Below are 144,179 nucleotides of genomic sequence, written 5' to 3'. Positions count from 1 at the left end.
TCATTTTGAGGGTGGTCTATTAATGGTATTCCACAGTATAACATTTAAAAAAAATTGTTTATTTTTATTTATTTGTGAGTGACAGAAGAGAAAGAGGCAGATACAGAGAGAGAAAATGGGTGCACCAGGGCTTCCAGCCACTGCAAACAAACTCCAGACATGTGCGCCCCCTTGTACATCTGGCTAACATGGGTCCTGGGGGACTGAGCCTCGAACTGGGGTCCTTAGGCTTCACAGGCAAGCGCTTAACCGCTAAGCCATCTTTCCAGCACCAGTATAACATTTTTGAGATAAACTTTTTTTTTTTCAGCAAGATCAATGCTCTTCAGGCCCTTTAGGTTGTGGCATTGTCAATAGATTGTCCTATTATTATTATTATTATTGATAAGTAGTACTCTACTGTGTGACTATCCAGAGTTTGTCCAACCATTCAAAGAAGATTCTGGGAGTTCTATTAGTGTCTTGCTATTATAAATAAAGTGTCTCTGAAGATTTTGATATATGTTTTTGTGTGCATGTAAGTCTTTCTTTCTCTGTGGTAAGTGACCAAGAATGGAACTACTAGATTCTTTTTTAACTGCAATTTTGACCTTTATAGGAAACTGTCAGATTGTTTTCCAGAATGACTAGTATATTTTACAGCTAGGATAGAGACCCAGTTCTTTCTATTTTTTCTAAGTTTTCATTGTCACTGCCTTTTTATTTTAGCTGCTCTAAACAACGTGCAGTGAAATCTCTCTGTGATCTTAAATGGCTGGTGGCTAATGATGTTGAGCATCTTTTCACGTGCTTTTTTCTGTCGAGATCTCCTTTTTGATGAAGTGTCTGCTTATTTCTTCTGCAGACTTCGTGTGTTCTTTCTTAATATTGATTTTTGGGAGTTTTTTCTACATGGTCTAGATACAATGCCTTGTCTATATGGCTTACAAATATTTTCTCCTAGTATATTGATTGTCTTTTAATCTGAGCAAGGTCAATCTCAGGGCAACACCTTTTAGCTCTGATGAGATTCAATTTATCAAGTTTTTCTTTAAGTACTGAGATTTCTGTCTGCTGATATACTTAGTAAATTTTTACCTACCCCAAATGTATTTCCCATGTTTTCTTCTAAAAGTTTTATAGCCTCACATTTGCCCTTAAATCTATAGTATATTTTTGAATTATTTTTTGTATCTGATGTTATCTTTGTGGAAAGGTTTATTATCTGTGCTTATAGGTGTACAATTACTCCATTACCAACTAGTGAAAAAGCCATCCTTCTTTCATTGAGTTGCTTTTGTACCATGTTAACCATGATCACATTTACATGGACCACCTTGGGCATTCTCTGTTCCATCCTACCAATCTCATTGCTTACCTCACCACTTGCAATCATGGACATTTTGTGTCTCTGCTGACTTAGATCTTCTTGGATACTTTGCATCATCAGGTTTGTGTTTTTAAGCACCTTAGTCCTATGTATGTTTCACTAAACATGCATCTAGGTTATTCATTTGGGGAGAGCAATAGTATCCTTTTTTTATTTTGTTTTTCACATATTTTTGCTAGTATATGGAAGGCAATTGACTTTGTGTGCTGCTATTGTATCCTGCTTATTTGCTGAACATACTAGTCAGATATGTAAACTGTTCTGATGGGATTAATTATATTAATTATATTAATAATCTCATCTGAAAACTCAATTTATTTTGTCCTTCCTATCATTTTCTTTCCTTTTTCTTCCAATGAACACTTCTGCTACTCTGTGAAATAAGAGTTGTGAGAGTGGACATTCTTAAAAAGCTCCTGATCTTAGGAGGGGAGCAGTCACTGTCTTCTAGGAGTGTATTAGGCATCTACTAGGTTGGTTTTAGTTATAACTTCTTATAGAGAAAATTCTTATAGAGAAAATTCCAACCTATTCATAAATTTGTGAGCAGTGGGTCTTTTTTGGCTATAAATGAATGTTGAATTTTGTCAAATTTCTTTTCTGTATCAACTGACTAATTTCAGTGTTGACTCATAGGGCTTGGGAGATGGCTCAGCAGTTAAAGGCACTTGCTTGCAAAGCCTGAATAGGGTTAATTTCCCAATACTTATGTAAGATCAAATACACAAAGTGGCACATGCATCTTGTGTCTGTTTCCAGCTATAAAAGACCCATTTTACCCCCTCTCTTCATAAATAAATGGACAAAAATATTTTTTAAACTAAAAAAGTGTTGAATCAGTCTTGCTAGTTTATTTTGCTCCCCACCTGGATGTGGTATATAATTATTTTATGTCTCACTGGACTCCATAAATTAGCATTTCCCCTTTTAGTAGGCTTGCTTTTAAACTTATGACACATTCCGCCCATGGCTTTCATTCTTGCTATGTTTGTCTGGTTTGCATCAAGGTGTTCTGGCTTCATATACTATGTTAGGGAGTGCTTTCTCCTCCTCTACATTCTGCCTCATCTGCTGCTCTTCCCCTTCTGGTCTGTTTGTCCTTAATGACTGGCAACTTTTATTTTCATTTTGGAGAAAACAAAAGAAGGACTACAGATAGACTCATTTATTTCACCATGCATAAATGAAAGACTTTTCCTTTTCTAAAGACCCCCAAAGTGATATTTATAAACTGTCTATCTTCAAGGTCAGACAATTTCACCAATGGAAAATTCTATCTTACCTCACTGTTTCTGTTGTATGCATGGCCCAATATTTCTCAATTATTGCTGGTAATAGATTCATCTATATAGTTCTCAAACATGCTGCTATCCAGGTCTTACTCAGAATCTCTGAGGTGGTCATGCACAACACACAAGAGGGTTTCTGACATGTAGCCAGGATTGTAAATCATTACTGTAGTGGGTGGTAGGGTGCCTTTGTGTGCTGCTAAATCACAATGTCTGAGACAGGGTAATTTGTAAAAAGAATAGGTACCTATTTTTCATATCTCTGAGGTTGGGAAGTGCAAGTTCAAGGTGCTGTCAGGTTATGCTTGTCTAGTGAGAGCTGATCTCTGATACGTAGCACCTTGATGCTGCATATTCCAGAGAAGAGGGATTCTGTGTCTTCACAGGGCAAAGGTGGATGGGTAAGCAAGCCAGATGCTGTACAAAGCCTCTTTTATTATTAGGGCTTTAATCCCATTTAAGGATGAGCCTTTTGGCTTAGTTGTCTCTTAAAGGCCCTACCTCTTAATATCACATTGGCAACTCCTGAATTTTGGAGACAATACATTCAAACCATGGTAGGGGCATTGTGGTATTGTGGTGGCAGTGTTTGACTTCAGAGTTTGATGCCTTGCAACATACTCAACACACACAACACATACATACATGCACGTGTGCACACACACACACACACACATGAATACTTTCTCATTGGCTTCACATGTAAAACTGTCCATGCCTAGGTTCAGAGAATAGGTTTAGGGGCTGTTGCTAATTGCCCTGAGTAATACTTTCTTGGTGTATTTTGATGAGAATCATCATAGACCTTATCACGCTAGAGGGAACACATCTCCAGAATGCTAACTTCAGTTACCTATGAAACAAGAAATCTCAGTTCTATCTTTTCTCCACATATGTTAGTCTGTGCTAAAAGGAGATCAGAGGGAGTAGACATGAGTGGTAGAGGGCATGCTGTGGAGGGAAATGAAACATTTTATTTGCATAATGTTTAGGCATTCTAGACATTAGAAAGTTCATATTCAATCTTTGTGTAGATTTTCAAGTTAAGTAGTATATCTAAAGATCATTTGAAAAGGTTTTGTGCTATAAGGTGTTTTCAACAATTGAACATATGTAGCTTATAAAGACTTATGAATCTACAAATTAACATCTATCATGTGTAGTCTTTATAAACTCAGTCTAAGAAATAAAGTAATAAGATAGAAATTTAGCTCTCCCCTAGGACTTGCTGATTGGATTTACACAATTATGAAATAATTGATTTTTAAACTTGTGACATTCTTTGGCTAGTCAAAGTATCGTGTTGATTTTTTTCCATAGCTCTCTTAAACTAAATGCATTATTGTGGTCTGGACTTGACATTTTGATATATGGCACAACCAAGAATATTAAACACAACTTCTAAGAAATTAGTCATTTTAGGTCGAACAGTCCACATGCAAAGCACAAGTCTTGCTCATATAAGAGATGGCTTGCTTTGCTCTCAGCAGCTTCTTAACATGGTATGAGGGTGCTTACTCAGCAAGCACTTGTTTGTTCATTGAAAATAGTGCAGTTAGGGTTGGAGAGATGGCTAAGCAGTTAAGGCATTTGCCTGCAAAGCCAAGGGATCCAGGTTCGATTCTCCAGTACCCACATAAGCTAGATGCACAAGGTAGTGCATGCGACTGGAGTTTGTTTGCAATGGCTGGAGGCCCTGGCGTACCTATTCTCTCTCCCTCCCCCTTCCAATAAATAAATAAATGAAATAGAAAAAAAAAATAGTACAGTTAACTCTGACTGATCTTGACAACCTAACAGGACAGTGCCCACTTAGAGGGCTGACCCCAGAGGGTTCTTGAAAAGTTGAAGTCTAAATGTTGCCATTTCCTTCAAAAAGTTTCCATAGGCTGAGGCTAGGAGATTGAGTTGGAGGACAACTTAGCCTGCATAATGAGTCCCAAAATAGCCTTAGCTGCCAATTGAGACCCTATCTCCAACAAAAGTATACTTGGTAGCTGTAATTTAATGAGTTGAGTGAACATTTTCTCTGTTTAAAACCATACAACTTGGTGCCTGAGGGGCCCAGTCAAAAGTACTTGTGCTCTTTTGTTCAGATAGTCTTCTATTTGGAGTTTTCTTGCTTCATTACCCACGTGTGTAAGCCCCTTCTTCAGAGGCTTCTTCCCCAGAGATCTTCCTATGTGAGGTGCTTTTCTTCATCTCCCTCTCCCTTCCCAAGCTGAGAGGGGGAATTTCCTTTAGATTGGGCTTCCCTGCTAGCCTTTCCCCTAGATCCTAACTTTTCCTAAAATAAATCACATAACTTTATTAAAAAAGATAGTCTTGAATCCCCATGTCTAACATCCTGGCATCAAATATTAACCACATCTCTCCTTAAAGATGTGCAGTGAGTACCAGAGCGACCTGAAAAGGCTGTGTTCCAGTGTGTTACAATGCCATTCTGGGAACAGTCTGTGGAGGGTGGAATAAGTATTTCTCCAGCCTCTTGAAGGTATCTGAAGGACAACTAGGTTTTGATTTTGGCTATCACTTAGTAGGAAAATTGACAAAGGGCATTAGTTCTGGGTGCGTGTTATGTAGTTTTTTCCTTTGAATGAAAACATTCCCTCCTAGAGGGAATATGGAAGTTCATAAGACCAAGTGAGCCCATGAAAGTTACAAGGTTCATAAGGCCCCTACTGCAGGTTATAAAAGCAGTAATTGCTGGGTGCCAGGGAGGAGAGTTCCTTATGGAGCTGCTTGCAAGTTGGGCAGGGAGCTGCAGGGGTGCAGCTTTTGTGAGTGGCTAGTGACCCACGCTGGGTTGGGGTTTTCAGTGATGATTATGTCTTAGCATTGCCCATACGCCTGTAAGAAACCCCTAGCCCATGCTCTTGTAAGTCCTCCAATAAAATCACTGGTTTAAACAAGCTAAACGTGAGTGGGGTCATTTCTTCCGTCTGTTGGTTGTGCTCACAAATCCCCAGGGAAAGTCAGGCAGTAGTGGGTGGCAGGGAGCTTGTGTTCTGATCTCACCCTTTACCCAACACTCAGGTATCTGGAGGTGCCTTCTTGAGGCAGAATATGCTGCTTCCTGGTGTCTTCTCTTTCCTTTATACATGAGCGTCTTTTTGCCCATGATGAAACATCTGTGCAAATAAGCATTAGGTGTTTCACAGGCCACAAATGGATTTTATTGGTTTTCCCTTTCCTGAGGAGCAGCTGAGGAATGAGTTACATGGATCCAATTTTCTTGACCCTCCACTAACACACAGAAACCATTAATCAGTCCACATCACTATTGACAAATCTTAGTTGAATGCTTTTACACTTCTCTCTCATTCTGCTTGCTGCTTCTCTGAAGAGATTTCCTCAGTACTGAAACTGCACCTAAACCTGGCACCGTCCTCCAAAAGTGGGATTTCATGTATGAGGTGGTTCCTTGGGCCAACACCATTGCACAGGACCCTCACAGATAACTGAAAGAGAGCACTTCAAGGTAACTAATGCATTCAACAGCACTAGATTTGTGTTAGAGTGATTTCCAGAGATGAGACTAGCACACTGTTTATGTATTGCACTAACTTGCCCACAACCCCACTACATATTTTCTCTTAATTTGATTCCACTAAACTCTTGGAATATGGATGCTATTGCTATTTTACGGATGAAGACTGAAACTTAACAAAGTTTAATTTCTCTCGGATTACTAGCAATTGCTTGAGGTCGATCTTGAAATCTATGCCTGTTATTGTTTTGAGTGTGTGTGAAATATGTGCAATGTGGTATGCTATGTGTGACAAACACGTGTGCATGTGCACATGCCACATGTGTGTGTACACTCGTGTGCATGTGCTCAGAGACTAGAGGAGAACTTCAGGTGCTCTTCTCTGTCTCTCCATCGCATACTTCCTTGAGAGGGGATCACTCTGGGGAAATAGCCTCCTCTCTTAATAAAGAGACCAAAGCACTGAGCAGTGAAAGTGAGGCAGTTTAGTTTTGATCTTTCAAGATCTGGCACAGCCCAGAAAAAAGCGGTGGTGTACTGTCTTAATACAGAAATTAACTTTTATAAAGCTGGAAAGATGGCTTAGTGGTTGAGACATTTGCCTGCAAAGCAAAAGGATCCAGGTTCAATTCCCCAATAAGCTAGCTGCACAAGGTAGCGCATGCATCTGGAGTTCGTTTGCAGTGGCTGGAGGCCCTGGTGTGCCCATTCTTTCTCTTTCTTTCTATGTGCCTCTTTCTCTCTCAAACAAATAAATATAAATAAAAATATTTTTTTTGTTTGTTTTGTTTTTCAAGGTAGGGTCTCAGTGGTCCAGGCTGACCTGGAATTCACTATGTAGTCTCAGGCTGGCCTTGAACTCTGCAACCCTCCTACCTCTGCCTCCCGAGTGCTGGGATTAAAGGCGTGTGCCACCACGCCTGGCTAAAATTAAATTTTTAAAAAAGAAAGTAACATTTTTGAGGTAGGGTCTTGCTGTAGCCCAAGCTGATCTGGAATTTACTATGTAGTCTTAAGGTGACCTTGAACTCATGGCGATCCACCTACCTCTACCTTCTGAGTGTTGGGATTAAGGGTGTGTGCCACCATACATGTCTTGAAGGTAACATTTATAGTTCCTCAGTATGTGTCCCTTCTCCATCTTTCTCATTGGTCAGGTACTTGCAGAAGTGTTTGGATGGAAAACCTGACCTGAGCTTCTCTAACTTATTTGGTTAGCTGGCCTAGGTTCTGTTTCTGTATTTTGAAGACATGAGGTTTTAATCTATACTTTGGTGCTTCAATATCTACAGGCCCAACAGTAAATCATGCACATACTCAGTTGGATAGATGCCTGTGGGTAATTTTCTACTCTGGACAAAGAAATCTAAAAGGCACGGGCTCAGTGTCCCTTGTTTGTTAAGTCTGTAACTCAAGTATTATGAGGTATTTGTGTGGATTGAAAATGGACCATCATTATATTATTACTTCTTAACCTTAAGCTGTGGTCAATGAGCCCCTGCAATTCTCCTGTCTCCATCTCACTGCTCTGGGGCCTGGGGTACCATTATATGTTAGAAGTATGTAATTTGTGCTTTGATTTTACAGGACTCACAGTTCAGAGAGTGCCTTGAGTCTCATATGAGACTTTGGACTTTTGAGCAATATTTGACTGTCAAAAGTTGGGCTGGATGCGTTTTGCATCATGAGGTGGCCATGACTCTACGGAGGCCTGTGGCAGAATGTGGTGGTTTAATTGTAAAGTGCCCGTTCTCTCTCTTTCTTTCCATCTGCCTCTTCCTTTCTCAAACAAATAAATAAAAATAAATTTCAAAATAGTAACATTTTTGAGGTAGGGTCTTGCTGGAGGAAATGTGTCATTGTATTTAGAGTGTTTTAATAGCTTAGCCCTATTTGCTGCACTCAGCTTATGCTCTCTACCTCCTCTTCTTATCATTTGATTGCTAGCACAGTGTGGTTCACCCCACAGTTCAGAAGCCATGCTATGTCATTCAAACACAGTTCTGACAGAAAGCTCAGGAGAAACCAGCAGAGAAACATGTAGTCCTGAGTCTAATGGACCCATCTGTCCCAGGCCTCAATGATCCGCACAGAACAGAAAGTGTCCGTAGCATGGTGCTGATTTGGGTGGCACTATACCTCCCAAGTCTATATATTGAAACTCTTCTACATAGTGAAACCTCGCTCCCAATGTGATGGTATTGGGCAATGGGGCTTTTGGGATGTGATGAGGTCCTTGGGCTGACAAGCTTACAGTGGGATCAGTGGCTTTATAAGAAGAGATACCTAGGATGCTGCATTCTTGTCTTTTACACAGCTACACACTCACAGTCATGTGAGCACACACCAAGAAGGGGGTGGTCTGAAACCCCAAGGGAAAGCACTCAGTAGAAACTTGCTATGCTGGTACCTTGATCTTAGACTTTTGGACTCCAGAACATTTAGAGAATAAAGTTCTGGTTTTAAAGCCACACCATCTATGATGCTCTTAAGGAAACTTCAACCTATTATTATTTTACATTGGACTAATAAAAATGATTTGATCATTGCTTTATCCCTAAAACTTTCCCAGTGTCTATCTACCGCTACCAGCGATGACAAATGACATGTGCTGTTTAGTCGCAAAGCTGTCAAGTTGTAAAGCCTTACTGAGCAGCAGAGGACCAGGATAAAAGGCTGTCATCAATAATATATGACCTTAGATGAATAAAAGCTAGACTAAGTAAAGATGTACACAGAATCAAGTCTTAGGAGAGGTATATGGAGAGAAAGGTTTCTGAGAATGCTCAGAGCTTAATGTGAGTGATTACCACGCCATTCTGTCTAGAAACAGAAGCCTGAACATTTGTACACACCTACTCAGTGAGCCTCTGGTCTCTCTTTGGTCTTTAGAACAGATTCTGTACTTGCTGTGAAGATATAGAGAGGATTTTAGGCTGGCTTTCCTGTACTATTAAAGTCTTTAAATTTAGCCTTTGCCCATATTTTTGGCAGAAATTAATTTCTGTTTCCTGTGTGGGGAGGGAGAAAGGGACATTGAAAGGCCAGCTGCTTTGTGTTCTCTGCTTACCCGTAGAAACTTTCCCCACTTAGAGGAACACAGGGAGGGAGGAAATATCTGGTTTTGCTGGCGCATATTGATTTCCTGGTCATGCCTCATACCTGCGTGTGGACAGACTTAATGGCTGCAAATACCTGGGGCTCAGCTAAAGGAAAGGAAGCTCAAAAAATTTCCTGAAAATGCATAGTTTGTTTGAGACCAAGACCAAAAAAAAAAAAAAAACCAAAACAAACAAACAAACAAACAAAAAAACCAACTGGTTTTTAGGACTGTAATTTATAGCCAACCTAAGCATCGAAGAGAACTTAAAGCTTTGGTCAGTAGACTCCTGGTTACTGGATAGAAGGCTTAGGCTGGTGTGTGGTGAGGGACAGAAACAGGATGCTGCTACTGCTAACATGGAGGTTGAAGGGACACTCCAAAAAGCTGCTTTGTCACCTTTTGGTAAGCGAAATTTGTCCCCTTAAGGGTCTTCCTTTGATGCCAGGCACTGAGCTTGATGCAGATGATAAACAGGGACTTTGTGAATCATATCACAATTTTTATTCTCTTTTCTTCCTAATGCTAGGACCTAGTACCAGGCCTTTATTGCATAGTGCCTTGCATTTCTTTTTCTTTTTCTATATTTGGGTGTCAATTAAGTTGTAATCCCTTAGCATCCAGATGCCGACTCTCCTGCTCTCTGTATCCCCTGCACCCTCCCCACAGGGTCAAGTTCAGCACTACATATGGTCTCCTTCAGAGCAGAAAATGAAAGACAAGGACAAGACTGTGGGATTAGAGTCCTCCTGGGACTGGGGAAGTTGCAAAGGGGACAGATTTGCCGCAGTCGTGAGATGGCGTACGGTTAACGGGACAGCACCAGCACGTGTTATGGACAGCTGCTCACTAAAGTATATTCATCAGGCAAGTCCAGCTAGAGTAGCAGGTAGGAGTTCCCTGGACAGACAGACAAGGAAGCTAGCAGTAAGTCCTACTCAGGACTCAAGCAGACAAAAAGTAGAATTGTGCCTGTCCTCATTATCAACAGGTGCCTAACACTACTTTGGGTCCTTGAATACTAGTGGCTGGTTTGATAAGCCAGGCTTGCGATTGCAAAGGCCTTGCTGGAGCAAGTGTTTGCTGGATCTGGGAGTTCCAGAGTCAAATTCCCTAGAGATTTCTCTCGTTATTACCTGTGCTACCCCTGTTTACTGAACTTCTAGATGTTTCAGTTTCGTCATTTGCTCTATAAGGTTGGTGATGACATTTCTCGTAGGGACATGGAAATTCAATGAATTCAATTCATGTGTCAGTGTAGCTAGTGCATAGATGCATTAAAAATGTTGGGTGTTAGTTTAGCTTTTCATGACAGTGTTTATGTTATAAGGCTGAACTATATGATATTTGAGTGTTTTTTTATTTTGCATGCATAGGGGTGTGTGTGTGTGTGGTGCATGCATGTGCATGTGCAGATGCACTCATAGGAGAACATCCTCTGTCCTTCCTCTATCACTCATCCTCATGTTTGCGTAAGATAGGGTCTCTCTCTGAACATAGAGCTGTAGTTTCACAAGCCCCAGCCATTCTTTGGTCATTGCTCTTTTCAGAACTGGGGTTATAGGCACACGTGGACACACCCAGCTATTTACACGGGTCCTGGGGAATCAAACTCACGTGCTCTGTGGCAAGTGCTCTTTACCACTAAGCCATCTTCCTAGTCCGATCTTTGAGACTCAGAATTTTTTTACTTGGATAACTTCTTGTGGCAATGCTGACCATCCTACCACACAGTGGTCCACAATTCGCCAGAATCATCCTTCCAGCAGTTAAGGCACATGTGATCAGACCCATTTCACAGAGGAGAAGAATGAGGCTCTCCAGGGAATTAACCTGATCTGGATCCTGTCCAGCTGGGAGCCTCTCTCTCTAGAATACTACATTGTCAAATCTACTAAAGTATATATTTAATGATGAACAGAAAATGAGGAATTGCTGTATTCTAGATATTTATACATGTATGAATTTATAACTCATAATAACTTTGTGAAGCATCATTCTAGTCTTCTCATTTTACAGATAACGAAACTGAAGAATAAAGAGGTCATGTTAATGATCGTGAAGAGTAGTCAGAATTTGAACCCTAGATCAGAGTGATTCCTCCATTGCTCAGGCTCATCAGTAGGGATGATCTTTCCAGAAATGAGTAAGTAGTGATGGAGAGGTAAGAGGACTGGGCCAGAAATCCTAGGAGATCTGGTTGTTGTGCTGCTGGCTCTAATTTATAGTGACATCATCATGCTTCAAGGTAGACTTCCCAGCTTCTGCCTCCAGGAATCTTTCTTCTCTAAACTAGGCCTACAAGTTCTTATTCTTGTGGTGGAAAGTAGAGCCGAGTGTTTGGGTGTCGTAGGCCATAGTGAACGGAGAGGGCAAAGTTAGAGAACCTGGCGGAGGTAGATCCCAGGCCTGCGGAGGTGTGGCTGAGTCTGAACGCACTTGCTGTACGGGCTGGCCCTGGGTGGTCGGGCTTCGCCTGAGCACCAACAGGAGCAGAGGCCTCGCAAAAGCAACTATTTGGGAATTTTGGACCAGTCAGGTCATCTTTCTAGGTCCAGTTCCTTTTTTCTTGAAACCCAAGTATTGTGATTGCTGCTGCTATTGTTTTGTGTCTTCCAAGTCTTCTGTATATCGTTCTGTGTTTCTGTGGATTCCATCGTGCAGGTTGCTCACACTCCAGGGTCCAACCTCTCACAGAATGTTGGGTGCGCTCCTCACCACTGCTCTCCTTCTTGCCCTCCCATTCCTGCATGAAAGCTGACGAGGAATAATTAAGCTAATTCTGAGTCCTGTGGTGGGCTAGAACATTCAATCCTCACTACAGCCTAATATACACAAATAATTAGTTAGTTAATTAATTAACCTTACTGGGGATGGAACTCAGGCTTTGCAAATATTAAGCAGGTACTCTAACACTGCGCATATCCCTAGTCCTAGTTTTAATGTTTTTCTTTTTCCAGATAGGGTATGTACGCAGTGCAGGCTGGTCTTGATTTCATGATCCCCCTGTGTGCTGACATTAAGGAATGTGGTTCCTTTTTTTGTGAACTTATGAATAAGTAAACTGAGTCTCAATAAATGAAGACTCAGTTTGAAGTATGAAGAACACTGTTGACTCAGTCTAGCCCAGGTTGACCTGGAATTCACTCTGTAATTTCAGGGTGGTGCTCCTCCTACCTCTGCCTCCCAGTGCTGGGATTAAAGGTGTGTGCTGCCATGCCTGGCTTTTTTTTTTTTTTTCAAAGGGAAATAAAAGCTACATATTTATTTTAGGAACTTTAGGAATTACTAACAATTTAATTAAAAATAATACTGGGGGACTAGAGAGATGCCTTATTGGTTAAGGTGCTTGTCTGCAAAGCCAAAGGACCCAGGGTCAATTCCCCAGGACCCATGTAAGCCAGACGCACAAGGTGGCACATGCATCTGGAGTTCATTTGCAGCAGCTAGAGCCCTGGTATGTCCATATTCTTCCTCTCTGTCTCTCTCTTTCTCTCTGACTGTGTCTCCCTCTCTCTGTGTCTTTCCCTCTCTTTTTCTCCCTCTCAAATAAATGAATAAAAGTAAAATATTTTTAATTTAAATAAATAGTAATAATATTTGGTTGGAGAGATGTCTTAGCAGTTCAGTCACTTGCCTTGGAAGCCTAAGAATCCAGATTTGATTGTCCAGTACCAATGTAAGCCAGATGCACAAGGTGGCACATGTGTCTGGAATTCATTTGCAGTGGCTAGAGGCCCTGGCGTGCCCCTCTTCTCTCTCTCTCTGCCATTCTTTCTCTCTCTATCTCTCTCAAATAAGTACATATTTTAAAAAATAACTAAGGGGTGGGGAAAGTGAAAAAAAAAGAATGATGTTATAAATTGCCTATGAAATATTTCCGCAAACTCATGGGCTGAAGGCTTGTTCAATGTTCAAAATTGGAGCTGTGAAGGAATGAAAAGGTCATACAGGCTCTGACCTAGTCAGTGGATTAATCCATCAATGAATTCATAATTTGACAACACTATTGGGAGGTAGTGGACATTAGGTCGTGAATCCTCCTTGGAGCAAGCAGGTCACTAAAAGCACGATTTCAAAGCTTATATCTGGTCCTCCAGACTTTCAGATGCTCCCTCAGCTTCTCTGTATCCACAAGGGTCCCCAGCTGGTGGCAATTTGGGAAATTTGTGGAGCCTTTGAAAAGTAGAGCCTTGCTGGAAGAGGCATGCCACCAGGCGCAGACCATGAGGTTTATTAGTTGAGCCTACTGGCTGTTCACAGCTAGCTCACTTGGACTGCTTTCTTCCAGCTGATGTGATGATATGCCATGCCACCTGTGTGCTTGGCCATGGTATTCCTGCCATGACAAAGCTTTCCCTTGAAACTGTAGCCCTAAATAAACCCTTTCCTCCCTTAAGCTGCTCCTGGTTGGACGTTTTGTCCCAGCAATAAGAAGGTAACTGTTATAGTCAGGAAAGTACAAGGATGAGCACAAATACAAACTAGAAAAACACATTTTAAATTTGAATTTAAGCTTGACTGTAAAATTCATGTTGGTTATTAACATGTTATACTATTTTCTTATGTGAGTTTCCACTGACCACTGGGAGAATACTGATTTCCTCTGAGGATAGTGATGGTGTCTGGAGGGAAGGGACTGGGCTTGGGCCTGTATGCATGGAAACTATGACCCCACCCTTCTTCAACTATTGCCCCAAATGTGGCTTTTCTGTTAGAGATTTACAAAGAATCTAAATAGGTAGTACTTGTTGTTGTATTTAATACCTAAGATCTGCATGCCAAACTGGTGCTAGAACACACACACACACACACACACACACACACACACACACACACACACACACACACACACACGGACCACTACAGCTCTGCTCTCCCTAGTAGCTTCTTCTGCTTGATGGCCTCCCTGCCCATGTCCCCAAGAGCCTGTTCAGGAAGCTGAAATGGGGGTGGCTGCAGTTACTGCCTCTACTGGGCTCACATTGGTTAGAGCAGGTGGGGGTGTTCAAGCTGGGAAGAAAGTACTGTTGTAATTATTTGAGATTGTGGTAGGGAGAATGGGAGAAAAAATACCTCTAAGAGCTTTCCTTTTACAGCTACCTCCTGAAAATATATCAATTGCTCATGCATTTATTCATTCAAAATATTTAGCCTGTTCCTGTTCTGTCAGGCACTGTTCTAGGCTCTGGAGATCTGGTGATGGAGACATCACTGTTCCTGCTTTCAGATAATGAATATTTTAGCAAGCAATGGAAGTATAAAATCACTAATCTGACAACATATAACCCAATGTTAGGTAGAAATGAATGTCATGAGGAACATAATTATGGGACAGGCTAGAAAGTGACACAGACGCTACTTTAAGTGGTGTGTCAGAAGCAATCTCCCTGAGGACATGATAGTTATACATACGCTTGGATGTAGTCGATGAATAACCTGGGAAAATGTTGGGAGAAATACCCAGGAGAGAAATGAGAATGTGCAAGGGACCAAGATAAGAGCATAAATGGCAAACTAGATGAGCCTTGAGCACAAGGAGCAAGCAGAGAAGGAATGGGGAAAGACCTGTGAGAAGGGCTTTTCATTCTAGTTTAAATATAGTGGACAGTTTGGGAAAGGAGATGACCAATGACAGCAATGACTTCTAGTACTTTATATGGTAAGAGATGCTACCAAGTATGTCTATAGGTTATGAGGGGACCTGAAATGCCATCAAGCATCCTTGTGTGAGGGAGGCAAAGGGAGATGGCTCACAAAGGATGAGGGCATGTGGCAGCACAGGCAGGAGGTACAGCAATACTACCACTACTCAAAGTGCCATGCTGGCTGCCACGGAGCTGGAAGGGGCAAGGGGCAGATTCTCCCTCCAGCCCTCAGAGGGAGCGCAGATGTCCCAGCTCTGGGACTTATGCTCAGTGAGACTGCTCTTGGAATTCAGGTATTCGAACTGAAAAAATACAGTTCAGATTGTGGAAAATTATTACAGCTGCTGTGACCACTGATACAAATGCCAGCAGAGACAGGACAAGGAGTGTAGTGTTCAGCATGTTAGCTGGCTGATAGACGGAATGGAAAGTTATGAAGTGGACAAGGATTGCATGGGTTTCAGGAGTTTAGAAACCAGCTTTGCCGGGGGAGAGGGAAAGGCAGACTAACCACATGAGTGAACAGTGGGAGGGCTGGGGGAGGCGGGTGTCTCCAGACTTTGGTGCCTTGGCCAGATAAGCATCTTATCCCAGTGCTGAGACAGGCTTACCAGTTCGATCCAAATTAGATTTTTTTAATGCCTTAAATGGACTTTGCTGAAAGCATGCTTTTCTTTCTTCATGTCTATATTCAAGTCTTGAAACGATCCTTGGTTTAAATTAGGTGGTGTTCCAATGCTGCTTTCTTTCTATTCAAACAAAGTTGACTTTGATTGGTTTGCTATTTCCAATTTGTTTGCATTTGTGCCAATTCAACATGGCAAGTACACCCATCTCTCTATCTGCCTCACCCCATCCTTTGTGGCAGTCTCAGTACCCTGGAATTGGAGACCTCTTTATTTACTTGAGGCTAATAGAGGATGTTTATTTATTCCTGATCTTCAGTTCTCTTCAGATTCTCATCCTATTCAAACAGCAGTGCTCTCTGATCCTAAAATAACTATCTTATCGAGCTTCCTGTAATTTCATTATTGTCTCTGTATCTTTGAAAACAAAACACTAAAAAGAACCCAGCTGGGAGTAACTGCACATGCCTGCAATCCTAGCACTTAGGACAGCTGACAGAAGTAAGCAGATCATGAGTTTGAGGTCAGCCTGGGATACATAGAGTGCTGTATCTCAAAACAAACAGAAAAAAAAAAAAAACTAGGTATATTTAATGGATTTTTAAAAAAATCTTTATTTATTTGCAAGAAGAGAGAGAAAAATAAAAGAGAGACAGAGAGAATGGGTGCACCAGGGCCTTCAGTCACTGTGAACAAACTTCAGATGCATCACTTTGTACATCTGACTTTACGTGAGTACTGGGGAATCATGCCACCTCTGAGCCACCTCTCTAGCCCTATTTAATGGATAAAAAAAAAATGACACCTTTGCAAGACAAGTGTTTTGAATATCCAGATAAGGAAACTTAACCCTCTAAGGTCAAGGGACTCTGAAGTTCAACATGGGGTGAGTCTGGGTGCCGTAAGGGTGCTGTCTCTTTTGCCAGGGGTCCTGTGCTAGCTTGTTCCAGCCACAGTCCTAATATTTCAAAGCTTTGGTCCCTTTGAATTGACTTTCCTGGAGTTCTGCCCCTCTTCTCCTAGTCTTTCTAAGGCATCATTTCATACCCTCTGTATGAGACTCCCCACCTCTGGCTGGCCAATGTCACTCTGATCAGTCTGACTTTCTTGACTTTTCATTGTTCTTTAGGGAGGCAAGCCAGGGCTATGTATGGAGCCCTGGGACAGCAGTAAGAGCTCTTTGTCATTATAGCCTGCAGTCAGTTACTGGCTTTCCCACTTTCTGCTAAGTGGCTCTGGGTCAGTCATTTAACCTCCCAGCCTTAGATCTGTCCTTTGCTGCCATTGGTGTTGCCACTCTTGAGCTCTGCTTCTTACTCACAGAAAACAGACTGAACTCGATTAAGTGAGCGCCATCCTTGTTTCCAAATACCAGTCCTATAGTTTTGCAGGAAGAAAGCAAATGGGTGGCATTTGGGAGTCATTGGTACAGTCTGTCATCCTCTTTAGATTCTTTCCAAATTTATTTCTTCAGAAGCTGTAACTTGTGACTCCCACTGGGGAAATAACCAAATAAAGCTTGACAGCTTAGGATGTGGAATCAGAACTCTTCTGGAACACATTATATGTGTCAGGCAAAGCAACTTAGTTCTCAGTGCCTCAGTTCCTTGAACTGTGAACTGAGTTTACCAAGTTTTCACCCTTTACAGAGTGATCTTGATGAGTGAGATGGCATATATACATTTCAACAAACGCCTTGTATATCAAAACATTCAGTGATGTTGGACATTAGTTTTTATTTATTTGTTTAAAGAACAATTTGACATGGTAAAATGCATACATCTTATATAACTCAAATAAACTTTTACATGTGTGTAGAAGTCCATAGAAAATTTCTAGCAACAGAAGGTTCACTTTTACTCTGTTTCAGTCAATATATACTCCTCACCGATCAATTCTCAGTTCATTACTATAGTTTTTCCTGTTCTCGAACTTTACATATTCACATTGTACATGCTCTTTAAAGTTTGGTTTCTTTCAGTCAACATGATGTTGTTGCTAATATCTGTGTTCTTCATTGCAATATAATGTTCCACATACTACAACTATTATACAACTTATTCATATACTGTCTTATTTATTGATGGATATTTGAGTTATTACAGGTTTTTGCTATTATAAGCAATTTTTCATGAACCTACTTTTGCACGTTTTGGGTACAAAGAAACATTTATTCCTGCTGATGTGCCAGAAGTGGAGTTGCTGGGTCACAAGATCCTTGTAAGTTTAACTTTAGCTAATGCTACTGAACAGTTCTTCTAATGATTGTGTCAGTTTTCATTCCTACAAGAGTGGGTGTGAGTCCAGTTGCTCCGCAGACTCATTGTCATGGGGTTTTCTGAGTCCTTTTCATCTTAGTTATTCTGATGGGAATTTAGTAGTATCTTGTTGTCGTCATGGGAAACTGTTTCCCTGGGAAGATGCAAACTCATGTCTGTTCATCCCAGATAGGGCTCAGACAACAGATCCAAAGATGACAGACCAAAGTACAATTGTGCCAAAACCAGTTTGGGTATATTCAGTGAGTTTATTGGAGTTACTTACAGAGCAGGGTGAGTTACTTACAGTAGCACAGATGACTCCAAGGCCATTGCATCACAGAAAAGCTCACCCCACCACTGGTGACAGCTCATGGACGCTGCGTCTTTCGAGCACACTGTGCACCCTGAAGGCAGCTTGGCTGGTCGGAGAGTCAACACTCTATATGGCTTATGGGCAGCTTGGTTGGTCAGAGAATCTCTTCTCAAGCAATTGTTTACCCTTTATGTATCTTCAGGGTAGGTGCTTTCAACTTTTTTCCCAGACATGTTCTCCTGTGTCTCCTGAGCTTCCCTCCGCCCCCCAGGAGGGACTATTTCAGTTGCTATACAGCACTGGTTAGCCTGCCCCCCACAGCTACTTACCACTCCTATAACCTTAGATAATGGTCATGTGATCATTTAAGTTTCAGCTCTCCTAGACTTGACCCCCAAAGTCTCCTGAGCCTCCATCCTCCCCTCAAGAGGGAATGTGTCAATTGCTGCACAGCACCCGTTAGTCAGCTTGTTCACCACTCCTACAATATAACCTTGGGGAGTGCCATGTGATGGTTGTGTAACATGCGAAGGTTCGATTTTCACAGACTTGACTTCTGGAAACTCCTGAGCCTCCCTGGTCTCTTCAAGGGGGGTATATTTCAATTTGGAGGAACTTGCTATACAACACTCATTAAGTGTTTAATTTGCATTTTTCTTATGACTAATAATGCTGTTCACTGTTTCATATGATTTATGTCCATTTGCATATTTCACATATGGAATGTCTGTTCAGGTTTTTAATCCCCCCAAAGATACTATTATTTTGTGTCATCATTGTGCTTCAAAATTGTCTATGTAACTATCCATCCTGCATAGATCATAAGCTATTTCATACCCAAAGATCTAGGTGCTAGTCACATTGATCTTGGTTGAATAGCTTAAGCTTCTCCTTGTACACTTGTTGAATAATTTAGCAGATGTCCAGGACTCCATGGATCATGACAAAATGTCGCCATCTGGTGTCTAGAGCAGATGAAGCGTGAGGAAGCAAAGCCAGCTGGCTTATTCTTTAAGCTTCCCTTTCCTTAAACTCTCTCCCTCGCTCCTTCCCCCTCTTCTTCCTTCCTCCTTTCCACTCCCTCCCTCCCTTCTCTCTCTCTTTCTCTCCTTCCTTTCTTCTTCTTCTCTCTCTCTCCTTCCCTCTCTTTCCCCTTCTTCATTTATTTTTGAATACGGGGCTGTAGCCCAGGCTTCCCTAAAATTCACCATGAAGCCCTTAAACTTGCAGCAATGTTCCTTTTGGTCTCTTGTGCTAGAATTATAGCCATGAATGCCATTTTCAGCAGTGAGCTTTTTCTTATATATTTTAAAGTTACTTTTCCATTATTATCACATATTTGATTTTTTTCTTTAAATTTTTATATTAATTTTTCAATTTTCAAATCCATTTAAAGTTTAATCTCATGGGACTTGAACCTTGTCATCAATTACTTGCATTTTCTAAAGTCAAACATTGCATTCATAGGTAAAATCAGTGCTTGCTCTATGCTAGCCTTGTGTCAGGTGCTGGATATGCTCCACGGTAGACACAAAACTTCAAAGTCAGCCTGGAGAGATGGCTTAGCAGTTAAGGCACTTGCCTATAAAACCAAAGGACCCAGGTTTGATTCCCCAGCACCCATTTAAGCCAGATGCATAAGGTGGCCCATGCATCTGGAGTTCCTTTGCAGCAGCTGGCCCTGGCAAGCCCATTCTCTCTCTGCCTCATTTTTTCTCTATTAAATAAGTAAATAAAAATGAAATATCTTTCAAGAAAGAGTTTTAAAAATCGTTAAGGTATGCATCATCCAATAAGGCAGAAGAAAACAGCGTGAAGTATTATTTGTTTATCATTCATCCATTCATTAGTCCAGCATTTAACAGGTGTCACCACGTACTACTTCATGCCAGACACTGATACTGAAAACCCACAGGTAGGTAAGATAGATCTCATCTTCCCCAAAGTCTAGACCTAGATGTATATTTTAGTTTAAGCACAGACTCCCTGTAGTGTGGGTCATGTGAGACCCTAGGCTCCATCGGTGTTGCTTATATAACAAGGTAGTCCTAGATGAAAACTCTTCTTCACTGAGGTTGAGGGAAAGTCATAAAGTACAGTAGTTGTTGTCCATTCTTCCCCCTCTTTATCCTTAATATACCATGAAGATAGAAGGCATCTGTAGCCTGATCAGTCTTAGAGACATTATAGTGTGTCTTTGCTGGTGGGTGGAGTTTCTGCCCAGGTTATAGTCTAGTGGTCACACAGGTGGCCTCTCCATCAACACTTTTACATTAGGGAAGGTGTGTACGTGTGAGGGGTAGTGTTACTGTTTGTCAGCATGCTGGAGCCCCTCTGTGCTCTGGATGGGCATAGTATAGGGTTAGGGTGCCAGACACTCCATAGTCTAATTTCCCCAAGCCAGTGATTCTCGAGCTCTTGTCTTACTACTTGCAAAGAATTGGCAAGTGTAGACACATAGAAGGGTACATTAATCAAGATTTATTTCAAAAAAGCAAAGCTGAAAATTTCCAATGTTGGAGGGATCCAAAGTGTATAGTACAGATGTGACTTGGATCATGTTTTCTTATAACCTTGGGGATATGAATTAGGAATCTGGTTGGGATGAACTTCGTTGGTTAAATCTAAATACATATGGATGATCTTCCTTGATTGGTGGATCAGGGAGGAGGGCACAAACTCGGAAAGACCCAGTGGACAGGATAAAAGCTTGTAAAAACTGAAGGAAGCTGTTCCTGGTCACCTTCTTGGGTCAGGCTGGAGTTGCCTTCTGGTCTCTCAGAATCTCAGCATCCAAGTTGTTTAGGGCCCATGTCCCTAAGTACCTACCTACAAAAATGGATGAGCTTGCTCCTAATCTCTATCCTCAGACCCCTTCTGAGGAAGGCTGGTGGAAGTTATCTTGGGTCTGCTGTCATCTCAGTGCTGTGATATATAATTTATCACACTTCCTCTTCTTGTTCTTGGGAACAGATGTATTCTGGAAATTTTTGAGTTTTTACATAGGAGTGATCAGATTTTGTACTCATTCTTAGATTTGGGATGAAAATGGAATTTAGGCAGACTTACTAACTTTTGTGATAGGTGTTTAGGCCAATGCCGCCAACTGTTTTACTTTCTTCTCTGCACATATCTCCACAGATATGTGTATGATGACTGGTCAGGGGAGCTATTTCCTGCTCCTCCTCCAAAAATAACATCTTCATTAAATTGGCAAGCGAGAGATTATGTTTTTTTAATCCTCCATTACCAAATTTACAAATAGTGATTTGTAGTACAATTTACAAATAGCTTATATGAAACATTATGTATACTTTTAGATTGTTTTCAGATATTAAATTACTATTTAGCAAACATGGATTTTCTAATATGAAGCAAAACTGTGCTTAGCATGGGCAAAAGCTGACAGTGTTTGTTCTCTATGAGGAAAGATGGCATGATTACAATGCACAAAGGGCGATGAAAAGTGTATGGAGGGAAGAGGAGAGTGCAGTTCTTGGGTGAAGCATGACTGAGGGTGGAGAGGAAATGGCAGGTAAGTGTGGGTAGGAAGAAGGGATGTATAAAACCTGATAAGATGTTTGCCCGTCTTAATCAGTGGTATTCGCCTCTTCACTTGCACAGACCAAAGTCCTGGAGTTATTTGAATTTTTCTTTTCTTTTCCTTTTGGTTGTTTGAGGTAGGGTCTCACTCTACCTCAGGCTGACCTAGAATTGACTATGTTATCTCAGGGTGGCCTTGAACTCATGGTGATCCTCCTACCTCTGCTTCCCAGAATGCTGAGATCGGAGGCGTGCAACACCACACTTGGCCCTAGACCTTTTTTCCCTTTCAAATTTCACTCTTGCCTCTAAATCCTGTTGAATTTATTTGAACTACACAGTTTGAACATACCACTCCACATCGTTTCCATTTCTGCCATGATCCTGCAAACTGGTTTTTCGCTGGACTATCCTGTTACCTGCCAGGGGCCTTCCTTCCTGCATCCCCTCCTTTTAAAGTCTAGCCTGCAGGGTTATCAGCATGATTATAACTGTGAGATCATTTACTAGTTCTTTCAGTGATACTGTCCTGTGGCTCCCGATGTTCTTCAGAATAAAAGCCCCAGTCATCCTCATTGCCTCTAAGGGTCAGTGTGCTCTGGCTCGTCATTAATTCTCGAAGTACACTTCACACTGCCTTCCCTTCCATCAGTCCCTGGGTTCTAGGCTCACTGGCCTCCTTACTGCCTTTCAGTTGTGCCAGGCCCTTGACTGTTCATGCTGCAGAATGCTCTGCCCTGCTTACTTGCATGATTTATTCTCTCAAGTTTTTCCTGTCTTTGCTGAAATCTCAAGTCTCAGTAAAGCCTGTCTCGATTCCCACTCATCCATTCTGGAAACTCCCTATCCTCTTTCCTTGTGTAGTTTTCTTCTGAACATTTATCTCTTTTTTTTCTTTTTTAAAGATTTATTTTTATTTATTTATTTATTAGAAACAGAGGGAGAGAAGGGGGAAAGAGAGAGAGAGAGAATGGGTGCACCAGGACCTGTAGCCACTGCAAATGAACTCCAGATGCATGCACCACCATGTGCAACTGGCTTACATGGGACCTGGAGAATTGAACCTGAGTCCTTATGATTTGCAGGCATGTGCCTTAACTACTAAACCATATCTCCAGGCCTCCTTTTAATCTAGGCTGATTATTTTTCCTCACAATACTATAAGCTCCATGAAAAGCTTCTTCATGAGAATCACCTACTTGTAGTGTTTTCATTTAGATATAATGAAAAAAAAAGCTTAGCTATAATACTGAAAGTTTTATTCTAATCCAAAGAATAATTACTTTTCTATTATACCCAGTCAAAAAAATAAAAAAAAAGCCTAGTTTAAAAGTTGAAACTATCAATCTACTCTCCAAACAAAAAGAATAAACACAACACAGCCAAGCACACCCAGTAGATAGCCACACATATCTAAGAGGATATGAAGGTGCTTCTCAGCAACTTAAGGGTTAATTTCAGATTTGATCAAATTTAACTTACATTAGGGTTGTGATATCCAGTGAGATCTTGTGTAGGAATTCAAGTTGAGAGATGGCATGTCTCGTCATTCTTGAGCTTTCTTCTCAGCCAAAGCTGACAGTCGAAGATGCATTTTCATCTTACCCCAAGAACACTTCACTGGAACCTTCAAATCCTCTCAGAAGTTCTAGTTGTTAACCACCCACTCTTATTTCCTAAATCAACTCTTTTACTTCTCTTCCTGAGCCTACTATTTTTTACATTCTTCTCCCTGCATTTCCAAATGAGCAACAAGGCACTGACTGCAGGAGGAAATAGAAGCAGCAGTCATGGGTTCCCTTAATTTTCCTTTCCTCTGTCCACAAGCTGATCACATTTTTTATTCACCTGAAGATTTTTTCCATTTGTCTCATAATGAAATAATTCCCAATGTTAACTCTTCCACCTGTAATCTTTTTTTTTTTTTTTTCAACGTAGGCTCTCACTCTAGCCCAGGCTGGTCTCTAAATCATAGCAATCCTCCTACCTCTGCCTCCTGAGCACTGGGACTAAAGGAGTGCACCACCATGCCTGGCCCTCAAATTGTTTTTTTTTTTTTTTTTTAATATTCTTATCCTAACTCTATTTTGGAATTCTTTGTCTGGAGTTTTCCCTAAATTATTTTTTCCCCTGTTTTTTCTTTTCTGTTTTTTTTCAAGGTAGGGTCTCACTCTAGCTCAGGCTAACCTGGAATCCCCTCTGTAGTCTCAGGATGGCCTTGAACTCACTGTGATCCTTCTACCTCTGCTTCCTGAGTGCTGGGATTAAAGGCGTGGACCACCACACCTGACTTCTAAATTGGATTTATGGGAAGCTTGTACTATGGCAGCAGGCATTCTTGGTGGGGATATGTTGCCTGGTTTTCTTGTGCTATGTGTATTGCATTTGGGTTTGCCCATCATGAGATAGTCCTTTGTCTTGCTGAGAATGCATAAACAGTTGCCCTTGTGGGGCCTGTGTTGAATGGCCTGGGCAACCTTGATCCAAGTAAGCATGGGCTTGCAGGGTATTGGAAAGTCTGGAATGGGCACACTGGATGTTGAGCAGATTCCTCGTGTGTGCAGTCTTCATGCAGGTCTGGGCGGGGTTGTGACAAGATCAGGCATCCATACTAAGGCTGAATGGGTTGGGAAGGGTAGGCCATGGAATGAGGTCAGTATCAAATGGGCTTGATTCCCAATTTTAGTGTATATAGGCCAGGGTTGTGTCTGAGAACTTCAATGTGCATGAAGGGGTCACGTGCTCATCTGGACCTTGGGTGACCTACTCACTACCAGTCTGTGGAGTGTGACCAGCTTGGTATCTTTACTCAGTACATTGCAAGAAGCAGGTCTAAGAATGAGGTCAATGCCAAAGGGACCTGATCTCAATCACTGTGTCCATGGGTCAGGGTTGTAAGCACCCAAACTTTTACAGAAACATTTCGTAGTCCCAGTTTATTTCTGTAGGCCAAACTTCCCATCTAATTTTCACTCCACAATTCATAACTGATATAAATATTAAATGGAAATTTCTTTTAGGTTTGGCTTTGTGTTCATATAATCATAGAGTTGACTTTTTTCATGGAAAGTTTTTTTTTTAACCATCTATTATGAGGGATACTTTTTTCTGGGTAGAGTAGCTTGGGTTGGAAGCCATGGTTTTACAGACTTTGAAGTATTTCATTCCAAGCCCTTCTAGCTTTCAGGGTTTCCATTGATAAACCTAATATAATTCTGATGGGATTGGCTTTGCATGTAGTGAATTGTTTCTCTCTTGCTGCTTTTAACACTCTCTTTGCTGTCATTGTTAAGAGTTTTAACTATGATGCATCTTGGAGAATTTCTTCTTTGGTCCTTTCTGTTTACTGTTCTGTGGGATTCTTATATCTGGATGGGCCTCTCTTTTGAGAGCTTCAGAAAATTTACTTCAGTAATTTTGTTGAATATGTTCTCTATGCCTCTGGCCTAGATTTCCTCTCCTTCTGGTATACCTATGATTTGGATGTTTGGTCATTGTAGACTGTCCCACAGTTCCCTCATAATTCTGTTCACTTGATTTTTTGAACTTAGCAAAGTTTTTGGCATCCTGATCAATTTCTTTTGTCTTGTCTTCCAGGTCAGAGGTGCTTTTTCCACATGAGTAACTCTGTTGATGAGGGGTTCTAGAGAGCGTTTTATAATTTCTATTTGATTTTTATTGTTTTATGTTGTATCATGTCCACCTCTTCTTTGAGGTACAATTTTGAGTTCTGATTTTCTTGATGCTTCCTGGAATTCATTCTTGCATTTGTTCAGGTCTTTATTAAGCTTCATCAACCAATTGTTGAGATCTTTCATTTCTTGACTTACCTTCAATTCATTCATGTCTCTTTGGAGGGTTCTAATGTTTTTTTTCAATCACATTAAGCTAACTGTTAAAAGCTGAACGCTCTATGAGATGATTCTGTTCAATTTCATTGATATGATTGTTGGCTCTTTGATGGTTTGATTCCAGTTCAGCGATTATTTTGATTAGGATATCATTGGTTGTTGTGTTTTCATTTTGGGAATGAATTTCTGATGATTTCTCTATGGTTTCATTGAAGGCTTCCATTATAGGACTAGGCATCATTGGTGGAGATCTCTCAGTGTTTCTGAGTTTGTCGGCTTTTTTGAATTGTTGTATACCCATTTTAGGGAGACTCTTTATTTTATTGAGGAGGAAGCAAGGTTTTGTCCTTTGGCCCATGCACCCCCTGATACAGGTGAACAGGGATGTTGGTATCCAGTGGCCAGTCAGGAACCTGAGCAAAAGGCCTGATTCCACAGCTGCCACAAGGACCAGGCCTCCCCAAGCAAGGCACAGAGGATCCTGCCAGGACCAGGGGACTGGAAGGAGCAAGGGAGCAGGGCTCTGGCCTATTAACTCTGTGCTGTGCCCCCAGTACAGACTCAGCTCAGGGAAGTTGGACCAGGGAACTGCAAAGAGCCAGGAAGGAGGGGTCTGGCCTACTCATCCCACAGAGCGGGGCCACCCACACACTGTCTGTACAGGGAGCCTAGACCAGGTGGAAGGTGGGAGGAGCAGGGAAACCAGGGTCAGGCCTACTCACTCCAGACCACTGTGCCCACCTGCTTGCCTGCACACTATCTGGGCAAGGAACTCACACTTCCTCCTTTTAATTTATTACTTTTTGGATTTTTTTCTACACTTTTGCCTCAAATTACCTCTTTATCACATTATCCCTTGTTTTCTTTGGTGGATAACACCTTACCTCCATCAATTATTCTTTAGGTGTTGGTTAAGCTTGTCCTTATGTACAAACCTTTGCATGAGAAGCTTTTTCCCATACCTATGCTCCATATTCAAACATGCAATGCATGTTGCTTCCAAACATGTATCTCCTTTCTAGGAACTTTTTCCAGAAAAGATTTACATTTCCAACAAAGGAGGAACATATAAAATCAACAAACAAAAATTAGTTGCTCATTAAGAAAAATAATCTCAGTTACAGTCACTTCAAGAATAACAACAACTATTAAGAATAAGCCTACTGGGCTGGAGAGATGGCTTAGTGGTTAAGCACTTGCCTGTGAAGCCTAAGGACCCCAGTTCAAGGCTCGGTTCCCCAGGACCCACGTTAGCCAGATGCACTAGGGGGGCGCAGGCATCTGGAGTTCGTTTGCAGTGGCTGGAAGCCCTGGTGCACCCATTCTCTCTCTGTGTATCTGTCACTCTCAAATAAGTAAATAAGAATGAACAGAAAAATTTAAAGAAAAGAATAAACCTACTGAAGGAGAAGTACTATCTTAAATAAAATTGGAGAAAGTGGACACCCTTGTCTTGTTCCTGATTTTAGTGGAAATGATTCAAGTTTTCCCTGTTTAGTACAATAATGGGTATAGGTTTGTCATATATAGCCTTTATTGTATTGAGATATGTTCTTTCTACTCACTTTTTTTCATGAAGGGATACTGGATTTTTCCAAATGCCTTATCTACATCTATTGATATGATCATGTGGTTTTGGCCCTTGAGTCAATTGTAAACAGGAGTTTGATAATCTTCTATTTCTCTTTTATAAAAGAGTTTGAGAAGCATTGGTATCAGTTTTTCTGTGAAGGTCTGATAAAATTTACCAGTGAATATATCTGGACCTAGATTGTTTTAAGTTGGGAGTTTTTGTGTTTATTTATTTATTTTTAATAGCTGCTTTAATCTCATTGCCTGATATAGTTCTGTTTAAATGGTTTATTTCATTTTGTTTTAATTTGGGTAGGTCATATATATCTAGAAATTAATCCATTTCTTTTTAATTTCCAGTTAAGTGGAAAATCTGTTTTTGAGGTATGTCATGGATTTTCTGAATTTCATTTGTATTTGTTGTAATGGTTCCCATTACACCTCTAATTTTATTAGTTTGAGCTTCTTCTCAATTTCTTTGGTTACTTTTTCTAAGGGCTTATCAATCTTTCTTATCCTTTCAAAGAACCAACTCTTTCATTGATTATTTTTGTATAATTATTGTTATTATCTGGTTTCTACTTCATTAATTTCTGCCCTCATCTTAATTATTTCTTTCCACTTACTGATTTTTAATTTTCTTTGTCCTTCTTTTCCTGAGGCCTTAAGGGATAACATTATTTATTTGTGCCTAATTTGAGAATATTTTATTTATTTTCAAGGAAACACACACACACACACACACACACACACACACACACACACACACACAGAGATATGGAAGAGAGCATGGGCACACCAAGGGCCTCTTGCCACTAAGAAGGAAGTCTAAACACATGTACCATTTCAGGTATCTGACTTTACCTGGGCACTACGGAATTAAATCTGAGATGGCAGAGTTTGGTTGCAAGCACCTTTAACAGCTGAGTTGCCCTCTAGTTTCTTAATATTGGCACTTAGAGCTATGTTTCCCTTTTAGGTCTGCCTTCATTATATCCCAAAGTTTTTGGTATGTTGTGATTTCACAATCATTTGATTCAAGGAATTTTATTTTTATTTTATTTTATTTGTTTTTTTTTTCGAGGTAGGGTCTTACTCTAGCTCAGGCTGACCTGGAAGTCACTATGTAGTCTTAGGGTGGCCTTGAACTCATGATGATCCTACCTCTGCCTCCCGAGTGCTGGGATTAAAGGCGTGCACCACCACGCCAGGCTACGAAGTTTATTTTTTATTTTGATTTTGATTTTTTTTTTTTTTTTTTTTTTTTTTTTTTTTGCTTTTTGAGGTAGGGTCTCACTCTGGTCCAGGCTGACCTGGAATTAACTCTGTAGTCTCAGGGTGGCCTTGAACTCATGACGATCCTACCTCTGCCTCCCGAGTGCTGGGATTAAAGGCATGCACCACCACACCCGGCTGAAGTTTATTTTTTAAGGTAGGGTCTTACTCTAGCCCAGGATGACCTGAATTCACTATGGAGTCTCAGGGTGGCTTTGAACTCATGGCAACCCTCCTATCTTGGCCTCTTGAAGGCTTGTGCCACAACACCTGGCTTCTAGGAATTTTTTATTTCTTTCTTATTTCTTCTATGATCCATTCATCATGCTGTAGTGTACTGTTTCATTTCAACAGGTTGATGTGTGTTCTGTAGTCTTTTTTGTTGTTGATTTCAAGTTTTAATCCCCTTGTGATAGAGTACAAAGAATTATTTCAGTTTTCCTGCATTTGTTAAGATTCACTTCATACAGAAGATGCTGCAAGCTCCAACAACAGTAGTTTGCAGGCCTGAGAGTCACGGAACCTGGTAGCTGCTCAGTCCACAAGGCTGGATCCTCAGCAGTCCCAATTCAGCCCTGAAGGCCTAGAGGAGTCTGGGAGAGTGCTGCTCTTCAGTCCATGCTGGTCTTCAGTCAACACTGGAAAGCAGCAAGCAGGGAGCAGCCAGAGGAGAGGATACCTTCCTTCCCAGAGCTTCCTTAGATAACAGCTCCCCTCCAAGAGGGGCAGCCCACTCTGGGGGAAGGGCTCACCCTGGGGGAAGGACTCCTCCTTTAGTTAATCCTCCCTGGAAGCAACCTCAGAGCCCCACTCATGGGTAATGTCCATGGATTCCTAAACAGATCAAGTTGACACAATACTTAACCATCACAGTTACCATGCCCAGCTTTCAGCAAGCATCCTTCAAATGAGCTTTGATCTTACAACGAACTGGAAGGTAGGCAAACTGAATTCTGGCTTCAGGAGAGCAGGAATCTGGTCTGCTACAGTTTGGATTGGCATGTTCCTCAAAGATCTGTCTGTCAAAAAAGAGCTATTTACCATTTCTATAGTTCAATACTCACTGTATTGCTGTATTTATATATTGTAATCAGAGGCTTTCATGGTCCTTTCAAAGAACCAGATATTTTTCTTCGTTCATATATTGTGTTTGTTTTTTATTACTTCCTCTGATATTTAATCTCTGATGATGAACTTGATAAGATTTAGAATCACCATGGAAAAAAAAAATCTCTTGACATTTCCTTATATAAAAACATTTATTTTTATTCGAGACAGAGGGAGGGACATATACATACATACATATATGAATATATATGTATATGTATACATGTGTGTGAATATGTATACATGTGTATGTATATGTATACATGTGTATGTATATGTATGTGTATATATATACATATATATATATATATATATATATATATATACATACATACACATACATACACACACATATATGTAGAGAGAGAGAGAATGGGCACGCCAGGGCCTCTAGTCACTGCAAACGAACTCCAGGCATTTGTGCCACCTTGTGCATCTGGCTTATGTGGGACCTGAAGAATTGAACCCGGGTCCTTAGGGCTTCACAGGATAGTGACTAAACTGCTAAGCCATCTCTCCAGCCCTATAAAGACATTTTTACTGACAATTTCCATACACATGTCTAATGCATTTTGATCATGATCTCACTTTGTCCTCCCCTCACACTCTCCTGCACTGGACCCCTTCTACTTTCCCACTAGTCACTCTTCTCTTTAGATGTATTTATTTATTACTCATTTACTTATTTTTGCCCTCTTCCATCATACATGACAGGATGTTGACTGGCCCAATATTGTGCAGATCATTTGTAGGTAAGTACAATCATCATATGGTCATGAATCCAACAGTCAGGGCACTTCCTGTTTGGAAGACATCATTCAAAATCTCTCCTCATCCTCTGGCTCTTACATTCTTTCCATCCCCTCTTCCACAATGTTTCCTAAGCCTTGGAGAGAGTGGTATAAATGTCTCATTTAGAACTGATCACCCAATAATCACTTATTCTCAGCACTTTGATGAGTTTTGAATCTCCCTGATAGTCACTGCCATCTGTAAAAAGATGCTTCTGTGACCAAAGGCGAGAGTAGCACTAATGAATGGGCATAAGCATAGATACTTAAAGGGCATATGTATCTATTTAGCAAAACATTATTAGCTTTCCCCTTAGAGCCTCCCTAGCCAAAGGTTTCTGGCTAGGTTATCAGTCCCAGGCATGAACTCCCTCCAATGGAGTGAGCCCCAGATCCAGTCAGGGAATACTTAGTTACACCATAACAGTTATGCCACTATTGCACCAGTGAGCACACTATGCCTGGCTAATTGGTTGTGCAGCTCACAGGATCCAGTGCTGGCTAAGAATGTTGAAGCACTGAAGATCTTTCTCCTCCAGCAATCTACATAGATAGTACTTTCCAGCACTATGATAACTTGTCAGCAGGCAGGAGTCTTCCAGCTCAGTTCCAACTTGATTTTTCAGTATCCTGCAACTGAAGCACGTGGTTTTTAGTAACAGGATCTTACCAGGTCATAGATGGACAACCAAGGACATTGGCAATAGCTTATGTTGTTTTAATGGCCTCAGAAGCCTCCTTAACCAACAATCCAGTGGGATATGTCCCATCTCCTGCACCGGGAATTTTCTGTAACAACTGCGGCTTCTGGGCAAGCATTATCTCCCACATGGTACTTCTACCTAAACTCTTTTCTAACTTGTCTAACCAAAAGTAGATCTCCACATGGCTTTTCCATAACATCTTTTATTTGTGGTTCACTCACAACTGATCCCCTTTTCTCTTGTCATTTCTGTTACAATTTTTCTACATTAAGTTAATTGAGGTGGGGAGAATCACCCTAAGTGCAAGTACCATAGTATGGGCTGAGGGTTCCAAACTGTATAAAAGGTGAGAGATAACTAACCACCATTCATCTCTCTCTGCTTCCTGATGGTGAGCACAAGGTAAGCCCAGATAAACCCTTCCTCCCCTAAACTGATTTTATTCAAGTATTTTGTCCCAGCAATGAGAAAGGTAACTATATTCTTTTATAGTTTTTCTATATTCTTTTATAGTTTACTATTTTAAAAATTTCAAGCAAATAATATAGCTCATTAGATTTTAAGCTCCTCCTCTTTTCTAGTCCTCTAAGTAGCATCTTCACTGAATCCTGTTTTGACATATGGCACTTATACTTCATTGTAGTTGTGCTAGTAAACTTCTGTTATGCTCTCTTCTTCAATGCAAGATTTATGAAGGAACTCTGAAGTCTTCAAAGATCACAATTAAAATTGTTACATAAATCCTTAGAAAATATACTCATGCTCTGATATGGCAAGACTTGAATGCATAATATATTAGCATTATTTTCTTTGAACACAGGGTGGCACTTCTGTAACCCAAGCTGGCCTGGAACTTGTAACAATCCTCTTGCCTCAGTGCTCTGAGTGCTACACTTGCAGGTTTGAGCCACTGTAACTGGCTTATCTTTAGTGCTTCATGGCTGCATGAGAATATACTTCTGTGGTCCATCAGTTATTAAATATTATTTAAATATGCATTCTTATTTTTTTCACCCACATCTATGAGTAACTGGGAGAGGTGCATTTAAATTGCTATGTGAGCAGGATACTGTTAAGTTCCTATATCATTTTCTGTGATTACTGATTATAGGTATAGACATGGCATGTAAGAATTTATACCAGCTATATAGTCCCAGTTGATTACACATTTAATCATGTAATAACCTTACTTTTCATTTTTTGTATACTTTTAAAAAAGGTTTTACTTATTTGCATGTGTATGTTGGGGAGGAGGCACACCAGGGACAAACACTAGATGCTTAGTCCACTTAATGCATCTGGCCTACGTGGGTGGGTGGCTTCAGAATTAAACCCAGGGTGGCATGCTTTGTAAGCAAGTGCTTTTACCTGCTGAACCATCTTTCACACACACACACAAACACACACACAATCTTAAAAGGCATAATGTATCTCTTTAGCAAAACAACATTAATAGCATTCCCCTCCAGTGGAGTGAGCCTCAGATCCACTGGTACATTATATTGGGGAAAAAAAGTAACATACGCACACACACACCATTGGTTATTCAATATAAACAACTCCTTTAGCTTTCTTCTGATCAGTAGTTTCTTGTATATATATATTTTTTTGCATGTGTGTTTAAGGGTATCCATGTGTACTTGTGCGCATGTGCAATGTAGGGGACAACCCTAGGTGCTATTCCTCATGGTTTCTGAGAAGGAATCTCTCATTGTCCTGGAAGTCACCAAGTAGGCTAGACTGGCTGACAAGTGAGCTCCAAGGATCCTCTTATCTCTGCCTTCCAAGTGCTGGCTTTAAAGGCATGTGCCACCATGCCCAACTTGGTTTTTGGTAATTCTCCAATAAGCTGGTCAAATAGTTATAACCTCAATGTCACACCCTTACATCTCACCCCAGATCTAATATCCTGAACATATTCCTGAGAAGTTTGTTGAGTAAGATATTCAAGGATGTTAGGATTCTATGTATTCTAAAAAGGTTCACCATAAAGGAACACTTTGTGTTTGGCTTCATAGTCAGCAATACTGCTTCTTCACCCCAGGTTCCATCCCTGACTTCACTGCTCCATTATGGATGTGTTCAGGTGTGAGGCAGTACATTCCCTGAACCTCAGAAACCACAGTTACCAAACGGGATTAAAACTGCAGGGCAATAAGCAGTAGAAGTACTAATGTTTTAACAACAGGCCTAATTTCAAAATGTCCCTTGTGAGAATTCTCTTAATAGATTCCTACCTATTGTAACGATGCTTATAAACCAGATGATAAAAAGTCAATTCCTTCTGCCATTTCTAATATTTTACCAGCTTCCCCAGACAGTATAAACTAGAAGAAATGACCTTTTGGGGGTATGACATTTCTCCTAGGGAAAATTGTGATTATAGCTTAGCTATATACCTGAGAAATACCAGCAAATTTATCTCTTATACAAATTCTAGGTTTGCATCTCTCAGTGTACAAGTTACACCCAGTTTTGCCAACCACTTTCAAGCCTTCAGTATCCTCATGAAAAAACTGTCTCCCCAGATCTATCTATTTTTTAAGAAAGAATGTCCTTCAGAGGCACCAGCAACCTGAAGCCCTGGCAAATAATTAGGCAAAATGGAAGGGGCCAGAAACCAGGGTACTTGGCTGCCAATTTTACTTTATTTCATATGTGTTTCCAGAAGAACAATGATTGGCTGGCATTAAAACCCAACCAATCCACAAAATTACCAGTATTGGCTAAAGAGAATTTCCTTATTGGGCTGTTAAGGCTGGGAAGATGTCTTGTCAACTTACTATATTCCTCTGAAACATACTCGCACAAGATGGGTTGTAAAATAAGCAGAAAGAATCAGGCACAGAAGTCTGTCCCCCTTCACATGCTCTAATCCAGACCCTGTGCTCCATTTATGGAGCATCTCTCCCCAGTCCTTTCCATTCCCTCCCATCATTAGAGCAGGTTTAGTTCATAATTATTCAGCCTCATATCCATGGAGTCTCAGACAGGCAAGAGACCCTTTGGTCACCAGAGGATAATATACTTTAGTTCTTAGTTTACATGAAAATGAACTCACGTAAGAGCAAATAACACAGATTTAAAAAAAAAATCATTTACTTCTGGCAAATTCCTCAGAGTCCCAGGTGCTAGGGTTTGAAAATTTCCAACTCCAGAGAACTGAGGCAGGGATACTTGAGGACTAAGTGTCACAACAGTCCTCATGGTTCTGGCCAGCAGCAACAACAGCCTTTTCATATTCATCTGAAGTTTGATATTACACCATATCATTTCCTTCATGTAAATAAAGTGACCCAGTCAATTATGACTATAATGATCATGGTGCCTTTATAAGCAGACACTACCCATGCGAAGGGGAGGTGGGCCTGAACATATGCAGGAACGTGAGTGATATCACTCAGCACTTCCAGACTACAGTTCACTTGCAGTACAAGTGCAAGGTACACAACTGACACTGGCTGAATGGCAGGAAGGTTCAAGACAAAGGTATTTAGACAGGAGAAAGATAAACCCACAAAAGGCTACTGACCATGCCTTCCTTCATACAGCGTGGCACCAGGTGTCATACTGACAATGGGGAAGGGAACAGCCTGCAAAATTTCTTGTGAAGTGGCCTTGAGGATTTTGTCCTTAAGGCTTTCCCTTTCTCCTCAGCATCAAAGGAAAGTGTAGTGAAGAGGTGAGTCAGTGAGGATCTGGAGTTATCCTGTGTGTGGCAAAGCTATTAGGACACAGATCTCCTGTCTTGAATTTAGGGCTGTGTGCTTTAAGAAGCCCAGTAAGGACAGACCCCATCAGGCTGGTCCCTTTCCAGGCCCAAGTGGTCATCTTTGAGGCTGGTAAGTAGTCTTGAGGATACATAACCACATTTGTTTTCAAAATGTAATAACCACAATCTCTTCAATTTTCTAATCCTCCTACTCACACCCATGAGGTAGAGGCAGGAGCATACCAGTGAAAGAAAAGCCTCAGTTGCAAAACATTAAAAGTCAGGTTTTGGCTGGGGCCTTTTTGGGTGGTAGGAAGAGGTGACATAAGATATGGGCAGGTCAGAGAGATGCCTTAGAAAAGGTCTTCTCAGGTTGCCCAAGAATCCCTCCCCTCCCATTCTAGGTGAGGCCTGAATGAAGTTCGCAAGTGGCGTTTAGCTACGACGTCTTTGCTGAGTGGATCCTCTGATGCCTCATTAAATGATACCCCCTGCTGAAGCTCTTCCCACAGGTAGGGCAGGTAAACGGCTTTTCTCCAGTGTGTGTTCGCTGATGCCGGACAAGGTGGTCCCTCCGGCTGAAGCTTTTCCCACATTCATTGCACCGGCAAGACCTCACTGAGGCATGTCCTCTCAGGTGTTTGGCAAATGCAGCACTATGGTTGAAAGAGCGCCCGCACTCGCTGCACAGGTAGAGCTCCTCAGCTGTGTGAGTCTTCCGGTGTGCCAGGTAACGCCTGTGCTCACTGAAGTCCTCTCCACACTCCCCACACAAGTAGGGCCTGCCGCCAAGATGAATTCTTTGGTGTGTTGTTAGCACAGATTTCTGACTGAAGCTTTTGCCACAAACAGTACAGAAGAAAGGTTTTTCTCCTGTATGTGTCCTCTGATGTCTGACCAGGTCTGAAGTCCAGCGGAAGTGTTTTCCACAATTATCACAGCTATAGGGTTTCTCCACACGTGCAGTTTTCTCAGCCTGGATCACAGGAGAGTCCAAATTCTTCCGGTTTAGAGGATGTTTATAGGGAGTGTTGGTCTTGTGGACCTTTTGGTGCCTGGCAAGATGTGAGCTCCGTGTGTAACTTTTTCCACATTCCATACATTTATAGGGTTTTTCTCCTGTATGAGTTCTGAGGTGCCTAATTAGGTGGGAATTACATGTGAAGCTTTTTGCACACACAGGGCAGTTATGGTGCTTCCCTAGCAGGGGGTGGATAGGTGCTGTCTCCTGAATATTCATAAAATTATTAACTTGAGAAATAGTTGTATTACATCTTCTTTCATTAAGTCTACTCTGGTTATCCTCAAAGACTATTTCCCAATCTGGAGTCTGAGGAATTTCTGGATCCCCCAAAATAGACCTCTGTGTGTCCTCTAAAGTTACATCTTGCTCAATACATTCTTCCTCATCTTCACTCATATCTCCTACAAAAGGGGTGAGAGCAGAAAAGGTGAAATTATAACAACCATACATTTTATGCACTGAGAGGCTTTTTTTTTTTTTACTTTTTTTATTTGAGAGCATGAGAGAGAAAGAATTGGTACGCCAGGGCCTCGGTCACTGAAATTGAACTCCAGATGCATGCACCACCTAGTGGACATGTATTAACATGCACTTGACTCACCTTTATGCCTCAGTAATGTGGGATCTGGAGAGTAGAACATGGTTCCTTAGGCTTTGCAAGCATGTGCCTTAACTACTAAGCCACCTCTCCAGCCCTTTAATTTTTTTGTTTATTTTTTATTTTAGTGACAGCAAGAAAGAGAGATAAGAGAGATAGAGAAGATATTTTAATGCATGTTGGGGGGGGGTTCTTGTGAGTGTGAGTACACTTTCTTTTTCTTTTTTTTTTTTGATACGGGGATTCACTGGGCTGGAGTTTGCCTAATTAGCTAGTGTCTGATTTGCCAACAAGCCCCAGGGATGTGCCCATTTCCAGCACTGGGATTACATGTGAGCACAACCATGTTTGGCATTGCTACCTGGGTTCTAGGGACTTCCTCAAGTCCTCATGCTTCCAAGGCAAGCACTTTACTGACTGAACCATCTCCTCTGTAACAATGAAAAAAATTTTAAAAAGGTTTTGGAGGTCAAGAATATATATCAAAAGAAGTCTTTTATAAATGTTGAGATGAGGAAAGAAAGAAATAATCCAGTGAATGTTCATTATAGGCTGGCACCTTTTTTGTATGTTATGACACCACCAAGTATTGCATAGACAAATACTCCTATTTTACAAATACTGAAATTAAGGATTAAGTTTAAGTGACCCGTCTAGTAATGGCATAGCTGTTCAGAGACCTGCATGATTAATTCCTACCCCTCACCCATCATTTTGCATTGTCTAGCCATGTAAGAAAAGATGGGAGGCATAAAGAAAAGGAAAATGGCAGAAGAACTTTCAAAGAGAGATGTCAATAATGGCTAACATGATAGAATAACCACCTCTGGCACATTTCTGTAATCTTAGCACTTATGTGGCTGAGACAGGAGGACTGTTGAGTTTGAGGCCTGGACTATGTAATTAGACTGTAACTAACAACAACAACAACAAAACAAAGAAAGGAGAAAAAAAAAAGAGATAGCGAGCCAATAAACTAGTGAGAAGGAGAACTGCCCAATCGAGGGCCACACCCCTGTCATTCCTCACCTGTGTAGATAAAACTCAGGATTTCTGGTTCTTCAGGCTCATGAGACTCATGTTCATCTGGGACCTGAAGCTCTTGTTCTGTAACCTGGGAGGCATCATCTAATCTGGGAATTGGAAATGCTGCCCAGGAGAAAGACACAGGACATCACAGTTGGTTCAACACTTCTCTGGATCGGGATTGGCAGGTTATGAAAAACACACAGGTTATCTGGGCAAATCTCTGTTCTCATTAGCTTGAGCACCTTTACTGACTCTCTCATCTTTCTTAGACCTTTTGCAAATAGTTCAGTAATTACACCACAGTAAACCTTACAAATCTCTTTCCTCATATTTAGGAGAGTAGATAATCTGTCTTGATTACTTCAAAACTCATATGATTTGTATTTCTACACTAAATTAAAATTAAAATACTACAGCTTTATTTTCTTATTGGAGGTTCTTATCCACCATTCTAAGCAGTTTTTCTTTCATCCTTTCACTTGGAAAGATATCATCTTTTTCAGCTAACTAATCCTTACTGGTACACAGAAGGTAAGTTTAATGCCTACAGCATAAGGTCTAAGATTCCCTACATTTCCAATAGCAAAAAGGGTGTTTGTGCTTAGAATGTTGTACAAACGCATGCAATTCCTTACACAGAGAAACTACAATTCCACAGTCTTCTTCCAAGACATATTCTCCATAGAATTCTTTCTGTGTTGGATCCAGATCATTCCACTGTTCCTGAGAGAAGCATACAGCCACATCCTTGAATGTTACCAATCCCTGAAATAATACAAAGATCCATTCAGAATGTGGCATTTCAGGGAGAGTCCTCTTTAGTTACAGTGAACACCATACATACAGGCAGAATCCATCTAAGAGACACAGGAGTACTAAGAGGCAACAGAGCTTCCTCTAGGCAGCCATGCCTCCCATGGCTTGTCAACTTTCTGCTTTGAGGAAAGTATTGGCCTTGCTTCTGTTACTTCAACTTACTCTATTTCTTTATCATCAGACTATGTTCTTCATGACATTATTTTTAAAGGACATCATTCAACTTCCTGTTCCATAGCTTAATGGTAGGTTTCTGCAAAAACCCATCTGTTCTAGGAAGTTTTCTCCAACTGACCCTATCTGTCATCACTTATAGTCACAGCAGGTAATTACAATCCTAAACCACAATGAATTCATTTCATCTTCCTTGAGTTACATAATTTCAGGGCTCTGATCAAGAGGAATACTTTATAAACATCAGAGCAGTACAGCTAAGCATTCTTACAAATGACTAACAAATTTATTTCTAAAAACAAAATTTCAAACCCCCTTATTTAAAAACTTCAAAGTTAGAGTGTTACAAATTAATTCTACTTTGTTTATTCCTCTGGTCAAAGGCAAATAAACAGGCTATGGAGCTAGCAGAGCTGAAGAAAATTATTTTATGTTCTCTCATTGTTTCTTCTCCCTTTCCATATACTCACAGAACTGAAAACTTACACTGTGAAAGAAAGTCCATTATTTGCATCCTGTCTGATTGATACAGCATATGGCTAACATCTAATTCAAACTTTCTTTTCTTTTTTCAAGGTAGGGTTTCACTCTAGCTCAGGCTGACCTGGAATTCACTATACAGTCTCAGGGTGGCCTCAAACTCACAGTGATCCTCCTATCTCTGCCTCCTGAGTGCTGGGATTAAAGGTGTGCCACCATGCCCGGCTCTAATTCAAATTTTCTGAATTAGGTTGTACCTGTGACAGAGCAGCAAGAAGAGTAACCATGTCTGGGTCTCCCGAGCCCCTTTCTGCTGGAAGGTCTGGGTCTTGGGACACAGGAACCTCTAAGAACAGAAGAACACAATCAGCATCTTGCAGTATGAAGAAGCTGAGCATCCCCTCACCCGTGGGTACAAGCTAGCCCCAAATTCCATGTCCCAATGCCACCTCTGTAACACCATCAGAATGTCCAGAGTAATCAATGCCGCTGTGTAAACTTGGCCCCATTTTGGGGGATTCTAGATGGAAATGTCCATTCTCAACATCTAGATTCTGTGATTTCTTCTCATTACAATCTGTGTGCAGACCCCTACCAACCACGTCTCCACTTTCTCACAGAGGCTTCCTACCGCTTTCCTGCTGGGGATGGAGCTCCTCTTCATGGTGCGTGCTCTGTTGTTTTGATGCCTCCAGATCTGGGCTCAGGAGAGTTTCTGTGTGGGACTGATGAGGGGTCAAGGTCTGTGCTGGGTTCTGCAGCTCACTTGGGGACTCAGGCTCCACCCCTAGGTGTGCTGTCTCCTCTGACAGGACTTCCTGGCCATGAACATGGACGGTCACCTGGGAAGAATTCCAACTTCCAGTCACCATGTAGTCAAGAGGAAGTTCCTGGTTGTCCTCAGGACTTATTTTAGGAGAAGTTGTCTAAAGAAAAACTTCCAGAGGGACCCAAATGAGGGGAACTCCAGTTCTATGGGAGCATGTGAAGAGCTGAAGGTGACCTTTACTATGACAGTACAGGGGACACAGCGGTACTGTCCTGCTTGCTCCAGTCACGTGGAGCTCTGACATCACCATCTCCCCACCCCCAGCTCTTCTTGCTCTCTGCTTCCCCAGCTTACCATCCTGGAAGTGGGGTATGGGATGGAGAATGTAGGAGGACTTTTGAGGAAGTCATAAAATTTTCCTTGTCAGAAACCCAAGGTTTAATATCCAAAGAAAGAAACTTAATGTCTGACTTTTGTGTGGCTAAGGTCCCTCACACAGTCCCTATGCAGTTGTTTCAAATCCCAAAAATCACACTCATACACACACATCCCTGCCTCATAGGGCCCATGGACCTTGGAGCAACCCAAAGACAGAGCCAGTTAAATTTAAAGGATAAGTTATGGGGCCCTCATATATACTGCCCAATCCAGTCTTTTAGGAAACAGGCCCCCTCCACATCACACAGATGAGGACTCCCCCTCCTCACCCACCGCCTTGGTCTCCTGGGTTGTTTCTGCAAACCCTCCACTAGTGTCACTGCCTCTTCACCACTTTCTGGCCGTTGGCCGCGCACCCAACTCTGCAGTTCTCCAGGCAGGACAGTGAGGAACTGTTCTAGCACAAGCAGTTCTAGGATCTGCTCCTTTGTCCGCCTCTCTGGCCTGAGCCACTGATGACAAAGTTCTCTGAGTCTGATAAGTGCCTCCCGAGGGCTTGCTGCTTCCTGGTAGCGGAAGCGGCGGAAGTTCTGGTGAGAAGTCTCCAGCACAGGGTCGTCCTTCTGCAAGATGGACTCAGGTGTGGCAGTGAAATCATCTTCCAGTTTCACCATCAGAATTCCCTCTTCTTCCCAAAGATCTTGGTCCTCTGGTTCCAAGGCTGTCGCCATTTTCTGGCTCTTAGGTGGTCTTACACCATCTGGAGCTCACACTGACATTGCCCGTCTTAGCCTGGCCACCTCAAAGGGTTCTTCTCAAGGGACCTAGGGTAGACAAGTAAAGATGAACAAGAATATAAGCCTGCAATTATGCACAGGGACAACAGTTCTGACTTATAATTTGCTCTTCACACACATTTCTTCAAATGATTAAAGCCATTTATTTCCAATTTCCATATAACCATTTATGGTAATGAGATCCACTTGGGAAAGGGTAGTCCAGGACTTAAGTATGGTCTTCTACCTGCCTTCCCAGGCAAGACTCATATGCCAGGGGAAAGCACCAAACTTCTATACGATTAGTACTACCAATTCTACCTGTCCTTTCATCCACTTCCTTCCTGCTGGTTGCTTTAGTTTGGCCTCCATCATCTCTTGCTCTATAGCCATCACATACTAACTGTCACCCTGCAGTACTCACACAGCTGGAGAAAGATGCCCATAATGCCTACTAACCAACGTGGTGCTGACCATGGCCTGCTTTTATGCAGACTCTGACATGAGTCTACATGTACATTCTGAGAACAGATGCGTCAACAGAGTGCACACAGATATGGAGGGCAGCATGGAGGTATGTTCTGAACTCAGACACAGTATTCACTGCTGTAAAATAGGAACTTTTGGTGATTCAAGGAAAGTGCTGCGTAAAACTTTATGAGGAAAAACATTAAGAATGGACGGCACTGCAAAAGGTGACCTTTGTTTTGTAAATCCATCTTTAATTGGATAAACCACCCACTGACCCTCTGATTCAGATGTTCAAAAGGAAATTCATTATTCTACAATTTAAAAAATATTTATTAAGTTGAGAGAGAGAGAAAGAAGCACTGAGAGGCAAGTAGAGAGAGAATGGGCATGCCAGGGACTCCAGACACATGCACCACCTTGTGCACCTGGCTCACATGCGTCCTGGGGTATTGAACCTAGGTTCTTTGGCTTTGCAGGTAAGTGCCTTACCTACTAAGCCACCTCTCCAGCTCAAAATTCATTATTTTTTCCCCTAGTTTTTTAAAATTTTGTATTTATTTATTTGCAGAGAAAGAGAAGAGAGAAAGACAGAGAGAGAATGGGCATGCCAGGCCCTCCAGCCACTGCAAACAAACTCCATATGCCTATGGCCCTTGTGTATCTGGCTTATGTGGGTCCTGGGGTATTGAACCTGGGTCTTTTGGCTTCTCAGGCAAAGGCCTTAACGGATAAGCCATTTCTCCAGCCTAAAATTCATTATTCTTGCTCCCAACTTATCTTCCTGTCTTGATAAAGAATACTTAAGTAAACACTGAACTTTGTAATCCTTAGCTCCCACTGATTTTTTTTCCTCACTGCTTAAGCTCATTCACCAATCCTACTGCTTAAGTCTCTAAATCTGTTTCTCCTTCTTCCTTTCTGCTGCTTGAATTTGTACCTTGCTGCCTTGCCTGGGCTCCCTGCATACTCAATCATGAGCAAAATGCAAACCATTACCTCTGGAGTTTTGCCATGCATTCTTCTCCTGTATATTGTTATACAACCGTATCTTTAGACATGCTACCTGACAGATATTCTAATGAGAACTACTATCTTTCTAAAGACGCTCTAATGACATTACTCAATATTTTAAAGCAGTAATTTTTTTGAGTGTCAGTAAGCTCAGTCTCAAATCCTGGGCATGGCATGCTGCTTTATATAGATGGTCTCAAAGTTTTCTGTTTTCTTTTGCATGTGTGTATGTGTGTTTGTTATGTACAGGGATGCATGTGTCCATGCAAGTCTATATGGAGGCTTAGGAAACTTTGGGAGTTATCCTCAGACAATTTCTACATCTTTGACAGGGAATGTCATTGCCCTGGACCTCCTCAGTTTGGATAGACTGGTAGGCAAACAAGCTCCAGTTTTCCTACCTCACCTTCCCCAGCACTGGGATTACAGACTCAGGCTGTCACACCCAGAATTTCACGTGGGTACTGGGGTTTGAGCTCAGGTACCCACTGAGCTGTATCTCCTAGCAATCCCTCACCCCAAGTCTATATTTTAAGCTTAATTTCCTGCCCTTCCTCTGTACAGTCTAGTTATGATTGCACAGTGGTTCTTCTTACAACAGTATGCCTTTTGAGGTCTCTCTGCCCTCTGCAGGCTGTGGCTTCTTCATGGCTCACTCTCCATTCTCTCCTCTCTTCACTGTGTGGCCATTTCTTCTGAACAGGTTCTACCGTTTTCATCTCCATTATCTGGTTTAGGTTCTTTCTCATTCTCACCTGGGTAACTACACTGTCTCTGAATGTAAGCTTCAGGCCACTGGAGATGCTACCTTCAAGCCACCCCCTTCACATCACCGGTGTTTGCTGCTATCTTTGCAAATCTGGCCATGTTTCTTCTCCATTAAAGATCCTCCAATCAGCCCTCCCAGGCTCCTAAGTGAACTGTCTTTGTTTGCTTTTGATATTGTAGATTAGATGACCTTCCTCTTACTCTTCCTTCTGCTCTCTTCAGCCCCTACCCCCCAGCATGCATGCAAAGTACACGTGTCCCATGCACATTACCTTTTTTTTTTTTTTTTTTTTGAGGTAGAATATCACTCTAGCCCATGCTGACCTGGACTATATAGTCTCAGGGTGCCCTTGAACTCATGGGAATCCTCCTACTCTGCCTCCTAAGTGTTGGCCCAAAAGACTGCCTTTTTTTAAAAATGCGTGCACACGAGAGAGGGGGGGTGGGAGGGAGAGAGAGAGGGGGGGAGAGGGAGGGGGGAGGGAGGGAGGGAGGGAGGGGGAAGAGGGAAGGGGAGGGAGGGAGGGAGGAATTGGTGGGTCAGGGCCTCCAGCCACTGCAACTGAACTCCAGAATCATGTGCCCCTTGTGAGCATATGCAACCTGTGAGCTTGCACCATTCTGCATCTGACTTACATGGGACTTGAAGAGTAGAATGAGTCCTTGGGCTTTGCAGACAAGCGCTTAAACCACTAAACCATCTCCCCCCATCCCCCCACATTAGCTTTTGAACATAGTGTCTTTTAGCCCTCAACTTTTAAATGTTTTTTTTTTTTAAATTTTTATTTGAGGGAGAGGGAAAGAGGGAGAGAGGGAGGGAGGGAGGGAGGGAGGGAGGGAGGGAGGGAGGAAGGGAGGGAGGGAGAGCGGGGAGGGAGGGAGAGCGGGGAGGGGGAAAGGGAAAGGGAGAGGGGGGGGGGAGAGAGAAAGAGAGGGAGAAAATGGGCATGCTATGATCTCTAGCTGCTGTAAATGAACTCCAGATGCATGGGCCACTTTGTGCATCTGGCTTATGTGGGTCCCGGGAAATCAAACCTGGGTCCTTTGGCTTTTCAGGAAAGCACCTTAACTGCTAAGCAATCTCTCCAACCCTTTAAATGTTTTTATTTATGCATGCTATTTACTTATGAGAGAATGGGTATGCCAGGGCCTGTAGCCACTGCAGATGAACTTGAGACGCATGTGCTACAGTGTGCGTCTGGCTTATTTGGGTCCGGAGGAATAGAACCTGGGTTCTTAGGCTCCACAGGCAAGCATCTAACCACTAAGCCTTCTCTCCAGCCTGTCCCTGACCTCTAGTTAGATTAAATTTTCTCTCTCAAGACATGGCTTAGGCTTCAAATCTTCTGAGATGTTTCTTCTGATACCATTCCCTCTAACCTTTAACATGGTTAAAAATCACTCCAGTGTTTCCAGAACAACCAGGGCACATTTCTATAACAGAATGTCATATTACACAGCCATTGCTTATTTCTCCTGAGACTTCTTTGGTGGTCAGGGACTGTTTTCCATCCATCTCCAATGTTTCTAACAAAGTACACAACACATACATTTAAAATGAATAAATCTCTGATGCCATTTTCCTTCTTTAGCAGTCAATGCCAATCTTTTCCTCCACTATACTTCCATTCTGATTATTCACTGACTCTTGTTAGGTGGTTAAGTCTACCATCTAATAAAATGTCTTTCAAACTCACCCATGTTTTCATGTTTACTGTCATTCCTCTGGTTGAGCCACTACAACCCACCATATTCTAAGGACATGAAAAGCACTGGCCTTACACTGGGCACTATGTGCTGAGTAAACAACTTTCAAGTTTTAGTTTTTATGGGGGGGGGTACAGTTAGGGTAACTGGACCCCTGGAAGAAAAAGGCAGGAAAGCCTGCACTTGCTAGAAATCAAAGATGATCTTGCCTAGTTCCCTTGATTTGTTTTCCCACAACCAACCAGCAACCTTTGTGCGAGGGAGGCCTTTCATAGGATTTAACCATTGTGGTTGGTCAAGATCACCCCCTGGAACTTGGTGCCAAAGCTAGCCTCTTCTTGAGACAGCCTCTACATCTAACCAACCAGCTGTCCCTCTGGTTCACAGAAGCCAGAAGACAGCCAAAGGTCACAAATACCTTTGAAGGGGGGCAGGCAGGATCTCTGACTGCTTGGGAACTTCCAGCTATGGGTGACTTTTCCCCTCGGCTGGGCCAAGCCCAGCCGGGTTGAGCTGAGTGGAGGTTTCCCTAGCCCTTATTCTCCAAATGGATTCTTTATCCCCTTCCAGCTCCCCATGTCAGGAGCTCCTTGAGCTTTCTTTTCTTTCCATGGTTTTTCTAGGCCCTCTATGTGGAATCTCTAGCCATGTGGGAGCCTTTCCTTGGCTCAGTGCTTCCCTTAATAAATATCTTTCTCAATCTTTTTCATTCAATTTTTTGATTAACATTAGAAATGAACCTAAGGTTCCGGGGTTCAAGGACTTCCCTAGGCCCCTAATACCACTTTCCATTAAGAGTGAGCTTCAAGCTTCAAGGGCCATCTTCCTTCATACCAGAGTTCACATGCAGCCTGAGCAATTCTTCTTTCTCTGTGCTGCACTACAACTGCCTGTCAACAACTTCAAGGTTAGCCATTCTTTCACAAGCTGTGTTTCACCTTGCATTCTACCTCAAATGATGGATGGCTAGTGACCATATTAATCATTTTTATTATTTCTGATCCAGGCTATCTCATTTTATAATTCTCAATCACTGGCAACATAGTTTCAGTCTGTTCTGAAATGAATTTGAGCATGATAGAGTCATCCTCTCTATATACTGTAGCTTTATTTCTCTTTCCTTGTGTAATCTATATACCATTTAGTTTTTGAAATAAAGACAGGGAGAGGTGGCATGGCTGTTAGAAGACATGCAAGAGTGGGCAGGAGGGCCCTAAACATTATTATCTCTAGCTGCAATGTGGCCAGAGGACAGGGTGGTAAACGTTCTCACCTACAAGATCTGCCAAGGGCTTCCCACTGCCATTTCCACTGAGATATGCACAGATGAAATTACCATTCTGTGTGTCCTGTGCCCTTTGCCACACCTTCACTGGGCTTTTCTGAGGCTGCTCACTCTGAAATACCTTTTGTCCTTCTCACTTGTTAACCCTGTTCTTCCTTCCAACTTGTTTCTGAGCATACCTTGCTAACCCTTATTGATGAGGCACAGAACATGTACCTCCCCACATCACAGCATTCACTGTGGCGTGAAAAGTGTTCCTGTGGCTGTTGGACTCACTGGACTGTAAGTCTGTAAAGGTAGGGACATGCTGTGCTCTGCTCAAAGTCCAGCAAACAGCATGCACTTGCTTCAAAGGTGGCAAAGACAGGAAATACTGAGTTCTATCTCTGGAAGAACAGATACCATGTCATAATAAACCTTATTCATTTGTCCAGCAAAATGTGGACTGTGTAAAATAACAGAAAAAGCTTATTGTTTGCATTGTAAGCAAAACAGAATTGTTTCAGTGGTTCTTAAAGGGATGGAACCATGAAGAATCTTCAGGGCACTCTAGGGATAATACCAATGCAATTGGAACAAAACTGGGTACTTAAAATGACTTCCTTTGGAGGATTTCATTCACCCTGAGTAAGCACAAGCCAGACATTAAATAAATTTAATGAAACTAAAATACTTATCATTTATATTTATCCCCACTACTCTCAACATTCATGCCCCTGCAAGACAGGAAGAAGAAATTGTTGGAGTCACATGGCTCTAAAAGTCCAATAACCAACACCTCGTGAAGTAGACTAGGCATTCTCTCGCTCTTTAGGTAGCATTTCCATAGTACAGATCCTACAATGTATGAACTGACAGAAGGACCCTGCTCAGAGAAGGAGAAAGCTCTGTCTTCTAAAGGAAAAAGATAAAACCTGCCTGAAATCCTAAACTGATATTTTGGTTGCTTGTTCTGCACTGACTTCAGCAGCCTCTCCAGGACAAATGGAGAAAAACAGGCCAGCCACAGTGGGAATGAAAAGAAGGGAAAGACTCCCAGGTTCTCTAAGAACAGAGAAGAGCTACAGATAAGGTATCTAAACAAGCATGCTCTAGCTCCAGCTTCTTAATACAGGAGTTACTCTGTTTTGTGAAACACTTGCACAAGAGCCCTTGTGAAGTTACGTTTTCTGAAGATAACCATTAACTCAATGTGCAGGCTTCATAACTACAGCATGCTGTGCAGACATTAAGCATTAACAGAGACAACATGGAAGGTGTGTTTATTCTATAATTTATGGGATTTGCTATACTGTAAGTATAATGTCTTGCAATTTGTAGCCTTTCAATTCTCTTTCTTGAATATCTGTCCCTGGAAAGGTTCCACAGTGAGAGCCTGGACATCAGAATACTACAGAAAGCATGCAATCCAGGTCAGGAAGAGCAAACTATTTAGTCCAAGACACCAAAACAAATATCTGTAAAGACACTTCAGACTGAGCAGGTCCCATTACCTGGTCTCGAGTGTTTCTCTAGGACACATGGGCACATCTGGGGAGGAAGGATGGAGGAGATACTCTTGCCCTCTTCATAGCTTAGCTGTCCCTGTCCCTTATCTGAAGGTATAATATGGAAGTCATGGCCCTAACTCAATTCTCTTCAGAATAAAGAACGACATGAAATGGAAGAATATACACCTCTCCACTTTATAATGACTACCATATTTTCCCTATTGGAGATACCACACATTCTGACTGCAAAACATGGAGAAAGCAAGTTGGAATTGAGCTGGAAGTTCCCTACTGGCTGGTTATCCTAGTACCAGATGTTCTATGCATATCACCAACAGTCATGCTTAGATGTGGATGCTATGTGCTACATTACCAATATTCCAGGCAATATATGCCAACTGGTACAATAGTGGCACATCTGTTATAGGTGTGACCAACTGCTTTGCAACTGGGTTTAATGTCTGTTTCACAGAAAACCCATGTCTCATATTGTCATTGAGGGTAAATAAAAGCCCACAACTAGGTAGGCCATTGGTTCCAATGGGAAAGCAATTGCTATGGTTTTGTTATATGGATGTGATGTGCTTGTTAAATTGCCTACTGAGTACTTTTGTTTGTACCCATACAGGAGGTATAAAACAATCAGCTTCTGTTGTGGAGGGAAACTTTCTTTATACAGTGAGTGGTGATTACTGTGGAGACCAATAAGTAGTCAAACAGCTGAAAGTAAGTGGGGTAGTTTTTTGGTGTTGCAGACACCTCTGCGATACCCATACCCTTGTATGTAACTTTATTACTCCTATAAGTCACCATAATGAGTACATTTGTTCACCAAGCTAGCCAGGTTAAATCACTTGCCTCTGGTACCTTCTTATAGTCCCAGAAAGTCATGCAGGCTCATGCTAACAAGTGCATGACTACAGTTCCATAATCTGGAAATCTGAACATGACTCTTACTGGAGCTTACTAGGATCTTCCAAGTTCTAGAGTGTGAAAAACATAATACAAACCCAGCTGCCCTTTTCCAATGCTGCCGTGCCACAAAATTAAAAGAATATAGCAGGGTTAGAGAGATGGCTTGGTGGTTAAGGCACTTGCCTGCAAAGCCAAAGGACCCAGGTTTGATCCCCCAGGACCCACATAAGCCAGATGCACAAGGCAGCACATGTGTCTGGAGTTCATCTGCGGTAGCTAGAGGCCCTGGTGTCCCCATTCTTTCTCTTTCTCAAATAAATAAATAAGAATATAAGAATACAATATGTCCCTTTTACCAGAAAAATCTCCACTTTTATCTGTTCTAGATATACATGCTTATCCTGGCTTCTTATATAAAGGTATAAAGGGTTTAGGGACCCTGGGAATGCATCTCTACCCTTATCAGCCACATGACACTGTTTCTTTGAGTCTTAGTCTTATCTTTACATGGTTAACACCGTCTATTTCACATCTTTATTTTATTGAGTAAAGGAAGTAACCTACAGGAATCCCAACACAGAATTTGACATGGCATAGATACTTAATATGGTTCTTCCTACCCCCCTCAAATTCTTTTAAGTAATTTTGAAAAAAAGGCAAGATTTAAATGACAAACAGCCCTTTTATTTCAACATAATTACAAAACATTAAAATGCACAGGGAAAAATCCTAGTCTGTTTACTGTCATATCACAAGTGAAGAATTAAAGAAAATTAGCAAACAATCCTTGCTTTGAAGGCACCATCCAATGAATTAAATGTCTTTGGCACACATAGATGGATCTCTAATGACAGGACCTAACACTGAAGACAGAACCACCAAGATTTCTACTTACCAACAGCAAAGTCTCCTCTCCTTTCTGCAATTGTCAACAGGCAATTTGTTATAAAACTCATTGACTATATTTCAAGAAGTCCTATGAAAACTCAACCCGGAAGGCAACATAAATAAAAGCAAAATTCCCTGGCTCTTGGCCTTCTAACATGTCATGATCAGTATCTACAAATGATGCTGGAAAACTGGTTTGTTTTTTGTAGGTGCTGGGGATGAAATCTAAGACTTTGTACATACTAAGCAAGTACTCTTACCATTGAGCTATAAATCCAGCTGGAAAAATTATTTCTTTCAAAATATTTTTCCACTTATTTTTTCTTCATAAAAATTGTATTTGAGTAGCAAGGGGATACATAGGTCAAAGCTTATTACAAAAGGTTTAAAGAAACAGAATAAGGTATATATAGAGAAAGACAGGAGGAATTAAGAGACCCAGTAGTGGTGATAGAGGGAGGTCAGAGTAAGCAGAAACTTAGGTGTATCTTTGACTTTGTGGTCAGCATTAAAATTAAGGTGGCTATTAAACTGTCACTGAGAATAATGGTGAATATAAAAATGTAAAAATAAGTATCTAGCAACTCAGTTTCTAATTAAAATATTTCTTTACATTTTCTCTCCAAGTCATATATTCAGACTTATGAAACAATGTTACGACAGCAGTTTTGTCTTCAGAAAAGATAATTCCCTGCTCCGCCTTGTACAGACATGGCACTTTGGACAAATCACACCAGCTTATTTTGAAGACGGAGATAATTTTCTACCTAAAGGCAGAGAACCAGGCCATCCTTTTAGCAATGATCCCAATGCTTTATGATGGTACAGAGGAGCTTTGAGAGCAATAAAAGATGTGCCTAACAAATTGAGTGTTTAGGTCAGTGTATTGGTTTATGTAATGAAAGCAATTTACTCAAGAATTGAGATGATCTGGGTCCAACAACATATTTTAAGAGGCCATCATGATCTATTGGTTAATCTCTAACATGAAACTAGGCTTTCTACCTTTAAGGGATAATACCCAGAACTGGTTATTGACCTCAACAGAGTGGGTTAATTGTATGCATCTATTTAAGACAAAATACCACAAATTAATATGAAGCTGAAAAAAGGGAGGAGGACATAAGACCTGACACCACCCTGGAGAGAGCAGCATTGATTATTTGGCAGCCAGAGTTAAACTAGATGTGTTCAATTCCCACAACAGCACAGTGAATGCCAATCTCACAGGTAATTAGAGGGACCATCACCTAATGGAAAGTAACAGGCTAATAAATCAAGAAAGCATCCTGACCTCAGGCAATGATACAGACTACTGAAAGTACGTCAATTCAGTCACTTTGGTTTTGGCTATGCAGTTAACACACTTTGACCACCCCCTGCCCTGTGCATCGGTGACTCCCTTCTGGCTTTGTCCAAGGCTCTCCAGCACAGATGAGTTAAGGGATGGAACCCTTGGTGGATTGAACCAGAGGAATATGAGGAGGCAGAAGTAATCTCAGAAATCATTTCTAGTATGAACAGAGTTTAGTGTGCCTCCCATGGTAAGCCCTGCTCTCGGGAGCAAGAATATATTCCCAGGGCCTATTATTTGGCCAGGTAGTTTGTAGAAAAAAAAAAAAATAACTGCATGTTGCATTTTTCTCTTTCACAAACTTGGATACAGAAGTACTGAACACTCAGAAATCAGTAGATGCTAGGGCTTCTTGATTAGCCATTCATAAGAATAACTGTTGGAATGAAGTATTAACATTTATACCAATCTTTTAGGATATCAGCTTGCTCATCAATAAAGTATATCATTCAGTAGAGACCACCTGCTTTAACATCAGTATAAAGAAAAAAACTTCTTTGAGGAGTGAGGAAGCAAGTGGATAGAGTTAACTGAATCCACGATATTTATTGAGCCTCAGTTGTATACCCTACACTATTCTAGTGTGCTGGGCAGGTGAAAAAAAAATCATAGGCTTTGATCTTGAAGAACTTAATGAGCAGTTAAAGGACTTTAGCAATGCTGGGACTTCATAGCAAAAGCATAGCACATCAGTGTGATCTAGATGTCCAAAGTGGGAAACTGCACCAAAAGAAAATCAAATCAAGAAACTCAGTACCTCATCTTAAATCTGGCAAACAAGGGCTGGAGGGATGGCTAAGCAGTTAGGGCATTTGCCTGCAAGGCCAAAGGAAGGACCCTGGTTTGGTTCCCCAGGACCCATGTAAGCCTGATGCACAAGGGGGTGCATGCATATGGGGTTCGTTTGCAGTGGCTGGAGGCCCTGGAGCACTCACTGTCTCCCCCCCCCCACCTCTTTCTCTGTCAAATAAATAAAGAAAAATAAAATATTTTAAAAGTCTGGTAAACAAGTTAAAATAGCAGCTATAGTTTTCCATTTTTTTAATGCATTGGAGTTTACAACATAATTCAGACCTAAATGGTGAGATTACCCATAGAAGACCAGCATTTACTATTACCCAAATGTCTTCTGATGGCCAAACTTCTACAGGTACAAAGTTCTCACCTGTACTACCTCAGGAGCAGCTCAGCCCTACACTCAAGAGTCTCTGGTGTGGTACCCAAAGACTGTTTTAATAAGCCTTTCAGGTATCTTAAGCTTGAGAGCCATTTCCTAAGCAAAGGGATTAAATCTGAGGTTCATGCAGAAAGGAACCAACTTTTACAAGACTGTCTAAAATGAAGTGTTGAGAAGACACCAAAAGCAAGAAGTCTAGAAATGTTTCATGCTTACTGTTTGCCAAAATAACTTTGGGAAAAGTGTAAACCTATAACAGCTCACCTGAATAGTCTGTAATGCTCTCACACTGAAGTAATAAACCTTGTGGTGCCTTCGGAAAGTCTGTATTCTGCAATTATGATGTATAGACAGAGTGCAAAAGTAGTAGAGTATAGCTGGAGAAAAGAGGAAAGATTATGAATCCCAGTGTCTGGTTCTAGGAGAAAAAAATCCCCATTTCTCTCCAACTGTGCCCACTCCCTTGTGCTAGACATAACAGCGGAGAGTTACCCAAGACAGACGCCAGAAACTAACTGGTCCACTGCACACGCTTTTTACCACAAAGCCTCCCATGACCACTGCCACCACTTCACTGAAGTAGCTTTCTGGATCAAGTCCCTTAGGGCAGCTTGGAAGTTAGAAAGAGAGAAGGGATTGAAGCTTTCTTTGTGGCTTGAGTGTAACTGTCTTGGCTGTCATCAGCAGACTATGGACAGAGAAAAAGGAACCGTTCTGAGATTGGCCTCTAAGCATGAACCTGAATGTGGCACTGCTGTTCAGGCCCAAAGTGGGTTCTTAAGGGTTTGTCCTAAGCACCTCTCTTTGGGGAGCCCAGCACAGACAGCAAGACAGGGTTAGCGAAGTGTGACATATTAGAACATCCACTGCCCAAGGGAAAGAAAGTGTGCGAGAATCCTGTATATCCATGGCGCTCAAGCTAACAAACTTCTGGTAAAGTCAGACAGCAACAGACACATTTCTTGTTGAAGGTAAAGTGATGTGGAGACGCTAGGATTGGCAGGTGGGGGAGTGGGAGGGAAGTTACAGGTGGAAACTGTAGCCTCGAGCTCAGGGAGAAGCTCAGGTGCTGTCACCGAGGAAGGAAAAAGCTACACAATCTCAAGAAGCCCAGAAAGATCACTGGTGGTAAGTCAGTGTATGCGCATCTGTAGGAGGCGTGATTGGTAGGAGATGCGCGCCGGGCAGAAGCAGCCTGCGGGGAGGATTCTCGAGCAATCCGGGAGATGGGTAAGGAAAGGTCACAAAAGCAAGGGGCCTAGACCGCTCCTTCCTCGGTCCCCGGGGAGGAGGAGCACTCGGCATGGATGCGACCGGCGGGACGGGCTGCGTTTCTGCAGGCCCCGGGAGGGGCGGAGGGCGGTGGCTGGCAGAGAAGGCAGCCTGGAGCGCCCTCCAAACTCTCCGGACGCCCTGCCTCCGGCCGACGCGAGGCACCGAGGCCCAGGCGCCCCGGGCGGCAGCTCCCGCCGCGCCCCCGGGCCCGGGACGGCGCGGAGTCCCGGGGCTCGGGGGCGGGGTCTGCGGCCCCTCCCCCTCCCGCCGGCCCTGCCCCGCCCCGCCCCGCCCTGCCGCCCCGCGCGGCCCGCGGCGGCCCGGGCCCCCGGCACTCACGTCTCCCGCAGCTCCGGCGGCTCCTCCCCTGCCCGCCTGCTCCCTCCCACTCTCCGCCGAAAGAGCGGAGCGGGATCCCAGCGCGCGGGGCCCAGCGGGTCGGAACACGTGGGGCTTTGCGCCCGGAACCGGAAGCGGGTCCTCGCCCCGCCCCCGGCCGCGCCGGAGCCGTTCTAGGCTGTGGGAGGCTGGGTCCACTCGTTAAGCCTCCGGGGGTTGAGGCTGGGTCTCTCCGGAGACCCAAAGTGGGAAACCCTGTCCGGGACCTGTGCGCCAATCCCCTCCCCCAACCTCTGCAGTGAATATGCAACTCCCTGGGCCTTGCATTCAGATGCATGCCTCCTGTGGGGTTGTCTTTGTTCTCTTTTCTCAGCTTTTCGAATTTGCAGTTATTTTTCTGGTGCATTTTCTTAAACATTGGCCGAGCAGCTTTGGGTTTGCATACCGCTCTCGAGTGAACCTTCAGCTGCAGAGCCTTAGGCAATTGGATCTCTTAGCTCTGTCCATTTTGTAGACGGGCACAAGGCTAGTGAGGCTCTGAGAACTGCACATTGTGGAACCTAGTGAAAGCGCAGGAAGAGTTCCCTTCCTCTGTTTTATGATGATTCTTGGCTTTGAGACTGCCTTCCCTGATCCAGTTTGTTCTTTTTTATCTGGGTCAGTGACATTTCTGACCATTCCTGCCAATTTCTATACTCCGTTTTGCCCACAAAGTCACCATTGTGTAGGTGACACGCAAGCTCTCTTTCCCAATTGTGTCTTAGACGTTTCAATTCGTGATACACAGTGATGGAATCTATTTAAGATGTTTTGAGCTGAAGATGTTCAAATCACTTGGTGGAGAGACTGTGTTGAAGTTTTCAGAAAAACAGAGCTGATAGGAGCTCTGGTTTCCGAGATACCGGACTCTGAGCGGGCAGCTTTCTTGGCGTAGTAATAGGCGGGAGGGGGCGGTCCCAGGAAGGAGGAAAGGGGGACAAAGGGTCAGGAAAGAAGGTTAGTGGGAGAGCCAGGCAGTTCAGAATGAGCTCTGTACCCAAGAGGTAGAGGCCAGAATGAGGGAGGGAAAGAGGGAGAGAGAGATTAAGATTAGATCAGGAAGAAGCTGCCAAAGAAAGAACTAGAGCTTGAAGAACAAGGCTTATCTACCTTTTGGGGGAGTGTGGGCTGGGTTTCCCGGGAAGGAGGCTGCCTGGACCACACGTGGGGAAGTGAGGCCTTTAAAGTCTCAATTATGGCATGTTGTGAGGGAGGGAGGGAGGGACGATGGGAGGACAGGGTTATGCCATTGTAGAGAAAGTGAGATTTATTAAACAGTTAATGAGTCTGAGAAGACTCAGGATGTACCTGGACTGTGAACTAAGGAACTGGGAAGTTGGTGGTGAAAGTTAGCCTTAGGATGAAGGCCTGAGTGCAGGGAGGGGGTTGAAGGCAGGTTTGGAGAAACAGGTTGTTCTGATAATTGAAGGCAGGAGAACATGGATGACCCAGCTCAAAAAAGACAGGAATTTTGCTTTGCCCCTACCTTTTTTCTAGTTTGGCTGAAGCCCATCTACATTGGTGTGAACTGATCTTAATTCAGTCTACTGATTCAAATGCTAATGTCTACCGGATATACTCTCATAGATACACCTACAAATAATGACTTACCAGTTGTTATCTGAGCATCTCTTAGCCTGGCCAGATTGGCACATGGGGGTCAGTTGGAACCTGCTAATTGGCTTTGTTCATTTCTGGGAGCAGGGTCTGCCCTCTTATCTCACTAGCTTTTTAATCTCATACCTAGCCATAAAACCTTTTCTTCTTGCCCAGTGTTCCTGATTTTCCTGTTTTAACCAACACATTCACTTTAACTGTTACACTCACAAGGCAAGAACAAAAGGCAAAGCTGATTCTCAATTTCCCTAACTACCTAGCAGGTTTCTTCCTTTTAGTCCCCATCAGTGGGAACAGCCTAACTATAGCCTCAAGGATGTTTAACCACAAAGGTACATTCTGATCCATCCAGAGAGATTACCATTGAGATATGCTGCAGTTTTTCTTGGTTACCTCTTATCCAGCTCCTTATCTTAGCTCCTGGTCTCCTTCCTGAGTAAGTGGAGGCTTTCTTAGAAGCTGATCTTACAATTTAGTCTGTTGCAGTTTAGATGCAAGAATATGAGAAAAGGCAACAGCGCTTTGCATGTGTTTTCTGGTACGTGTTTGTGGAGAGGGGAGAGGGGCTTCTTAGGCTTGCTGAGAGCAGCTTTGTTGTTTTTCCCAGAGCTGCGTTCTTCTGGTCTGCTTGGCTATCTCTTATCTATATTTTTCAGTCTTCCTGACCTCTCTGGTTTAACTCTAACATTTGTCTTCACCTTAACAATGGTAGGTGACTGAGCCTAGCTTAGGTGGACTACCAGTGATCCAACTTTTACCCTAAAAACTGCAATATCAGGTGCAACTCTGAATATATCATGGGCAAGTGGGAATTTGTACCTAAGAAGTAGTATAGGGAAACTGCTAAGAGGAAACAGCAGGGGACTGAGGGTTCTGGCTAAGCCAATCTATTAGGTTTCTTGGTAAGGAAAGACCAGGGTAACAAGATATCATGTGGACAATGACAAAGGGCGAAAAAGCTCGTTAGATTTTGAGGATGACCAGACATCATTGAGGATGGGAAACTAGGCAAAACTGACAGCAGGGTTGAAATGAAGGAGACAGGAGAAAGCTGGCTTCTTTCAGGCAGTTGGCGGAAAGGAGGCCAGGGAGACAGAAGCCCAGAGAAAGAACCAGAAGATGTCAGTCACCTTGCTAGCTTTGGCAGAGCTGGGATTCAGCTTCTCGTTCACAATGGCTGCCGTGGCCCAGCTGCTTCCTCAGTCTAGCACACTACCTAGGTGTGCTAGCCTTTGAGTCAAGCTCCCTGAATCCACTCACCAGCCAGGTCTCTCCCCTGCATACCTACTCTGATGACAGAAATCCATCCTAATTAACCATAAAGGGTTGTCCTTGCTAGCCTCTTTCTCCCTTCCCCATGATCTCACCTCCTTGAACACACGTGTCAGTCCGTCTCTTCTTCTCAGCCAGAGTGCTGGCAAGGGGAGAGCACTTCTCTTGGCCTGGGTATTTCCCTGTTTGCCTTCCATTTGTGTCTTGCTTTGGGGTAATTTCTCATTTTGACTAAATATATGATTTTTCTTTGATCTGAGTCCTTCACTATTTCTTAATCCTCTCTGGTCTTTTATTTAAAAGGGAAATGGTTGATTATGGTCCTCTTCCTTCTCTTCCACCTGGAAAACCTGATTTATCTTTTTTATTAAATCTAAATATTGTTTTCAGATACCTTTTCACGTTGAGTTTTCTTCTAAAGTCTGGGTCTACCGCCTGTATAATTCCTCTAAACTCTGGATTTACTGTAAGGGGAGTCTTGGGGTTCCTTGCCAATACACTAGTATACACCAACACACTGATAAATTTAGGGTATTCCCAGATCCGTGCCTCATGCATTTAAAACATTAAAGTCCACAGACCAGAGGGTAAGGTTTAGAGAGACTTTATTCAATTAAGAGAACAAAAAAGAAGAACATGCACAAAATTCTTGCCATGTGGAACGTAAGAGGAGCTAGAGAACCCATGTGGGAGTGGCAGTATGGTTCCCCCACCCCCATGGTCCCAGCCTGGTTGGAGCTTACCAGAGCAGGGAACTGGAGGTTTAGGTTTCAGGGGAGATGAAAAGTCAAAAAGGGCTGCACTACCCTACTCCCTAAACATCTATTTATAATCTTATTGTGGTAGGCTCTACCCTCAGGCTCAGGTAAATTCTAAGAGAGGGCTAATTGGTCTGGGTGAAGGGGGTTGGCACAGGAAGAGTTCAGCACACCTAAGTAGGGGGCAAGAGAGAGCTGACTGGATGAGACTGGATCTGATGTTGAACTTCGGTTCTGCTGAAGCAGATAGTGTGACATCTCTTTTGTTTACCTCTTTGGGCCCTCTCCTGGCTGACTACCTGAAAATAAAGCTACCTAACTACTTCCCCCTCACTAGCATGTGTATAAGTCATCTAAACTAGGGCTCTACCTCACGTGTAATAACTCTCTTGACTTTCTTCACTACTCATTTTTCCAGTGTCTCAATTTCCCTCTCCCTGCTTTGGTGCTTTCCCTCTGTTATCCTTCCTTAAACTCCGAGTCCAACTTCACATAATCTATTAGCGTTCTATGTGGAGATTCAAGACTGACACTTTTTGCTTCCACCCAAGTGTGTCTATTTCCTCTAAAGTCTTGAGTATGGGCTTCTCACTCCTGTCTTCCACGTGTGGTGTAACTGCTCTAGCCTCTTCCTAGACAATAATTTCCTGAAATACATCTCACAATTCATAAACTCTCCATAAATCAACTCAAATTCATAATTTATCCTTCTCAATTCTTTTTTATCAATTATTTGTTAATAGGATAAGGACCCAAAAATTTGGGTTCACAAGTCTTGAAGACCCTTACAAACCCCCAAATCTTGCATCAGAAACACTACAAACATGGGACTAGGGCTGTTGGTAGGTAACCCAAGATGGTGAAGGGGGTGACCCCCTTTTTCCTTCTTCCTGGCCTCCCTGAGTTTTCCTGATGGCAGTCTGGCTCGGTGGGCTGGCTCGGTGGGCTTTCTGGGACCCGGATAGTACTGGATGCACCATGGACTAGCCAGCACCATTACCTTCATTTAAGTGGACCAATCATGGACTCTGGACAGGTAGACTTTCCATTCAAACGTTCAGTTCCCACAGAAACTGTTGGTTCTCCAGCTCTGGAAACCCCATCCTTACGGAAGAGCCTGCTTTCCTTTCCTCTTACTCTGAAATAAACTTTTTTCCCCCCTTTAAACACTTTTCTACCTTTTAATTCTTTAGTCAGCAGTGGAGCCCAACAACCCTAGACTGTATCAGAGGGTTTTGTTTTTGTTTTTACTAAAACTGGACTTAAAGACAGTGGCACATGGGATGCTGGCTGCACAGACATAGAGGGGGAGAAAAAAAAGAAGCAAAATGCACAATGCAACCATAGCTATTTTACAGCTGGACGTAACATAATTACTCAACAGTAAAGACAGAAGACCACCCAAAACTGTCTTGGACTAACAGAGATTTGCTTCATTATAATGGAATCTACATATCATTAGCCTCGCAAATTTTTATGGATTTCACACCATTCTACATCAACAAAACCTTATACAATATATAGTCAGAAAAGAGTAAACCCTATTATGGCACATTTCCATGCCTGAAAGGTTTCCCTCTATCTTAAGCCAGAAATAATCTACTAGTTTGTCCACACAATGAGGTTTCTATGACCTCAACAATCGGACTCTTGCTTGAGCAATGCTTACTTCCTTTTGAGTGTATTTAAATTTATCTCTCTGTAGAAGTTAGCTGGTCTTACAAGTCAGAAATGATTTTTTTCAAGACTTTTTTTTTGTAAATTTACATCCAGCATATGTATTTGTCCATAGAAGGCAAGAAGTGTGAAGGTTTCAGAATCCTCTTGTTTCACTGGCACTTTCCCCTCCTTCCCTGGCCCCACTGTAAACTTCAGAGGAAGCTATCTTCTATTATGGAAACTGAGGTTTCAAAGAGTTGTTTTTTTTACCCTTTCCTCTAAGCTCAGGCTAGGTCTGGGATCTTAGAATCAACACCCGCTATTATGGTAATTCCTAGGCCCATCCATACTGGAGCTGGAAAAAAATAGCTCTTTCCTAGGAACTAGCAACATAAGACCCAAAAGAAGAGGTCAAAACCCACTTTCCAGAGATTTGGGGTGCTACAGCTCCAGGCAGTGTCCCTTCCCATGAAGAAGACATCCCCTACAGTGTGTTTTCTTCCTTTCATTAGGCAGTTCAGAGCTCTCTCCCCATTTTCTTTGCTCTGAATCTCACCTCTCCCTTATTGGCATGAATAAAACTTTGGGTCCAAAAAGTGATTTTCTAAATTCTGAAGTGTGCTAGAATATGGAAGCAGCAGGGGGTGCTGTAGCTGTGTGGGTGAAACTAAATCAGACAGGAGTTCCATTCCTGGAAAGGTGGGTGGTATCTGGTTCTCTCTGGTCTCCTGTCCCTAAGTGAAACTGCCTAAAAGAGTCTAGCTTTCTCCTGTCTCTTTCAAAAGACCTACGGAAAATATAATCCATAGGTGATATGCCTTGCATTCTGTCAGTCTAGTAATCTGCTTATTCAGTCTTCAAAGATTTGTTGAGCAATTAACTACTAGTAGAAGATATAAAAACATGGTGGGGGGGGGGGTACAGTTAGGGTGACTGGACCCCTGAAAGGGCAGAAAAGTTTGCATTTACCAGAAATCTAAGATCACCTGACTTCTTATCTTTAGCCTAGCTCCTATAGAACTGTTTTTCCACAGTCAGGACCCCTCCTAGGAGGGAGCTCTTTCATAGGATTTAAACATTGTAGTTGGTCAAGCTCCCACAACTCGGTGCCAGAGGTAACCTCTTCCTGAGATAGCCCCTAGTCCTAACTAACCAGCTGACCCTATGGTTCACCTGGGCCAAAAAACTGCTCACCACTCTAAGGTTATAAATACCTTTGAAAGGAGGGCAGTCTCTGGCTCTCTCTTATCACTTGGGAACTTCTAGCTGTGGGTGAGTTTTTTTCCTCTGCTGGGCCTGGGCTGGCTCAATGCAGGCTCAGGCCCACCTGGGAGGCCCTAGCCCTTATTCTTCACATGGGTTCTTTATCCTCTCCAGCTCCCCACATGGCAGATTATCCCTGAACTTTCTTTTCTCTTTTCTTTCTATGTCTTGCCCCCCTCCAGATCCATATCTGGTCACATGGGCTTCTGAGCTACATGTGGCCCACATGGGCTTTTGGACTCCAGGTGGTGTACTTCTCTTCTCCCCACTTTGTTTCCCCTCACCTCCCAGCCTTCCCCTTTCTGTACTCCTTTGTAAAATCTGAGTAAGATGTGGCATTTAAAATATCACTCTTGCCGGTCGTGGTGGCGCACACCTTTAATCCCAGCACTCGGGAGGCAGAGGTAGGAGGATTGCCATTGAGTTCAAGGCCACCCTGAGACTACAGAGTTAATTCCAGGTCAGCCTGGACCAGAGTGAGACCCTACCTCGAAAAAATAAATAAATAAAAATAAAATAAAATATTACTCTCTTGAATCTGGAATTGCCAATTCTTTGGTTGGTTTCCAGATGTGAACTCAGGACTTGGGGTTCCAGGAAGCACACCAGAACCCAAGTTTCCCCCTTATAAACAGAGGAAAGAAGACAAATGTCACATATATATACACATATACATATACATATACATATACATATACATATACATATATATATGAAACAATTTTTTGATGGCTAAGGAGAGGATTGTAAAGACTTCTTTTGAATGTATCCTGTTCTTGTTCATGTCAATAACTATGCTCATAGTTCTTGATGATGTCCAAGATGGGTTGAATACATAATAGGCAAGACCCTAGGAAGCTAATGTTTATGAAACTCAAAAGTAGGTTTTGTTTGGTTTTTCTAATTTGAGAGAAAGAGAAAGAGTTCGTGCACCAGGGCCTCTGCCACTGAAATTGAACATCAGATGCTTGCACCACCTAGTGGGCATCTGTGACCTTATACTTGCCTCACCTTTGTGCATCTGGCTTATGTGGGATCTGGAGAGTGGAACATGGGTCCTTAGGCTTTGCAGGTAAGCATCTTAATCACTAAGCCAGCTCAGTAGTTTTATGTTTAACATTTTACTTTTATTTATTAGTGAGAAGGAGAGAGAGAGAGAGAGAGAGAGAGAGAGAGAGAGAGAATGGGCATGCCGTGGTCTCCAGTCAGTGTAAATGAACTGGATACATGCACCATCTTGAGTATCTGGCTTACATGGGTCCTGAGAAATTGCACTTGGGTACTTTGGCTTTTCAGTCAAGTGCCTTAACTGTTGAGCCTTCTCTCTGGCCCATTGAAAGTTTTTTTTTTTTAATAAATCTATTCAAGAATGAGTATAACACAGGTGTCCCTCCCTGTTCCTGTACATTTAGGTTACTTTCAGCAGTTGTCTTAGTCCATGCAAATCTGAAATTCTTCTGATAATTTTTCACATATTCTATGGCTTTCTTTGTGAGCTTCTGAAAGGGCTGGCTCTAATCCAAACATGAAACTTAACTCCTTCTTGACTTATACATACATATACTCCTACAGGTACACAGACATACACACATGCACACCTGCACCAATGGTGCACATGCATTTAGTAATATGAAAAACTTTACTGATGGTTTAGTGGAGAGACAGAGTAACATTATCGAGATTCCTGTAAATTGAGCCTTAGGCATCCCCACCCCTGAGATGTTTCTTAGGAACCCTGACTCAAGGGATCTTCCACTGACTTCTCCCCATAAAACTTCTCTTCTACCCCCATAAATTTCCTCTTCTTTTCAATGTTGCATTCATAGTTTTATTGGCTCTGGGATATCTATTGGTCTACATAGATTGAATCCTAGAAACATGAAGTATAAATTGGAACTTTTTATAACATGGTCTCAAGTGTTTGTACTATCTTAGAATGAATACATTTAGGCTTACCTAAAATTGTGTTTTACATCAAAATGTAGTGTCCTTATTGACATATTATCAAACAGAAACCTGGCTCATTTTAGACAGTTCTGAAAAATCAATTATAATGATAAGGATACTCTAGCATTCTTCTCTTATGGTAAAGAAGAAGTTCTTATAAAATGAGGCGTGGGCTGCTTTACATTTTTGATGAGATGAGTTTTTCATGAAAAAAGAGGAGAAACGAAATCTCTCACATGATTTTAAAGTTGCTGACACTGTCTCTGACTTTAGGGATCTCCACTTATAATTGAGAAAGATCTACTTCAGGCATCTGAGACTTTCTGGATAGACAATTTGATCATATTTCCTCTTTCAGAACAACTTCTAGTTCAGTTATGTGCAACAAAAAAAAAATTTTGTTGTTTTGTTTTTTTGAGGCAGGGTTTCACTCTAGTCCAGGCTGACCTGTAATTCACCAGGTAGCTTTAGGATAACTCACAGTAACCCTCTAACCTCTGCCTCCCAAGTGGTGGGATTAAGGGTGTGTACCCACCATGCCCAGTTTATGTGTAACAAATTCTTTTTTTTTTTTAAATTTTTATTTATTTATTTGAGAGCGACAGACAGAGAGAGAAAGAAGCAGATAGAGAGAGAGAGAATGGGCGCGCCAGGGCTTCCAGCCACTGCAAACGAACTCCAGACGCGTGCGCCCCCTTGTGCATCTGGCTAACGTGGGACCCGGGGAACCGAGCCTCGAACCGGGGTCCTTAGGCTTCACAGGCAAGCGCTTAACCGCTAAGCCATCTCTCCAGCCCCGTGTAACAAATTCTTATAGGGACCTACCATCATTGTTGCCTTCATATCTTTACCTTGTTATAACCGAACTGAACCAGAACTTCTGGTATTTAGGAGGTGACTGTTTTGTCAAACTTTTCTACAGTTTTATCTCACTATAATCTTTGTATCTGCACTAACCTCATTTTGATGTGTTGCTTGCTGCTTGTCTTACCATGTGTGAAAAGTCTTTGGACAAGTCATTGCCTTTCTTAGGGCTCCTTTTACCTCCTTGTTTCTAATGGTATAAATAAAAGGATTGAGAAGGGGTGTGAGGATAGTATTTAGCACAGACACCACCTTGTTAATCTTAAAGGAGGAGTGTGCTGTGGGTCTCGGGTACATGAACAAAACAGCTCCATAAAGCAGGGAGACCACTGTCAGATGCGAAGTACTGGTAGAGAAAGCCTTTTGACAGCCAGTGGCTGAAGGAATTTGTAGGATGGTGGACAGGATATAGATATAAGAAATGATGACACATTGGAATTTGAAGTATGGGCTCAACCCAGACAGTGACAAGAGTGAGCCCATTGCCTGCAAGGGTCAATATATAGATGAGCAAGATAGCTATAAAGAGAGGGCCTTGTAACCCTTGCATACCAAGAAAGCCTCAGGTAATGAATTCTGTGATTGCAGTGCCATTTTTTCATGTCCCCTGATATCCTAGAAAGACATCAACGAATCTTATTATAATTATTTTTTATAGTAAAGAGATTTTAGCTCTATACTTCCCGCCTTCCTAGTTATTTTATAATTACCTTTCTAGCTTACTGGATTACATTTTAGATGGGTCTCTCATGAATAGCATGTAGTTAAGATTTAAAAATATTTATTTATTTTACATAGGCTGGGAATCAAACCCAGTACTTTGTGTACGCTAGACAAACTACCACTGAGCTACAGCCCCTACTAACTCCCTGAAATTTTCAAGTACATTTGAGTATAGTTGGAATAAATAAATAAGAAAAAAATGTTATACTTAGGGTTCTAACTGTATTTCAGATGTATAACAGCAGAACAACTTATATTTAGATCCCTCTTCTTCCAGATACATATGCGCGCGCACACACACACACACACACACACACACACATATATATATAATACATGACAGGTTTGCCCTGCTTTCTGATGATTTGGCTTGTTCCTTAAAAGTTAAATGGTATTCAAAAGTATTAAGTATACTTGCCAAATAAAAGTATATTTTTCACTTATACTGTTGTGAGAAGAATAATTTTAAATTAACAACTTATCTGTCAATAATCAATATAGTTAAAATGAAGAGTGGATGGTATGTATGGCAAATGTGCATAAACATAGCTGAATTCATAAAAACTTAATACTCCTGTGTTATATTTTAGAAGAGAATTATTACTATATTTTTCCTATTTTATCTGTAAGAGAATTATTTTTGGTGTTGAGAATTTAACCCAGGGTTTGTGTTTACTTGACAAGTGATCTGCCACTGAACTATATCCCCAGCATAGACACCAGAATATATTACAGACATGCTTAAATTAGCCTGTGTTGTATGTATCTAAAAACTAGCTGAAAATCATTGCTATTATGTTAGTGATAGGATACAATTTAGAACAAATTTACAAATTTCTTCCTTTCCCTTTCTCTTCCCTCCCTCCCTCCCTCCCTTTCTCCTTCTCTCCCTTCCTTCTTTCCTTTGTTCTTTCATTTTATTTCTTTTCCCAGGGAGAGGAGAAGGGGACTAAGATAGGCTCTCACAGTCTAGGCTGTTGTGAACCTTACCATGTTGTCTGGGCTGGCCTTGGGGACCCTCTTGCCTTTGCCTTCTGAGTGTTATGATTATAGACATTTATCACAATGCCAAGTTCTGGAATTGATGCATGCTAAGGAATCCCCATTTTAACCCAAACTCTTTTTCTTTTAAAGAAGAGCAAATAAAACTTTACAAACTGAATGAACAAAACTGTTTAGAAAGTAGAAAATTGTACTTAACTTAAAAATTCTAGAACCTATTACTTGGTATGTAGAAATACCTAATAAGTGTTTATTGGATAGAGATCTGTAGATATTAGGTTAGAAATATAAAATGTAAACAAGTGCTGGAAACACCAAACTGGAAATCCTGGAAAAATACATACCTATCAAAACTTTACTTTTTGACTAAGTATCTTTTTGCACCAATAAAGCAGTCCTACCTTTATATGCCAATTCATAGGCTCAGAGTTTTTTGTTTTTTTTTTCCTTTTGGTTCTATTAAAATTCACTAGAAATAAAACAACATCCTTTGTTAATGAGCCTATTCTTTATCATTTTCCTTTGATGTGGGTTAGATAAATTATTGAAATGAATCAAACAATCTTCCAGTGGCTCAGAATGCTTACTAGGTTCATGGCTCATTGGTAGGCTGATAAATATTTTTTCCTATGTAATAGGGAATCCTCTGAGGGCTTAGGGAAGAAAGATACTTCCACTTACTCCCACCTTCTTTCTAGACCAAGAAAACATTATTTTCTAAATCACACTTTCCCTGAAATAGTGATGAGACAGAAGATTTTTGCTTTGCACTAATGGCTAACATAACTGGCCCTCAGCCTGGTCTCTTTATATCGGGTAGACATGGACTATCATTTATCTCCAGTGCAGAGAAGACTGGAAGTCTCTGCAGCATAAGAGAAAATTTCCAGGTGCTAAACATTCCCAAATTTGGATAATTAGGTCCATGAGCTCCGTAAGTGTGTGTTGAAAACTCATTATGTTCCAAGTCCTGAAGGCTACTAAGGAAGTTGTCATATAATAGGGAGGGAGGCCCTGTTTACCACTTGCAGCAAGACTAGTGAATGAAACTGCAGAGTTGAACACAAACTGTCTTGAGAGCACTCAGAAGAGACCCTTTGCTTGGACATACCCAAGAAAAGATTACAGGTTTTCCAGAGAAAAAGATGCCAAATCAGAACCCTAGAGTTGATTAGGAAGAGAGTAGCATAGGGAGAGAACATGGACCAGATGCATGTGGGCTAGAACAAGACCAAGGAATCCGCTTGACACTTGTTCTGATAGAGTTCACCAGGTATTTAGAGGGAGGGCAAACATGTGTATGTATACAGGAGACACGGTCTTAGCATTCATCCTGAACATCCATGTATGTGGATCTAAGCTTTACATAGGAAGAAACAGTAGGTTCTCAATGTCTTTTGAGACCTTGGTCACAGTATTACTGGGCACCACCAGGGAAGAGACACAATATCTCTACTTTTGTAAGGAATACAGCTTCCAAGGATCCAGGGGTAGCAGTAGCGGTGACAGCAGAAGAGGATGCTTGTGGGAGTGACAGTGCATGCCAAGAGGAGGGGTCCTTGGCAGACTTGGCAGTAGCAGCAGTGCCCAACAGAAGGGGTGCAGAACCACTAGAAGTACTAAGATGCAGGTAGAAGTTGCCCAGACCATGCACTTAGAGCACATGCAGTGTTCTGAGGTTTTGAGGGAAGGTAGATACTGAGGCATGCTTGTTAAAACAATACTCAGGAAAATACAGAAAAGCAGACTTAGGAAGTAAGGCTATGGAGTTAAACTATTGGATTAAACACTGGCTCATATGCTTATCAAAATTCAGCCCTGTTCTCTAGACATTTTTACTTTTCTTTGGAAATATCATAATGTATAGAATCAAATGATATTCTCTCTCCTTTCCTTATATCAATGCTACCTCTTTTCATCCTCCTCTTCTCTCTATATATCAATTTTTTTTTAAACTCTCATTTCCCCTTCTTTGCATATTGGGTAGGCTACTTGAGTACATGCCTTCACATTTTACCAGTACTCCAGTATAGCCCGTTAGCTGCACTCCCTTCTCTTGACATGTTGCACTCTTTCCTATCAACAATTCAAGCTGTAGCAAGGCTGATTATTATCAAATGCAATTCTTATAACCTTGAAGGTAATGTCCCAAACTCCCTAGCATGACATTTTTCCTTCTTTCCCCATTCTGTGTTTCTTATTGGGTCATTCAGGCTCAAAGAGTACCAATCACTTCTTTTCTTTGGTAAATAAAGTTTTATTGGCACACAGCCACATTCTGTTCACATATTGTCTGTGGTTTCCGCAATGGGAGAATTGAGTAGTTCTAACAGAGACAATATAAGCCTCTAAAACCTAAACTACTTACTCCCTGTCCTTTGCAAAAACAGTTTGCTGATCCCACTCTAATTTGCCAAGCGTCCATCCGCCTGGCCTCCCAGTTATAGCACATGTGCTTTTGTGGCAGACAGCTTCAGGTTCACTGAGATGAACTTCCAGACCAGGCACAATTATGCAGGAAGAAATATTTATTGACGCTTATAGATCCAGGGGAAGCTCCATAATAACAGAAGAAGCTGGCCTGCTTTCACAGGTCCAAGCACACAGAGAGAGAAGGCCCAAGCCAAGCCAAAAGCCACACAGCACACTTCAGGAACTCTAGGTAGAATTAGGCACTTTGCATATTTTTAAATTGGAATTTCAAGCCCACCATCACACCTTGGGGCCGGATCCTAAAACCCACGCCGTGACACTGCCTCCAACTAGGTGGCTACAGATGCAAACCACAAACTAATAAAACACTGAATATATTGGGGGCCATCTATTCATACTACCACAGCCTCCCCCTGCTTGAATGCCCTTCCCCACTATTTCCAGTCTTTGGCTGGCCCATCTGACTCCATCTCTGTGTAGGAGCCCTCTCCACAGAAAGTCTTCTTTACATCTTCATCTCTAGGCAGGTTACTCCTGCATCTTCCACCCTGCCCTGTGCTTGTCTACATCTGAGCACTTACAGAGTTGTATTGCCTATTTGTCTTTCCCCATGGATGCTAGGCCTTTGAAGGCAGCAGTGGTATGTATAGGATCTAAGAATAGACCTGAGCATGAAAGAAATACTTGAAGTATAATTCCTGAATGATTATCAACATACATAGCTTGTTGGCAATCTGTGCTCAGTTACCTATAAATTTGTGTTGACTGATACATACATGTTTCTATATGTGCCATGGGGTCATGTCATAGGAAGATCGATATGCTACATAACCTGTCTCCAAGTCTGCTGTTGTTTCTAGCTTCTCCTTCTGCAAGTCTTGCCACATGCAAATCCTTTTGCTAAATCTTTCCCTAAACAGGAAATGCAGTTTCTAACAGTTATGCTCTGGTTCTGCTTCTTGCCTGTCTACGTTGCCTGACTTGTTGCTCAGTGTCTTGGCATTGTCCTTCAACCCCAAGCCAGGCTCCGTTGTTGCAATAATGGGACTTTCCTTTGCTTTAAACTTTTCATAGTCTTAGAAGAAGAAAAAGTGCAGGCTGGGGAGTTGGGTAAAGTCGCTTGCTTGCAAAGCCTTCATGCTTGGCTTAATTCTCCAGTACCTGTATAAAACCAGACATGAAAAAAAAGTGGTCCATGTGCCTAGCATTGGCTGCAGTGGCAAGAGAACATACTCACACATGTGCAAATAAATAAGCAAATAAAGTAGAAAAAAAGGTAAGACAAATGGTGATATATTTATTTATTTTCTTTCCTGGATTTGAGCTAATAGCAAAACATCTCAATCCTTGTGCTGTGTGCTTTGTTTTGATTTTTTGTTTTTGTTTTTCAAGGTAGGGTCTCACTTTAGCTCAGGCTGGCCTGAAAGGTGGCCTCAAACTCATGGCAATCCTCCTACCCTCCTAAATTGGCCTTCCAAGTGCTGGAATTAAAGGTGTGCGCCACCATACCCAGGTTATTTTGCTTTCTAAATTACTGACAGGGACAAATTTTTAATTTTAAAGACTTTGGTAATAAAATAAATTTAATGATTCCTGGGCTGGGGAGATGGCTTAGTGATTAAGGAGCTTGCCTATGAAGCCTAAGGACCCAGGTTCAGCTCCCTGGAACCTATGTACAGCACATGCCTTTGGAGTTCATTTGCAATGTCTACAGGTCCTGGTGTGCCCATTGTCTCTTTCTCACTCTCTCTAGTAAGTAAAAATAGAAAATACAGAAAAAAAATAAGGATTCCCAATATGGCATAACCTTAAAGCAGGCCATGTGGTACATAAGTCCACAAAGGGAAACAAATGGATTTTGTTAAAGGGGGACAATGCTAAAGTGGAAGTGAGATTTGACAGCCAGTTTAAAATCCCCAGGGATTGAAAGTTCTGATAAGGTGTATGGGACAAAGACAATTTGTATTGAGAACTCAAGGGCATTGATGTGACTTCAACATGAGACTAAGATTGAAATTCACTTGTTCAAATCTATCTAAATATATACAGGCAGCAAAGCTAATTATGCTCACTCATTCTAGAGAAATATAAACCTCAGACAAAGTAGCTCCCTTTCCCTCTCATGACCACTGGATACTCACAGCAGTGAGCAGTCCCAGGAAGAAAACTTCGGGTTCAGCGGGGTGGCCTTACCCACAGGTGAACTGAAAGACAAAGAATCTCCTTATAAAGACAATCAACAGAAACTGTTCCTTTTACTTTCTGTACAGGAAAACAATCTCTTTCTAGAATTTAAAGCAAGAGGCTTTTTGCATCATTGAATTTTGTTCCTAAATCCTTTAAGAAATAGAAAAGTTTCTTCTTTGTTTAGCAGAAATATATTGAGAGTGAGTAATGGATCAATTCATGGTAGGTCAAGATTTTCCCTCTGAAGATAATGAATTGTTAGTAAGGCACTTTCTTCAATTCCTCTGGGACATCAGCCTCTCTGGATGTGCTCAGGAGACAAGGAAATTCTCACTTAAAGTTTTCGTAAAAACAATTTGAGGAATTTGAAGGTTTTGAAATTCTAATTGGTACCTAGCACCCCTGCATTAGCATGGTAATTCAATCATACCTAAGAATGTGCATTTTTTTGTTGTTGTTGTTTTTTTGAGGTAGGGTCTCACTCTAGCCCAGGCTGACCTGGAATTGACTATGGAGTCTCAGTGTGGCCTTGAACTCTTGGTAATTCTCCTACCTTTGCCTTCCGAGTGCTGGGATTAAAGGCATACACCACCATTCTCGGCAGAATCTGCAATTTTACTGGTTCTAAATCTTGAGTTTTTCAGTTTTTTTCAAGAATGAAAACCAGTGGTATCTTAAGTGAGGATCTCCAATTAAATGAATTAAAAGTAAAACATTTTGTTAATATTATTAAAATTGAGGGCTTTGGAAATGGCTCGGTGATTAAAGGCACTTGTTCTATAAGCCTGCTAACTAGAGTTCAGATCCCCAGCTCCTACATAAATCTGGATGCAAAGTGGCATATGCAAAGGCACACACATCTCTAATCCCAGTGCACCACAGTGGAAGGTGGAGTAGGGAGAATCCCAAAGCTTGCAGGCCAGCAATTCTGACTCAACAATAAAACAAGAGACACCCTATCTCAAACAAGGTGGAAGGAGAGGACCAACACCCCAAGGTTATCCTCAGACTTCCTCAAGTGGCTGTGGAACACATGCTGTGGCATGTGCATACCCATGCACACATACATGCATATAAATATACACAAATAACAAAAATAATAATATTAAAACTGGCCAAATACACAGTAAATTGAGAGTGAGTTGAATAGAATTCTCTTTGACTTTTGTGTGCTCTGTTTCAAAGTGATAAATGAAAAGACAGGGACTTCAATCTATATGATCACGTGCAGAGTTGATGAAAGGGTAGCATTAGAAGAGGCTTTCTGTAAAGTATGGAAATATATTTGGAATTGTAACTTAAAAATATCAACTTTAATTAAGATGATTTATATAGAGTAAAATGCACTAATTTAAACAGGCTTTTCCCCATTTACGTTTAATATAAGTATCTTTTGCATTCTATATTTACATTTCTTTGTTTTTGTAATTGGTTGACCTAATGATTATGTTATTGCAGCTTACCAGCATGTAATATCAAATCATTTCATGTATAGTATTAAAATCTTACAAAAATGCTTCAATTTACCCCTTATCATGTATATTATGTTTCACCTTATTCCTATATTTGTTATGAACTCCCAAATACATTGTTATTATTTTTGTTTAAATGGATAATAATATTTGTGTGTATGTGTGTGTGTGGTATGCATGTATGTGTATAGGCATGTGCACATATATGGGCACACATTTATGCAGGTGCCCATGCATGTGGAATTCAGAGATTAATGTCCAGTATCTTCTCTAATCACTGTATCTTAATTTTTGAGATAGCGTCTCTCACTGAACCTGAAGCCCACTGACTTGGCTAGGTTACTTAGCGAGTAGGCTCCTGGTATTCTCTTGTCTCCAATTCCTCAGGACTGGGATCACAGATACCAGCCACCATGCTTGGCTTTTACATAGGCGGTAAGGATCAGAACTGAGGTCCTCATGTTGATGTGGCCAGCACTTTACCAACCGAGCTACTTCCTTAGCTCTAGTTAGCCATATTAAAAAAATAATTCAAGGCCAGAAAAAATTTAAAGATAAGATCTGGTACTACAAAATCCCCAGAGGAAAACGTAGGGAAAAATCTTCTTGACATTGTCCTTGGCAATGACCTCCTGGATATGATTCCAAAAGCATAGGCAACAGAGATCAAAACACATGATACAGATTTCATCAAACCAGAAGGCTTCTAGACAATAAAAAAAGTAATCACAAAATGAGAAAATATCTATGGAATAGGAGAAAATATTTTCCACATATAAATGTAGTGAGACACTAGTGTGTAATGTCTATGAGGGAATCCTCAGCTGAAGCAGAAGTTAAGCAATGCAGAACACAGCAGAACAGAAAACCCTAAACAATGTGCTGGGAAAACAGGGAAAGGACTTAGAAAGACATTTCTTTAAAGAAGGCCTACACATGACTAGCAAGTACATAATGCTGCATGTTACTAATTGTCAGGAAAATGCAAATAAAAACTGCAATGAGGTACCACATAGCCATACGGATGGCTAGTACTAAAAAGAATCAAAAGATAACAAATGGTGAGGATATCGAAGATAAACAGGGACACTGTACTCTGTTGATGGGAACCTAAATAAGAGCTGCTGTAGAAAACCACATGGGGTTTCCAGAAGAACTCCTGGCACTCCAGCCTTTCGACTCAAGGATTTACCTAAGTGGTCCTCTGGGCTCTCAGGTTTTCAGATATGGACTAAGCCATGCTACCAGCATCCTAGAGTTTCAGCTTACAGAGTCTGTTGTGAGGCTTTCATCCTCCGTAATTATGTGAGCCAATCCTGCAAACAAATACCCTGACACATATCTCTGTAGCTGTGCCTGTTTTTCTGTTTCTGAAGAACCCTAACATGACACATATAGAAGAGACAAACTCATAGAAGTAGAAAGTAGAATGGTAGTTGTCAGGAATTGTGGGATGTTTTAGTCAAAGTGCATCAATATTTAGTTATGTAAGAATAACAAGTTTTAGAGATGTATGTCATATATTACATATACTTAGCAATATTGTATTTTATACTTAAAAATTTCCTGAGAGGATAGTATACCTCATGCTAAGTGTTTTTTATCACACTCCTAATAATAATAATTAATAATAATGAAGAAAGATGGAGGAGACTAGAGGTGATGTATAGTTCATGGTTTTGATACATGAGGGACTCATGGTTACATACTTGGGTCCAAGGAGTCATCAAGGTGTACATATTAAACACATGCAGTTTATGTGTTCAGAATACTTAAATAAAGCCGATAAAGATGTAATTTATATTAATTTACTTACCATTTCCAGTGGAGGTTATGTATATTTCTGAGGTAGTCCAGGCTGACCTGGATGACCTGGAACTAATTCTGTAGTTTCAGGCTGGCCTCAAGTTTACAGTGATCCTCCTACCTCTGCCTCCCAAATTCTGGGATTAAAGTCATGTGTGCACCACCACACCCAGCTTTAATAATTTTTGTGTATGTCAGATTTCAACTTTTCTTTGATCTTAAAAAAATTTGTAACATTATTTGCAGTGAATGTCTGATGACAAAAGTTTTCCTTGGGCTTTTGTTTGTTTGAGAATCTCTCTGTATGTCTTTATTTTTAAGGGTATTGCTCCTCCCTTCCTTTTCTTCCTTCCTTCCTTTTTTTCTTCCTTCCTTCCTTCCTTCCTTCCTTCCTTCCTTCCTTTCTTTTAGAGAGAGAGAGAGAGAGAGAGAGAGAGAGAGAGAGAGAAAGAAAGAGAGAGAGAGAGAGGGAATTTGGTGTGCCAGGGCTTCAGCCACTGCAATCAAACTCCAGATGTTTGCACCACCTAGTGGGCATGTGCAACCTCGTGCGTCTGGCTTATATGAGAACTGGAGAGTTGAACATGTGTCCTTAGGCTTCACAGGCAAGCACCTTAACCACTAAGCCATCTTTCCAGCCATAAATGCATTTTTTTCTTTATATAAAATTCTAGGATGACAGTTTATCATTCACATAAAGCAGGGTAAAGATAGTGTTCCACTGTTTCTTAACTTTGATGGCTTCTAATGAGACAGCAGCACTTTCACTATTATATATGTGCATACATGTATGGTGCTGTGATTTTAGTATGTTATGATTGTCTTTATATATTTTATCTCACTGCTTATCAGCAAATGATGCATGTGTGTTATCATTTCATAGATGTTTTTTGAGCTTTGTGGACAGGTAAATTTATATGCCAGGACTAAATGTACTCCTGGGTTCTTTGTGTCTTTTTACCATAACTAGATAATTCTCTTCACGTGTCTCTTGGGCTCATCCCATGGCCATATGTGTGACCTGCAGCAAGAGATATGAAACCTCTGAGATGATATGGTTCAGTTCTCATTCTCAGTCATTTCTGAAGATGGTGATGTTTAGATCTTAAGACTCAGTGTTTTCTTCATTTATAGACTTCCACCATGCAAAAGTTACAGTGTAATGAATGAGTTTCTCTTAGGCCCTCTCAGATATAGAGTCTTCTAACCTGGTAGAGTGAGTAGGACCTTCCTGACTTGTGGATGACCTTCCCAGATGCTGTTGCTCCCCTGCCTTGGCTCCCAGTATCACCTGCCTGAAATTCTTGGATATGTTTGTTTTCACCTGTTGGGGTTCTTTGGAATTTCATCTTGTTTCTCCCTCAAAGAGTGTTTACAGTCTGCTTAGACTACACCAACGCCATAAGCTGGCTAGCTCATACAAGTCACCAATATACCTTTTGCAGTCCTGGAGGCCAAGCATTCTGAAATAAAGATCTAGCAGGTGTCAGTTTATGTCCCGACCAGCAGGACCTCGTTATTCGTGGGGGCGAGGGGGACCCTAACCTGAAATAAGATGGGCGAGAGAGAGGAAGAGACTCAAGCAAATGTACACTTGTCAAGAGTCCAATTTTATTGAGCCACAGCGGCCTTTTTAAGGGTTAGGGTTAGGGTCTTGGGTGAGGGGGGGGCTGGAGGAGGCAGGTGGTGGAAAGTTACAGAATATTCTTGGCCTTTGGCCTAGGACAGTTTGCAGTTATTCCAAGAATTAACGGTATAGTTCTCACGTCTCTGCAGTCGCCAGGCAGGATGTTAATTAGTTAGGTGTGGCGGGGTGAGGGGATGGAATCAGTTAGGTATGGCAGGGTGGGGGGGATGAGGAAAGGTCGGAAGTTGCTCAGGGCAGAAGTTATCTCAGGGCAGAGGTTATTTCAGGGCAAAGATCTGTTCAGGGCTCATCTCCTCGTCTCCAACATCTCCCCCTCTTCTGTATACAAGGACCAGGATAGGGAGGTTACTGCAACCCCTTAATGATGTCCCAAAGAAGGGTTTGTTTTGGTGGCCGATTATTTTTGTTTAAGAGTAGAAATGGATCCAGAGGAGCAACCTGACAGCAGCCTGACATCAGAGAGGCGAGCGTTCCCCAGAGTAGGTTGAGCGCTGTTACTCATAGGTCATTGATTTCGGTAAACTCATTTGGATTGACCTTAGAACAAGGGGCACAAACGGTCTGAGCCTGTTAGAAGGGCAGTGCTGGACCCTTACCCGTCATTGGATCGGCCTCCTCTTGGCGAGGTCGTCCTCTCTTAGGCGGGTCGAGACTTAGCCACCCGTTCCGTCGCTGACTTACCAGACCACTCACTTTGTGGAAATGTAACGCATTTTGCTCTCAACAAGACCGTCAATGCCACATAAGGATCCTGGAGGAAATATGTTTGGTAGCCAATTAGTATGAGGGGTCGCGGAGACCTGAGTTATTATTTGGAGGGGCGGGACCAAAATTTCCACCCCAGGGTGGGTTTTTGCAGGGAGGTAAAGTCTAAGGGTCGAGATGGGGGGTTGTCTTGTTCTTTTGGCAGGTCAGCGGCAGATGTTTCTTCTGTGGCGAGGCGAGGTAGTGGACTTCCACCGGCTTGATTGCAGAATCTACCTGACTCTTAATGAAACTGGTTAGTCGTCTGAAGGCCCAGGGGCCAAAGGAGATAAGCAAAAGGGATCCAACAAAAGGGCCTAAAAGACTGGGAAGCAAAGTAGTTAGCCAGGGAGATGTGGAAAACCAATTTTTATACCAAGATTCTTGTTCTCAAGTCCTTTTTCTATCCTCTAGATTTCTTTTAACTTTATCAAGGCTATTTTGTATTAGCCCAGTCTTATCTAAGTAAAACAACATTCTTCTTTGAGGGCTACACAGAGTCCTCCTTCCTTTAAGAACACCAAATTTAGCCCTCTCCGGTTTTGAAGTACAACCTCAGAGAGCGAGGCCAAAGAATCTTTGAGATCTTGTATCCCCTCATGTATGAGGTTAAGATCTCTGTCCACTAAGGCACTGAGTTGTGAAAAATGCTGTTGGGAGGTTACCAGCGAGGCAATACCTGTCCCGGCCCCTGCAGCACTAAGTCCCAGGAGCACAGTCAGGGTGAGGGCAGTTAAAGGCTCTCTTTTTGGTCTAATGGCAATGCCTTGATCTATAGTAGTTGTAAAACTTTCAGAATCATGAATGAAAAATCGTGGCAAAACTATAACTACAACACAATAGTCCTTAGTCTGTAAAAAGTCATTGTTGAAAATAAAGGGAGTCAGCCCCGTGGAACAAGCAAGATAGGAGTTACTAGGGGCTTTAGTATATATAAAGGAGTCATTGATAATAGCAGTTTGGTTGCATACTGGTTCAAGAGTCAGAAGAGGGAGCATATCAGGGCCTAATAGACACAGTCCGAGGCCAGAACTGGATGCAAGAGTAATGCCCCCCTCTGGGGCAGAGTGCCAGAATAATCCCTCTGCACTGTTAGTAGACACAGGAGATGTAAGGATGGCAATTCCCTCATAAAAGGGAGGTCCTAGAACTTTTAATCTGTATGGCATTTCAATCAAGCTCTATAATTTTATTTGAGGAACTTTAAATAAACTTATTTAAAGTAAACTTTATCTATGACAACAGGAACGTATGGTATAGACAGTCTATTTCCCTTTTAAATCTCCCTGTCATGAGAAGACACTCTAACTGCTTTGGGGGCTGGGTCGAAGACATCAGATCATTTACTACTTCCTGCTGAACGGGACACGAAGTGGAGACTTGTTGCAGTTAGAGAATCTCTCCTAGAGAGGGGAACTATTTTAATGTACCCCAGAGTGTAGGAAGATAATCTTGAAAGATAACTTTGGAAAGAAAGAATAAAAGTAAGGAGTTACTGAGAGGTGAACACACAGCAAACTGATCTTTTTGTAGGTCGAGGGAATCCAGGTAGACAGGCTTGGATCATCTCAGGACCATCTGAGGATGAGCTGGCTGAGATTTTCTTTCAGAACTGTTCATTAAATGGCACAGTAGTATTTAACATGGCTTGTAAAACAGATGAGATGCTAGCAGAGTTATCAGAAACATATACATAACATTTAATCTAATAATAAAGAGCTATTTTTTATCTTTGGTTCTACATTTTTCTCTGAGTGTTTAAGACCTTGCAGATAGCCAAAAGTTAATTAAGGATTAATTTTGGAGGTCGTTAATGGCTCTCCAAAGAGACTTTAGGGACACAGGAGTAGCCCCATAGCTTACTGGTGTCTTTTGCCTGTTAGGATGAGTCAGGGCCCTGCTGGCCAAGTAGTTTTCCCTTCTTTGGGAAGTCAGGAGGACTGATTGCTTCTCAATTGTGACTCTCCTGTTTTACATTGTACACCACTTTTGTTTGGGTCTCCATATCCTCCCTGCTCAGGAAGACAGGTGACTTACCAGGGGGCCAGTGTAGAAGTGTCCCATCATCTCCAGTGGCCTCATGACATGGGAGCACAGGCCAAAATATTGACACTTTTTACTCCGATGATTCCAATTGGCTTTGGCTTCTACATAGGTGATTAACACACTTAGAAAGGAAGTTACATCAGCTTGGATGTACATACATATGGAGCACATTTAATTACTGAAATAGACTTAACTAAAGAATGGCACAGGGCTTCTAAAATCATTTTGTCCTATCTTTAAAATTTTTGTTGTACTGTGGTAGCATAAGCCATATATCTGAGGTATAGAAAGTAGGCACATCTCCCATTTTAAATATCCAACATTTATAAGTATAGGCAGAACCTGTTATCAGTCTTGAAAACAGTACCAGTTGATTTACAAACTTAACTTATTTAACCTAGAAAACAAGTAAGACAGTATAAAGTCTTAGCACCTGTGTGAAAACATCTTTGATTAGTTCAGATACCTGTGTGGGTAAAAATTACCCAGAGAACATTGGAAACAGAACCATGGAGCTTGATTTTTTTTTTTTTTTCTTTTTCTCAGATGAGGACCATTGTTTGAGCATGAGGCTGTGCCCTAAAGTAGGGAATATGTCTTAAGGGTTAATTTTGTTATAAACACTGGACTTAAGATACCAAAATTGAAACAGTTACTTTACGTATAACAGAGTAGAATCTGGTCTTTTCTGAGCCCAAACAGCTAGCTAAATATTAATATAACCCTTGATAAATCTTTTTGAAAGAAAAAAACATTATTTGACAACCAATGATTTTGGCTTAAACTTGATAACTATTGATTTCATGCACCACAGAAATTTTTTATTAACATAAAACAATTTTATGTTTTACCCATGACTTAAATTTGATAAAGCTCAAGCAAACTATCCCAACATACTTAAGCCTGAAAATTTTTTTTTTCTATCACTGCAGCCAATATCCTATTTAAGTTCCTTGCTTGTCTCCTTTTCCCATTATTTTTTTCTCTCTTCTGCTTCCTTTTTTTTCTTTCTTTTCTTTTTCTCTCTCTCTTATGATAAACCTTTTTAGCTTCCATAATTATGTCTGTCAAAGCTAGATCTTGTAAACCCTCCAGATGTTGTAATTTCTTTTTAATGTCTGGAGCGGATTGCCCTATATATGTCATTGTTATCACTGCCTGTTGACCCGGAGAAGTTGGGCCAAAAGGAGTATATCTCTGGGAAGCCTCCATCAAGCATTCTAAAAAAATAGAGGGAGGTTACCTTAGCCAGATTTGCGGGGCGGCGAGCAGCCCCCCTGAGACCTGCCATCAGAGCCTGGCGTTAGACTGTCAGTTGCTCCCTACCTTCTGCTGAGTTGTAATTCCATTCAGGTCGGGTGAGAGGGAATCCCACATCAATCTCATTTGGGAGCTAGGTAGGCTACTCATTTGGGCCTGAGACATGCTAGGGTCAGGGGGAGGACCAAAGGCTTGTATGGTGGAATCAGGTCCTTCAGTTTCTAGTCCCTGTAGTGGGCCCATCTCCTCCTCCCTCGGGCAAAGCTGGAGCAGGGAGAGCAGGGGGCTAAGGTGAGGGAGACAGGGCAGAGGGCCACTCGGGAGGGTCCTCTATTTCTCGTGGCTTGTTGGGCCACTGCCAGGACTCGGGTGCCTGACCGTGGCAGGGGGTGGATCCAGGGCTTGACCCATGCGGGGGGATCCGTCACTAGGCTCTCCCAGACCAGGATGTATGACTGTTGATCTGGGTGAGAATGGGTCCCTTCTGAAAAACAATATTCTTAACAGCAGATATAATGGTTAGATCAAATGCTCCCTCTGGCAGCCACTCAAAGGAGCAGAAAGTCTGTTATTTACCTTTTTTAAGTTTTACAGATAAGTCATGAGCCTTACTTCTAACTTCAGAGAAATGAGATACCGTCAGAGTCAGGGGGGTCATCACAGTCTGTACCATAATTAGAAACAAGAGTCCACAAACAAACACAAAATAGATACTGACAAAAAGAAACCAAAAACCGTGACACCTCCGATGCGTCCAGAACAGAAAACCAAATGCAGTTTCAGATGGAAGATGCCTCTGTGGTTTCTCCTGAAGGAGAAATACACAATCTTCCTTTACCAGATAGGAGACTGTCAGCCACCCTGACTCTCCTCACATCCTGGGGCGTCCCCCAGGATTGCAGCCTGTGGTCCTGCCAACCACCGTTATCAGGTCCTCACGGTCCTGAACAACAGCTGCCCAAACTGAAATTAAAACAGATCAGAGCAACAGAAATCACTCAGACAAACACTCAGACAAACACTCAGACAAGCAGCGCTGCAGACATTTACATTGTTTACCTCCAAGGGGGTCTCTGGAGTCCGGGGTAGACGTGCAAATCCCTGGATGAGTCCTCAATTGAAAGACCCCCAGAGGGAGACCTTCACTCAAGTCTCGAGATAGCACGCACCCAAAGACACACAGGAGACCCAACTTGCTGCAAAAGCATGAGGCTTTATTTAGGAAACCAGAGCTCTGGGGTTGACACATATCTCATGCAGGAGAGAGAGGTAGGACTCTTTGCCATTTCTTTAGTAGTAAGTTTTTGATTTAATTCTTTACTGACTCTTTGTCATTTCTTGGGATGAATGTTAGGTCCATCAATCATAAACCATGGACATGTCTTATCAACAAAAATAAAAAACTGTATAAGATCCTTTTCCTTTACCCGTATTCCTCGCTCTCTGAGAGAGGCTTTTAAATCCTTTATGAAAGAAGCCTCTTTAGACAATGAATGGCCCATCTTGATGGGACGGAATGAAGAGGGAAAACTTACCAGGTCTTGCCGTCTTCTTGGGCAGAGAAGCGGTGACCATTCAGGAACACTCCGGAGCTCATGTGCTGGGGTCTCTCCGTCCAGCAGGGGTCCATGCCTCGAGCCGCCACGTTGGGCGCCACTTGTCCCGACCCACCGGACCTCGTTATTCGTGGGGGCGAGGGGGACCCTAACCTGAAATAAGATGGGTGAGAGAGAGGAAGAGACTCAAGCAAATGTACACTTGTCAAGAGTCCAATTTTATTGAGCCACAGTGGCCTTTTTAAGGGTTAGGGTTAGGGTCTTGGGTGAGGGGGGGCTGGAGGAGGCAGGTGGTGGAAAGTTACAGAATCTTCTTGGCCTTTGGCCTAGGACAGTTTGCAGTTATTCCAAGAATTCACGGTATAGTTCTCACGTCTCTGCAGTCACCAGGCAGGATGTTAATTAGTTAGGTGTGGCGGGGTGAGGGCGTGGAATCAGTTAGGTATGGCAGGGTGGGGGGGATGAGGAAAGGTCGGAAGTTGCTCAGGGCAGAAGTTATCTCAGGGCAGAGGTTATTTCAGGGCAAAGATCTGTTCAGGGCTCATCTCCTTGTCTCCAACAAGTTTAGTGAAGGCCTGCCTCTCACTTCACATGTGGTTGTCATTTTCATATATCCTCACACAGTAAATGAGACAAGCTAGCTGTCTGGATACTCTTTCATAATCCCAATCATGATGATGGACTTTTAAAAAATATTTAATTAATTAATTCATTTATTTGAGAGAGCGGGGTGTGGGGGGAGGCAGATAGAAAAGCAGAAAGGGTGGTTTCACCAGGACCTCTAGCAACTGCAAACAAACTCCAGACACATGTGCTACCTTGTGCATCTAGCTTGCATGTGTACTGAGGAATTAAACCTGGGATCCTTAGGCTTCACAGGCAAGTGCTTTAGCCACTGAGCCATCTCTTCAGCCCTTTTGATTGTCACACACACACACACACACACACATACATGGTGAGAGAGAGAGAGATTGATTTTGGTGATGGGACTCAAGCCTTAATATAAATTTATTTAAGTTCCAGATATGCTTTCTACATATAGCCTGAAGGTGTTTTGGGGCAGTATTTTCAATGCACCTGCATTATTGACTGCAATCCCTCATATGAGGTAAGCTGTGCAATTTTCTACTGGTGGCATGTTGATGTTCAGAACAAAGTTTGAGACATTTTCTATTTATTTATTTTTAATTTTAATTTTTGGATTTTTTGAGGTAGGGTCTCACTGTAGCCCAGGCTGACCTGGAATTCACTCTGTATTCTCAGGGTGGCCTCAAATTCACTGTGATCCTCCTACCTCTGCCTCCCGAGTGCTGTGATTAGAGGCGTGTGCCACCACACCCAGATCGATACTTTTTCTATTTAAAATACTTAACCTGTAATGGTGAAGGGCATCACTATTCTCTACTATAAAGCAATTGCCAGGGAATATCATGTGAAATCAGACCAGGAAATGTTAAATGTGTTTGTTCAGCTCCATGCAACAAAATGACCACCTATCCAAAATCATCTTACATCCATCCATATTATGTAATTAAAATCAACCAGTGGAGAGTATGCTTGACCTTAAATTATTCTGCATTTTCTCTCATCCTCATTTGAAATAGACATCTCAAAGTCATGGTAACCCTAAACATTACTCTTAGCAGCCAGCCATGCATTTTAAGGAGGATATGAATAATTGCTAAGAAAAATAGGTAGATACAATAGATGATGATTGTAAAAGGTGAGCAGGAAGAGGAACCTGAAAATGAGAAGCATATGATCTTCAAATAGTTTTTTAAAAACAATTTGAGGGAATAGTTTGCTAATGTTTCCTGTCTACTCCATTTTTGGTGCTGGCTGTATCTCTATTATATCTCAGAGAATCAAGATTGAAGCAGGTAAACATCTTTCCTTTTTTAGGTTCAAAGTTTAAACATTGTTTATATCAACTTCACTAAACATATAAAGTTTATTTTTACTTTTTTATTTATCTTTGGTTGTACAATCACACACACACACACACACATGCACACACACATCCATGATACGTGAAATAACTTGTAGAGTCCACACTTAAAGATTCTGCTCAATAACCATTTTATTCACATTTCCAAGCTAATCTCTTCATACCTTAGTGTTCATGACCAACTAGGCAGGTATAAAGTTACTATAAGCCACATATGCCATCTGACGGCAGCCTTGGAGGAAGAGGGCTCTAGTAATGGCCCTTAAAAGCAACCATTGTTTGGTTCAATAAACATCTGCTCTGTAGGCACTCCTCCAGATTCTCCCAAATAGTTTCAGAAAAACAAGCCTTCACCCCACCACTCTTTCCAGACTTCAATGTATGAAAGAAAATATTTTATTTTTATATGATACATAGAGTTAGTTCAGATTGAGCACTCATATTTGCTTCAAAAACCAAGACAAAACAAAAACAAAACAAAGTAAAATAAAATAAAAACATCCAGAACACACAATCCCCCACTATTCCACAGGGACTGAGTGAAGTCTCCAGGATCCCACAATGAATACCATAACCCCATTGAGGTGGACCCCCAGGGTAATGGGAACAGGGGTAAGGAGATAAAAGAGCATAACATGTTAATATATATATATATATATAAAATAAATAAAATCAAAAGTGAAAAAATCGGCCAGAATAATCTGGGCATGTCTGGGGTGGCTATGCATGTGGGTATAAGGAAAAATGCTTAGCCTTGCAGTGATAAGATGCCCAGCACCCTCCCCACCAGCTATTGTCATGTCCTTCCCAGCTGGACAACCTTTGCCAGTGTCCCCTGAATGTGTTTCTCTTTCTTGTGCTGGTGAATGAAGCCAGGGCTGCACACATGGTAGGGAAGTGGACAACTAAGTGAGCCCCTCACCCTAAACTTGAGTTATAATTTGAACATAAGTGAATTAGAGGTTGAAAGTTTTACTGGACAGAGAGATTCTTTTTTAGCTTCTTGTTTTCAAAATAAAGTGAAATTAGAATGTACTGAGAGATTATCTTTCGTAAAAGTCTGCCTTGTTATATTTTTTATGGAGAAAGTCTATATTATTCACTTGTTTTAGATTATTTTTGACTTTATACTTTTACAATATTTTATTTATTTATGAGAGAGAGAGAAAGACATGTTAGGGTTTCTAGCCATTGCAAACAAACTCAAGATCCATGCACCTTGTGCATCTGGCTTTACATGGGTACTGGGGAAACAAACCTGGTCCTTTGGCTATGCAGGCAAGTGTCTTAACCACCAAGCAATCTCTCCAGCCTTGCTGTTATACTTTTTAAAGGCTAAGGGGATGAAATAGCCACCTTCTCTCTTAATTTATGTGTGAGTGCTTACATCACCACTTGCGGTCCAGCAGCGCTGAGGATACCGTTGCCATATCTGGCACAACAAGGTCATCCTGTCCAGGCCCAGTGCCCATGTAGATGGAACTTTGATTAATTCTTATCAATTACAAAACCTTTTTTCTCCCTGACCTTTGTGATGCTTGATGCTGCTGCATAAAAATATGAGATTGCTTTTGTGGATACCACAGTTCTTTGAGAGACTTAGGAAACAAAGTCATGGTCATCAGCCTGCCAAATTCACTCCTATACTTACTAGTGTAGTTTTTTTTTTTTTTTTTTTTTTTTTTTGTATTTCATTTATTACGGGGGGGGAAGGGGGAAGAGTGAGAGGAAGAGAGAAAGAGGCAGATAAGATATATGGAGAGAATGGGCATGCTTGGGCCTCCAACCACTGCAAACTTGCTCAGACATATGTGCCACTTTGAGCATCTGGCTTATGTGGGCACTGGGGAATCAAACCTGGGTCCTTAGGCTTTGCAGGCAGATGCCTTAACCACTAAGCCATCTCTCTAGCTCCTCAATACTTATTTTCTAATGGATTTGAAACCAAAAAGAATCATGTAGTACAAAATTATTAAAATCAGGTGTATCATGTTTTAACATTTCTTTTCAACTTTGCTATTATTTTACTGAAAATTCTTCATTGTTTTTTTAAACCTAGGAAAAATGTTGAAAGGAAGAAAAAGTAAGTCTTATTTTCAAATATTCCTAAGGATTAAAAGATAGGAATGTGGAAATTGCAGCATTGGGAAAGGGGTGATGAGTGGGAATTGGTAGGAGAGGAGAGATGTTTTGAGTGGATTTACGTTGTTGCAGGAAAGGAGTCTGTGGTGGTTTGATTCAGGTGTCCCCCATAAACTTAGGTGTTCGGAATGCTAGGTTCCCAGCTGATGGAGATTTGGGAATTAATGCCTCCTGGAAGGAGTGTATTGTTGGGGGCTGGCTTATGGGTATTAAAGCCAGTTTCCCTTTGCCAGTGTTTGGCACACCCTCCTGTTGCTGTGTACCACCTTATGTTGGCCAGAGGGTGATGTCCACCCTCTGTTCATGCCATCATTTTCCCCTGGAGCCTGTAAGCCAAAATATGTTGGAGATGAGGAGATGAGCCCTGAACAGACCTTTGCCCTGAGATAACCTCTGTCCTGAGCAACTTCTGCCCTGAGCAACTTCTGACCTTTCCTCATCCCCCCACCCCGCCATACCTAACTGATTCCATCCCCCCACCCCACCACACCTAACTAATTAACACCCTGCCTGGCAACTGCAGAGACGTGAGAACTGTACGTGAATTCTTGGAATAACTGCAAACTGTCCTAGGCCAAAGGCCAAGAAGATTCTGTAACTTTCCACCACCTGCCTCCTCCAGGACCCCCCCCCCACCCAAAGCCCTAACCCTAACCCTATAAAAGGCCGCTGTGGCTCAATAAAATTGGACTCTTGACAAGTGTACATTTGCTTGAGTCTCTTCCTCTCTCTCACCCATCTTATTTCAGGTTAGGGTCTTCCTCGCCCCCATGAGTAACTAGGTCCCGCGGGATGGGACACGTGGCGCCCAACGTGGGGGCTCGAGGCGTGGACCCCTGCCGGACGGAGACCCCCCAGCACACGATCTCCGGAGTGGTCCTGAATGGTCACCGCTTCTCCACCCAAGAAGACGGCAAGACCTCGTAAGTTTTCCCTCTTCATTCTGTCCCATCGAGATGGGCCATTCATTGTCTAAAGAGGCTTCTTTCATAAAGGATTTAAAAGCCTCTCTCAGAGAGCGAGGAATATGGGTAAAGAAAAAGGATCTTATACAGTTTTTTATTTTGTTGATAAGACATGTCCATGGTTGATGATTGATGGACCTAATATTCATCCCCAAAAGTGGCAAAGAGTAGGTAGAGAATTAAATCAGAAGCTCACTGAGGAAGGCAATGATGCACTATCCCCAACTATTTTCTCTTTCTGGGGCTTAATTCGAGACATTGTCAAGGAAGCAAATAATGACTCTGGTAAACGCCACCTTCTCTCTGTGGCCGAATATTGTCTCTCGTCTTCACAGCCTGGCTCCCACTGCCTTTCGCGTCCCCTCTCTCGAGCTTCAGACTCCTTTTCTCTCGTTGATGTTTCTGACTCTCATACTTCTGACCCTGTGAATCTTCCCCAACTTTACCCTCCACTACCCCCAATTGACATTTCTAACCTCACCCCCTATAACCAATCACCTCACCTAATCAATCCTGTTCTAAAGAAGCAACCTACCACTAAACCTCAGCCTCCTCCTACTGGTCCCTTATCCTCTTCCTCCCCTCCAGATGACCCTCTCGATCCTGGCGATGCAACCACCTTAGAAGTTGAGGCCGCCCATTGTCACAATCCTGATTGGCCACCCCTCGCCCCTACTGCCCCAACTCTTTCCCCCCAAACTCTCCCCTCTGCTCCTCTTTTGACCTTGCCCTCTTTTCCAATTGTTCCGCCTAATTCCCTTTCTGAGACCAAGCTTCGCCTCTCCTCTCAAGTTCAAGATCTCACTGAAATTCTCCAACTTCAAAAACAACTTTCTCGTCTCTGTGCACACTGTTCTGCCGAACTCCCCCCTCCCCTACCCCAGCCCCTTCACCCCTCGTTGTCTCCTTGTTTGGCTTTTCCTGTTATCCGCTCACAAACTAGACACGTTCCCAATCGGAGATCTGGGTCCGACCCCCTCGGGCCTTCCTCCTCTGTCCTTAATCGCGATGCCCCATCCTCTTCATGCCATCTCCCCGCAGTCTCTGTTCCCTTGCCTTCCTCTGATGAGGATGATTCTCAAAGTAAAAATGAAAGTGAGAAAAAAAAAAGTCAGAATATACCACACCACAATATGCCCACCACAGGCCAAGATAGTCAAGGTGAGGAGACTGTTTATCGCCAACTTCGCCTTAAAAACCTAAAAAAAACTTAACTCAGCAGTCAAGGACTATGGACCTAATGCCCCTTTTACCCTTTCCTTATTGGAAAGCCTTGGTGGGGGAGGTTATCTGACTCCTAATGAGTGGCTCACCGTTGTACAGTCGGTCTTAACAAGAGGACAATTCCTTTCATGGCAGGCTGATTGGGTCAACCGCTGTAGGACTCTGGCTAAGGAATACCAGACCCTGTCTCGGTTACTCCAAAAACAACACAGACAGGTCTTGGCTATGACTCACATTTTTCCTAAGGGCTATTGCTCCTCCTGCACACCAGGCAGATAAAATAACCTGGAAAAATAATTCCCCTGTCTGGGTAGATCAATGGCTCCTTCCTCAACATAAGTTAACAGCAGCCATACAGTTGGTACAGGAACAATTAGTGGCTGGTCATATTGAACCCTCCACATCCCCCTGGAATACACCCATCTTTGTTATACAAAAAAAGGGGGGAAATGGAGATTACTCCAAGATCTAAGAGAAATTAACAAGACCATGGTTCCGACGGGGGCCCTTCAGCCTGGCCTCCCATCACCAGTAGCCATTCCTAAGGGCTATACTAAATTAGTCATAGATCTTAAAGATTGCTTCTTTTGCATTCCCCTCCACCCAGAGGATTGCAAACAGTTTTGCCTTCAGCCTCCCTATTGTTAATTGTATCGGTCCATCTCCCCGCTTCCAATGGAAAGTTTTGCTGCAGGGGATGGCTAATAGCCCTACCCTCTGTCAAAAATTTGTCGCCCAAGCAGTAGATCCCTTTCGGCTTAAATATCCTAATTTATATATCATTCATTACATGGATGATATTTTATTAGCAGGCCCAGAGACAACAAAATTACATGAGGTGGGACAAGAATTAATCCTTATACTCCAAAAATTCAGACTACAAATAGCCCCAGAGAAGGTTCAAATCCATCCTCCCCACCTTTTCCTTGGATTTGAATTACACTCCAATAAAATCCTATCTCAAAAAATCCAGTTAAGAAAAGATCCTTTAAAAACACTTAACGATTTCCAACGGCTCTTGGGGGACATTAATTGGTTATGACCTTATTTAAAATTAACTACTGGAGAACTTAAACCCTTGTTTGATATTTTGCGAGGGGATTCAGACCCCTCCTCTGCTCGAGAGCTTACTACAGAGGCTAAAAGTTCCTTACAAATTGTTGAAAAGGCCATTCAGGCACAAAAGATTGGATACTTCTCTCCCACCTCCCCGTTATGGTTACTTATTCTCCCTACAACTTTTACACCCACCGGTCTTTTATGGCAGACTAAGCCTTTATATTGGATCCATTTACCTGCTACCCCTCCCAAAATTCTGCCCACCTACCCCTCTCTGGTTGCCCAGGTTTTAAAACTTGGGAGAGAAAGTTCCCTTAAACTTTTTGGAAAAGAGCCAGACACCATTAGTGTGCCTTATAGCACCTCCCAGTTTCAATGGCTAGTACAGTCTTCTGATGAATGGGCCATTGATTGTGTTTCCTTCCAAGGCAAAATAGATAATCATTATCCTTCAGACAGACTAATTCAATTCCTTTATAAACAGTCCATTGTTTTCCCAAAATAGACTAAAAGCTTTCCCATTCCTGGTGCTATGTTAGTTTTTACTGATGGTTCTTCATCTGGAATTGCAGCCTTTAACATCAATGGAAAAATCTCCAAAGTCCAAACTAAACTTTCTTCGGCACAGTGGAATTGGTTGCTATTATACAGGTGTTTGAGACTCTCTCCAATCACCCATTTAACCTTTATACTGACAGCACCTATGTAGCCAGCTCAGTCCCTTTGCTTGAGACGGTCCATTACATCCATCCTTCTACCAATGCTTCCCCTCTTTTTGCTAAACTTCAACAACTAATCTTGGCCAGAACTCACTCTTTCTTTGTAGGACATATTCGAGCACATTCTGGTCTTCCTGGACCCTTAAGTAAAGGAAATAACCTTGTGGATCAGGCAACTCAAAATAGTTCTGTTGTCCTAACTGAAATGGTCACCCCACCTGACCCCATATCTCAGGCACAAGAGACACATTGGTTACACCATCTTAATGCCCAAACTCTCCGACAGATGTTTTCTATCACCCGAGAACAGGCCCGACAGATAGTCCGCCAGTGCCAGGGCTGTATAACATTTTTGCCTGAGCCACACTTGGGAGTTAATCCTCGCGGTCTTACACCTGGAGAGCTATGGCAAATGGATGTCACCCATCATTCTCCCTTTGGCAAATTAAAAGATATCCATCTGTCTGCAGATACCTTTAGTGGATTTATTTGTGCTTCCCTTCAGACGGGAGAAGTTACTAAAAATGTTATTAATCATATATTTGCTTGCTCTGCCTTTATGCCATTGCCAAAAGTCATCAAAACAGACAATGGCCCTGGGTATACCAGCAGTAGCTTTAAACAATTCTGTGATCAATTAAAAATAAAACATCTTACTGGTATTCCCTATAATCCACAGGGACAAGGTATAGTAGAAAGAGCACATCAAACTCTTAAAAATATGCTCTCCAAGCTACAACACTCAGGAGGAATATTATACTCCCAGGCAGCAAATCCCAAAACATTATTAAACCATGCTTTGTTTGTTTTAAACTTCCTGACCCTTGATAAAGATGGTAAATCCATGGCTGATAGATTTTGGCACCCTTATACATCAAATAATTATGCTCAAGCATTATGGAAGGATCCATTAACTCACAAATGGTCCGGCCCAGATCCTGTGATAATCTGGGGGAAAGGACATGCTTGCATATATGACTCTAAAGAACAAAATGCTAGATGGCTTCCAGAGAGGCTAATAAAATTGATTAATTTTCCCAGGGAAACCCCTGAGAAAGATTTTAATTGTGCTTAATTACAGAAAGATGCTTGGCCTTGCCATTCTCTCATTTCTAATTGCAGCCCAGCTGGTGGTAAGTGCCCCCTCCCCTTATCAAATTTATAACTACACTTGGATCATTGAAAACCAGGCCGGAGATATTGTTAACTCTAGCTCTTTGGTCGGATCCCAGCCCCAATGGCCGGATCTAGAAGTGGATCTCTGCGCCCTTGCCCTTGGAGCACACCCTGATTGGGGCACGGCAGAGGAACTATGGCCTCAGCCCAACAACAAGGCACCTGAATTGGCCAGATGCAGCCTTGATTCCCCCGGCTGTAGAAACAGTGGCGAAAGAAGCCACCTTCATGGTGCAGTGGAAGGTGTTTATGTCTGCCCAGGAGCCCACCGAGATAAGTCCCTTAATTACAAGTGTGGATGGGCTGGTGATTATTTTTGTGCCTCCTCGGGTTGCAAAACTACTGGGGACACCTATTGGAAGCCCTCCTCCTCCTGGGATTATATCTCGGTAAAAAGAAAATGGGTACACCCTAAAGCAACACCAACCACTCCCCTCAGGACTTAGTAAAACTCTGTGATCCCAACCAGTCCCCTACAGGTGGCTGGTGTAGTCCCCTATTAATCCAATTCAATTCCCAAGCCAGACAACACAATTGGACCGGCCGAGGATTTGAATGGGGACTCCGAATCTATAGAGAAAAAAAAAAGACTTTGGGCTCACTTTTAAAATCAAATTATTCAAAGCTATTCCCAATAAAAATTCTGCAGCCATGGGACCAAACCCTGTCTTGCTCAAACCAGCCAGACCCAAATTAACTGTTGTCTCAAGGTCTACCACACCCCCTATTGTTACTCAGTTATCTCAAAAATATACCTTGTTCCAACCCACCATCCCTGAGGGACCCCCAAGTTCGGCTGATCTCATTGTTTCTTTAGTAAACACCTCCCTAGAAGCTATTCATAATACTAGCAATCCCGATTATCAAGAATGTTGGATCTGCTTCTCTCCTACACCTCCCTTTTATGAGGGTGTTGCGATGCTTATGACCCCTATATTTACTAATGACACAGATGGCCTGCCTTGGCATGCTGCCCCAGATGGAGGCCTTACTCTTAGTTCCATTTCAGGTATTGGACTCTGTCTTGTTGGCTCTAAAATGTTGCCCCCCCCCCATTCACTCATATCGGTCTGTAATCAGACTGCTATTGTCAATGAAACTTCCGCCTATACTAAAGCCCCTAATAACACCTACTTTGCTTGCTCCTCAGGTCTGACTCCTTTTATAGTCAATAAGGATTTTATTAATAATAAAGATTATTGCATTGTAGTTATTGTGCTACCGTGATTCCTTGTCCATAATCCAGAAGAATTTTTATCCATTCTGGATCAGGGTATCTCCATCAGACAAAAAAGAGAGCCTTTAACTGCTATTACCCTGACTGTGCTCCTGGGGCTTACTGCTGAAGGGGCCGGGACAGATATTGCCTCAATGGTTACCTCCCAACAGCATTTTTCACATCTCAGTGCCTTAGTGGATAGAGATCTCAGCCTCATACAGGAGGGAATACAAGATCTTAAGGATTCATTAGCTTCCCTTTCTGAGGTAGTTCTTCAAAATCGGAGAGGATTAGATCTAGTCTTCCTTAAAGAAGGGGGACTCTGTGTAGCCCTCAAAGAAGAATGCTGTTTCTACTCAGATAAGACTGGGCTAGTACAAAATAGCCTTGATAAAGTTAAAAGAAATCTAGAGGATAGAAAAAGGACTTGAGAACAACAAGAATCTTGGTATAAAAATTGGTTTTCCACATCTCCATGGTTACCCACTCTGCTTCCCAGTCTGCTAGGACCTTTTGTAGGTTTCCTTTTACTTCTCTCTTTTGGCCCCTGGGCCTTTAAACGATTAACAAGTATTGTTAAGAGTCAGGTAGATTCTACAATCAAGCCGGTGGAAGTCCACTACCATTGCCTCGCCCCAGAAGAAACATCTGCCGCTGACCCGCCAAGAGAACAAGACAACCCCCCATCTTGACCCTTAGACTTTACCTCCCTGCAAAGATCCCCCCATGTCGACCCTTAGACTTTACTACCTCCCTGCAAAGATCCACCCTGGGGTGGAAATTTTGGTCCCACCCCTCCGAATAATAACTCAGGTCTCCGCAACCCCTCATACTAATTGGCTACCAAACATATTTCCTCCAGGATCCTTATGGGGCTTTGACGGTCTTGTTGAGAGCAAAATGCATTACATTTCCACAAAGTGAGTGGTCTGGTAAGTCAGCGACGGAACGGGTGGCTAAGTCTAGACCCGCCTAAGACAGGACGACCTGGCCGAGAGGAGGCCGATCCAATGATGGGTAAGGGTCCAGCACTGCTCTTCTAACAGGCTCAGACCCCATTTGTGCCCTTTGTTCTAAGGTCGATCCAAATGACTTTATCGAAATCAATGACCTATGAGTAACAGCACTCAACCTACTCTAGGGAACGCTCGCCTCTCTAATGTCAGGTTGTTGTCAGGTTGCTCCTCTGGATCCATTTCTACTCTTAAACAAAAATAATCAGCCACCAAAACAAGCCCTTCTTTGGGACATCATTAAGGGGTTGCAGTAACCTCCCTATCCTGGTCCTTGTATACAGAAGAGGGGGAGATGTTGGAGACGAGGAGATGAGCCCTGAACAGACCTTTGCCCTGAGATAACCTCTGTCCTGAGCAACTTCTGCCCTGAGCAACTTCTGACCTTTCCTCATCCCTCCACCCTGCCATACCTAACTGATTCCATCCCCCCACCCCGCCATACCTAACTAATTAACATCCTGCCTGGCGACTGCAGAGACGTGAGAACTGTACCGTGAATTCTTGGAATAACTGCAAACTGTCCTAGGCCAAAGGCCAAGAAGATTCTGTAACTTTCCACCACCTGCCTCCTCCAGCCCCCCCCCACCCACCCAAAACCCTAACCCTAACACTAACCCTTTAAAAGGCCGCTGTGGCTCAATAAAATTGGACTCTTGACAAGTGTACATTTGTTTGAGTCTCTTCCTCTCTCTCGCCCATCTTATTTCAGGTTAGGGTCCTCCTCACCCCCATGAATAACTAGGTCCCGCGGGACGGGACAAAAATAAATCTCTTTTTCCCAGAAGCTGCTCTTGGTTGGGTGATTTCTACCAGCAATGCGAACCGGACTGCAACAGAGTCATATCCTAAGAACTTGGCAGCAAGAAGTGTTAATGCTAGAATCTTCTGGAAATGGCTCTTCAACAGTGTCAGTTGAGACTGCTAGGCCAAACTGACCCCAGCTTCCCTTGCAGCTGTGATTATGGGTAAGGAAGTGCAGAAGGAAACTTTGTTTTTCTAAATCTTAAAGTAGCTCCAGGACTTGCCTTAAGAGACAAGATATTATTGGGTAGAATTCCATAGACTCTAAAGTTCACTAAAATCAATAGCTTTGGAAGAGCACTTTTCGAGTTTAGATTTTAATTATTGCCACCAAAGAACATGGAAGATGACTGACGATGAGGAGGCAGTAGGCCTGTGGTGAAGATGGTTAGATAAAAGCTCAGCAGATGCAATATGAGACGATGGGCAGAAGCAGCATACTGATGAGTTTATAGTTTTACCCATGGCCTCTTATATTGGCTTTTGAGTTCATGTGTGCAGTAAGTACTTTAGAGTCTAGCAAAGTCCAGAGGAAGGACATGTATTGGGGTAAGAAAGAGGTAGAGGACTGGAAGGGGAGGAAGGATTATGGTGGAAAGTTGCCATCAAAGATGTTAATTGGCTTTTAGGTTGAAATTAGCTTAAGCATTTCTATTCTTCCCTTTTCCTCACTATAAATATTTTATCATTTTGAACCAAAGAGGCTTCATATTCACTTATGTAGCCATAAATATAGTCATGCAATGATTTAATGGCCCAGAAGTAAAGAAAAAAGATGGGACTGGGAAATGGAAAGTAGACCTCTAGGCAGTTTTCTTTCTTTAGGGTCTTCTTTTGCTTTATTCAAGACAAAGAATATGACATTGTCTTTGAAAATGCTTTGATGCCCTAAGTCCTATGAAAAATGACAATTTTTTACAATGCAATTATTTATATAAAATTATTAACTTTTATAGTTTGACATTTTTGTAATGAATGTCCCTTGTATTAGTTACCTTTCTTGTTACTGGGACAAAACACCTGAAAAAAAACAACAGTTTAAGGGAGGAAGGGTTTATTTCGCTTGACAGTTCCAGGTTACAGTCCCTGTGGTGGGGAGGGCATGGCAGCAGGAGCTCAAGCAGCTTCTCAAGTTCAGTCCACAGTGAGGAAGAGCTCAGTGAATGCTGCTCCTCACTCACGTTCTCCTTTTTCCAGTTTGGGACCCAAGCTCATGGAATGTATGGCCCATAGTTAGGGTGGTATCTCCATCACAATTAACCTAATCTTGAAAATCATTTACAGATATGCCAAGAGATTTGCTTCCTTGGAGACTCTAAATCTTGTCAAGTTGACAACAGAGAGTAACTAGGTCATTTATATATACTGATCACGTTGAATAAGAAGAGATATATTTTCATAGATGTAAAAAGCTGGAATACAACTAGGAATTGGGATAATTTCTATACAAGTTTATCTGAAAATATTTCTGAGCTAACTGAGGTTCTATAGAGTTTTTTTTTTGTTGTTTTCAAAGAAAAAAATGAATGTCTTTAATTAGGGATAAGGTGTACTGATTTGGGTTCAATTATTTCTACTATTCTACTGTCAAGTGCATTCAATGGCCTTGTCATTCCAGACATTTTTCTTTTCAGTTCTAGTTTCCATTTTTTTCTTTTTAATATTTCTACTTTGAAGATATTTCTCCATCCTTTCAGTTATTGTGACCCTATTTTCATTGTGTTAAAATAACATTGATGGCTCAGTTGGTAAAGTACTTGCCATTTAGCATAGGACTTGAATTCATATCCCCAGAATCTATGCACAAGCCAAATATGGTAGTGTGTGCCTGTAAATTAATGCTGGGGAGGTGGAGGTAGGAGGGTCTTTGGGACCTGCTGTTAGGTAGACTAGCTGATTCAGTGAAACTATAGGTTCAGTGAAAGAAACCTGTCTCAAAAACTAATGTGGGGGCTGGAGAGATGGCTTTGTGGTTAAAATACTTTCCTGTGAAGCTTAACTTAAGGCCCCAAGTTCAATTCCCCAGTACCCACCTAAGCCAGATGCACAAGGTGACACATTTGTCTGGAGTTCATTTGCCCTGGTGTGCCCATTCTCTCTCTCTAAAATAAATAAAATCTTTACCCAAAAATAAAGCTAAATCTTTACCCAAAAATAAAGCTATTATGGAGAGAAACTGAAGGACACCTGTCAGGAGCCATTTTGGCTGGACTTGTATCCATGGCCCTGGGCTTCTGGCTGCAGGACATTAGCAAAACTATAGCAGCCTTCCAGCAAGTAAGATTGTGTATCTTCAGTGTCAGGAAGCTGTCTGGCAGCAAGACATTAGCAAAACTATAGCAGCCTACCTGTAAGCAAGATTAGGTATCCTCAGCCATTTGGCTGGTCCTTTGTACTGAGAAATGATTGAAATGCAAAAACTCTATAACAGGAAGGTTTTTTGATAGGAACTTGTAAAGCTCATAAAATCTTTGTTTATGGAAAAACTGTTTGTAAAAAGATATAAAAAGGAATGCTGTGAAATAAACCATGTCTTCAGTCCTGGCTTCAGCCCTGGCCTGGAATCCATGCTTTCAGTCTTTCTTCTATCTTTCCTTAATCCTCACTCCCCATCAGGCTCGAACCCTTTCAGCCGGCAGGCTCCGGCAGACACCCTACTGTCAACCTCTGGAGTCTACATGCCTGCATAGGTACACACATGTGCATGCACACAGGGTCACTCCCACACAAATGCACACCACATGTACAACCCCTAAAGCATGTTTACCAAATTATCGTTTCTGCTTACAGTTGTTGCTAGTTTCAGGATATGAGTCAAGTTCTCTTGGTTACTATTTCTTTTACCAGTCAGGTTTTGCACCTTTTTGGTGAGTTCTGTGCATGCCATTGCCATGTATATTGTATATTAGAAAATAAGTTCCAGAGGCTGGAATCTAAAGTCTTACTCCAAAGACCACTTGGTTTTGTTCCATCAGGTAGGTTTCGTGCTGTTGAGGTGACTTTGAACATGTGGGGATGTATTTTCATAGTTGAAAAAAATTGGTCTGTTTTGGTTTTATAATAGTTCCAGAGAAACCCCTTGTTCTTGAGACATAGCTTATTCTCTTGTGTAATGCCTGTTCAATAGAAAATATCTGTTCAAGTTGTTTATCAGCCATTTTCACTTCGCAGAATTCCAGCTTCACTGTTTGCTGTGTCAGGGGCTGTGGTTGAAATCCCTTCCCAGTTTCTCATTTTGCCAGTTATTGTTTCTTACCTGGCTATTTGTATTACATCTTTTTCCCAGAGGTGAATCAGATGATTAACTTTAGGACACCTTATATGAAGATTTGGGAATCCCATTATCTATTGTTGTTACATTTTTATGAACTGTAGTAGTTTGAATAAATGCCCCCCAATTGATCCAGGAGTTTATTGAAATGTTTTAGTGTGCTTGTTTTGTGGTATGGTTTTAGGGATTTGGCTTGTGGCCTCTTTCTCTCTGCTTGGTCCTTTAAGAGGAGTCCAACTTTTTCTATGATTATGGAACTTCCTCTGGATCTGTAAGCTGCCGTGAATTTCCCTTCCTCCATGACTGTGCATGGTTTGGAAGTTCATCTCAGTGAACCTGAAGCTGTCTACTATATGAACAATTTGTAAAACTTCTCATGCCAATTTCACATATGTTTATCCATCCTTTGAAAATATTGCTAACTAGATATACAGAGAATCTGTTATTTAAATTGATTCTTTCCTGATCAATAGTGGAACTTCCTATTTTTGTATATATCTGTTGGCTATTTCCAGTTTCTCTTCTGTTGCTTTTTAGTTCATACACTTGATACTGTACATATACATACATGTATGTAGTTTTTCAAGGTAGGGTCTTGCTGTAGCCTAGGCTGACCTGGAATTCACTTGGTAGTCTTGGGCTGGGTTCGAACTCACAGCAATCCTCCTACCATTGCCTCCTGAATACTGGGATTAAAGTTGTGCAGCAACATGTCCAGCTGATACAATATTTTTCTTTCAAATTATTTTTATTTTCACTTAACTTGTATGTGCTTGAAATTCTCAGAAACATCAGCCATTGCATACTAGGGATGTAGGAATCATTTCCTGTACTTTATCATTTGTTCCTGACTCTGATTCTTGTCAGTGCAAAATGTAGCTCTCATCTCAAACAAGAGAGATTATTATAGGTTATTAACTTTTTTCTTTTTAAATTTTATTTTGGAAGGAGAGAGAGAAGAGAAGAGGAGACAGAGAGGAGGGGCATGGCAAGGCGTCTTGCCTCTGTAAACAAACTCCAGCTGCATGTGCCACTTTGTGCATCTGGGTTTATGTGGGTACTGGGGAACTAAACCTTGGTTGTTAGGCTTTACAGGCAAGCACCTTAACCACTGAGCAATCTCTCCAGCTTTTTTCCTTTTCCATTTATTTATTTATTTATTTATTTATTTATTTATTTATTTATCTATTTATTTATTTATTATTTTTGAGGTAGGGGATAGTGTTCTACTCTAGTCCAGGCTGACCTGGAATATACTATGTAGTCTCAGAGTAGCCTTGAACTCATGATGATTCTCCTATCTCTGCCTCTCAAGTGCTGAAATTAAAGGCATGCATCACCACACCACTTTTTTTTTTCTTTTTACTTTTTTTCTTGGTTTTTAAAGGTGGGGTTCTCACTCTAGCCAAGGCTAACCTGCAGTTCACCACTATGTAGACTCAGATTGGCCTTGAACTCACAGCATTCCTTCTACCTCAGCTTCCTGAGTGCTGGGATTAAAGATGTACACCACCATGCTCAGTGGAGAATGGGTAAACCAGGGCCTTCAGCTGCTGCAAATGAACTCCAGTCACATGTACCTTTTTGTGTATCTGGCTTTACATGGGTACTGGCAAATTGCACTCCAGTCATTAGGTTTTATGGGAAAACTCCCATAATTAATTGCTGAGCCATCTCTGCAGCCCTTTTTTTAATTTGACATTTTTATACATGTATATAATAGAGTTTGATCTTATTCACTTCTTATTCCTTATTATCCTATTTTCCTATTAATTTTTTAATCCACCAAGTTAAATGAAGACTGGTTTTCTGCAGATTGTGCAGTTTACTACTGGCTACACCACTGATGAACATGAATCTCCCTCTCCTATTACTTACATGGATGGGTGTGAGATCTTAGGACCCTTATCCATGATGAAATACTGAGAGGCTCAGCCTTGTTCAGAAAACCTGCTGTGAATCCATGAATGTGACAGCCCTGTTGTAACCAGAAGACAGCATTCTTCAGCCCTCTTCCCTTTCTTCCTGCACTTACATTTTTTCCACCATCTTTTCCTCAAGGTTTCCTGAGCCTTGATATTCTACTTAGGGCTTTGGACACAATATTTACTTACTCCTGGCCATTTTTCCAGCAATATATCTGCACTAACCTCTAACAAATTGCAGAAATGAGTTTCTGTGATAGAGTTTGTGAGCAGTACTAATTTATGAGGGGCCGGGGAACCATAGATATTTAGTAGGCAGTTTGACATACACTCCATTTAACATAACCACAGCAATAGGTTTCTCCTGAGGTTTTTGACCAAGTTTGCAGTAACAGGCATGAATTCCTTCCTGTGGAGTTGGCCTCAAATCCAACTGGAGAATAGCTGGTTACTCATGACTCTCATGCCACTATTGCACCACTGGGCACACCTTACCTTGCAGGCTGGTTGTGTAGTATATCACATAGGGACTGCTGCTGGGAGCTATGAACCAAACCTTGGGCATGTTAACAGAGACTGCCATATAGCAAGTTAAAGTTTCTACTTCCTCACCTAATACTCAACTACCACAAACAAAGACTGCCATATAGCAAGTTAAGTTTCTACTTCCTCACCTAATATTCAACTACTAGAAACAATGGGATCGTACACTTGGCCAAACACTCCTCAATCCTGCTGGTAGCTGATGAAGAAACAAAGGCATTGCGGTTTAACCAATAACTCTGTGATCTTTGCCCTAACTATGTCCCCTTCCCCCTACAACTCCTTGCCCTGACCATATCCCCTTCCCCCTACAACCCTATACAAACCTACACGTAAGAATAAACTCTCAAGGCCATGACAAACATCTAGCATGGTATTCTTCTTGTGTTTGATTGCCTTCTTTCACCCAGGTTAGCTTCTCCTTGAGTCCTTGTTCAACTCCCCGCTGGCCGGGGCAGACTGCGGCTGTGTAGGACTGTTGGTGGCTTTTCTTCTCTAGGAGCTTGATTTGGGCATGAAGAAAACCAGCTGGTCAGGAAGAAGCTTCTATCTCAGTACCAGCTTGGCTTCTCTACAGACGTCAAACAAAGTGTGGGGTGGCTTCAGCAATAGAGAACTTCATCTAGTTTTTGTGGGCAGAGATGGGTGATTATTGAGCCAAATATGAATGTCTGTAGCCCTAGAACACCTATTTGGGTTGCTTCAAAAACCATGTTCCAGGACAGAAATTGTTTCATGAATAAAAGAGTCGTAAACCAGGACACTTTTACATATACCAGTGGGCCATCAAGTAGGTTAAGATAAAGAGGGGATATCCCTACTGTAGCTTTCAGATGCTTTCTAATGACATTCTTAGCTTTTGGGATGGTAGGAGCTAGTGTTTTAAATATAAACATAAAGGTTTCTTCTGTAGTCATAAGGGTATTAATTAGGTCAGACATAGAGGTGAGCAATAAATGGCTAGTGATAGGGCTAAAAATAGCCTAAGATAATTTGACTTTGGATTTGTAACATCCTAACCTTGCATAGTTATAATGTTCTCAACAACCTATTGGCCATGCAGAATTGTTAACACAAATGTGTGTTTATTTTTTCTGGAAAATGTTTAGTTTTTCATCATGGAGAGGTTTTATGTTTTTATGATGCCAAATCTAACAAATGTTTGAGTAAGTCTTCTAGATCACTTGAATTGGTTAAAAATGTTTTCTCCTCTGGAAAGCTCATAAAATGTCTTCCTGTATTTCACCTATTCTGGTTTAATTTTACCTTATTGAAAGTAAGTATCCAAATAAAAATAGATATGTACAGAAAAATTATTCATGTTTTATCCTTTAATATATTCAAATTTTCTTGGTCTATAATAATTTCTAAGCTTTGCCTATAAACAATTCATTTACCAATAATGTTATAGTTTACATTTTTATATTTTATTATAACATACATGTTTTCTATTTCTTTGTAATTCACTATCATGCCCAAATTGAATTTTCACATGTGTGTATAGACAATCTCAGAATACTTTTAAAAAAAAGACTGTAGCCACTGTGGTGGCATAGGCCTTTAGTCCCAGCACTTGCCCTGGCAGAGGTAATAGGATCGCTGTGAGTTTGAGGGCACCCTGAGACTACAGTGTGAATTCCACATCAGCCTTGGCTACTGTAGTATTCCTCCTTTTCTCCAAGAATTTTAATTTTTCTTTCCACTCATAATTGATAGCACTCTTCTTTATCAATGTTGAGAAACACTTTCATAGCTTAATTTAATCTTAAGATATTTATGTTTTATCTTCATTATGTATGGCATTAGATAAAAGATCTTTGTGGTGGTTTGAGTATAAAAGTTCTCTATAAGACTTATGTGTTTACTCTCCGTTGGAGAATCTGCTTCTCTTTTCCAGATAGATGCAGATCCTAAGAAGAGAGCTGCCCCAACGTACCTCAAAAGGGGCCCAACTGAAACTAAGGACAACTGGCGAAATAAGCAAGGGTGATGTTTTCCTGTGAACCGGATTCCAGCACAAGGGGGAAGGAGACCAACCCAGAGAAAAATCAACTCCTACCAAATCAGAGAGCCAGAGCCTCAGAGGCCCCCAACACCTCAGCACTGAAGCAGACCAAAAATGAACCCAACATGGCTCAGGGAAATTTTGCGGAAGAGGGGGCAGAAAGAATGTCAGAGTCACATGTTGGGTCATGATTTGCAGAGACATTTATCATACCAATAACTGGGGGCTAACTCCACAATGCACGACCCATTTTCATTAACAAGGAGGGTCTAATGGGAGGGGGTAGATCACAGATGAGCCTAAACAATGGTACCAAACTGCCTGTATTTACTGAAAAGAAAACTAATAAATTAAATAAAAAAATTAAAAAAAAAAAAGACTTATGTGTTTGAATTCTTAGTCATTAGTTGTTGGCACTGTTCAGAAGGTTGTGGAACCTTTAGGAGATGGAACCTTGCTGAAGGAAGAGTGTCACTGGGGGCAGGTCTTGTGTTGTTTTTTTTTTTTAAAACAAAGAAATGCTTTGTTAATAAAATATACATAAAGTATAAAGGAAAAAAATACCTATATAATACCAAAAAACAAAAACCTGGCAATTTACTATTCAGGGTGCATAGAATGCTTAGATTCCCATGGTGGAGACTGCATCTTCACGTCCTTTGTCCTCCTCGAAGATCATGAGAGGCACTTCATTCAAAGGGAGGTGTGTAATTATGGTGGCAATACTTAGGGAAGTTGTGAACCTTTAATAGGTTCCACAATCAATAGGAGGTGGAACCTTGCTGGAGGAAGTATGCCAGTGGAGGTGAGCCTTGAAGTTTTATAATTGGACTCCATTTCCTATTTTATCTTTTTCTACTTCCTCCTTGTTGATGTGATGATGTAACACTAGCTTCCTACTGTATCATGCTGTACTCACTATGATGGAACTGTAAGCTGAATTAAACAAAAGGGTTTAATTCTTTCCTTAAGCTGCTTCTTGTTGGGCATTTTGTTTTGGCAATGAGAAAATACCTAATACAGTATATAATTTTTCCAAACCTATGTGTTGAAGGATCCTTTTAGCCCATAGGATTGAAATACCATGCTATCAGAATAATATACTTTAAAATACTCATTTATTCAATAAATATTTATCTAACACTTTATTTGATAGGCTCTGTTTGAGTACTTACAATTCTGGATGAATAAAACAGATTTAAAAACTACCATTGTTAATAGAGTTTATAATTTAGTCATAACCCTTGAATAAGTTTTTGAGCTATATTCTATAAATTTTGTTTTTGTTCTATAAAACTGGCTAATCTATATTTTTTTTCTATTTTCTTATAAGATAGTTTGACTGTTTAAAAAATTATTTTATGATCTGTGAGAACTAAAGTTCTTTGAAAAAGCTATACCTATGTTGAAAATACTTTAGACTGATTAGAACTTCATAATTATGGGGATGGGATGTTTCAGGTAAAATACAAAATATTATGTACATACAGTGCCATTAATAGCTATTTATCACCCACATGTGACATCACACCCAACATCCTTTGAATATTAGTTAAAATCTTTAAACTATATTAACTTAAGAGATCACTATCATGCACCAATCCAAAATACTATTAGATAATATATAAAATCTGATTTCTCCCGTATTGTATTTGGTAGATGCATTGATGTATCACTCATTTTTGTTCTCTCAAGGTTTCATGTAACCACTTCTATGCTATAAGATGTCATTCAGTGCACTCTAAATCTATTTTCTTGGGCCACTTACATTAGGCTTGTAGCAAACTATTTCTTATTTCTTTTCAAGCAAGAGCTATGCTCTGTATTCAAATTCATTGTTGTTCATATCATAAATATTATCTACATGTGTATGTGACTTTCTTCTGATTTCTTAAGAGTTTTCTGCCATATACAAGTTTTAATTTTAAAATTGGCAGGAAGTGGTGGCACACACCTTTAATCCCAGCACTTGGGAGGCAGAGGCAGTAGGATTGCTGTGAGTTTGAAGCCACCCTGAGACTACATAGTGAATTCCAGGTCATCCTGAGCTAGAGTGAGACCCTACCTTGAAAAAACAACAAAAACAAAAACCAAAAACAAAATAAGAATGTAAATTTAAAATTGTTAGATATCTTGGTCTTATACTACTCTTTCTGAAACTAGTGCAGTATAGATACTCTGAAAGTCTTCTGCTGTGCAAATAATGTTTTAACAACACTAAAATAGAAACTCTGCCTTTTAATTATATTATTGCATTTTTCACAAAGTCAGGCAGCCATCTGAAACCAGGTTAGTTGGGTTTGATACTTTCAGATGTGCTTGTAGAAGATGGTCTAGGGCTTTGGCCTAATGGCGTTACTATTCTCAGGAAAAATCTTTCACCTGAGTCCAGCGGTCAGTCTCATAGAGCAGAGACCAGGAAGAACTACATTCTTAGCAATTGGGTGAACTTGAGAAGAAATCCATACCACTTTTCTATTTTGGTCTCAGTTTCAGATAAAGGGATAATAATCTCATTGTGAATTAATGGCTCTCCCATCATATTTCTTCTTTAAAAATTTGAAAATAGTGAATGTTAATTTTAGGTAGTCCTGGACTGGTGATGCTTTCTAGACAACTGGCAAGTGCAACAACAAATCAAGATGTCTGTAAAGGACTTCTGGGTAAGATGGTGGCATAGGAACCACACCAAACCAGCCTAGGGAGGGATTTAAACCAAACCCCAGCAATATACACATTTCTTCTGAAAAGTGAAGAAGTATAGATTATTCTTAGACACAGTGGAGAAGCCAGAGAGAGCAAGATCCACAATAAAGGAGAAAAACAGCCAGAGTCAGAGTCTCACTGAGGCTCTTGCAGCCCACAATCTGTGTGCCCACTTGATGCAGTCCCGCAAGGCACACCAGGTGGTAGCAGCAGCAACAGAGTCCAAGCAACAGATTTTTCAACTCCATCAGCTCCATCAGCTTTCTTGCAAAGTTAAGAAATCTGAAGGGAAGACAGCTGAGAGCAACTAAAGGGTTACTGAAAGTGCAAGCAACTTCTGAAGTCTAATCTCTCCCATCCCCCACCATCAGAACCTTGAAGATGACACAAGGAAATGGGAAGACAACCTATGTTCTTGGATTGGAAGAATCAATATTGTGAAAATGTCAATCTTGCCCAAAGCAATCTGTACATTTAATGCAATCCCCATTAAATTCCAATGGCATTCATCACAGGAATAGAAAAAAGAAATCTTGGGCTGGAGAGATGGCTTAGCGGTTAAGCGCTTGCCTGTGAAGCCTAAGGACCCTGATTTGAGGCTCGGTTCCCCAGGTCCCATGTTAGCCAGATGCACAAGGGAGCGCACGCGTCTGGAATTCGTTTGCAGAGGCTGGAAGCCCTGGCGCGCCCATTCTTTCTCTCCCTCTATCTGTCTTTCTCTCTGTGTCTGTCGCTCTCAAATAAATAAATTAAAAAAAAAAAAAAAGAAAAAAGAAAAAAGAAATCTTAAAATCTTAAGATTTGGAAGCACAAAAAACCTTGAATAGCCAAAATGATTTTGAGCAACAAAAATAAGGCTAGTGGCATCACCATACCTGGTTTTAAGCCATATTACAAAGCCATAGTAACAAAAACAGAATGGTATTGGCACAAAGACAGACATGTAGATCAGTGGGACAGAATAGAGGACCCAGATGTTAATCCAGGCTGCTATAGCCATCTGATTTTTGACAAAAATGCCAAAAATATTCAATGGAGCAAAGACAGCCTCTTCAACACGTGGTGGTGGGAAAACAAGAATGGACAAGAATCAAATCCAACTGAATCAGGGACCTTAATATCAGGCCTGAAATCTGAAATTGCTAGAGGAAAAGGTAGGGGAAACCCTTCAACATAGTGGCATCGGTAATGACTTTCTGAATATAACCCCAACTGCTCAGATACTAATACCACTAATCAACTACTGGGATTTCATGAAATTAGAAAGCTTTAGTACAGCAAAGGACACTGTGAATAGAGCAAAGAGACAACCTACAGAATGGGAGAAAATCTTTGCCAGTTACACATCTGACAGAGGATTAATATCCAGAATATACAAAGAACTCAAAAAACAGAACAATCAGAAATCAAACAACCAACCAAAAAAATGGGCTATGGAACTAAATAGAGAATTCTCCCTGGAAGAAATACAGATGGCATATAAGCATCTAAAAAAAGTGCTCTACATCCTTAGCCATCAGGGAAATGCAAATTAAAACTACCTTGAGATTCCATCTCTCTCCTGTCAGAATGGCTACCATGAAGAAAACAAATGACAATAAATGTTGGTGAGGATGTGGTAAAAGGAGAACCCACTAAGAAAATGCGGAAAAATATAACTAATATACAAGAGTTGGGGGTGGGGGGAGAGGGATAGGGAGGGAGGGAAGATGTAGAAGGTTTAGGTTAGACTTGATCCTACCCTCTCCAGTGTCTTGTGGTTCAGGTCTTTCCTGTAAGGGTCTGGTGAAGGATCAACCATTTGTTCTGCCTTTTAGGAAGTAGATTTTTATGGTACCATTGCTGTTTGGGTCTAGATTAGTGTTTCCCACCCCTTCGATGCCCTCCCCTCCCTCCCCGTACATCCTAGTGTCTAATCCATGAGATTCTTGCTGGGTATGTAAGGTATCTTGGGTAGATTCAGGTTACCATCTATCATGGGCAACAAGAGGGCCTACACCTATTAAACTCTCTATATAAAAAAGTAAGGGTTATTTCATTTGTCCTAGAGCTAACTTACTCTCCATTGGAGAATCTGCTTCTCTTTTTCAGATAGATGCAGATCCTAAGGAGAGAGCCACCCCATCATACCTCAAAAGGACCCTGGCTGAAACTCAGGACAACTGGCAAAACAAGCAAGGGTGCTGTTTTCCTGATGAACCGGATACCAGCACAAGGGGGAAGGAGACCAACCCAGAGAAAAATCAACTCCTACCAAATCAGAGAGCCAGAGCCTTAGAGGCCCCCAACACCTCATCAGTGAAGCAGACCAAACATGAACCCAACATGGCTCAGGGAAATTTTGTGGAAGAGGGGGCGGAAAGAATGTCAGAGTCACATGTTGGGTCATGATATGCAGAGACATTTATCGTACCAATAACTGTGGGCTAACTCCACAATGCACGACCCATTTATATCAACAAGGAGGGTCCAATGAGAGGGGGTAGATCATGGATGAGTCTAATAAAGGCACCAAACTTCCTGTTTTTGCTGAATAGAAAACTAATAATAAAAATAGGGGGAACCCTTCTGCACTGTTGGTGGGAATGTAATCTGGTACAGCTATTGTGGAAATCAGTGTTGAGGTTCTTGAGACATTAAATAGATTTGCCATATGATCTGGCTATATAGCTCCTAGGCCTAAATCCTAATCCTAATCCTTTAGATATACTTGCACAACCATGTTTATTGCTGCCTTATTCACAATAGCTAAGAAATGGAACCAGCCTAGATGTCCATCCACAGATGAATGGATAATAAAAATGTGGTACATCTACATAACAGAGTTCTATTCAGCAGTAAAGAAAAATTAAATTATGAAATTTTCAGGGAAATGGAAGGATATGGACAGGATTATACTAAGTGAGATGACAAGCGTTGCATGTTCTCTCTTATATGTGGATCCCAGCTACAAATGTATAGACTTGTGTGTGATCTGGAACCAAAAATCAGTAGCAGTGGCTCATAAGCTATAAATATGCTATAAGGGAGAGAGGAGTTGGAAGGTCTTAAGAGGATGGTATTGTATATATGTAAGAAGAAGAACAGATTACAGGGAGGGGAAAGGCCTAAGCGAGGTCAGAGGAAGAGATTGTATAAAAGCAAGGTGGGGGGAGGGTCAATCAAAATTCAAGATATTCTGAATAAGACATATGAAAACCTACTTTCTTAAATAATGGCACATCCAGAAGCCATAGATTGTTACTAGAAAGTTTTCAGTGTCTGGGGTGGGACACCTTCCAGTGAGTTGTGGGCCAGGAGAGTCCTTGTTACCTCCAAAACATTATAGGCCAAGGCCCTTGGTTCCCATGAGAAAAGAGATGGAAAGCCCTATTGCTGAAGACTTCATATGTCTGAGCAGCAATGTCACTGAGAAATCAAGTTGGTGCTCAGCAGAAAACCTCTCTGTAGCCCAGCCAACTGAAATCTAGAAAAAGCTGCACTGTATGCAAGCCTTATGGGACACAGAAGTCATCATCAGTGAAAACAGTAGACACTGGAAACCTCAAATTTGGCAAGTCAGGCCAAATAACTGAATGAGTGCAATAGTGGCATATGTGCTCTCAGGGAAACCAGCTGCTCTCTAGTTGGTCTGGAGGCCTACTCTATGGGAGGCAATTCATGCCGGTGCTGAATACCTAATCAAAAGCCTTTGGACGGGTAGGTCATGAGCCTCAGGGGTATAAAGCCTGCTCTTATCTGGATAAATGCATATATTACTCTTGCCAAATTGCCCTGATAGCACTACACTTAATGTTCATACGCATATTAATACTACTCTCATTTCTGGTTAGAGAAGCTTCTCTTTACAGATGGTGATGACCACTGGGATGACCCAAAAGGCAACATAGTGCTGAGAAGAAGGGACGATGGAGTGTCCAACACTGAAACATCTCACACCCTCCAAGGCTCAGGGTCCATTGAGGAAGAGGTGGCAGAAATAATTTAAAAGCCAAAGAAGGGTACCTACCACTCCTTACACACAACTGTCCGGATAGAATTTGGCTGTGATATCCAAGACCTTGTGGTGCCTAGCAATACCCCTCATAATAGGAGAAAAAGATGATGATATCAAATTAAAAGAGCGACTAATGGAGAGAGGGAGGGGATATGATGGAGAGCAGACTTGTGAAGGTGAAAGTGAGGGAGGGAAATCCCATGGTTTGTTGTCTGTAAATACAGAAGTTGCCAATAAAAAATGTATATATTTAAAACAAAAAAGATGTCCTTAAGGCAGGATTGAAGGAAATCTCCAGAGACATGTAAGAACTGTAGCCTAGAACCAAGCCTATAATAGTTCACTATTCAAACATTAACATTATTGTGTTCAGAAAACAGGATATTATAGGTATCTCAGCAATTAGGATTTTCCCAACAATTCTATACTGGGGGTAAGGATGGGACATCCCTGTGTGCTCTGAAACTAGAAGAAAGACTATTTTTATATCTATAAGCTTGGTTTATTTCATCCTTTCTGAAAGTCATGACACTGCATTGGGCAAGCCTGGGCCAGAGACAGATAATGAATTTTTCTCTCACTTTATCTAGTTTTGGCCAAAATCGCAGATAAATTTGTTTTTCTGTATCTCATGCCATTTTGTTTTAATGCTGGTGGGTGCATGGACCTGGAGCCAGGCTTTATGTCTGAGGTTCCCAGGAACATGTGTTTAATATATTATAAAAAATGAAAGGTTATAAAAGTGTGGACAAAGATCTGGAGACCATGAAGCATAGTTAAGTAGTTTTGAAAGGATATTCATGTGACTTTTAAAATGCAATTAAATTCAATTTTGCAAACTTAACTTAATGTTTATATAAACAAAGGTTTTATATAGCTGAGTATATTTAGTGATCAGTGAACTTGAAGACAGGAAGAGTTTAGTTATCATGCAGTCATAAAGGAAGAGAAAAAAATAGAAACTGAAATAAGAAATGTCAGTGGTTCAGCTTCAGGAATCCCAGAGAATTCCAAATAGGATAAATGAAAACAACACACAGATATAGCACAGCCAAACTACAGAGTGTCAAAAATGTAACAGCATAAAATGAGGCAGAGGGCACATTATACATGGAGGAACAAAAAGGAAATTGTGACTATCCCTCAGAACAATGGAAACCAGAAAATAAGAGATTGCAGCCATTTTAGAATTTTATGACTAAAAAACCCCATTTTTAAACTGGAGAAAATTTCAAAGAAACAGAAATTGAGAGTATTTTCTTCCTATAGGCTCTCAATGAAGGAGATTAAAAAAATAGACTGTAGGCTTCAAAGAGATAGAGCTATTGGGATGACAATGATAAATGAGCTATAAGACAGTAGAGACAAAACAACTCACTGTGTTATTGTTAAGGTGAGAGGAATGAGATTGGTTAAAGGTGACATTTTAAATTGTACATATCAAAATTTCAGAAGTCACAGCTAAAAGATTAGAAATTAGAGGTAACAACTTGCAAAACATATGTGAAAAATGATGAACACCACCAAACACAAAACCTAACTCAGAACTAAGTAAAGAAGGGAAATAAAAAGCAAAAGGAAAGTCTAGAGAGATGGCTTAGCAGTTAAGGCATTTGCCTGCGAAGCCTAAGGACCTATATTCAACTCTCCAGATCCCACGTAAGCCAGATCCATAAAGGTGAGGTAAGCATATGGTTGCATATGCCCACTAGGTGGTGCAAGTCTAGAGTTCGATTGCAGTGGCTGACACCCTGGAGCCAATTGTCTCCAAGTCTCTCTGTCTCTCACTGTCTCTAAAAAAAAAAATTCCAATAAAATAAAAAAATAAATAAAAATAAAACCAGCAAAAGGAAGCATTGAAATGGCGAGCCAAATGGAAGCTAAAAACATGAAGAGTTGGAAAACATACTGCCATGGAGATGGTTTAACCCCTGTCAACACCAGCCTTCTGGTTTCTGTCCACCTCCTTTATAGAAAAACAACTCAGGAGAAACTAAAGTGAGAGGAAGGCACTTTTCAAGACCAAACATCAATTACCTAGAACAATGACAATAGTGTGAGCAACTCCAGAGAGGGAGGGAGCTGTCATTTTTTAAAAACTAGGGTGATGAGTTAGTAGCTACAATCTGGTTCTTAGGAAATAAAATCAAGGCCCTAAGAGATGACTCTGGAAGAATACTTGTATATCCTCTTTTATACTTGACCCTCAAAATGCTGAGAAATCATTTTCAGCTCCATCATAACAGAATTAAATACAGTTTAGCTATGAAATAACAGGAAGGTGCATGACTCTAGCCTGCATGAGGAGCTAATGGAAATGGTGTGAACTAATCAGTCACATGCGTTTCATGTTTATAGAACTCCCCTGTAGGCCATTAGAGCTATGTACCAAGGAACTCACCTCTGAAGTGAAGTCTAGACATGAGGTTATGGTGAGGACCACCAGGGAAGACCACTTGGACACCAAGTAGCAGGAGGGAATCTTTATTGGTCGGCTGGTGACTATACCCAGGATTTAGGAGCCTGAATGCAGTGCCAATGTATTTCAGGGCTCCTTGTATAAGAGAAAACCACAAGATTTCACTTCTTAGTTTTACAGTTCAGAAGTTCAGTAATCATAATCTTACAAAAACAAGAGTAAATTTCAGTTGATTTTAGGAAAAGCAGGAATTTTTCTGGACTCCCTTCCCCCACATTTTCCCTTTTCTGCAACTGTAAGCAAGCAACAGTTAATACAGAAGCTAAAACTTGCATTTAGCAACAGCAAGAAAAACATCTTGTCTTATGATGACCCATTGTGTTAAAGCAAGCCAAGCATAAAGTTCAAGTGAGACCATATCCTAAGGTACCAGCTAAGCTGAACTTCCTTGTACAAGTTCACAATATGGAGTCACTTATGTCCTTCTCCAGCTTAGGCCCTTGTCACCATATATGCTATCTGATGGAGAGCTTTGATACAAAGTGGAGGAAGGGATTTATGGTGCTGGGCAGCACTCCCAGAGGCAGGATAGAAAGATAGGAAAAAGTAAGGGGACATGGGAAGGGAAAGGAGACTCTCACTCAAGAGTCTAGCTAATATCTCTCACCAGTTGAGAGTAAAACATTTTGACACGACTACAGAATTTTTTATGAAAATTTTGTACACTAAAGACTATTTCTTATTTATTTATTTGACAGAGAGAAAGAGAGAGAGAGAGAGAGAGAAAGAGAGAGAGAGAGGGAGAGAATGGACGTATCAGGGCCTCCAGCCACTACAAATGACCTCCAGATGTGTGTGCCCCCTTGTGCATCTGGCTGACGAGGGTCCTGGGGAATTGAACTTGGGTCATTTGGCTTTGCAGGCAAATGCCTTAACCATTAAGCCATCCCTCTAGCCCCACTATTTCTTTTTATACAAAGATATTGCAAAGAAAAGTGTGAAAATAGATATGAACCATGTTAAGGTCATATACCATTTCCCAGTGATAAGTCTGTAACTTTCTGAGAATCTCACAAGATTATGAAGCTTGATTACATTAAAGTTAAAACATGTCTAAGCTCCCTTGTGACCTAGATAGTAAGGACTCCTCTGACCCTTTAGACCTGTAGTTTTATCTCATCTGCCTGTACTCCTACCTGGCGTACTGCATGAATGACTCTATGATCTCATTTACAAAGCAAATTCCCTAAAGAAAAATACTCCACATTTTAAGTAAATCCTTTGAGCAACATAACTTCAGAAGCCACCAAAATCATGTATATGGCTATTGCAAAGACCCTTGAATGTGTGATTCTTTGTCTTGAGGAGTCCATACTCATATCTAGGGTGTGTACTATCCTTTTCCTAAAGCTTAAAATCTATATTTATGATGTTTTCTCAATAAACTTCAACTTGTTTCAACCTGACTTGCCCTAAAATTCCTTATGGTGGTTGAATAAAGAATCCCAGCTGGAATACCTTCTAGTGAGTTGTTGGCCAGGGAGGTCTCTGTTGCCTCCAAAACATTAGAGGCTATTGCCAAGGTCCTTGGATCCCATGAGAAAGAGATAGTAAGACCCTACTGCTGAAGACTTCACATGCCTGAGTAGCAAAGTCACTGAGAAATCAAGTTAGTGCTGAGCAGAAAACCTCTCTGTAGCCCAGCCAACTGAAAGCTGAAAAAAGCTGCACTGAATGCAGTCTTATGGGAGACAGAAGTCATTAGCTGTGAAAACAGTGGACATGGGAAACCTCAAATTTGGCCAGTCAGGCCAAATAACTGAATGAGTGCAATAGTGGCAGACGTGTCTGCTCTGGGGGAAACCAACTGCTCTCTAATTGCACTGGAGGCCCACTCTACGGGAGGGAATATGTGCCTGGTACTGAAAACCTAATCAAAAGCCTATGGCAGGGGAGGTCATGAGCTTTAGGGGTATAAAGCCTGCTCTTATCTGCATAAATGCATATGTTACTCTTGCCAAATTGCCCTGAAAGCACTACACTTAATGTTCATATTCATATATTAATGATACTCTCACTTCTGGTTAGAGAAGCTTCTCTTTTCAGATGGCGATGACCACTGGGGTGACCCAAAAGGCAACATAGTGCTGAGAAGAAAGGACGATGGAGTGTCCAACACTGAAACATTTCACACCCTCCAAGGCTTGGGGTCCATTGAGGAAGAGGTGGCAGAAATAATGTAAGGCCAAAGGAAGAGTACCACTCCTTACATACAACTGTCTGGACAAAATTTGGCCTCAATATCCAAGACCTCACAGTGCCTAGCCATACTCACACAAGACCCTCATAATAGGAGAAAAAGTTGATGATATTAAATTAAAAGAGAGACTAATGAAGAGAGGCAGGGGATATGATGGAGAGCAGAGTTATGAAGGGGAAAATGTGGGAAGGGAGGGAAGGAAAGTACCATGGTTTGTTGTCTGTAACTATAGAAGTTGTTAATAAAATATATATAAAAATAATAAATAAATAAATGTATATATACATATATATTATGCATATATATGTATATATAAATAATAAATAAATAAATATATACATACAACAGAATCCCAGCTGGAGAGATTGCTGTTGGCTTAAGGCACTTGCCTGCAAAGCCTAATGACCTGGGTTCGATTCCACAGTACCCATGTAAAGCCAGATGCACAAGGTGGCACATGCATCTGGAATTCGTTGGCAGCAGCATGCCCATTCTCTCTTCTCTTTCTCTTTCCTTCTCTACTTGGAAATAAATAAATAAATATTTGCTACACTTGGGCATGGTGGCTCAGGCCTTTGATCCCAGCACTTGGGAGGCAGAGATGGGAGGATCACCATGAATTCAAGGCCACCCTGAGACTACATAGTGAATTCCAAGTCAGCTTGAGGTAGAGTGAGACCCTACCTCAAAAAACCAAATATATATATTTGCTGGAGCTGAGCTGAAAACCTCCTCCATGTATAACAGCTGACAGAAAGCTGGAAAAAGCCACACTGATGCAGTTCAATGGGAAAGAGAGAAATCACCAGTGAAGATACCCAACAGTGGACACTGCAAGCCTTATATTTGGCCAGCCAGGCCAAATGAGCCAATGGGTGCAATAGTGGCACATTTGTTATGGGGAAATCCAACTGCCTCTAATTTGACTGGAGGCCTGCTCCATGGGAGGGAATACATCTTTGATACTGAAAACGTACAACAGGGGTAGTCATGTGTCCTAGGAATATAACATCTGCTGCTGTCTGGCTAAAAGTATATTCTATGCTCACCATACTGCCTAGTAAGCACTTCTCTTAATGTTCATAGCCATATATTATGTTACTCTCACTTTTGGTTAGAGAACCTTCTCTTTTCAGATGGCAGTGACCTTGGGATGATTCAGGAGGCACCATGGTGCTGAGAAGAAGTGACATAGGAGTAGGCAGCACTGAACTATCTTACTCATAACTTCCATGGCTCAGGGTCCATTGTGGAAGAGGTGGTGGAAAGAATGTAAGAGCCAAAGGAAGGATAGGACTCCTTACAACGTGCTCCTCCAGACACAAAATGGCCTGCATATCCATGACCTCACAGTGCCTGACACTACCTACACAAGACCATCATAACAGGAAGAAAAGATGATGACATCAAAAAAAAAAAAAAAAAAAGAGAGACTGATTGAGATGGGGAGGGGATATGATGGAGAGTGGAGTTTCAAAGGGGAAAGTGGGGGAGGGAGGAAATTATCATGGGATATTGTTTATAATTATGGAAGTTTTCAATAAAAATATTTTAAAAAATTGTTAAAATACAAAAATCTCATCTTGAACTGGGCAGAGGTCTCTGAAGGATCCTCAGGCTGCCAAAGGTAGCAGTGTGGCTCTGTGTTTCCTGCTTCAGCTGCCACTGACATCACTACTTAAATGAAAACACCATCATTTTTTTCTATAAAGTGCCAAATATTAAATATTTAGGTATTGTGTATCATATCTTATCTGAGGCAACTACTTAGCACTACCTTTGACATGCCAAAGCTGCCATAGATTGCGTATAAATGAATGGCTCTGTGGTGGTTTGATTCAGGTGTCCCCCCATAAACTTAGGTGCTCCAAATGCAGTTCCCAGCTGATGGAGACTTGGGAATTAATGCCTCCTGAAGGCAGTGTATTGTTGTGGGTAGGCTTATGGAAATTATAGCCAGTGTTCTCTTGCCAGTGATGGGAACACTCTCCTCTTCCTGTTGTCCACCTTATGTTGGCCAGGGGGTGATGTCTACCCTCTGCTCATGCTTTTGTTTTCCCCTGCCTTTGTGGAGCTTCCTCCTCAAGCCTGTAAAAACAAAAAAAAAAAAAAAAAAAAAAACTCTTTTCCCTCAAGTTGCTCTTGGTTGGGTGATTTCTACCTACAATGCGAATCTGACTGCAACAGGGTATTTCTGTGTTCCAAGTATTATAGTATACTGCCATATGCTAACCAGGAAGAAGTAAGCTAACATGCAACCTTCAGCTCTTCACCAGCATGCATTCCAGAGAAAACAGTTGGTGTCTCTATGAGCAAATGAATATCAGGCACATGAACATTAGAAATCAAACTCATATCTGAAACAAGACAAGTTATTTCATAGGCCAAATGAAGCCCAATTGCTCATTGGCAAATTCTTAGCAAAAGTTCTTGTTATGGGACCTGTGTGTAAGACTCCTTCAGGAAGTATTTGTTGATAGGCATGCATGCATGAAGGTGCTTTTTCCTTCTAGTTACACACACACACATACACACATACACACACACACACGCTCACGCGTGCACAATTTGTTAGGGTTTGACAAATGACTCCATTTTGATTCTGACAACTTTTACAACTCTTCTGAGGAGGTATAGAGGCAAGGGGAAAGAAATGAGAAAAATGACAAAAAAACAAAGATTAAATAAAAGGAAGGCAGCTGGAAGATTGCTCAGTGGTTAAAGGCCTTTGCTTTCGAACAACAACAATAACAAAGGATTTTTAAAAAAGGAAAGAGAAATAGGAAACCTGAAACTTCCTGTTCAACCGGATAGTTTCAGTGCTGCATTATTACTCAGGCTACCCAGGGTTCTCTGGCCTTGGCAAATGCAACCGGAAGCATTAGAGCAGCGCATAGGGTTGGCAAATGAAATTTCTCTGGAGCTGCTGCTCTTCCTGCTCCCTGTGCTTACACTGTCTGCAGTTCATAGCTAGGCAGACCTACTTGCACTTAAACTTTGATTCCAGCTCTTTCTAGCTTGAGTTGTGTTTGCAAGGTTTACTGGCCTAGTCTATTTTGTTCCCATTTATTAGCCTCATGCTATCTTATTGGTTTATCCTACCTATGTAATCTGCCTATCAATAATCTTGATATTCTGGCAGTTTATTGTAAATTTAAAAATATTGAGTCTTTTACCTGAGGAATTTAAATCTATAATTTTAGTGAGCATTTTAGGTATTCTATTTGCATATTAAAATTTGAGAAGTGCTGTTCTAAGTTTGGATGAGCCTGGTTATCATAGAAATAATGGCTTTATTTTATAGTTAAGGCAGTTGAGAAAATACAAAAATGCATTGACTTGCTTGAATCTCTGTTATGGTTGTGGGTGGAACATGAAGTTATCTGATTCTCCTTCAATGAGTTCTAACCCATAGTGTACCTTACCATTTCCAGGTTTCCCAGAACAACGCTCTGGCTAGATTCTACATGTCTACTCTGCAACACTTTGGCCTCATGCTCAGCTGTTCCTGTCAGTTGCTCATCTGTCTGTCAGTCCTGACATGGCTTCCATGAAAGCAGCAGCTGTATGTCCTCCTGCCAATGCCTGTTTGGCATTGTGTTCTAGCAGTGTGCTCTCATGCGTGGTGAACAGTGTGTCTACATACATTCTCTACCAATATGCCATGTGACTCAAACGATAAATGCAAATTTCTATCACTTATGCTTTAGTAATATTCACAGACATGAGAATAATTGCATACATTTTAAAGATACGTGTTAAGCATAAACTTTGGCCACATCTGATGGGTATTTTTCTTTTAAAGTTATTAAGTCATTCTTAAATGTATTTTCAGTCTTTCACTCTGTGATTCTGATTCTGCTCCAAAACTAGTGACCTTCCTCAGCTAAAAGTTGGAAGTGAGTTTCTATGTGAGTTATTGAACTTTGTGAATGCCAGCTATTTTATACGTTATCTTTAATGTCTTCTGCATCAAATTTCTTTTACCCAGGAAGTAATCTATATAAAATAGCAAGTATAACTGATAATGTATGCTTAATAGATTTCTCTCATATTTCAAAATTTGCCCAAGGTGAAAATCAACAGATAGATGGTTGGGACCCATGACACTTAATGCTTAGTTTTGTCTACTGCAGTTGCAGCCCATCTTTGAGGCTATGGAAGACATGGCAAGAGAAGCAACATTTCATATTGTTGGCCTTGAAGCCCAAATCTAGTGTGTTCCTCTGATGGACTGGGTAATGTGAGAGATGCCAAGGCTCCTCTTGCTTTCTAATAGCAGGTAGTTCCATGATGAAAAGTTGTTTAGAGTCACCTTCCCTGATTGCTTGATGCCTTACTACTCTGTTGGTATAAAGAAGCCAGGGGGAAGCACCCCAGGGAAAGAAAGAGTATCTGTGTCTCAAACCTAGAGCTACAAGCTGTAATAAGAACTCTATACTACTGATGTGTTAGTTGGGAATAATAATGGAAGGACAATTAGTAGACAGGCTGGACAGGCCCAACATTCTCTTATGGCACACACACACACACACACACACACACACACACACACACACACACACACAAAAGAGAACCCAAACATTCTTAAGCTAAACAGTTTTTCACATCCAAATCCCCAAAGTAACTTAAATAGTAACAGATCTTGCAAAATTTTATTCTTATTAAATTGACATAGATCTGGAGAGATGGCTCAGTAGTTAAATGCACTTGATTGCAAAGCCTGCTGACTGAGGTTCGATTCCCCAGTACCCAGGGAGAACCAGAAGCATAAAAGGTGCATACATCTGGAGTTCATTTTCAGCAGAAGGAGATCTTGGCACCCATTCATTCTGTCTTTTTGTCTCTCTCTAAATTAAATTAATAAAGTTTAAAAATAAAAAATAAATTGATATAAAATTATATACATTTACTAAGTATATTTAGCATGTTACCATGTATATGTTAATATGGAACTGACTCAGTCAAGCCAATTAAATATGTACTACCTCACATAGAAGCTATTTTGTAGTCAGACAGTTTGCAAGCCCTGACGTCTTTTTTAGAAGTGTGGTAAATATATCATTAATTATAATCATATTTATGTAATAGATTTCTTGACCTTAATCATCTTATCTAACTGAAATTTTGCATCCTTTGCTTAACATATTCCCACCTTACCCTCCACTCACTCTTAGAAACCACCCCAACCCTGATAACCACCATTCTATTCCAACACTGTACCTTCTGAACTATAACTATAATGGATCATACCATAAACTGTGAACTAAAAGAAACTCTTCCATCCTTAAGTTGCTTTTGTCAGGCATTTTGTTATACTGATGAGGAAAGTGTAGGCTAAGGGAAGCATCTCCTCCTCAGAATGGGAAACTCCAGAAAGCTGAGTCTGGCACTGAAGGTCCTCTCATCAGCAGGGTGGACATTCTCATCTGTTTTGGTTTAATTAAACTGGCAGCACTTCCCTTGCCTGCAGAGCCAGCTGCAAAAGATAACTATGAGGGTGGGTAAACTGCATTCCACACAACCAGAAGTAAATGATGACTGATGTGGAATTTTTTTATTCATCATATTTATTTCATCATTTATTTCTTATTTTGTGGTTTAGATGTATGGTTTGTGTTTCAGTTATTTTGCTTTATTTTTATCTTGTTTGAGTAGGCTTCTATGATTGTTCTTTCTTTACAATAATTTCTATCATACTTTATTATTTCTCACATTTTAACTCATATATGCTCAGTGTCATTCTCTCTGCCCCTTTGGTTTTCATTGTCCTTCTTTCTTTCTCTGAAAGCTTTGGTTTTGGTTTTATTTTGAAGCAGGGTCTTTCTGTGTAGCACTGACTAGTGTGAAACTTGACATGAAGACCAGGTTAGCCAAGAACTTGCTGTATCCCTCCTGCCCCTGCCTCCCAATTCCCAGGATTATGAACATGTGCCACCATGACCAGATACTTCTTTGTTATTGCTACCCTCTGCTCTAAAAAAACTACTGTTTATGAACATCTTTTTCTTAATGATATCTTAGTTCCTCTTCCCTTGAACTTCATTAAGATATGAGTATTTTTTTTTTTTCTGCATGCTAACACTGGTCTTGTTGAATCATTTTTATTATAACTGTAGTAGTTTTCTCCTTTAAAGAGTATGGGAAACATAAGCCCAAGTGAAGAAAGCTCACTAGGAAGACATAAAAATGGAGCATTGGAGGGTACAACCATCCTAACAGATGAACAAACACAACAAAGAAAAACAAAAAATAAGAGGGAACAGGCCACTAGTATCCCTTCCTCCAAACAAATAACTGAAGTCAAAAGTTGTGAGATAGTTGAAATCTGAGAGAAAGATCTCAAAAATGTTACTACTCAAAGAGATAAATATCCATGCAGTAGACTCAGATAAGCAGATAAATGAAGGACAGAAGTCAATTCAGGACATAGAAAAGAAAGTTAGTGAGATAGATGCAAAAGTTATCAATATGGAGGAGAAACTAAAAAACATAGAGTATGAATTCAGCAAGGAAGTTGGGATTTTGAAAAAGAATCAAAGGAATACTTTGGAAAAGAGTCAGTCAATCAAATAAAAATAGAAAGTTTCATAAGCAGGCAAGATCAGGCAAGAGAGTACTTTCAAGGACGGAGGTCAAGATCAAGATAATATTGCATTCAGACACGAATAAAGGAACAATGAATGAACATGATTAATAGTTTTAAAACCCTGGGAAACAATCAAGAACATTCTAAGAATTCCCAGGGTACACTGAGATAAAAACTACAAATGTAGAGAATCTATTTAAGGAAAGTATAGCAAAATTTCATGAATCTAAAGAAAAAGAGGGCATTTAAACACAATAGATACTTAAAGCCCCAATTAGACAAGACTGGAGAAGAGCTCCTCTATGACATATCATAATGCAGATGTCAAAAAAAAATATATATAACAAAGAGACAACACTAAAAGGAAAAACAACCAAGCCCCAAAGGCAAATATATCTGAATAACATCAGATCTGTCCCCAGCAACCCTAAAACACAAAACTGTACATTTCAGCCCCCAAAGCAAATAACTTCTATCCAAGATCGCCATATCCAGAAATGCTATTCTTTTAAATTGATGGAGAAATAAGACATTTAAAGATGAATACAAGTTAAGAAAGTTCACAACCATGAAGTTAGCCCTACAGAAGACGCCTAAAGCGACATTATTCACAGAGAAAGACAATGTACCCACAAAAGCACAGGAAACACGTAAATTCCATAAGAGGAATACCAGTAAGGTATTAAACAGTAAGCCAGGAAACTTATAAAACTAATATGAACAAAGGAAAAGAATGAGGATTAATCCAATCAATCAGAACAAGTCAATAAAATTATAGGAACCAGTCTACATTTTTCAAATGCAGGTGGTCTCAACTCACCAATAAAAAGGCAAAGACTACATGGCTGAATTCAAAAATGAATCCAACAATCTGCTGCCTCCCAGAAACATCTGTTGTAGTTACTTTCTTGATGTTGGACAAACACCTGAACAGAAGCAACTTAAAGGGAAGAAAGGGTTTATTCCAGGCTTACAGAATCCAGGAGATACACCATAATAGCAAAAGAAGCTGGCTTACTTCCCTAGATTCATGGCAGGGAGATATCACCAAACAGCCAGCAAACACAGACAGCCAGAGCTTCAAACTGGTTCTGAACACACTTTGGATCTGGACACAGGATGACTCCCAGTGATATAACTCTTCTCCAGCAAGGCTTTGCCTGCTGGAGACTCAAGTTGCAAACTTAGTCAAAAATACCTCAGTCTATGGGGGACATATATTCACATTCAATCTACCACTATACCTCCCTGACAAAGACACTCAGAGACTGAGAGTAAAAGGATGGAAGTCAATCTACCAAGTGAGCAGAAGTTAAAAATAAAAAGCTGGCATAGCCATTCTCTATTCTGATGTTTATAAAATAGATATCATACAAAAATTAGAAAAAGACCACTGCATATTAACAAAGAAAACAATTCATCAAGAACATATAATCATTTTAAATACATATGTACCAGACAGTGGAGTTCTCAATTTCACAAAATACACACTAATAGGATAAAAGGTCACATAGGTTCTGATACAATAATAATGGGTGAGTTCAATACTTCAATCTAATTTTCAAATAGGTCATACAAAGTAAAAAAATCAACAAAAATATGAGAGTCAACTTACACAATAGATCACATAGATTTAATATATCTATAAAATATTCCACCCAACAATTATGGAATACACATTTCTCTTAGGAATACTTGGTACCTTCTCTAAACAATGATCACATTCTAGGTCACAAAAGAAGCCTTAACAAATACCAATAAATATAAACAATTTATTATGCCTTATCATAGTGGAATAAAACTAGAAATAAGCAGCAACAGAAGCCACAGAAATGTTGCAGAGATTGTAGACTGAGTAATATATTCTTGAGTGACAGTGAGTCATTGAAGACATCAGGGAGGAAATTTAAAATCAGGTGAATGAAATCACAACTTATCTGAGCCATTGGGATGGAGATAAGGCAGTTCTAAGGGAAAATTCATAGCTATAAATGCTTACACTAAAAAAATCAGTGAGATGGAAAATAAGTAATCAGAGAATGCACCTCAAGGTATTGGGAAAACAAGAAAAAGCCAAATCCAAAAGCAGCATATGATCAGAAATAATCAAAATCAGAGGAGAAATGAAAGAAATGGAGACAAAAAGAATAATGCATATAAGCAATCAAATGAAAAGGTGATTCTTTGAAAAAAATAAATAAGATTGACATACTTTTAACAACTAACCTATATAAATAAGTTAATAAAACTAGAGATGAAAAAGGAATATTGCGGTATATTCCAATGTAAATCAGAGGATCACTAGTTGGAAAACTTATACTCCAAAAATTCTCAGAAAATGAGAAGTAATGGATAAATTTCTAGACACATATAACCTGCCTAATTAAGTCTGGAGGGTATAAAAATACTAAACAGTTCCATATCAGTGAGTTTGAAGCAACAGTAAAATGTTTCTATTTCCAAATCTAGTCAAACTTCTACAAAACCATTAAGAAAGAGCTAACACCAATATCCTCTGTTCCATAAAATAGACAGGTAAGTAACACTATCAAACTCACTCTATAAAACCAATATGAACTTGATACCAAAAAAAGTACAAAAACAAACTATAGATGACCATAAATGCAAGAATTCTACATGTCTTTAATCCCAGCACTTGGGAGCAGAGGTAGGATAATTGCTTTGAGAACAAGGCCAGCCTGAGACTACAGAGTGAATTCCAGGTTGCCCTGGGCTAGAAAGAGACACTGCCTTGAAAAAAAAATCTCAATAAATACTTGCAAAATGTACTCAAGAATATATTAAGAAACTTGAATACCACAGCCAAGTGGGATTCAGCCCAGGGATGTCAGATTGTTTCAAAATATACAAATAAAAAATGTGAAAGCTTTTTAAAATTAATAGTTTTCATACATGTATATATTTTAATAATTTTCTCTAGTTATCTTTTCTTGTCCTCCTTTCCCCATTTCACTTCTCCTCAATGCCTTCTTCTTTCCCTCATCTTCACTGATGCTTGGCCTTCCTATACAATCCATGATGGAATGTTGCTGTGTTCAGTATTGTATAGGAAATGATCATTGTGGGATCATGAATGCAATAGCTACTTCATGAATACAGTGATCCAAAGCAGTCTTCCCTGTCTTCTGGCTCTTACATTCTTTTTAAAATTTATTACGAGAGAGAGAGAGAGAGAGAGAGAGAGAGAGAAAGAATGAATTGGTGTACCAGGACCTCAGCCACTACAATCGAACTCCAGATGCTTGTGCAAACTAGTGGGCATGTGCAACTTTGCACTTGGCTCACCTTTTTGTGTCTGGCTAATGTGGGATCTGGATAGTCAAACATGGGTCCTTAGACTTCACAGGCAAGCACCTTAACTGCTAAGCCATCTTTCCATTCCCTTTTAATTCTTTCTGCAATGTTCCTGAGCCTTGGAAGGGCATTTTAGATGTCTCATTTAGCACTGAGCTTTCATCAGTCAGATAATCTCAGTACTTTGAATTTTGAGCCTTCCTGGTAGTCACTACCAACTGTAGAAGGAAGCTTCTCTGACCAAAGGTGGGACCAGCACTAACCTATAGGCATATGCATAAATATTTAGAGGGTGATTTGGTGGGCAAATATATCCATGTAGCAAAACACTAATAGTAGCTTTCACCCTAGGCCCTATGACCTTTATGGGCATAGGCTTTGGTGCTAAGCATAAATTCTCTCCATGGTGTGTGCCTCAAATCCAACCAGAGAGTAGTTCCTTACCTTACATCAGTCAGGCCACTATTGCACTAGTGGACACATCTTGCCTGGTTATTGGTTGGGTAGCTTGCAAGGTCACACTGGGTATGACTGATGACTTTCCTTTTTCATCAGCCTAAGTAGTACTTAGTTAGCAAGCAGGGAGGAGTCTTCTAGCTCAGTTCCAGCTTGGTCTCTTGAGTGTTTTGCAACTGAAGCATGTAATGTCTTCAGTGTTAGGATCTTACCATCTAGTTCTGGTGGACAATCAAGAGTGGCAATAATCTCTATTGTTTTGGGGGCTTCATGGGCCTTCCTGACCAACAACTCAGTAAAAGGTATACCATTCTTGACACTAGGATGGCTTCTGGAGGCCACATTATCCATCCATGCAGGATATTCCTGCTCAAGTTCTTTTCTTTTCTCTTTTAGTTTTTTAAAAATTATTTTAATTTATTTAACAGAGAAAAACAGGCAGAGAGAGAGAGAGAGAGAGAGAGAGAGAATGGGAGCACCAGGGCCTGTAGCCACTGCAAACAAACTCCAGAAGTGTACGCCACCTTGTTCATCTGGTTTTACATGGGTCCTGGGGAATTGAATCGAGGTCCTTTGGCTTTTCAGGCAAGTGCCTTAACTACTAAGCCATCTCTACAACCTTTTTTTTTTTTTTTTTAGGTAGGTTCTCACTCTGGCTCAGGCTGACCTGGAATTCACTATATAGTCTCACAGTGGCCTTGAACTCATGGTCATCCTCCTACCTCTGTCTCTTGAGTGCTAGGCTTGAAGGCATGCACTACCACACCCAATTATTTTTTGATGTTTTTCAAGCTCTTTTAAAAAATAAATTATAAATGTATTTCATTTAATTAAAAAAAACTTTTATTGAAAACATACATACATATAGACAATATGTCATGGTAACAGATTAGTTAATGAAAAAGTAAGCCTCCACAGAGCTTTTTCTATACACTTTTAGTTTTCGTTAATCATCTCTCTCATCTGTCCTCTCCTTAATCTCACTATCTCCATTCCCACATAAAACTTTACACTCTTCGCCCAGTCTACTAAGCACTCCTTTTAAGCCCTTTTCCCTTCCCCCTTTTTATGTTCCCTTTCTAGCTTTCTCTACTGTATGTACTGGCTCTTACACTAACATAAAAGTCTAAAAATTCAAAGCTTGGATCGGCATTTGAGAGACAACTCACACTGTTTTCTTTCTAAGCTTCGATTATCTCACTTATGATATTTTCCAGTTCCATCCATTTTCTTACAAATTTCACAATTTAATTTTTCCTGACTGCTGAGTAGCGCTCCATTGTGCATATGTATCACATCCACATCTTCATTATCCATTCATCAGTGGATGGGCATCTAGGTTGATTCCATTTCTTTGCTAATGTGAATAGAGTCACAGTAAATATGGCTGAGTATCTCTGTAGTGGTGTACAGTCTATATGCCAAGGAGTGATGTTGCAGTTACTTTTGTTGTTGCTCAAAAAGCATCCAACCAGAAGCAGCTTATGGGAGGAAAGGGTTTATTTCAAGTTTACAGAATCCAGGAGAAACACCATCAATAGAAGAAGAAGCTCATTCACTTCCATAGATTCACGGCCGAGAGACACCACCAAACAGCCAGCAAACACAGACAAAGCTTATAAACTGACTCAGAACCCACCTTAGGCTGGTCTACATGATCCACCTAAATGATACCTCATCCAGCAGAGCTTTGCCGGCTGGAGACTCAAGTTTCAAGTTTAATAAGAAATACCACAGGCTATGGGGGACATACATTCATATTCAAACTGCCACAGGTGGTATAGCTGGGTTATAGGTCAGATCTAGTTTTGGCTTTTTGAGAAACCTCCACACTTATTTCCACGGTGCTGAACCAATTGACATTTCCAATAGTGAATAAGGGTTTCTCTTTCCCAGCATCCTTGCCAGCATTTGTTGTCACTTGAATTTCTTGATAATGGCTATTCTGGCAGGGGTGAGATAGAATCTCAAGCAATTTAACTTGTATTTCCCTAATGGCTAATGATGTTAAAAAGTTTTTTAAGTTATTTATTGGTTATTTGTATTTGCTTGAGAACCCTCTGTTCAGTTTCATGGCCCATTTTTTTTTAGTGGGTTGTTTTATTTCTTAGTATTTACTTTTTAAAAAAATATGTATTTATTTATTAGATACAGAGGAGGGGGACACACCAGGACCTCCAGCCACTGCAAATGACCTCCACATGCATGCACCCCTATGTGTATCTGGCTTGCATGGGTTCTAGGGAATTTAACCTGGGTGCTTAGGCTTTGCAGGGAAGTGCCTTAACCACTAAGCAGTCTCTCCAGCCCAGTATTTAGTTCTTTTGAACACCTTGTATATTCTAGATGTCAATCTTCTGTCACATGTATAGCTAGCAATGATTTCCTCCCATTCTGTTCACTCTCTTTTGGCTGGATTATCAGTTTCATTGGTGTGTAAGTTTTTTTTGTGTGTGTGGAAAAATGGGTCTATTTTGGTTTACAGACTCAAGAGCAAGCTCCATGAAAGTTTTTTTTTTAATCATAAGGTTCCATTTGCAAATCAATAATTTAATACAACATATAAGGAGACATAAGGAGCACATGCCCATTAGGTGGCACAAGCATCTGGAGTTTGACTACAGTGGCTGAGGCCCTGGTGCACCAATTCTCTGTCTCTCTCTCTCTCTCTCTCTCTCTCTGTAAAATAATAATAATAATTAAACAAAAAACAAAACAGAAATTTAAACTTATATCTCCACTCTGTTGCCATCATTCCACTTAAAATTCTGTGATCACAAATTATCAGTGAGGGTAGAGAGATGGCTCAGTGGGCAAAGTACTTGGTGTGCAAGTGTAATGGTATGAGTTCAAATGACTACAACACATGTAAGGCAGATGCAGCAGTGAATGTCTTTGGTCTCAGTCCTTCTGCTGGGAACTAGGAGGCAGACACAAAATAAATTTCGGAAGCTTATGGCAGGCAGCCGGGCATTTGCAGCAGTGCAAACAAGAGACCCTGACTCAAATGGTGGAAGATAAGGACCTCCACATACGTGCTCACGCATGCCTGTACTTACCTACATGAACACAAATGGTGGAAGATAAGGACCTCCACATACATGCTCATGCATGCCTGTACTTACCTACATGAACACATGTGCACACATCATACGAAAAGATAATTAAAAACTCAATGACATTCCAATTGCAAATTCAGTGATCCACATTCAGCTTCACCTTACTGATTTTTCTATAGCATGAGAAAATACTGTTCAATCCCTCCTCAAACCTGTAGCATCTCAAAATCATCCAAAAGAGGTTATCACATGTTCCCAACATAAAGAAATTAGGAAACTGAAGTGCTAGTTGCTCAATTTAGGATTACATATTACATTAAGTTATAACACATTTCCCCCTAAATATGTATAATTATTGTATGTAAAATAAAATTTTGAAAAATTTTATAGTTTCTTTTATACCTTTTTATAATTTCCTCAGGAACCCTTATATATATATATTTTTTTTTAAAAAAAAAACTTCATTTTTATTTATTTATTTGAGAGAAAGGGAGAGAGAGAATGGGCGTGCCAGGGCCTCCAGGCATTACAAATGAAATCCAGATGCATGTGCCCCCTTGTGCATCTGGCTAACATGGGTCCTGGGGAATTGAATCGAAGTCCTTTGGCTTGGCAGGCAAAAATGACTTAACTGAACTTTTTCTCCAGAATTCCCTATATTTCTGGTCATATTCTTCATGATATCTTTGCAATACGGTATGAATAGCTCAGTTTTAATGACCATTCCTAGGCTGAACTAAATGCTTTTGCCAATTGTATGTCTAACAGGCACTGCAGACTTCACTGGAACCAGCATTTGCTCCTCCTTCACCACTGTACTTGAACTCATTCTATAATGTGCGTCTTACACAATCGTCCATGACAGTCTCCTGGACCACCTTCCTACTTGGCTGTAAATTAGAATTCCCTGACCTCAATCACACTTACCACTAGCATCCTAGCCCTTCTAATCTGGATATTTCTTTGATTCCTCACTGCCATTATCTATAAATATATATTTTTGATTTTTTGAGGTAGAGTTTTACTGTAGCCCAGGCAGACATGGAATTCACTATGTAATCTCAGGGTGACCTCAAACTCACAGCAATCCTCCTACTTCTGTCTTCCAAGTACTGGGAGTAAAGGCATGTATCACCATATCAGTTTATCTATAAATATTTTTAAGAGATATAAAACTTTCCTCCCAGGAATGCTGCTCCTAAGGCCCCATGTCATAGAAATAAAGGTATCAGCATGTAAGACTGTAGTAACTTGAGCTGTCTATTCCACACTCTGGTTCTTCTGATATGGGAGGCCCCAGGGTAGAAATGGTCGATTCCATGGCAGTTGGCTCCCCTAACATGGATCTGCCTATGACACAGGAGTAGCAAAGTTCATTTCTACAGCTTCCAGGTATTTCAATCGGAAGGCTTGTCATTCCTGAGCATGTTGGCACTGCCCTGGAGAGAGAGGGCAATACCATTCTAGTGGCAGGTTGCACACCAGGGCAAACTGATGTTCACTGTGAAAGCTCAGCTTTCTTGCCACTTTTCAGAAATACTGAAGGACCACTCCAGATCCAGAGCTCCCGATAGCTTAAGTTTTTCCTTCTGGAACTGGATTTTAGTTCTGCCCCTGCTCTATCCTGCTTCCTTTGAATACCTACATATGTGATCCCCTGGAGTTTTCCCCAGTAAACTGTACTCATGTAAATCCCTAATTTAGAGTCCTTCTCCCAGAACACCCAAACAAACAAGCAGGCAGCTGCTCATATGCCATTGACTAGGCCAAAAACTCTTCTGAGTGCTTCACATGAGCCTGGACCCATGTGATTTTTATAAAATCCTTATATGGCAAAATGCAGAGTTACATCTAAGACTGCACTATGTTTTTTAAAAAATATTTTATTATATTTATTTATTTGAGAGAGACAGAGAGAAAGAGGTAGAGAGGGATAGAAAGAGAATGGATGTACCATGGTTTCCAGCCACTGCAAACAAACTCCAGACACATGTGCTACCTGTGCATTTGGCTTACATGAGTTCTGGAGAATCGAACCTGGGTCCTTAGGCTTTGCAGTCAAGCATCTTAACCGCTAAGCCATCTCTCCAGCCCCCTGCACTATCTTTTTAACTCATAAAGCTTCTATTAAAAGACTGAACACATTCTTCAGCATTATCTTATAAAATGAAAAAATATCAAAAAATTTGTAAAGCTCTAGATAAAAGGCAATATATATGAGGCAAAGAAAGAAGCCCATCCTGACTCCCAAAATTACATGCAATAAAATCAATAGAACAGGAAAAGCATTTGGAGATAGTTTTCCTCATAGTTCAGTAAAAGGCATTCTGGGAATTTCAGAACAAGCCCCTGGCTTTGAAGGCTTTGAACCTAATGTGTGCCAGGGTTGCCAAAGCTAGGATGCCAAAATATTTCCTGGCAAGTTGCAAAGACCATTCTGATAAGAAATGATTTCTGTGACTTGTGGAAGAAGTGAACTTCAAAGGCACAAGGGCACTGGTTAATTTCCTGGACATCTACTTAAGGAAACTTCTTTGAGAACTCACGAGGAAGATACAAGTTTCTTCAACACATCTAAAATTTCACATGATCATTTCCTTTTGTGGTGCCAGCTAGCTGACTCATCTCAGTGCCCTCGAAACCTTCCCCACTTTACAAAATCTACCTACCAGTGTCAATTAAATTCAACAGCTGTATTTCTAATTTTCATTTAGGATGTATTAGTTTATGCCTGTGTAACTTTTTAATTTGTTTATAACAGTTCTCTGTTCATGTGTTATCAGACCTTCTTTGCGTTGAACTTGTGATCATTCTGCCTTAGGTTCCCAACTTCTGGGATTATAGGAGTCTGCTATCAGGCCTGGACAAGCTCAGTTTATATAAATAATAAATATATTATATATTAATAAATTATCAGATATAATTGTCTGTATATGAATAATGGTCATCATTGTATTAATAATACAGTGATATATGCTTTTTAAAATTAAAATATCAAATACATTTCAAGATGAGCTTCCTGGCAATATTTAATCATATTTAATCAAGGCTCATCTGGAATCATAGTAATGATATAAGTTTTCATGGTAGCTGGTAATTGCCTGGCTCTCCCACAGCCTTGCTTCTCAAACTTTTGCCCTCATTTGGTCATCATCTGCAAGGCTTGCTGAAGGATGTTCTGTTGGACTTCCCTCCTTTGTGCAGAAGTTGGGGGTCTGGTGCAGAGCTTTGGGGTGTTCTCACTTTTCTCATGTGGTAGTAGAGCTTCTGGCTTAGGAGAGTTTGAGAATCACTATATTAACTATTTGAGTCATATGGATTGTCCTCAATTTCTGATAGGTCATGTTAAAAAACTGGAATGCTTTAACTTCAAAGTTGTAATGAAAGGCATTTACTCAAAGAAACCAAGATGATACTATGGGTGGGTCAGTTTGGCATGGTTATTGATTATCTGATTGATAAAGCTTCAGGGTTTTTTTTTTTTTTACATACACACCATTATATTCATACAGAATGAATATGTTGATTCTGAGAAACATTGTTTGATGTACTAGTCATGAAGTCAAATTTTCCTTAGCATCAGTGATGTGATTTTGTTCATTGTATCTCTTAAGACTCCCTTGACTCTTTCATTCCTTAAGCTATAGCTGAAAGGGTTCAGAAGAGGGGTCACTACCGTCATAAGGACAGTAGCTACTTTGTCAAAGTCCAGTGACTTATTCTGATTGGGTCTCACATACACAAAAATGTTGCTCCCATGAACAATAGAGACCACAGTCATATGAGAAGCACAGGTAGAGAAAGCTTTCTGATGGCCCTGGCCTGAGGGGATGCGCAGGATGGTAGAGATGATGTAGGTATAGGACCCAGAAGTGAATGCCAGGGAGCTCAGGATGACAAGGGTAGCGAGAATAAAGGTTAACTTCTCTAAAATGTAAGTAACTACACAGGCTGCATACAGAAGAGGTCCACTGTCACAGAAAAAATGATTAATTTCTTTCTTACAGTAAGGTATTCGTACCACTATAATGATTGGTACCAACACAGACAGGAAGGCTCCCACCCAGCAGCCCAGAACCAGCATAAGGCAGACCCTGTAGTCCATGATGGTGGCATAGCATAGTGGGCTGCAGACGGCCACATAACGGTCGAAGGACATGACGGCCAAGAGGATAAACTCCGCAGTCCCCAGAAAGAAAAAGAAATGTGCTTGGGCCGTGCAGCCAGCAAATGATATTGTCTTCTTCTCTGCTACCAAGCAAGCCAGTAACTTTGGGGTAACAGAAGTGGTGTACAAAATATCCAGGAAAGACAAGTTACTGAGGAAAAAATACATTGGGGTTTGCAGGTGAGGATCAATGCATATTAGGGTAATGATGGTAATGTTTCCTGCTGCTGTTAGTGTGTAAGTTAGCAAGAAAACCAGAAAGAGAAATATCCGGATCTGCAGGAGAACTGGGAAGGCAGTCAGGGTGAACTCGGTCACTGGGCTCCAATTTCCCATGACTGTTCCTACCAGGTGACCATGGAATCCCTGAGGAACATGAGAAGGAAACCCAGGAAAATCAAGCTATGGAAATGGGTTGACACCGTATTCTTAGTCAAAACTTATTTCATGAGAAGAATCATGGCATTTGATCTTCTATCCTGAAGTGACTGCTGGATGGCCTTGGAAACGTCAAAATTTGATGCAGACATTGTGTTTCTATGTGATGAAAGGATATGATTAAACTTCTCTAAGAATCATTTATTTCATTCATAAAATCCCATTTTTAAATCAAACAAAATTTTGATTATTTTCTGCTTACCCAGTTTTGTTTTCCTTCTAAACATGTGCTAAAATTTTATCTCATGCTTTAACTAGAACTTGTTTCAGTTACTCCAAACTTTACATCTTCAGAAGAGAATCCTTTTAAGTACTCGGCGAGTCAGCCTTCTATCATTGTGACAGAATATCTGAAAACAAACACCGTAATCCCAGCACTCGGGAGGCAGAGGTAGGAGGATTGCTGTGAGTTCAAGGCTACCCTGAGACTGTGTAGTGAATTCTAGGTCAGCCTGGGCTAGAGTGAGGCTCTACCTCAAAAAAGAAAAAAACACCATTTAGGAGGAAACTTACTTTTTTGACTCATTCTATCAGAGGTTTCACCCTCTGGCTCATTGGCTTCATTGCTGTGGGTTTGCATTGATGGTTAGATCAGAACATGGAAGACCAAGTTTCTTACCTCATAAGTGCTAGAAAAGAGAGATTGCAAGAATAATGGACTTGGGGCAAGATAAGCTCCCAAGGCCATGAACCCAGTGACCCCCTTCCTCTCACTAGGATCCTTTTCTTACACGTTCCACTACTGGCCCCGTCTTATACTCTGCTACGCATCTGTCAATGGGTTTAAAGCCACCAGCACCCTCTTTCCTTTGAACGTTGCTGTTTGGGGGATGTAAACTTTAATGAATGACTTCTTGCTTTTCTGTAACATTTTTCACTTTGACAGGTTACATTTTTAAGCTGTCATGAGTAAGAAATAAATGGTGATGTAGTTTATTTTCTTTTTGATGGCCTTTGAAATCTCCCAATTTTTAGTAAGCATAAATAGTTCAGAATTTGGAATGGTCATGATTTTTGTTAATCACTGTGGATGACATTTTGGAAAGGAACCATGGGTGTATCAATCAATCATATCCTCATATCCTTTGTTAAAATGCTGCCTCCTAAAAATTTTATGAGGTATGTAATGTATATTATATTTGCTTTACACATTTGGAAGGAGATTATATATAGTGCAATAAAATCGGAGAGATGCATGTTATACACAAGGAGGTAAAAATGAAGTAATCATATTCCACTTGCTCAGCTGAAATTTTCAAACTATATTTCAAGGTCAACCATTTATTTTTTATGCTGGTACCTGAGAAAATTTTTGTACATTTATTTCATCTTAAAACCACCCATCCTTCAATGCTGGCCACAAGGTTTATATTTCACTTTTTCGAAGTTAGTTAGCAACTGCCCTCCTCTTTGCTACCTCCTGCCTGCTGCCACCTCATCTTTTCTTTCCTCACTCCACTCCGACTCCTTCCTTTTAGAATAAAAGTTCATTTTCCTGTATTTTTTTTTCAAGATATGGTCTCACTCTAGCCCAGGCTGACCTGGAATTCACTATGGAGTCTCAGGGTGGCCTCAAACTCATGGCGATCCTCCTACCTCTGCCTCTGGGATTATAGGTGTGCCCCACCACGTTCAGATTGCGTATGTTTTTTAAATTGTTTTCCGTACTGAGGCTCAATTTCAGGGCTTATTGTATGTTAGGCAAATTATGTACCATTCAATTACATCCCTAGCTCTTCTAGATTTTTCTGCTGTTAATATTTTCACAGTTTAAGAAAGACATTTGAAAAGCAAAGAATTAAAAAAAATACAAATGGAAAACAGTGATCCTCTCTGAGCCTCCCCTATTGCTGGGCTTGCAAGCCCACATGAGTGATTGCAAACTTCCAGTTTTCTAAATTGCTGCATGGAAGCTGCTAATCGTGGATTCCCATGCCAGCACAGCAGTGTGAGAAGTCACATGTGAATTTCCCTATGCTATTCTGTTGCCTGTTTTTGTGTGTATTTCATTATTATTTTCATGACATTGTTCAACAGACCCATGATTCCTATTAGGAATTATAGGAATTATAAATCCTATTAGATTTTGGTATTAATTATATTAATGATATAATTAAGAAAACTGGACTTCAATGTCATACCTATTTCATGAAGATGTGCTCAGTGTAGAATTTTTCTTCTTTTGGAAGAGAAATATTGCTCATTTTTATTTTTTAGTTAGGAAGCTGAGTTTTGGATTTCATTATGGCATTTTCAAACATAAATTGTAGTTTTTACTGCTCTACCCTCATTTTCCTGAAACCCTTATTCCCTGTTAAATCTTCAGAACTTTTCTGTTTAGTATAGAATTCTTATCTACTCACCAAAGGTTGAGTCAGTGAAAGAAGCACAGCAAAGCCCTTCATTCATGTCTTATTCATCTTTCATGGTTAGTGGAGTATGTTTCCATGGAAGCCTCTTTTCAATTGTCTCCAATAGTCTAAGTGTTTCACTAGAATAAAGTTGACTTGGATTTTTCAGAGAAGTTCACCTTTCTTCTTTCCTCTGTAAAATACAACTTCTCTTGTTTGTTGCACTGTTTTGTATGGGAGTCTTTGCCTCAGAGATTTAGATGAGAATAGCTCTTGGGGATATGGATCAAAAGTAGTTAATTAATAATATTGTTATAAAAGAATGTTGGTTCCGAACTATCTAATCACAATTAGAAAGTTTTAGATGGTACAAAGTAGATCTGTTAAGGGCTTCTAGGATATTTCCCTTGATGTTTCTCTTATTTATTTGAAAGAAAAATGACACTTGAAGAAAAATCTATGCAGTGGCTAAAACCATGGTACCCCTTTTCTCATAGTCTTTTTTTCTCTTCCTTTTCCCCTCCCTCCCTCCCTCCCTCCCTCCCCTTCCTTCCTTCTTTCCTTCCTTCCTTCTTTCTTATTCTGAGCACCTCAAGCATCCCATGTGGGTCTTGATCCTTGATCTCGATTTGTAGTGAAGGATGGCCTTGAGTTCCTGTTTCTCTTGCCTCTACATCTTATGTTCTGAGATGCATGTGTGTTCCATCATGCCTGATACATCATCCTTCATATATTACTGATGCAATGCAATAGACAATGTTTTCTAAGTGAAAAACTTAGAATTTCTATATTATAATAAAATTACTTTTCATAAATGTCAAGATGAAAATGCAGTTACACTAAATACCAATAGAATTACTATTACTCATATTTTGCTCTTGTTAAAGTAGATGATCTGAGGCCACCATGTTCTGTTGTACTGTTTGCTCATGTCCCTCAGCTGTATACCTAGCATGAATTTCTACTGTGCTTTCCAGAATATAGTCTTTAGAAAGATTCCCTCTTTAAAAAATAGGAGTAGAAATCTAACTTTCATTTTGCTAAGGTGCTTTATTGTTGTATATGTGTATTGAGACAGGTTCTTATGATGAACCAAGCTGTTCTCAAGCTTGTTCTCCTTCAGCCTCAGGCTCCTAAATTCTGGGATTACTGATGTAATCATGCCCCATTTTCACTGAGGTTCTTTTAAGTGAAAATTAACATCTTTACATGTACCAGAGAAATAAAGGCATATGACTGGACATTGTTTTTCCTTTTTAAAAATTATTTTGTTTATTTATTTGCAAGTAAAGAAATATAGACAGAGAGAGATATAGATAGATAGATAGATAGATAGATAGATAGATAGATAGATAGATAGTGAGTATAGGCATGCTGGGGCCTCTAGCCACTGCAAATGAATTCCAGGAACATGTGCAACTTTGTGCATCTGGATTATGTAGGTCCTGGGGAAGTGAACCTGGGTCTTTAGGCTCTGGAGGCAAGTGCCTTAACTACTGAACAATCTCTCCAGACTGGATTTTTCTTGAAGTATTATTTTTCCTACAAATAAACAAAGGAACTATATAATTTTATATTTATATTTATCATATACTTTAAAATCTATTATATATTTATATAAATTGTATATTATGACTTCATAATAATGTAAGCATTATTATTTTGATATTTTTTTAATCTCAGTTTCTTCCTTCAATAAAAAGTAATTTCTGTTACCTGATTAAACACCCCTGTATGTTCATAGTATTTAATCTATGATGGTTAATGTTGCCAAATTGTTAAGATCAAGTAGATTCACCTAAGAGATAAAACCCTGGGCATGTCTGTGATGGAGTTTCTAGATTGGGTTAATTGAGGGGGGAAGGCATCTCCTAACTCTGGGCAGCACCATTCCAGTGGTTGGAGTCCAAGTCTGCTGAAGTTTTGTTCAAGTGAAGCAAGTGAACTGAGTACCAGCATGCATCTTTCTGCATATTGACTGTAGACAGACTGTATCTAGGTCTGTTAATGCTCTTGCTGCCACCAACGTGATGTAACAGACTGTGGGCAAAAGTAAACCCTTCTTGACTTAAGTTGCTTTTGTCAAGTGGTTTGTAGTTACAATGAGAAAAGCCATTTATACAATCTTTTCAGAAGTCTTTGGTTCTGTCATTTATTGCTTGTATTTCAGAAAAGAAGTAAACAACTACCAAGAGAGACATTTATGAAATAATTTAAAAAATATTTATTTATTTATTAGGGAGAGTGAGTGAGATAATGGACATGCTAGGGCCTTAAGATACAGAAAATGAACTCCAGATGCATGTACCACCATGTGTATCTGGCTTGTGTGGATTCTGGGGAATCAAACCTGGGTCCTTTGGCTTTGCTGGAACGTGCCTTAACCATTAAGCCATCTCTCCAGCCCTCAAAGGATTATTTTGAATAACCTGATGTTACTTCTGGTGATCATCCCTTGCATTCTTCTTAAGTCATCAACTCCAGTAGTACAAATTTGACCTTACATTCAGTTAGAATTAGTTACTTCATCTCTGAAATCCCACATTACAAGATGCCTGTGTTGTCCTATAATGTTCTAATTAAACAGCTCCTGTGTCTGTGCAGTCATTCTATGGTTTTGTGCAGATCTCCACCTGAGATGGTCTCTTTCCTTCCAGTATTTGTGAAGGAATGTGTAATATATATATATATATATATGCTTGTATATACATAGAAATTAAGAAATATAGAATGGACATCTATATAAAAATGATTTTCCTCTCTCCCTAGTTCTTTTCTCTACTGGTCTCCTTCTACTTTTATGCTCATATTACTGGTTATCTGACAAATTAGAAGAGGGAAGAATACTGGGCATGTGGGGACCTTGGATGGATAGGGGATAAGGGATAGGTAAGGTGGGGAGGGAATTATATAAAAGTTAAGAAAATGTGAATTTCCTATAGAAATTCTAATTCTGACTAGCATTCTACAAGATATAACCACAAATAAAGGGAAAGTGGGGACAGCCCAGACAAAATGTTAAAAAAGCTTAACCTTCTTAAAACCACAGACACTGGTCACTAATTCCCAGGCCCAGATTTGGGTTTCCCCCCACAGTGGGCTATTGGCCAGAGATCCATGAGGTTCCAGAAACAATGAAGGCCATTGTCAAAACACTTGACTCCCAGAGCTAAAAGGTAAGACCCTCCTGTGAAGACACTACAAGCCATAGGATATCAAATTACCATGATGGACCTAAAAGGGAAACTATCTTCCTCCTGACTTGCCCCTTAGTGTTGGAAAGCATTATGAGAGCTATTAGAAGAAAATGGTCACCAACAGCATGAATAGGAAGGGGGCCTGTACACTATGAAATCAACCAGCTGGTCAAGAAGTACACACTTGTGTGGTAGTGACACACAGGGTCTGTTCTCTGATTGGATATGAATCTTGCTCAGTGATGGAGAACTCATATCTGGTACTGGAAACCAAGTCAGATTCCCATAGAGAGGAAATTCACACTTCAGGGAGAAGCCTCTCCTGCTCTCTGGAGAAAAACAGTGGGCTTGCACACCAAGTATCTGTCAAATAACTTTGCACACCCCTTTAATCCAAGCTGCTCTCACTCTGGGTTGGAGAATCTGCTTTATTTTTATAGATGGTAGAGAAAATGGAGAGGAGTTGAGATCCATCAATAAGACAAGAAGATGACTGAATGCCCACCATGAGATTTGCCACCTCACATCTGTGAGGGCCCAGGAGAACTGGCAGTGGAAGTGGGGCCATGAACACTGCTTTTATTGCTAATCTGACAATCAGCTCCAGGGAGATTGTGGCTGACATGGTGATCAAGCACAAACTATCAACACAGAAATCCAGAGACTACAAAGAACTCAACACTAAATCAGATTGCCAACAGGCTTGCCACAGCTCGGGGAACATTGCCACAGAGTTGGTGTGAATACCTGAGGCACGGTCCCCCACTATCCCATTGGGATTGACTGAGGCCTTCATGAACCCATTGTAGAACACCACAGAGGAGGGTCCAAGGGAAATGGGAACAGGAGAGTGGGATAAAAGCATAATTTGTTAAAAAAAATAAAATTAAAAAATCGTAGACAAGAATTTTAGCAGTAGGTATGCCATATTCAAAGCCAAATAAGAATATTTTCTTACAAATAAAAAAAACTACTGTGAAAATTTTATTTTCCTTTTGTTTTTATGAGATATTATCTCTGATTTAGAAATTGATCTTTTGGGTAGTATTTAAAGATATTGGTTCACTGGGCCCAGGAGAAATTGCAGACAAAGTGGTAACGTGAGTACTGCTCTCACTGCTAGCCTGACAAGTAGCTCCAGAGCAATGGTCACACTGTGGTCAATCAAAACCCATTAAAGCAGATAGAAAGAGGCTAAAGAGAACTCAACACTAAATCATTGTGTTTCCAGACCTGCCAATGCTCAGGGACCATTGCTGAGGAGGGGTGGAAAGATTGTAGGAACTATACACTTGGTAGGAATATCCTGAGGCATGGTCCGCCCTTCCCAACAGAGACTGACTGAGGCTTTCATGATCCCACAGTGAATATCATAACCTCACTACGGAAGGCTTCCAGGGAAATAGGAGTGTGGGCAAGGGGATAAAAGAATATAACTTTTTATAAAATAAAATTAAAAAAAACAGATATTAGCTCAATATCTTCTGTCATGCAATGCTTCTGAGTGGAAATCTGTTATTAATTTACCTTTGATCCTCTGCATAAAATATGTCTTTTTTTTTGAGATAGGGTCTTGTTTTACCCCAGGCTGACTTGGAATTCACTATGCAGTCTCAGGCTGGCCTTGAACTCACAGCAGTCCTCCTACTTCAGCCTCTTAAGTACTGGAATTAAAGGCATGTGTCACCATGCCTGGCATGTCACTTTTAAACTATAGATTTGAGAGGGAGGGGGAGGGAGGGAAAGAGAGAGGGGAAGAGAAAGAAAGAGAATGAGGGAAAGAGAGTGTGTTTGGGTACACCAGGGCCTCCTGCTAAAAATTAACTCCAGGCTCATGTCCTACCTTTTGCATCTGGCTTTATGTGGGTTTTGGGGAATCTAATCTAGAGTGTCAAGCTTTGAAAGCAAGCACCTTTAACTACTGAAACATCTCTCCAGCTCCGAATATCTCAATTTTTATGTATCAAAAAATACAACGTTGGAACTGGAGTGATGGCTTAGCTGTTAAGCACTTGCCTGTGAAGCCTAAGGACCCTGATTTGAGGCTCAATTCCCTAGGATCAATGTAAGCCAGATGCACACGGTGGTGCATGCTTTTGTGTTCATTTGCAGTGGCAGGAGACCCTGGTGTGCCCATTCTATCCCTCTCTCTCTGCCTCTTTCTCTGTATGTCACTCTCAAATAAATAAATAAAAATTTAAAAAAAGACAACCTCTTTATCATTTGTTGTGGTGGTTTAAATGTGGAATGTTTTCCATACCTTCATTTGTTTGTGATTAAGCCTTATTCTCAATCCCAGAAGGTGGATATTTTGGGAGGAACTTGAGGTTCATTAGTGAAGTCCTACTGGGTGTTCACAAGCTAACTTACTCTTGACACTACTTCCCAGGTGATGTGATGCCCAGCCTCTGCTCTACCATGCTTCCTCTGCCGTGACCACGCTTCTCTTGGGACAGTACTCTGAAATAAACCCTTTCTTCCCATGAAGTATTTCTGGTAGGGTGTTTTGTTCTAGCATTTAGAAGGTAACTGCTAGATTGTTTTAAACAATTTGATTATGAATTGTTTCATCATAGTTTTATTTACCTCTCTTTTGTTAGAGGGTTTGTTGAAATTTGCTATTTATGTTAAACTTGAAAGTTTTGGTGATTACTTCTTTATATAGTCCCACTTTTACCCAATTTCAGTAACTTTGATGATCTGCTCATTTTTGACATTTACCTTTTTTTTTTTCATTTTGTATTTACTGCTGCATTTCAAATTCATTTTTTTCCCTTTAGGGACCATTTTGTTGGTAATTCTATCCTGCATAATTTTTCATCTCAGGCAATAGAATTTGTTTCTTTACTTAACAAATATATTCAACTTTCTCTCTTTCTGCTTGCAAATAAATAAAAATATTTTTAGAAACCAAATATGTTACAGTATTTTGTTTGTTTTGATGGAAGGGTCTCACTGTGTCCAAGGCTGACCTGGAATTCACTATGCAGTCTCAGAGTAGCCTCGAACTCAAGGTGATCCTCCTACCTCTGCCTCCCAAGTGCTGGGATTAAAAGCATGCACCATCATTCTTGGCTATGTTACAGTTTTAAAAAAATATTTTATTTTTATTTATTTGAGAGGGAGGGAAAGAGAGAGAGAGAGACAGATAATAGGTGTGCTAGGACCTCTAGTCACTGCAAATGAACTAGATGTATGCACCACCTTGTACATCTGGCTTATGTGGATCCTGGGGAATTGGACCTGGGTCCTTTGGCTTTGTAGACAAGTGCCTTAACCTCTAAGCCACCTCCCCAGCCCCAAATATGTTGCTGTTTTAATGTCCTTGTGTGCTAACCCCATCACACTGTCGTTTCTGGTTAATTTTAGCTCATGACTTTTATCCACATTGTATATTACATTTCCCACCTTCTTTGTGTGCTTCATAATTTTTAACATAAACTTCTGATTGACACATAGTATTTGTATATGTTTATGGAACACAGTGTAATGTTTTAATTCATATATACATTGGATAGTGATCAACTCAGGCTTGTTAGCCTACCTATCCCATGACAGCTGGTCCAGGCTGCCTGTCTAGGAATTAAAGATATGTGCTTCCATACCTGGCTGTATATTTTTACTTCTAAATTGTCTTTTTTATATTTAGTTGCTTCTTTTTTTTTTGTAGTGTCTTACTGTAGCCCAGACTGACCTACAATTCACTATGTATTCTCTGGGAGGCCTTGAATTCATGGCAGTTCCCCTACTTCTTCCTCCCAAGTGCTGGGATTAGAGGCATGCACCACCATGTCTGGCTGTTGCTTCCTTTTTTTTTTTTTTTTTACCTAAACTTGTTTCCTTGGGGAAAATACATAGAAGTGGAGATGTTCCCCGCTGCTGGGCCTTAGTGAAGGAGGTTATAGTGCCGCACATGTTTACGGAATATATCTGTATTTGTACTTAGATGCATTCTCATGTCACTTGGTCTCTCTCCAAGGGACCAAGACCTTTAGAATTTCATGGGTTATAGAAATAGAGGATGGAATTTTGCTACATTGCAGAATATCTTGACTTTTATGAATATCTATGGCTTTGATTACACTTGATTTTGCAATCAGTTCTCATATGATATTGTGTAATAAATTGCAAAAAGTTTTCAGTTACAAAAATTCTTGCATTAAGAGAACACACACAAATCCTAATAGGCTGGTTTGAGATGGTATATTAAACATTATTTATGATATGTGTAATGCATACACTAAGAATTCATAGGCTAGATGCCTGTGGAGAGGGAACCAATTATTTAAAACTACTCCAAGTCTCTGAGGAGAAGAACAAGCCAGGCAACCTGAGTTTATCCTGCCACAGGACCAGGGTGACAGACCGCCCTGGGAAGCAGTGATGGAGAATGGCAGGCCAGGTGCCCAGGAGCTGAAGGATGCACAAGCAGGAGGCTCCGTACAGGCAGTGAAGGGCTGAGCCCTGCCATAAGCAGTCAGGGTCTGAGCTCATCACCTGACAGTTGCTCTGGAGTGTGACAAACCCAGCCGGAGGTCAGGAGATGGATGAACCTCTGAAGCCTCTTACCTGCCCCTCCCAGGTGCAGGGCCTGAGAACTCTAAAGTGCATCCCTCCAGCAGGGACATTAATACAGAGGAAACTTAGAAGAGCAATGACAGAGGTCCCCACCTGTAGACAGATCTCAGGGTTGTGATTGTTCACTATGCTCCAAACACATGTGGAAGACACACACCAGCTAGAACACTGGCCAGCCCAAGAACAGTGTGAAGAATCTTGAGAAGGTGGGAGAATCTACCCTGTTTACAGACTGCCAAGCTAAATGTGGCCACAGAGTCCCCTGCTATGCAAAAGGGATGATCCTAAAGTAAAAAGATCTCTGGAGACCCCAGGCACATGTTCAATATAGGCTCAACACTGGTATAAACCACAGGAAAGGCAAGAGTTCACAAGTTCAACTGATAACTGTCACATGCTTACATAGATCTCTCTAGTTTCAAGGATCTAGTCCATGAGGTACTTGCTGAGTATGTAAGGTATCTTGGGTAGATTCAGGTTAGGTGTTGTAGATGAGTGAGACTATGTGTCAATTTTTTTCCTGTGATTGGGTAAGTTCACTGAGAATGATCTGTTCCAGGTTCAACCATTTTTCCTCAAATTTCATTGTGTCGTTTTTTCTTACTGCTGTATAGAATTCCATTGTGTAGATATACCACATCTTTGTTATCCATTCTTCTAATGATGGACATCTGGGTTGCTTCCAGCTTTTAGCTATTACGAATTGAGCTGCTACAAACATGGTTGAGCAAATCTCTCTGGCTTTTGGTTTGAAGGTTTTAGGGTACATGCCCAGCAATGGTATAACTGGGTCTGTTGGTATTTCTATAGTCAGCTTTTTCAGGAGTCTCCATATTGCTTTCCAAAGTGGTTGTACCATCCTGCATTCCCACCAACAGTGAATGAGTGTTCCTGCTTCTCCACATCCTCACCAGCATTTATTTTCATTTGACCTTTTGATGTTGGCCATCCTGATTGGGGTAAGGTGGAATCTCATAGTTGTTTTAATTTGCATTTCTCTGATGATTAGGGATGATGAACATTTTCTTAGGTGTGTGTTTGCCATTTGTATCTCTTCCTCTGTGAATGGCCTGTTTAACTCTGTGCCCCATTTTGTGAGTGGGGTGTTTGTCTTCTTATTGTTTAGACTTTTGAGTTCTTTGTAAATTCTAGAGATAAGGCCTCTATCAGTTGGATAACCTGCAAATATTTTCTCCCATTCTGTGGGTATTCTATTGGCTTTGCTTATTATATGCTTGTCTGCAAAGAAACTCTTCAGCTTCATATGATCCCAATGGTTGAGTGACTGTTTAAGAACTTGAGCCACTGGGGTTTTATTCAGGAAGTCTTTTTCCATTCCTATGTCATGGAAGGTACTTCCTAAATTTTCTTCCAGTAGTTTTCGAGTTTCTGGTCTTATGTTGAGGTCTTTGATCCATTTGGATTTGAGTGTTGTGCATGGTGAAATGTGTGGATCAAGTTTTAGTTTCCTGCATGTGGTTATCCAGATTGTCCAGCACCATTTGTTGAAGATGCTATCTTTTTTCCAGTCTATATTGTTTGGGCCTTTGTCGAATATCAAGTAGCTATAGTTGCTTGGCCCAAAATCCGGGTCCTCATGTCTATTCCATTGGTCTATACTCCTGTTTTTATGCCAGTACCATGCTGTTTTTATTACTATGGCTTTGTAGTATAACTTTATATCGGGTATGGTGATGCCACCAGAGGTATTTCTTTTGCTGAGGATATGTTTGGATATGCGAGGCCTTCTGCCTTTCCATATGAAATTTGAGATCATTTTTTCTATGTCTGTGAAGAACACTGTAGGGATTTTAATTGGAATTGCGTTAAATCTATATATTGCCTTTGGTAGGATTGCCATCTTCACAATGTTAATTCTGCCTATCCAGGAGCATGGGAGGTCTTTCCATCTTCTCAAGTCCTCCTCAATTTCTTTTTTGAGAGTTTTTATATTTTCATTGTCTAGATCTTTTACTTCCTTGGTTAACGTTATTCCAAGGTATTTTATTTTATTTTTTTGTTGCTATTGAAAATGGGACTATGTCCTTTATTTCTTTTTCTGTGTCTTTGTCATTTGCATACAGAAATGCTACCGATTTTTGTGCATTGATTTTGTATCCTGCTACTTTGCTGTAGGAGTTAATCACCTTCAGGAGTTTTGGGATGGAATCTCTCGGGTGTCTTACATATACAATCATGTCATCAGTGAATAGAACTAACTTAACTTCTTCCTTTCCAAGTTGTATCCCTTTTATTTCCTTCTCCTGCCTTATTGCTTGGGCTAGGACTTCCAGAACTATATTGAAAAGCAGAGGTGAGAGAGGACATCCCTGTCTTGTTCCTGATCTCAATGGGAATTCCTCCAGTCTCTCTTCATTAAGAATTATTTGGGCCTTTGGAGCTTTGCATATTGCCTTATTATGTTAAGATGTGGACCAGCCATGCCAATTCTCTCCAATGTTTTGATCATGAAGTGATGTTGTATCTTGTCAAAGGCCTTTTCTGCATCTATCGAAATGATCATGTGGTTTTTATGCTTAAGCTTGTTTATGTGGTGAATTACATTGACAGATTTTCATATGTTGAACCACCCTTGTGTTCCTGGGATAAATCCCACTTGGTCAAGGTGGATAATGCTTTTTATGTGTTGTTGGATTCAGTTTGCGAGTATTTTGTTGGGGATCTTTGCATCTATGTTCATTAGGGAAATAGGTATGCCAGGTTTCTTATACTACAGAAAAACAACCCATAAAAATACAACTCCATACATGTGTTGTGCCTTTGTACATTATGCTTTACATGGGGATTAGGAAATTGAACCTAGTCCAATATGCTTTGCAAGCAAGTACTTTTTTTTGTTTATTAATCTTTTTTATTTTTTCTCAATTTTTAAAAACATTTTCCATGATTATAAAAAGATCCCATGGTAACACCGCCCCTCCCCCTTTTCCCCTTTGAAATTCCATTCTTGATCATATCCCCTCCCCATCTAAATAAGTCTCTCTTTTATTTTGATGTTGTGATCTTTCCCCCTTTTTATGATGGTCTTGTGTAGATAGTGTCAGGCACTATGAGGTCATGGATATCGAGGCCATTTTGTGTCTGGAGGGAGCATGTTGTAAAGAGTCCTACCTTTCCTTTGGCTCTTACATTCTTTCCACCACCTCTTCCACATTAGACCCTGAGCCTTGGAAGTTGTGATAGAGATGTTACCAGGTACTCTAGTCACTTCTTTCCAGAACCATGATACCTTCTGAGTCATCCCAAGGTCACTGCCATCTGAAAAGAGAAGATTCTCTACCCAAAGTGAGAGTAGCAGTAATATAAGGGTATGAATATTAAGAGAGGTGTTTACTGGGCAGTTTGATAAGCATAGTATATACACTTATCCAGACATCAGCAGATCTTACACCCCCTAGGGATCATGACAACCCCTGTGTTAAGTATTCAGTATCAGGAAGGTATTCCCTCCATTGGAATGAGCCTCCAGTCCAGTTGGAGGGAAGTTGGATTCCACCATGACAGACATGCCACTATTGCACCCATTGGCTCATTTGGCCTGGCTGGCCAATTATAAGGCTTGCAGTGTCCACTGTTGAGTATCTTCACTGGTGGTATCTCTTTCTCCCATTGAACTGCATGTAGAATGGCTTCTTCCAGCTTTCTGTCAGCTGGTCCACATAAAGGAGGTTATCAGCTCAGTTCCAGCAGGATTTCTCATTGGCCTTGTAGCCCAAGTATGTGGAGTCTTCAGCAATAGGGTATTACCACCTATTCCTGGTGGGAAACCAAGGTCCTCGGCAATAGCCTATAATGTTTTGGGGGCATCAGGGACCTCCCTGGCCAACAACTCACTGGTAGGTATCCCATTCCTGACACTGAAAATTTTCTGGCAATGATCTATGTCTCCTGAGTGTTCCATTGTCCAATATCGGAGGATTCCATATGATTTATTTATATTCTCTTAGATTTTCATTAGTCCTCCCTCCACCTTTCCTTTACTCAGTCTCCTCCCCTGACCTCACTTTGGGCCTTTTCATCCCTGTTAATCTATTCTTCTATTTACATATATACAATACCAAACTATTAAGGACCCTCTTTCCTCCTTTCTCTTCCCTTTGTATCTCTTTTTTTAGCTAACTGGCCTCTGCTACTGAGTTTTTTCCTTCTCACACAGAAGCCCAGTCGTCTGTAGCTAAGATCCACATATGAGAGAGAACATGTGGCATTTGTCTTCCTTGGCCTGGGTTATCTCACTTAGTATAATCCTTTCCAGATCCATCCATTTTTCTGCAAGTTTCATAACTTCATTTTTATTTACTGCTGAGTAAAACTCCATTGTATAAATGTGCTGTATCTTCATTATCTACTTATCAGTTGAGGGACATCTAGGCTGGTTTCATTTCCCAGCTATTATGAATTGAGCAGCAATAAACATGGTTGAACACGTGCTTCTAAGGAAATGAGATGATTCCTTTGGATATATGCCTAGGAGTGATACAGCTGGGTCATATGGTAGATCAATCTTTAGGTGATTTGGGAACCTCCACACTGATTTCCACAATAGCTGGACCAGATTGCATTCCCACTAAAAGTATAGAAGGTTCCTCTTTTTTCATAACACTGACAGCATTTATGATCATTTCTTTTCATGATGGTAGCCAATCTGACAGGAGTGAGATGGAATTTCAATGTAGTTTTAATCTGCATTTCCCTGATGGCTAGGGATGTAGAACTTTTTTTAGATGCTTCTATGCCATCCATATTTCTTCCTTTGAGAACTCTCTATTTAGCTCCATTGACCATTTTTTAATTGGCTTGTTTGATTTCTTATTATTTAAATTTTTTGTTTATTTTATTTATTTGAGAGTGACAGACACAGAGAGAAAGAAGCAGATAGAGAGAAAGAGAGAGAATGTGCACGTCAGGGCCTCCAGCTGCTGCAAAAGAACTCCAGATGCA

General features: G+C 40.9%; 2 protein-coding genes and 1 long non-coding RNA gene across 6 annotated transcripts; 1 reads left to right on the top strand and 2 right to left on the bottom strand.

Moving 5' to 3' along the window:
• Positions 1-29,990: 29,990 nt before the first annotated feature.
• Positions 29,991-53,490, bottom strand: Znf202 (zinc finger protein 202). 4 transcript variants are annotated; one of them, XR_006636326.1, is made up of 9 exons: positions 53,376-53,490; positions 52,026-52,138; positions 40,249-40,743; positions 39,404-39,614; positions 39,030-39,118; positions 37,938-38,067; positions 37,303-37,422; positions 34,472-36,076; positions 29,991-30,871 (listed from the first exon to the last, which is right to left on the bottom strand). XR_006636326.1 is itself a non-coding variant. In XM_045146345.1 (9 exons), the coding sequence occupies exons 4-9, from the start codon at positions 40,648-40,650 to the stop codon at positions 35,091-35,093; spliced, it is 1,938 nt and encodes a 645-aa protein (XP_045002280.1). In that variant the 5' UTR covers positions 40,651-40,743; positions 49,238-49,261; positions 52,026-52,138; positions 53,376-53,490; the 3' UTR covers positions 33,566-35,090. The 4 variants fall into 4 exon arrangements, 3 of the variants coding, with proteins under 3 accessions (XP_045002280.1, XP_045002278.1, XP_045002279.1); XM_045146345.1 differs by lacking the exon at positions 29,991-30,871 and adding an exon at positions 49,238-49,261 and having other exon boundaries at positions 33,566-36,076; XM_045146343.1 differs by lacking the exon at positions 29,991-30,871 and having other exon boundaries at positions 33,566-36,076.
• LOC123459535 lies at positions 52,894-99,611 on the top strand. The gene is made up of 3 exons (XR_006636327.1): positions 52,894-52,991; positions 84,511-84,684; positions 99,557-99,611. It is a non-coding gene; the product is annotated as an uncharacterized LOC123459535 (long non-coding RNA).
• Positions 99,612-128,047: 28,436 nt separating this feature from the next.
• LOC101594729 (olfactory receptor 6M1-like) lies at positions 128,048-128,989 on the bottom strand. Its single transcript, XM_004670553.2, has one exon. It carries the CDS (start codon positions 128,987-128,989, stop codon positions 128,048-128,050), a length of 942 nt encoding a protein of 313 aa, XP_004670610.2.
• Between the last annotated feature and the right edge of the window lie 15,190 nt (positions 128,990-144,179).

Source organism: Jaculus jaculus, chromosome 3 (genome assembly GCF_020740685.1).
Source record: "Jaculus jaculus isolate mJacJac1 chromosome 3, mJacJac1.mat.Y.cur, whole genome shotgun sequence".
Taxonomy (NCBI): domain Eukaryota; kingdom Metazoa; phylum Chordata; class Mammalia; order Rodentia; family Dipodidae; genus Jaculus; species Jaculus jaculus.
The sequence above is the reverse complement of the archived record's forward strand: the minus strand, read 5'-3'. Positions and strand labels throughout refer to the sequence as shown.

What these genes read in the sequence shown, in the direction of transcription:
- Znf202 (XM_045146345.1), bottom strand. Translation starts at nt 40,650, where the DNA reads ATGGCGACAGCCTTGGAACCAGAGGACCAAGATCTTTGGGAAGAAGAG. An exon ending in CCAGGAGACCAAGGCGGTGG is followed by an intron (nt 39,615 to 40,248) that starts GTGAGGAGGGGG and finishes AATTCTTCCCAG; the next exon opens with GTGACCGTCCATGTTCATGG. An exon ending in TTCTTGCTGCTCTGTCACAG is followed by an intron (nt 38,068 to 39,029) that starts GTACAACCTAAT and finishes GTATTATTTCAG; the next exon opens with GGATTGGTAACATTCAAGGA.
- LOC101594729 (XM_004670553.2), bottom strand. Translation starts at nt 128,989, where the DNA reads ATGGGAAATTGGAGCCCAGTGACCGAGTTCACCCTGACTGCCTTCCCA.